A 144,179-nucleotide genomic window follows, 5' to 3' on the forward strand; every position below is an offset into this window, starting at 1 on the left:
TCCCCTTGTAAAGGCTTATATATTTCCCGTAACTGGCTGTCTCTCCCCAGGCTGGCATTGTATTTATCGGGGAAAAGAAAAAATAGCCACCAGCCTGTATCTGCATAGTACCCTGCGTTTTCTAAGCCAGGCCTTCCAGCCTCAGCTGCCTGGAGCTTCACACAGCCTCATGCTCCATGAGGTTGGCAAGACGGGGTGGCGGTTCTTTTCATTCTTCTTTTTAATCCCCACTTACCAGGTGAAGAACACAGGAGTCCAGGGGGAGACATGATTGCAAAGACGACTTGGCTTGTTAAAGGCCGTTGCCCCAGGAGCCCATCATCCGGCCCTCTCCCTCGTCAGGGCTCTGGGAGTTGCGGGTTTGGGTCCGAGGGACAGGGGACGGAAAGGCTGGGGCTGGGGGCTGAGTGGCAGGAGGGACCCCAGGATGAGAGCTCTGGCCGGTCCTCAGGCGCCCTCTCCTGGTGTCTCATTGTTAACCAGCCACAGCAGGTATGAGCAGGAAGTCTTTTTCCTCCAAAGACAGAGGCCCTCCCCGGGCAGAAAGCTGTGAAAAGGTCCTTCCCTGCCAGAGAAAACCAGAGGCCTGCCAGGCTTGGGCCATCACTTAGACGTGCTCCAAGTTAGAACAGAACTCTGCTTTTTATTGAGCCATGAGCAAAGGGCCAAAGGCAACACGAGTGGGGACCCCCACCCCTGGAAGCCAGGCCCCTGCCCCCAGTGCCTCACCGCAGCCTCTACCCCTCTGCAGACGGACAGAGACAGGTCTGGTGACTCACTCCTCCCCAGGGAGCAGCCTGTGGAGGAAACGGCCAGCCAGAGGAGCGCCTGGGAGGAGCTCTGCACGGACGGACCTCAGGAAGGTCCTGGTCTCCAGGAAGGAAAAACAGAAGGACTGAAATCACCACGGTTGGCAACAGTGCCGATCTCCAGGGTGTGTGGGCCCCCGGCGAGCAGCAGGAGGAAAGAGCCGCGTGGGGCTCCTGAGACGTTCTGGGTGGTCAGCCTCTCATGCAAGAGAAGGAAGTCCCAGGATGGAGCTCCTGGGAAGGGAGCACCCTGTCATCTTGTCCTGGGGCACAGGAGCATTAGTGGATGCCTGGAGACAGACCCTGCGGTGCCCCACACAAGGCCAGAAATTCATTCAACTCCTCCTGTGTCATACAGCCATTCGTCCCACCACTCTGCGGGCACGTGGCAATTGCCCTCTTGTGCCCGATGCCGGGCTGGGCTCCGGCGTAGATCCAGGGAGCGATGAGACAGTCCTTGCCCACGAGTGGCTCCCAAGGCCAGAGGAAGCAGAAGCTTGAATGACTCTGGCTTGCGGCAGCACGATACAAAGCAGGCCCCAGAGCTGCCCCGGACCCAGGGCTGTGCTGTGGGAACACAGAGCATGTCCCACTCTGTGCGGATGGATATCTGCTCCCCCACTGCCTTCAGGTGCTGCCCAAACTCCTCGGTGCCGGAGGCCTTCCCTGACCCCACCCCATCGCCCCCTGTCCTCTCCCCTGACCCTGCCTTATGTTTCTTCAAGGCACTTATTCCCACCTCCTAGGCTTACACTGATTGATTAGCTCACCCAGAATGCCAGTTCGTGAAGGAAGAGACCTTGTCCTGCTCACCTTGGAGTTCTCAGCTCCCGCTATAGGGCTTGGCACAGAAGCTGCTTGGTGCCTCTTTGTTGAAAGAAGGAAGGGAGGGAGGGAGGCAGGGAGGCAGGGAGGCAGGGAGGCGGGGAGGGCAGCGTGACTCATCAACCCTGGCAGATCTGAGAAGGGCTTCCAGGTGGAGGTGGCCTACGGCTGGGCCTTACAGCAGGAGTAGGATTTCCCCGGGTGGGGGAAGAGAGGACAGTCAGACATAGGGAATGGCTGCTACAGAGTTAGGGAGACTGGAAGGAGCCATAGCCCAAGTGCTAAGAGCTTGGAGCAGAGCTGCGGCCAAGAAGGCCAGAGAAGTATGTGGGACGGGTCCTGAAGGGTCCTGAGGGTCCGAGCCATGTCCCTGGGCTGTAGGGAATTGTCTAGAGCAGTTCAGCAGAAGACAAGGAAGGGCGGGGTGTGCTGGAACAGAGAGACGGAGCCTGGGAGGGAGACGTATTGGCAAAGAACTACTTGATTTAACAGCTGTCAGTGCCAGCAGGGCAGGAGGAAATTCAGGGGGCCAGAGGGTCCCAAGCACAGAGGTACAGCCCAGGTAGAGCCTGGGAGGCTTCATGGAGGAGACACGCTCTGTGCGGGCCTCTGAAGGCCCCCAGACCACACCAGAAGGAAGGAGAGCTCCTGCCCAGTGGGTCCCAGGCCTCTTGTTCAGCAGGGTGACGGGAAGGAGGAAAGAGCCGGAAGGAAGGCACCAGAGCAAGCTCTCAGCAGCTGACAGCTTCCCGGATGGACACACTCCCCCGACACGACCAAGATGGGCTTGGACTAAATATCCAGCCGGGAAACCCCTGTGTAGACAGGCCCACGTCCCCGGCAAGCCTACCCCTCCCCTCTGCCTGGGCCGGCCTTGAGTATCCCGGGCCCACCCCTTGCCTGGTGCCATCTCAAGGCTGGCCACTTGCCCCAGACACAACTCTGCCACCCACCCTGCCCGGGGGCCCTCTTTGGGCGCCCTCTGTCCCAGGCCAGGCCCTGCTCCCCTTTGGAGGGCACTGGGGTTTGGGTCTCTCCAGGCTAAGTGGAGCCTGGGCGGGCAGAGGAGGCGCAGGGGCTGGGGCTCCTCTGGTCTCTTGCAGCCCCCTTCCTTCCCACCCCCACACAGGAGAGGGGGCCAAGATTCACCCCAACACAGGCGCCTTCCCCTCAGGACCCACCCACAGCCAACATCAGGCTCCGGAGGCCTTGTGGAGAGACACAAACTCTGACAACCAGCAAGTCCATAGACGTCACCCCACCCAACTTTGGGATGTAGGGGAGACACATTATCTTATATATAGCACTGCTCCTTATAGCTCTAAAGTCACTTTTTGGTGCAAACACATTAAAAAAAATGTATTATGTATGACTCGATATCACATTTGATATATTTAGATAATTTTTCAGCAAAGGAAACCAACAAAACCTCTCTGGGAAAAAGAAATTCCCTTTCCCCCACATTTTCAGGTTCTTTTCGGTGCCTGGGTCCTGGCTCTCCTCTGGAGAGCAGAGAGGTCGGGCCCCCGCTCCCGGCCCCAGGAGCCCGGCTCTGGGGAGAGGCGAGCGAGCAGCCCTTCCTCGGGTGCACACGCCCCACCGAGAGGTGTCAGATTGATTAACTTCTTGATGGTAGACAGCTCCCTAATGGTTTTCTTTGCAATGTCTCCGCTCCAAACGATCGTGACCCAAGGCAATTTACAGTTACTTCCATTTTTTTTAATGAAGTCTGATTTAATAGTCGGAATGGTTAATGGCCTCGTCTGTCACACATAATAAAACAGAGCCTAATTGTATTTTAAAAAGGCCCTTTTGGTATGAACAGAAGCAACAACTTGATTGCATTCTGAGAGAGGGTTTGGGTGTGTGCTAAGATGGCTTCCCAAGGGCACCAGAGCCTCTCCCTGGCTTGCCATTCACCGTCCCTCCCCCCACTCAGCGTGCTTTCTTCTAAAGGGATTTCTCAATTCCCCTCGCCAGTTGAGGCCCATGGCCATCCCACCGGTTTCCTCAGGACGCCCGTCGTGGGCTCCCAGGACTTCACACACCCTGCTGTAATTATAGCCCTCCGGGCCCTCCCACGGGAGAAAATGGCCTGCTGCCCATTTTACACCTGGGAAAACTGAGGCTGGCTTGGCCGACTTGCCCAGAGCCCCAGGGTGGTGAGTCACTGTCTCTGGCAGGCACGGGTATCAGTTCTGCCCACTGACCCTCTCCGACCGCCAGACACCCCGCTTGGCCCTCCCCCCGTGTGGCAGAGTGGGGCCCCTCTGAGCCAGGCCCGGTGTCCTGCCCTCTCGGAGTCACCGCGGTTGACCGCTGAAGGCAAAAACCCATGAGGAAACTGAGGCGAAGGAAAGCGACTCCCTCACACAGAGTTTGCTCAAAGGCACCTGACGTGATGTTTGGGGTCACTGAGCAAATGGCACGCTTGCTTTTTATAAAATACCAAAGGAGCCTCCCTCCTTTACGAGAGCCTGGGAAACCGCGCAGAAGTCTGGCAGGGGTGGCCCCCCACCCCCACTGGCCTGCTCTATGCAGCAGCCTCCCCTGCCCACCCACCCCCACCCCCATCCCCCGGTGTCCCAGCATGCCCTGAGAGAGCCCAGCCCGGAGCCCTGGGCAAGGCCTACCAGTCAGCTGAGGCAGGTGTCACAGGGAAAAGGCCTGAAGAGGCAGCGCAGCTTGGCTGAGGCCGCGAGCTAACACGACACTGGGCGCACAGGGCCCTCTCCCCAGGGCTGAGACATGGTGGAAAGAGCACCGGTCCCCGTGGCATGAGGCCACTTCCCCTCGCGGAGGGCCAGCTTTCCCTCTGTAAAACACACCCTCGCTCTTCGAGCCTGCCCCTCCCTACCCCTGGCTGTGGGGTCGTCCCTGCCGTGCCCCTGCCTTCAGGGCGAGTTTTGCCAAGGGCGGATGAGGGTGCCGGGCAGGCCCACAGCGTCTGTCTGGAGTGAGACCCGATTCCTGTGCAAGAAATGCCTGGCCGGGGGGGGGGGGGGGGGGGGGGTTGGGGGGGGGGGTGGCTTGGCCCAGCTGAGGCACGTACCCCTCCGATCCTGGGAAATGGGGCCTGTCTGGACATTCCTATCTTCCGTCCTGTAGCCTCTTTTAAATGCTGGTGCCCAAATGGAGGCTGAGGAGGAGCGTGAAACATGTGGGCTCTTGTCCAGTGTCTTTGGCCAGAAGGGTGGGTGGCTGGGAGAGTCATCCAGGCAGGACTGCCGCTGTTCCCCAGAGCTGGCTGGGCAGAGGGCCTGAAGGCTGGTGCCAGAACTTGCAGATCGTGTCTGTGGGCAGGGCCCGTGGCTGTAGGCTCATCTGGCTTCTCTAATAAGGAGAAGGGGGGCGGGGGCGGGTCACGAGGATGGGAGCCTTCTAGCCCCTTGCTGCTACCATGTAGAAGGAAAACATCAACTTGGAGTTGGGCAGGCCGGGTCCCCGCCTGCCCAGCTTCCAAAATGTCTGACTGGACAGGAAGGAGCATGTGTTCTCTCTCTCTCTCTCTCTCTCTCTCAGTCTCCAATCTCAAGCTCAAAAGGACAAAACAAAAGTGGGTACCAGGAATGGCTGCAGCAGGGGCTCTGCTGGAAAGAAAATTAAAATGAGCCCTTGCAAAGAGAAAGCTTGATGACTCTCCGTGTTGCCAGAAGTTCCAACTGGGCACAGGGACAATTCTCCTCGGGGACATGAGAAGGAAAGATTTCCTCCCAATTGTCTCTGGCAGCCTTCCTGAAGCTATAAGTATAGTAAAGAACCTCAGGATGAATCTGGAGTCTCTCTTCCTTCCCTTCCCGCCCAGCCTCAGCCTCATTAAACACTCCCTCGGTCTCCTCGTCCCTTGCCCCCTCTGTCATGCCTCTCTAGCAAAATCCCGGCGCTGGGGAAATCAAGAGTCTGTCGTCTCCGCTCCTGCACTCGGGCAGGGAACAGAGCTGGAGAGAAGCACACAGACAGGGTGTAGCAGTCAGCCCCGGTCACGCTACCGTCACAAACATCCCCCAGGCCTCAGGGCCCCGCCATGGCAGAGGCTCACTTTCTACTCAGAGAGGACAGGTGAGCCTCAGGTGGCTCTCGCCCATGGTCCTCTCTCCAGTCCAGGTTGATGGAGCAGCCTCTGTCTGGGATAGGGCCAGCCTCGGGGTCGAGAGAAAAGAGAACATGGTGAACACGCCTGATGTCACAGAGCTTCTGCTTCGAAGGGACACACATCACTTCCCTTCCTAATTCACTGATCTGTGCAAGCCTTCTGGCCAAGCCCAGTGTCCTTAGGGCAGGAAAATAGAGTTCTCCCCCCACCCCCGGCCCCCGGAGTGCTCGTGAATATTTTCGCAAAATAATGCAGTCTACCAAACAGGTGGGCACACAGCCTCTCTCGTAGGGCATGCCATTCACCTAGAATGGGCTCCATCTGGCCCGTCCATTCGGTCCCCCCCCCACCTCTATTTGATGCCTTTCCCACCCTTCTCAAATGCCCAAGCTCCCCGCTACACACAATTTCACTCTAGCCAATGACTGTCCTTAATTCACAGAAGAGACAGAAGCAACCAGAAGAAACCTCTCAATACTTCCAGCACCAAAGCGACCAACTCTGCCTTCTGTCCTCTCCCCAGATCCGAGCCTTCTGTGTTTCCATCTTCTGCTTGTGACCTAGATGTCCCCGACTCCTGAATACCTCTCTGTCTCCCTGACACCACCCCCCCCCCCATTTTCCCCTCTCTGCTGGACCATTCTCCTTAGAGTCAAACGTGAGGCTTCATCTTCATCCTGAAACACTCCCTTGACCCTACCCCTTCTCCAGCTCCCACCTCGCACCTGCTCCTGTATATGCAAAATTTCTACAAACTGTTGCTCTGCTCTGTCTCCAATTCCTCAACCGCCCTTCTCCCTTGGCCCCCCTCCACCGCACCCACCCCACCCCACACGGTTAATCCGACTCTTAAATGTCAGAGAATCCAAGACTTGATCCTCATACCTCCTTTCCATCCATACTCACTTCCTCTGTGGGCTCACAGACACTCAGCATTGAGCACTGCCTGCATCCTGATAATCTCTACACTGACCTCTCTGGGCCCATCATTGGCCCTGAACTTCAGATTCACATATGCGGCAGCTACACTACCAACAGCTCCATTTGGACAAAATTAAACATGTCCCAAACCAAAGTCTTGCTTTTTAACACCCAAACCCACTGTTCCTACCTCCGTGGTTGTGTTCGCTGTTGCCTCAGTTGTTGGTGGCTCCATTCCTCGAGTCATTGAGGTCAAAAACTAGGAGTGTTCCTTGACTCCACATCCCGTAACCGGGCTCCTTGCTTCTGTCGTTGTCCTCCTCCAGGATGGAGTGATTCTTCAAGGCCAAGTTAAATCAAGGTATTTTCTTCCCCCAATCCTCCAAGGCTTCCATTGCAGAGTAAAACCCAGTGCACCCTCCATAACCTACAGAGGCCTGTGTGATCTTGTCCATTGCTACTGGTTCTCCGTTCCTCCAGGTTTGTACCTCAGCCATCCCGATGCCCCCAAACTCACTAAGCAACTCCCACAGGAGCACTTTGTACTGGCTTTTCCCTCAGACTGGAATGTTCTTCCCCCAGAGACCCACATGGCTTGCTTCCACAAGTCTCTGCGAGGTAGTCCCTGTATCAGAGAGGTCTTCCCTCACCATTCTATATAAAATAGACTTTTGACAACTTCTGTCCCTTTATAGACCCCTGCCTGACTTGATTTATTTCCATATTGTGTATCATACGTGCCCCCCTTTTTTCCTCTCATCTCTCTCCCCAAAAGAGAATGTAAATGCCACAAGCAGACGTCTTATTTGTTCCGTTCATTGATGTACATTGTATGCACATCTGTACATTGATGTAGTCCCAGCCCCTAGAGCAGTGCTCAGCATACAGTAGGCCCCCAACAAATATTTGTTGGATAAAGGAATGTGTGAATGAACCCATGGGGGAGATAGCAGAGACAGGAAATAACTCACTCTCGTGCAACACAGGGCCTAGGATGTTTTGAGACTTCTATTTTGTGAGACATTAAGCTTCTTTACTACCGAGGCTATTTTGAATGGAGTGTCTGTTCTTTTCAGCCAACAGCATTCTAATTGAATCACTGCCATCTAGGCCACTGGGCAGGGAGAAAGAGGACCCAGGCAGGAGAATCCTGCCAGCAGCCAAGCTGAGTAGAAGTCCATCCATGGTAACATGGGGTTGGGGAGCTGGCACTTTGGATATGGTTTTATGGACCTCTCTCCTGGGTTCACATCTAATATGGTGGGACAGTGTCCCAGATTTCAGCAGTGTTCTAGCAGTGCACCACAAGACCCCACAACCAGCCAGAGCTCGGGGTCCTTGGGTAAGGGGCTTAGAGAGAGGAACGGTCACAATAGAACTCTCATACTTTCCCCCTCAACACCACAGAGGCGGTCCATTCTATTGCAGGGACAGGTCAGTGTTGGCCTCCTTCTGGAGAGAGGTAGAGAAAGAACCAGGTAATCGTAGGCCGTTGCTGTGGGCCAGGCATGTTACATGCATTTTACCATTTAATCCTCACCTGGAAGGGAGCATAGAGTGCGGGCTACTACTGACACTATTCTTCTTTTTTCCGTTGTTAAACTTCTGTTTTAAACTCATTCTGATCAGGCCTTCATTCCCATCACTGCACCAAATAAACTCCTGTCATACACATCAATGGCCTCCAGGATGCTAAACCCAGTGATGACTTTTCCGTCCTCACCTAACTAGACTTCACAACATCAGCACAACAATTGACGGGTTGACCATTCACTTCCCCCACCACCATATTCACTTAGTTTTCCTGTTTCCTTTCAGGCAGCTCCCCATCAGTGTCCTTTGCTGGTTCCTCCTCATTTTCCCAACCTCTTGAGAAAGGACTACCCAGAAGCTGGGTCCTTTTACCTCTTCTGTCTCTATTCATGCCACTTCCTTGGAGATATCATCCATCCCATGACTTTATATTTATCCACTGCTGTGGACTGAATGCATGTATCCCTCCCCACCATCCAAATTCGTATGTTGAAGCTCTAATCCCCAATGTGGTGGTATCTGGGGGGGGGGGGGCTTGGGAGGTGATTAGGTAATGAGTATAGAACCTTCATGATGGGATTAGTGACCTTATGAGAAGAAGAAAAGGCCACAGCCCTCTCTTTCTGCCATGTAAGGATACGACAAGAAGGTGGCCATCTGCAAGCCATGAAGAGAATGCTCACCAGAACCTGACCCTGCTGGCACCTTGATGTTGGACTTCTCAGCCTCCAGAAACGTGAGAAATAAATTTCTATTGTTTAAGCCACCCGGTCTGTGGGTATTCCATTATGGCAGACCAAGAAGACACCCTCATACTTGCCCATCCAGAATTCTTCATCCCTTTCTACCTGGTACCATTTCCATTCTGGTATCATTTCCTCTCAGCCTGAAGAACTTCCTTGAGTCTCTTTTCTTATGTGGGTCTGCTGGCAACAAATTCAGCTTTTGTTTATCAGAAAATGTCTTTATTTCATATCCTTTTTGGAGACATACTTTTGCAGGATATAGAATTCTAGGTTGACAAGGGCTTTTTCTTTCAGCACCCTAAAGATCCATTCCTTGTCTAGTAACTTATTTTTCTGATGAGGAGTCAGTCATCATTCCTAATGTCATGCCCCTGTATGTGATGAATGTTTTTTTCTCTTACTATTTTTAAGATCTGCCCCCCCTCACCCATATTTGGTATGTTGGTTTAGCAGTTTAAGTATGTGTATTTAGTACTTTTTTTTCAAAGCTTGCTTTGGATTCACGGATATTCCTGGATTTGTGGGTTGCTATTTTTGAGAAGACTTGGAAAATGTTGGCTACCATTTCTTCAAATGTTTTTTCTGTCCTATTCTTTCTTTTCTCCTTGTACAATTCCAACTACATGAAAGTCACACTTTTTGATACAGGTCATTGAGACTATCTTCATTTTTTTTTTCAGTATCTTTTTCTCTGGGTGCTTCATTTGGATATTGGCTTGTCTTCAAGTACATAGTTGTATCCAACTTTTTAATTTTAAAAAATGCTTATTTTGGGGCGCCTGGGTGGCGCAGTCGGTTAAGCGTCCGACTTCAGCCAGGTCACGATCTCGCGGTCCGTGAGTTTGAGCCCCGCGTCGGGCTCTGGGCTGATGGCTCAGAGCCTGGAGCCTGTTTCCGATTCTGTGTCTCCCTCTCTCTCTGCCCCTCCCCCGTTCATGCTCTGTCTCTCTCTGTCCCAAAAATAAATAAACGTTGAAAAAAAAATTTTTTTAAATGCTTATTTATTTATTTAGAGAGAGAGAAAGAGAGAGTGAACAGGAGAGGGGTAGAGAGAGAGGGAGACAGAAAATCCCAAGCAGGCTCCATGCTGCCAGGGCAGAGCCCGACACCAGGCTCAATCCCACCAACCTCAAGATCATGACCTGAGCCAAAATCAAGAGCCAGACACTTAACTGACTGGGCCACCGAGGCACCTCCAATCTTCTGAATTTTTTATTGCATATATTATATAATCCAGTTCTAGGGTTTCCATCTGGTTCCTTTTGAGTTTTCCTATTAATCCTTAAATTTCTTATCTTGTTACTGATTAATCCATTAATTCAAAAGACTTATCACATTTATTTTAGAGACCTTATCTGCTGATTCCAATATCTGTGTTATATTTGTGTCTGCTTCTGTTGACTTTTTCTTCGACTATGGGTTACATCTTCCTATTTTTAAAAATTTCTTGTAATTCTGGATTGTATATTAGACATCATGATAAATTTATTATAAGGCTCTAGATTCTGTTATCTTCCTCTGAAGAATATTGCATGTTATTTAACAAGCTGTTAAATTACTAGCAGATCATCTTAAACCTGAGATGGCCTAGTTTTAGTACCTATTACAGTACAGAAATAAAGAGTGGGTTTATTTCACTTTTGTCCTTAGTTGTAGAATGAATCTCAGTCCCAGGATATATCTTTACTCCTAAATCATGGGCTTTCTGGAGTTTCCATGGAAAGTCTGAAACCAAGGCCCCCACTAACTTGAGTGCAATGAGAAGCTGAAATTTCTGCTCAGTTCTGCTCTATCACCTTTCCAGCTGTTGCTTTCCTTGAGGCACCTGGAGTTCTGAGCCCCGCATGCACAGTTAAGAAGTCAGGAAAGGACTTGAGAAAAGTTTCTATACATATTACAGGGCTCCCTGCCCTATAACTCCCCCTTTCGTCCTCAATTTCCAGCTTCTCTAGAAGCCTCAGCCAGCAAGAACTCTGCTTGGGTTCTTCCACTGTGTATTGTGTAGGCCAGTGAACACCCTTAGGAAAACAGTTGTATAAACGTGGGTCTCATTTAATGTGTTTCACTTCTCTAAAGGGTTGAATCTCCTCCAGTAGCTGTTTGCTTTAGGTCGCTCTCCCATGCCTCCAGAGTTGTTATTATCATCAGCACAAGAGTTGGTCTGAGAGAAGCTACTCTGTGATTACCAGAGGCTGGAGGTTCAATCTTTTGGCTTTAGATACTAGCTATCATCTGACAACTCTCAAATTTATATCTACACCCCAATCTCTCCTTGATATCCAGACTTGTATATCCAACAGCTTCTGTAATGTCAAATAGGAATTTCAAACTATACATGAACAGAATCTCTTGATCATTTCCTTCACAAAATTCCTCCATGTACAGTCTTCCCATCTCAGCAAATGGTACCTCCATCCTTCACAGCAAACTTTGGAGATGTCCATGCTCTTTTCCCCTCACATTCCACATCCAATTTGTCAGTGAATTCTGGAATGCATATCCAGAATGAAATAAAACATCTGATAATTGCATACAAAGAAAATGGAAAGGGAAAGTGGGGAGGAATATAAATGAAACAAAATCAGCCATGAGATGGTAACTGTTGCATCTAGGTGATGGGTATATGGTTATCAGTTATTCTATTCTGTGTTTATAAATGTTTGAAATACCATATAATAAAATCACTTCTCACCACCTCTATCATGATCACCCTGGTCCAAGTCCTCAATGTCTCCTGCCTGGGTTATTTCACATGGCTTCTATCCTTGCCTCTATACCAATATGTCACTCTCAGCTCAAAACCCGTCACTGGCTTTCAGGCTTATTTGCCTAAAACCCCACAAAAACCTTTAAAATAGTCGTCAAGACTCATTTTTACCTCTCTGTCTTTATCTTACTTAGTCTTCTACCTTCTTGCTAATAATTATTTCCTAGAATGTCTCCAAACTGGAGTTTTTCAACTGTTTACCATGATTAGATTCAGGTTGTGTATTTTGGCAGAAAGCTGTTGGTGACTGAGCCTGGGTGGCCATGTGAAAAGTAGTGTGTCCTCCATGGCCATCTGAACCCTTTCTGCTCCAGAACGTCTGTGTGCTGCTTTCTCTCAAGAATATGTCTGAAGGGGGTGCCTGGGTGGCTGAGTTGGCTAAGCATTGACTTTGGCTCAGGTCATGATCTCACAGCTGTGAGTTCAAGTCCCGCCTCAGGTTCTGCACTGACAGCTTGAGATTCTCTCTCTCCCTCTCTCTCTCTCAGTCCCTCCACACTCGCTCAAGCTCTCTGCCTCAAAATAAATAAATTATTATTTTTTTAAATGTCGAAGAAGAAACCATACCAGTAAAATGCCTGTGTCAGGCCCAGAGAGGAGAAGGATCTTGCCAAGACCAAATAGTTATTAGTGACAAGTGGGTATGAGACCTTAGATCTCCTGGGTTCCAACCCAGTACCGAGTCATTTCTAGTTATTATAGTCTTGAAACCAAATCCCACCTGCCTCCTGTCCCACTCTCCAGGACTCCACCTTTCCACTGGCCCTACCTGTTAACCTACGGGAAGCAGCACGGGTTCTGTGAACTCTAGTGTCTTTTCTCCTTAGTCTTCCTTTCTTTCCTGCTTCCCACTCCTGCCTTGAAAGCCAAATATGCCATCACTCCTTCTCGGAGATCCTCCCTCCACGCATGTGTGCATGCACACACACACAGCACTAAACTCTCTCAAGGACTACTATCACAGTGTCTCCACCCAAATGACCTTTCAGGGTGACCCTTTAGACCCCTAGCCTCTCTCTCATATGCCCACCAACATCCTCTTCCACCCATCAGGCTCAAAATTTGCCCATCCCATGTCCCCATTACTTTGAGTCCTTTTTGCTAACTGATATAATGAGTAACAACTCCACCTTGCACTGGTAATGGGATGTTTGTTTTACAATCATTGCTCTGGGTGAAAAGCATATGGGTCAGGCTTTTCAAGCTGTTTCCTTTCAGATCCACTGAGCACAGGTGCTAGGGCACTCCCTACTATACCACCACTGTCCTCCAAGGCTCCCAGAATAGGAGGTCTCTAGACCTATGCTAGTTTTATGCTCCCCATTCTATTCATTCTTATCCTAATAATAAACTAAGAAATCAGTGGATTAACCCTGCCCCAGCCCATAAATATGAGCATGTGAACCAGAGACTTTGGGAGCCACTAACAAGAATGACTAATTATGGAAATGACAGTCACTTGGCAGGCAGACAGGAGGGTTTTTTTCTGGGTCAGGCTTTCACCTAACTCCAAGGATATCAAATATCTCTCTACCCTTCCTGGGGTGTTGCTGGCTAGAGGGGTCTTGGGATTTAGCTAAGCTTTTGTACTCTGGGAGCCTTCTTGGATAGACTCTATCTTGTTCAAGCGTGGACAACCCTTTGATCCCATGACACCGTGTACTTTGACCTCATTGACACCATGAAGAAAAGTTGCATGGATAGACCTGGGGGCAGGCAAGTAAGAAGCCACAGACCTCAAGGTGGAAATAACTCCCTGTGTGCTCACAGCAGCTTGGGCTCTGGGCTCTACCGCCTCCTTCCTTTGTTCAGTGCTTTGTACAGGGTGGGTCACCAAGTAACACAGGCGAATATACATAACTAAAGGCTTTATTGATAATGCACCACGATACGTTCAGTGACCTCCCATGACATGTTGAGCAATGCACAGCTCATGTGCATATGTTCATGTGCATATGAGCAATGCATAGCTCCCATTAGCAATGCATAGCTCAATGTGCTGTGCAAAATCACAACCAACACAGTGCTCTAATGCAACATTTCCACCCATCCTTCACAATGTGTTTGTGATATATTGCCTCAGATAATTTGTATCTGATATTCCCTGAATAAATCTGTGGCGGTAGCATACCCCAAAAGAGGTAATCTCAAGAGGGCTCAATCTGGAAAAATGAATACATGAAGGAACAAATGAATAAATAGCATTATCTACATTTTTAAACTTTATGGCCCCTTTCTAGTTTGTGAAGCACTTTTACAATTGTTACCTGTTAGTCCTGGTGTTCCTCTTCTATCAGCTATAGCCTGGGAAGAGAACCTAAGAGTCACCATAGAGAGTGCCCCAAATACAACAGCCCGAAGGGGGGCTCTGTCCAGAAAGAGTAGAAACCACGTAGGTGTTGCTTCTTCCTTCTCTGTACAAAGCCGTGCCCATCCTCCACCCTGAACTTGAGGCTGTTCTGATCACCAACCAGCCCCATCTCCCCAAGCGAGATGACCCTACAGAGCAGGGAAGGCTGGTGGAACAGTGGGCAAGACTAAGGAGAGGGGCAAGGGGTGGTGACAGGAGGAAAACTCAGCTGATCCTCCTTCCTTCCCATGAAAACAGGAGCCACATCCCCCCAGATGGTGGTAAAGGGGCTGAGCAGAGCCAGGAAGCTTCTAGCTCAAATCCCTGGTCTGCCACTTAAAACCAGCTGACTTTGGGGGAGTTGCTCAACCTGGTTGAGCCTCTATTTCTGCACAGCTCCATAGGGGCACAAAAGAGAAGACCGCCTCTGACCTCATGGCACATAGGAAATGTGACTTGAGTAAAAGTTCTTAAATTAACGGATCTAGTCTATTATTTTCCAATGAGAGATGCCCTTCAATGTAGAGAAAGGCAATGCGGTGTCAGGATTGAGGGCTTAAGCTCTGCCTTCAAAAAATCCTGGACTCAAATCCCTACTCTAGCACTTACCAGCTGAGTGGCCCTGGGCAAGACACTTGATCTGTGTGTGACTCAGTTTCCCCATCAGTGAAATGGGAACATTACTAGGAGTGTTGTAGGGATTCAGGGAAATGATGTATGTAAAGCCCTTAGTATAGTATAGTGCTTAGTAGTATAGTATAGTGCCTGGAACAGTGGTTACACCCAAGGCTATCTCCATATCTCAGTGAACCTTGATTTGTTTGAAATATTTCTGGACTTCTAAGAATTGATACCAGAATCAATTGACAAACCACAAGGAAAACCAGTTTCATTGCTTCAGTGCCACTTTTACTGCTAACAGTAAACAGCACCTTCTATGGGAATCAACCCAGTGATTTATAGCTATTTCCAACAGTCTGCCCACTGACCCACATGACGAAAGGAGTCAAAGGCGGTGCTCATGGAAGAGTCTCGGTAATGCTTCTGGCACCTCTGTGGGAGACGGTCTGTGGGGTGAAGTTCTGCACGACTATGAACATAGGCAGTCTACTCTCCCTAGTTGGCCCCAGATCCCCACCTTTGCCTTTATCCAGTTCCCTAAAGCATATGGTAGATGTCAGTTGGTCATAAAGGGATGTCACAGCTTTCCAGGTCAGAGGCCGGCAGGATCAGTGGGGGTGGGAGTGGTGTTGTATCATCCCTCCAGTCTGGAAACTGAACTGGGCAGAGGTTGAGGAAACCCGCAGGGGGCTGCACATGAGACTAGCAGGTATAGATATGTGCACTCATGAAGAACAGCCCGCCCCTGGCCCCCCTTCCCAGGGAGCTAAAGAGGACCCAGAAGCAGAAAGATAATGAAGCACTCTTGTGTCTGTGCCAGGTCTCCCAGACTCCTCTTCCCTCCAGGTCAGAGCTCAAGAACAGGGCAGTGACTCCCATCTTTTAAGAGCTTTGTTGGATGGCATCCAATGTTCAGCCTTGTCTGGGCTGTAATTCTCTTTAAATCTTCTGAGGTTTCCCCATTACCAAGCACTTCCCTGGCCCTCTCCTGGCCTGATGATTAAACATTGAGAGGGATGTTATTTTTTTCCCCGCCACATACCTGTTATTTGGGTGGAGATTTCTTCTTAATTCTTCAACCCAAGAGAACAAGCTACCTACTTCCTTTTGACTCAAGGTCTGAGATACACTTGAACATGGAGAGGAGTGGCCTTGCTGCAGAAAACCTTTCAAAGAGAAGACTGAGTGTAATTTAAATGTGTAATAGAGTTCTATCCCATTTGCCAAAAGCCATCCTAAAGAGGGCTGATACAGTCTGTTAAGTGCTGCTAATTATATAGTGGAAACACATACCCTTGCAGACATGAAGTCAGAGGGCTCCTGTCATCCCGGCCACCCGGACCAGTTCATCTGAGCAAAGTCACAGAGGAGCCACTGGAAAATACTATAGTCAGGTAATCAGCGTGTGTGGGATGGCTTCTTATCCTAGAAAGAAGGTGCCTGGCCCAGGAATACGAGGAACCAAGAAAATTCCAAAGTGCATATACATAAAAAGAAACAAAGTGGCCACCTTTCAAGCCATGTCCCTGTTCATTCCAGAACCTCTTGGGCTTTCTTCTTTTCCACTCCTCCCTCTTCTCTACCACTCACCCCTGCACCCACCTCCCTCCATGGCTCACATCCCCACCGTGCCTCTGCTGTGTTCTCAAGGTCAAATGCTACACCCTCTCTGCCTACGGCAGTCCACCTTCATTACTCCTGCTGAGACCCTATGGCACTTTGTGCCCCAGCCTGTGCTTTCGATCTTCTGATTCCACACTGCTTTATAACCTGTACTGGCTACATCCACGACGGCATTTCAAGACCCTCCCTAGCAGGTAGTGCCTTTCTCCCGGAGGACCCAGAGTGCTAGGCACAAAATCAGTGTTTTGAAAAGACAAGTTTACCCACCAACATATTTGATTTCGAAATGTACATAAAATAACCCCATGGATCAGCAATAGCAGCCATGGCTGAACCGTGAGACTCTCGCACCATCATCCGCGCTCAGAACTGTCTTCCTTGCACGTGAGTCGGGGGATGCGAATCACGGCTTTCTCATGCCCAAACAACTTCTGCGCCTGCCTCGTTCTCTGAAGACAGTAATTACTGACTCAGAGGTTTTTCCTTCGGAATGAGCACTACCATCCCCCAAGGATTGGAGCACCGAGGGGTGTTCGTCAGGACCCCTCGGCAGTACCCACAGCTTCAGCTGAGACCTGTCTAACCTCTAGTCCCCAGGCCCAAATGTACGATAAAGAAGGTAAGAACTACTTGCTGTCTAGCTGGTTTTTGGGGACAGGGTGACAACCACAGAGCCGATGGCCTCCCCCATCAGGCAGCCTACACGGCTGTGAAAGAAACTATCTCTGAAATTCACAGACACGCTTCTGCGCCCTTCAGGGACCACTTCACTTGTACGAGCTAAAATGGGTTGGTCTCCAGTCCTGTCTCTCTACACCGCTCCCACCCCAAATGCACATTTGAAGGCTTGCCAAAACCTGTGATCACAAAAGAGAAAATGAGAACAGCTCATCAGGACGGGATCCCGCGGAAGGCAAAAAAAAAAAAAAAAAAAGTGGGGTTGGGGGAAGCATACCAACATTTCGAGGAAAACAACTTAAAAATTAATGGGCTCTCAGGAAAGGAAGGCATCACAAGAAAATCAATCGGGCTAGGTTTTCTGAGCACCTGTCAGTTGATCAAAAATATTCACTGCCTGCCTGTTATGCATAAGGCACTGCTGGAAATGCTGGAATGGACGCGAAGATGTAGCATATATAAAAAAAGAAACGTTTGGGGAAAACCGATTTTAGCCTCTGCTCTTACGGAGCTTTAACGTAAGAGGTACAATCGAATCTAAACCACTCTTCCTAAAGGCCCCCTGTACATGCATACTCACCGCCAAGTTTCCTTTCTTAGGTGCCCCTGACAGTGTCCCCCAGGACCCCCAGCTGGGTCTTGAAGAACGGATAAATTTGGAAGGCCAGAGAGCTTTCCAAGGCAGAAAGGAGCTCACGATTTAGTTAAATGTCAGGCACGTACAGGCCTACTTAGAATATGATGAAGGCTCTCTCACTGGTATAAACAAATTCTGAAGAGAGTGCTCACAAGGGGCAACAGAGTGAGGGAAGAAAGGGGAAAGGTCTGTGGTGGGGGTGGTATCTGAAGCAGGCTTTGCAGAACGACTAGGGTTACAGCCAGCCGTCAACAGAAGGCTGTTCAAGGCTCTAAGGAAGAACGGAACAGGCAAGCACTGAAGTTCGAAAGAGCAGGTCCAGGGCGAGCATGTCTCTGTTGGGCCAATACTTTGAGAACCTTACAGACCCCGTTTTCCTTGTGGCTGTCTCCCCCATCTGTAGTCTTTCCACTAAAGCTAGGCCATGAAGGTTAACAATGGCAGGAAAGGAAAGGATGTGTACTCGGGCAGTTAACAGTTACTATTTCGCTGTGACCCTTAGGGTCTTGTATGGTTTTGTTCTTCTCTGGCATCTCTAGAAAGATGATAAGGAGTCTCGAAAGTCAGGGTTTATGGAGGATGAAAGGGGAGTGTCAAATTCTAAGGGCCCCATTCCCATACTAAAGGTAAAGTTTGGACGACTCTACGGGCAATTTTACTCTAAGCCACAGACAGGAGGAACTTAGCCCCTATGAGATCTAAGGAGAGCCCCTTTGTTAGGGACAAAGTAGAATGACTCCTAAGGCAGGGAGAGAGATTCAGAAAGGAAGAGTAGGTTGCAAGGAAGTTAAGAACACGTGTGACTGTGCCTTCATTCCTGGGGTCAAACCCCATGTGCGTGCGGGGCAGAGCGGTAGGGATGGAGGGGAGACGGAAGCTACATGGTGGCCTCATGGGCTGCTCTTCCAGGCACAGCCTGGGCAAGGCGGCCAGCACTCAAGAGAAGCGCTGCTTGTGCCTGAGACACATCCAAGCAGCACAGAGGCACTGGCTCACCAATGGTAGAGGGAGCTGTCTAGCTAGTCGGAGAAAATGCTGCCGGCTTCCCAAAGCTTAAGCAGGATGTTCAGGATATCCCCAAGTTCCCACCTCCTCCCCCATCCCCCACCCCCAAAGGCCACGCCGATAAACAGTCTTAGTGTTGGAAAATGGAGACCGTTGAAGGTGAAGACCGTGAGACCAGAGGTGATGACAGAGCTGTGGTCAACAGCAGGACAACGCCAACATGTATGTGAGCAAAAGCCAGGGAGTCACATCACCCAGCACTTTCAGCACTAACAGAGGCCAATGACAGAGACCGCAGCAAGACTGTCCAAGGACCTGCGCGCAAGCCTTGGAGGACCCACTTTCATAACCTCTCCTCTCCCATCTGTTAGATGCCGTCTCGGGGAGGAAAAGAGAAGGGAGGCTCGGCGAAGCTGAGCGTTTATTCTAAGGAGGCAGTCTGAAGCCGGAGACAGACTAAGAGAAGGAGTTATCTCTGATTTGCAAGTTTAAGGCCATCCACCTCTTCCCACCCCCTCCCAAGGCTTGATGGGGCTCCTGAGAGATTTTAAATTAGTGGTATGGAATGAAGAAACTACAGCTTTGTTTGCACAGTCTGAGTCTGAACGTGTGGGAGGTGGGAAAGGAGCAAGGTCTGAAAGCCCACAGGGAACGTGGTCTAACGCAGTGGTTTGCCGGCTGACAATCGCTTCGGGCTTTCTAAAAATGCAGATCCCAGTGTTTCAATTCCAGGCCTACACAGTCAGAATCCTTGGGGAGAGGGGAGGGGTGCGGGGCAAGGAAGCTGCATTTTAACAGCTTTCCTTGTGACTCCAATATGGGAAGCACAAGCACTGATGCGAGCATCAGCCCGGGACAAGATATCCCTTCCTCTGGGTCTGAGGGAAAAGACCAGGGCAGTACCCGAGGGCAACCACGGCAAGTGCAGGTGAGTGCAGTGGGGAGCTGGGACAGGAACCGGAGCTGGCTGGGATCCGCTAGTCTCAATCCACTTGACTACACACAGATGAGACAGGAAGTAGTCATGCAGGTTGCAAGGGAACTTTGTCTTCATTTTCCTGTTGTCTTTTAAAGTGGAGGCTGTGGGCAAAGGGGCACCTGGAATGAAAATCTGAGAAGGAATGTCTGATTGGGAGCACTCTAGACAAGCCGTGCAGAACTAACTAGGTCTCAGAGCACAGGGCTGAGCCCTCCCATAAGACACCTTTTCCTCTGAGCAGGACGCGGTGGTGAGGAGAAAGGCTTTGGAGAGTCACGGTGGGAATCACAGGGGGTCACCTAAGAGATGGTAAAGACACGGTGGGGCTTCTCAGAACCTGGAGACAAGTTCAGCTTCCTTTGAAAATTTTAGCTTCCATTCCACATTTAGTAAAGACCCAAAATACCAAAATACCAAAAATTCTTCAGGGAAGGCAGTAGAGATGGGCTGGAATGGAAGGAAATATAATTTTTTTCAACTGTACCTATGTATTGTTCAGCAGTTGTGGTTTTTTTTAATGAAAAAAATGTTCTTATATAACCATGTAGCTTAAAAAAAAAATACCCAAAGCATCTCACCATCTTTTCAGATTATATGTGAAATGTATAGTATTTCTGAACACACTTATAAGTTGGAAAAAAGACAGATCTTGACTTAACAATTGCCTAAGCAATTTATCAAAACATTAACAAGTAATCGCAAATGTTTTAATGTAACGCTACTGATTCACTTGACATCTTGAATAATCTGTAGGTCCAATACACTTTCTATACTCATTATAATTGAATGCTTAGGGGCGCCTGGGTGGCTCAGTCGGTTAAGCGTCTGACTTCGGCTCAGGTCATGATCTCACAGTTCGTGAGTTCGAGCCCCGCGTTGGGCTCTGTGCGGACAGCTCAGAGCCTGGAGCCTGTTTCGGATTCTGTGTCTCCCTCTCTCTGACCCTCCCCCGTTCATGCTCTGTCTCTGTCTCAAAAATAAATAAATGTTTAAAAAAAAATAAAAAAAAATAATCGAATGCTTAATGATAGCTGATCACTAAAATTCTTTGGTTCCACTGCGCAATTTTAGGATATTTAAGATAAAGGGATATTTGCTGCCAAAAATCCACTAATCAAAGTAGAAGCTCAATTTAGATACATAAAAAAAAAAAAAAAAATCATGCATGAAAAGGATGTCCAAAATGTTTGTATTTAATTTCAAAGCCCAAGTTTTAAGTAAACCAACACAGATCTTTTGTGTTCCTCAAAGCAAGTAAAAAGAAATTATATTAAACGTCCACTATGGCTTGCTGAATGGGTTGATGTATTTTAAGATTTTTCTCAACGACTTTCAATAGCTCTAACTATGCTGTTAGAGAAGCTCCAAACATTTCCTGTTAAATATATATACACATCCAAAGTAAAGAATGGAAAAAAATATACACCAGTGTTTTTCTCGGATTGTTATGATCTGAGTGAGGTTTTTGTTAGGCGGTTCTGTATTTCATAAAAATGGGTATATTAGAGACAACAAAGATGTTAAAAAGTCCCATTCACCGGGTTGCCAGTAAGACTACAAAAAACTTTGGTGTATTTACATGAACGTGGTAATCAAAGGGAGTTGTGTGACCATTAAATGAGTGTGGGGAAGGGGCGCCCATTTAAATATATATTCAAGGAGAAATGTACTCAGTGCTCTGAGAAACCGTGGTAAATAAATGCTGGACACACAAAAGCTGAAGGCTGAGGTCAACTTTACTTTCGAGGGCTACCCAGCACAGCTGTCCCACCAAACAGAAGCTCACTTCCTAACTTCCTGCATCGCAGGGACTCAGCCTCCCCAGACAATGTTTGATACTTGCAATATAGAAACAGGCCACAGATGATTGCAGTGTTTCCTTTTTAAAGATTTGTGTCGGTTACAACATACCGCGATCAGTCAAGCAGATCTTTGCTAAAGCATTAGTCTTGGTGAAGCTCCCCGGAAGCACTCCATGCTTCCAAAACGGCCACCGTGCAGTACGTACAGCAGGGGTGCAGACTGCATCACCACATTTAAGTCCCACAAATGTCTTGGAAGTGGCACTAATGAATGTAAATGTTTATCATTAACATTTCTTCTGAAGGGAATGCTTCCTGTTACCTCATTTGTGAGGTGGATTCTTCTAGCTCTGCACAAGCAAGGCTCAGAGTTGAGCGGGTGTGAATTCCAGTCATGTGATAACGGCGGGAGCAGCGGCGACGATGAACCTACAAGAGCGGACAGAGAACACATTCCTTTGGTTTTAACTCCCCTTCATGGTGTACGTGAGAACAGGCGTCTACTGCATGCTCTGGGAATGAAAACACCCTTGAACCAAACAGACCCCGGCTTGGGATCTCTTCAGCTTCTCCACGTGTTCCAGTCCTCACTGGCAAACAAACAGACCCGTCCGACAACACGAAGCATGGGTGTGGTGGAGTGTGCATTTAGGGCCCCAGTTCTTCATCCTTCCTTGCCCCCCCCCCCCAACCCCCCTCCCCCCAACCCCTTGCCATTTCACTCCGTGGTGACTTTCTGCTCTGAGCTCAGCCCTGTGGCTTGCTTCTGGGGAATGCTGGTCAGCATAAAGGAGGCAGACCTGAAAGGGGCTTTGTGGCCTTGGGTGCTGGTGCTGCCCTCGGCCACCTCCACACAAACATGCTTGGGCCGGCTGATGGAGGAGGACAGGAACATAGAAGGGCTGAGTTGCCCCAGGCAGGGCCGACTTGCCTTGAGGTGAGCCAGGCAAGACCAGAAGTGCCCAGATGCCCGGCCCCGAATCACTGATCAAACTCCTAAACTAAATAAATGTTTACTGTTGCATGTCACTGGACTTTTGGGGTTGTTACACATCACTTGGGTGGCAAGAGAGAATTGCCTCGCTTGACACCTCGGAGTGTGACATGTCTCCCAACTTTTCCGAGAGAAGGAGGATCCGGGAGTAGAGACCTCACAGTTACCCTCCCCTCTCCTGCACACCATGAAGATTCAGTCATCTATCACCGAGCACCCACTTTGGGCTAATCCCCATAGGCACTCTGAAAAGTCACTTCCTCACTTCAGGGAATCTGAGGAAACGAGGAATGCGAGGCAGTCTGATGACATGACGTATCTAACGTCACCATAAATTGGCAGAGTCAGGGCCCAAACCCAAGACCTAGTGCCATTTCCCATTACATCAGAAATGATCACCAAGGCTTCAAACTAGCAGAATGGTACTCTGTCCAAAGTCATCAAAGACAGAAAAAGTTTGTTTAAAGAACACAAGTGAGTTTTTATTCCATCATCCAAGATAACTGAAGTATTTGACCATGACAGCAGTTCACCCTTACTCAGCATTCTTGTTGCCTCAATGGCCCTTAGGATAATGCTATTCCCAGCTGAGAAACACCCAGACGACCTGAGACTAAATCATATAGATGCCCTATTTCCCAGTTTTATCTTAAAGGATTTTACGTTCAACCTCCCTCTTCTTCAGCCAATCACTAAATATGTAAATTGTATATATGAAGATCAGCTGTTGCTTGGTGGGAATACTAATTAGGGAAAAATACCCCGCGTAAATATAAATTAGGGAATAGCGGAAACATAACATATGCACCAATTCTCAAAGGCAGTCTCTTAAAGAATGTAGTAACAGGCCAGATCCTAGGACATCACCCCTGTTTGTGATTTCAGGCCTTACAAAATATGCAAACAAATCCATTACATATTGTAAGATAAGGCAGTTTTCTGGGGGCTTACGTGCAGGTTTTAGGGGCAGAACGGGAAAGGGGGGGGGGGGACAGGACACAGAGGAGAAAGAAGCTGACATTGGCAGATGAGGATTGCACCACGAGGGAAATTGTACAGACATTGCTAGAAACTCCAAATTTAGTTTGCCAAATCTAGCTTGACTTTATTAGCATATTTGATTTCATATGTATGTAAAATTTAAGCACCTGGATACTGAAATGGTAAGAGATGCTTTAGTTTAAAGGTAGTTAAGCTTTTAGAGTGTAACATTTTGTCAGTGGTTGTCATTTGAGTTTAAAGACTGAATTTCCTCTGCTGCGTACTTCCTTTATACAAGAATCTTGCAGTGGAAAAGTCCCCTTTGACAACTTCAGAGCATAGGAAGAAACCACAGTGGTTTGCAGGCCGCTAATTCCGTTACAGATGAAAGCATTCAATTATCTCTATAAAACTCAATTCCTTAGAAAATGTGTTTGTGATCAACGCAGTACGTTTTCAAAATGTGGTGCTACCACATGCTATTATTCAAGATTTCGATTTAAAAGTTGGAACGATGTAGTTTGTGGTTCTTGGGTAAAACGAAGACACCTCATCTGTTTTTTCAATATGAAAGTAGTCTCAATATAAAAAGGCAACCTAGAATACTTTTATTCCAGATGTTAAGCTAGGCTTGTTTAAATCTTTGTTTTTAGCCACCGCAGCCCAAACATAGTTAAAAACTGCAATCATTTAGAAGGTCATCATTAGCATTAAAATCTTATTTACATGGCATGTATATTTGAAAGTGTGATCAAATATAGTCTAGAGATAAGGTAGCTCATGAATAAAACTTGAACAAGACTTAAAATCAGAGTAAACTCTAGCTTAAGTTCAAGACAGGGGATCTCAATGGAGAATTCCTGTTGGGCAGTGGTTAAGGCCTCTCTGATGATTGCTACTTTTTGTCAGAAAAACCTACATACACACAACATTCCGCATAAAATCCCAGAGGGTTCTCTAGATTAATAATCTCCAGCTGTACGTTGAGCAAAAAGTTGTTTCGGTTAACACACACACACACACACACACACACACACACACACACACACACACGAATGTGTTTCAACTCCCCATGCCCAAACAAGCAGCCCATACTTGGCCAGGGTTATGTTGGGTATTCTCCTATCCTTTGCGACGTCCCGCTTTCGTGCACAAAGTCACAGGCAAGAGTTTGGCTCCAAGACCTCATTTCGAACAGCTTCTCAAGTCCTCTCCATCCGTCCACATCCAGCGCATCCTTGAATATTGTGTTTAGACGGTATTTTGTCCATTCTCTTACCGCACATCATTCAGAAGCAACTTCTTCCTCCTCCGGGGTCATCTTTCCTAAATTACTTTCAAAACTTTTTAAGCAATCTTATTACTGGATAGCATTAAGGTAGGTGAAGAGGCAGCCAACAAAACTATCGAAGACAGAACACAGAAGCGGTGGCCAATCCCTATCTCAAACTCCATTTATCCCATAACCAACCGTAAGGTCACGTAGCTTGCATTGGAGCACAGAAACACAAGGTTTGTTTGCAGCTTCCTAAAGGCAGGCTTAGTCTGTGGTTGGTTATCACTGAACTTGTTACGCATTAAGTCTGATTCAACGTTCTTGCCTTCTAGTAATGTGGTTGATTTTGGAAATGTCTTCCTATGTGCAAGCCAACATGACATTCGCTTTTACACAAAATAACCATCAGCTAAACCGATTCTACACGTTTCCATACCTATTTTATCAGAGCAGAAAGTAGCTTTTATATATGCCTTTGTTCTTTGGGATTCCTACATTGGTGAACTATTCATTTTCAGGTCGGGCTCATCTTTATATTGTGATGAAGAGGAGGAAAGGAAGCTGGACAACTGCACGGGACAAGTATGTTCTTGAGTAGCAGATGAACACGGTCTTCACCCTTGGATGTATCAGGTGCTTAAAATGACAGCACTCGAATACATCATTTTGATAGTAAAAGATCTGCTTCCCAAACTAAGGGGCTTTCAATCTATTTTGAAGCAAGGGCGGGGGGGAGGGGAAAGGATTTGTCAAATGGTGATAAAGCCCAAACATACAACATACTCCTCCCCTACTCTTCAGCCCTTTGGTGAGCATGTGCAATTATGGAGACTAGGGTAATTATGGAAATCTCCCAGTGCAGACAACCAGTGTCACTAACAGGTTAATGAGCCAGGAACGTTCCCAGGGTGAGGTGACAATGGAAAATGATCTTCTCCTGCCGTCTGTCTAGTGCAGTGATGTAGTTAATGCTGGAAGATTCCTTTCACGTGGTTTATAAAGTTCCATGGAGTAGCAATTTAAGTAGGATTTGTTTAAATAGGTTTCTACTAATTCAAGATTGTTGATGGAACCATGCTAGTTCCTAGACTGTTCAATGCCAAGCAGAGTAGCACGTACTTCCGCTTGTGAAATCCCTTTTGTTACATCCTAAAGCGCGTCTGTCTTAAATGATTTGAAGAAAGCAGTCTGCTAACCAGAAGTATTGATTCATCCTAGGAGCTGAGCTCTTGCAAGGCACAGAGGAATTGGCTCATCTAAAAAGTTTTTAGCATTTTCAATTATTTTGTGACACTATAGCTAATTATGAGTAAGCTGTGGCTCTTTTTTCAATGGAATCTTGCTTAAAAGGGTTTTGTTGTTGTTGTTGCTAGGAGTACATTTTGAGAGTAAATGTGAATTTCCCCTTCTAGTCTGTTTTATTTACAGCAGTTGATACATATTGGAGATCATTAGTTTGGCATAAGCAGGCTCTGAAAGAAACTAAACCGTGTAACTTACCGGCACTGGGGGGTATGTGTTATGGGTGTGCTGTGGGGTGTAATATCAAGCAGTATGTATCTGTCTGCCAGGGGAGTAGAATAAACTTTTTATATAGCACAAAACTTAAAGAAAAAGATGAACTCTTCGTATCATACTGCCATTATGTGAAACACACAATTTTTTTTTTTGTTTCCATATAATTTAGGGCATGGACAGCAAAATATAATCCCAAGAAAGATCAGTTTAAGTTAAAATCAACTAAAACAATTAAGAATTAGTCCCATAATAACATGGTAAACAACTCAAATGGCTTTTTTTCTTTAATGCTAGGAAAAATGTTCACCTTTCAATGGTGAAAGTACTGTTAACACAGGTAGAGAGCAAACAAGGTAAAAAGTGAGAGCACATACAGACACACACAAATATATATAAAAATTGACCAGAAATCACAGGACATTTAAGCAATGTTTTCTTAAGTAGAACTATTTTTTTTTTTTGTACTTTAAATAGACTAAAATATTTGGTGTGGGCGAGGGGAAGGAAATCAGTATTTCACAATTTTAACTTGAAAACCAGCTGCAATAAAGCCTCAGCTCATCGTTTAAAAAAGAAAAAAATGGAACCACATCATACTTTTGACAACCATAGGATTAAAGCTTACAAAGAACACACCTACCATCTACATCACAGTGCACAGAGGACGCAGGCTCCGAGGACTACCACAGGGAAACGACGACAGACTGCATCCCTCATATGTTGCATTACAAAATTAATGCTGTATTAGAAAAATCTCACCTCCCGTGCTTGGCGTTCTAGCTGGTAAACACCTGAGGGGTAGGGGGCTACCAAAACTGAGGGCACCGCTCAGTCTGGATCCGGACACCCACTTTCTTCCCCTGCCATTGGCCGATGCGATGCATTTAGTAATCTCAATACAACAGTCACTGAGAATCAACACTACGTCCTGGCCTCTTGAGCAGGACAGTCTGCAGAATGTAGCAGAGGCTAGAGCATCCAAGGCCGTATTTTCTCTCAAGCGAGAAGAAATCCACAATACCACTCAGTTTTCTCTTACTGTGAACCATGTAAATTTCAGATTCGCTTTAACCCCATAAAGACATGATTTGTACTTCCATATACACACAGGTTCTGAGGAACTTAGCTATCTAGTTGCCTCTTCTGTTTCATTAGCCCCCTGGTTACCTTCCCTGGATTACTAAGTGTGAAGTGTCACCACCACGTTGGTGCCATTTGCTGTTCTTTGTTATGAATCTCACATTCCGTCCACAGTAGTAAGTGACTGGAGGACACACATCCAAGTATCAGCAATGTTGACAAGCCCTAAGGCAGCTGAACTTAACTGTAACCATCACAATGTTTTAGGGAGTGAGGGTTAGTCGTAAGAACACCTAGGGTGACAGTTCTTCCCGGTGCACCCAGGACTTTCCCAGGTTTGGAACGGAAAGTCCTGCATGCAGGGAACACCTCAGTCCCAAGTGTCCCAGGGCCGTCGGTCACACTGAGAACACCACTCACTCTTCCCCTTGTATCCCTACGTAAAAGGTAAGAATTTTCAAGATCATAAAGCTACCTATGAGGACGTCAGCTCAAAAAACACTTTTAGGGCATTGCTAATGGCAAGCTCCTAGAAGTCCATGGATTCTTTATTTAATGGCGTCCATTATAAGAACAGTTGGTGGTACCTAAGCAAATTAGTGGTCAGTGTACAAAAGTTCATTCTTGAAACCTGTTTTCAGACAAATCCTCTAAAGCTTCTTCTCGTTTGGTCCAGTTATATAGTATTTCACTGAATCTTTCTGAGATTTTCAGAGCTAAATGAATAATTCAGTTTTATATGTCTTTTCATTTTCTTTTTTTAGGTGAAAACACTCTTTGCCAACTATTTCCCACATTCTTGCTTCATATATTGAAAAGACTGCCAACTGGAGATACTCCCCTCAGATTACAAAGGCCCGGAATTGTTACTTTTTACAGCGTTCTGCCAGAAGGTCTGGCCTTGGGAAGTGATGGCAAAGAGTATTCTCAGATATGAACATTTTTATTTTGCCTACAACGCTGTGATCTAGTTCAACAACTGCACATCTGCTTTCGGCGTAATCTCTAGTTTTTCTTGTTTTGCCCTCTTGTGCAAAAATGGTTCGTGTCACAGCTTCACTATCGCTAATAAAAAGATATAAATATTTATGCCTTAAATGTCAGGGTCAGAGAAGCAACAATGAAGCCTGAGGTAAAGTTGGTCTAAAAAGTGACCAATTTGGGTTCTGCGTCTTGCCAAGAAACAGGATTTTTAAAATTAAATCTATGCAGATTACCTACTTGCTACATGTGATGATTTCCCCCAATTTAAATTAATCTGTGTGTATGGTAGTTACACAAACCAACAAATGACTACATTCTTAAAGCAGGTACATACATTCACCAGAAAAGCACCCTATTCTCACCAATGTACTCTTTTGTTTGAACAATCCAAGAACGTGAATAATAAGACCGACATATTTCTTAAGGGACTTACTGAAAAAAGGAAAATGAAAATCTCTTTGGAAGAGACTTTTAGTAAGACTTCTATCCCTACAGACAGATGCTGAGAATCAACTTTCTGCTACGGCATTGTAAAGGGTAGAACTTAATATAGAACCAGAAATATGGCAAGTTATCTAGTGACTAACAGTGTAAAATAGCCAAAAGCTTTAAAGCCACAGAGAGAAAGAAGAAAAATGGAGTGTGAAACGCAAAATACATAATGAAGTATTTTTTGAGGTCTAAGACTTCACTTTTGTTCTTATATCAGTATATTATGGATTTCATGGTTCAATGAATGATCATCTTTAATTAGAAATAGGAAGTAAATCCTTAACTTCTCACTGAACATTCTGGAGAAACAAAGAGCTTTCTTTCTTTTTTTTTTTGAAGGGTAGGAGAAGATGATTTTGCAGGATTTTTTTTGGAGAAAAATCTATACGTCCTTTGTGTGGTGCTAACGAATCCTTCTCGCTCCCATCAACAGCAGCATTATTCTTCCAAGGGCCCTTCTGTCTCCACCAGTGCTTGAAATGTGTGGTCTATTACAGATCTCATGGCAGCAAACCAATGGACACTGAAGTTAACTTAGGCTAACACACTCTGGTCAGGAGTCTGTGAATCAGAGAGGACCCAAAGAACTTTGGAAAATCCATTTCTGTTGAGCACAGCTAAGAAAGTCAGGTCTGAACCACCTTCAGGCTGCCCTTAACTACAGGAGAACTTAACTTGGTAGTGCTACCTCCCAGGTATCTTAAGCAGCTCAGCAATCTTAAGCTAAGATGAAAACAGGGGATGGCAATCTGACACTTAAAAAAAAAAGTTAACCCTACTCTAGTACCTTCCAGAGACCACTGGACGTATAATAATTTAATCAATGGGTGTCTATTGTAGTTTTACTTGATGTTAAAGAATTCCAGTTATGATTCTTCATTATCAAGCTGCCTAAAAATGGCATACTAACCGAACCGCCAATCAGGACTCTGGCAGAATAAATAAATTACTCCGAAGGTCTGAAAAGAAAATGTCTGCAAGCAAATTAAGGAACTCTCAGTGAGATCTGAGATTTAAACAACAGAATTACTCTGTGATGCTAAAATGTAAGCAGATAAATGACCCCTACTGTTAAGGTTTTCCTAGGAGTGTGTATGTATCTATAAATCCATACACACACACAATAGAATTTATTTCCTACTAAAAAGATTTAAGGCAGTTATGCTATATATAAAGTTAGCTATAATATCCAAGATAAAACCGTTCCTATTCAAAAAATTACAAGAAATTATTCAAGAAATTAGACAAGTTCTTACCATAAAGGCTATCATGAGGCTGTCTATATCTAGTATAGCTGACGTTTCCTGGTTGAGGCTCCAAACACAGGAATTCCACTCCAAGAGATGATTTGTCCCTCAATCCCCACACATAAAAGGTAGTCTGAACACATAAAATATTCATGAAAGCTTGAAAAGACATAAAAGGAACTCAACAGTAGGATTCTGACCACCTCTAGAGACCACTCACTATCGTCATTACTCTTGATCGTACTAACAACAACCCAATACGCTCCAAGGTGGAAATGGGCTGGTATTAGAGGAAAATCATTGGCTGCAACTGCTGGAAAAGTTCCTAATCCTAAACATAATTTAAAATAGAATCTGTAATTCATGCTATTTACTAGTCACAGAGACATTTAACTGGAGAGAATTTCTCAGCCATCTGTTAAGATTTAAGTGATTGACCAACTGGAACAACATCAACCTTCATGGTGAATTAGGACCCTGGGTATGAAAAGCACCATCGTTTTTGGTCTTTAGTAAAGGTCAATGGAGAGAAACATTCTGATGTCTGCAGATAAAACATGGTTGGCAAGAGGGCAGCCAGCAAGACCACTAGGGATACGTTCTGTCATGAGAAAGGGAGGAAGGATACAATTCAGTTGATGAATTATCAAGAATTTAGCAGAGTAAAGCTCATGAAGGAAAGAAACTGGCCAAAAATTTGTCACGTCTGAATGCTGGTGAGTTGGATCAGAGTAAGAGAAAAGATCACATGTTGCTTACGTCCACAGACTACCTAGTTATCTACAGAGACAGAGGAGATGGTGTGGAAGGGGGTAGTCTGTGAAATTATCATGTACAGCCATGAAAGCAAGTGGACATAAAGGCAAATTTTAAGCAAAGTGAACATTCTCTTGTGTTACTTTATAACTCACCATCAACCAGACTGGGGAGGGTGCTGATTACTGAATAAATGCTCAAAAGCATTTTTGCGGGGGGGGGGTGGGGGGGGGCGTGGGGGGGGGGCGGGAAGACAGATCTTAAAGGTGTATTTGGACATCTTTTGGAAGAGGTAGAGAAACCAACTGGGTATATATAATCCTTTCCTTGATTTCAATTAGCAAGAGACCAGACTGATTGTTCTTCACCTTCAGTGTCTTAGTCTTCATTAAAACTGACCTAAAAGGCACAAATAAACTGAAATTAAAGTAATTTTAACAAAGGAGAAAATCGGACACATTTAAAGGCAGAAGAATCAAGCAAAGTTGGATATGGTTTAAAGTTAAACAAACAAACTAGGTATTAAACAATTTGCAATTATATACTTGGGATACAGAATTAAGAGTACAGAATACGAATATTTAGCTTTTGAGAAAAATTAGGCAGTTTTCCTTCTGGCAAAGTGGCAGGTCCTGAGAGAAGGAGTAACTCCACAGCTTGAGGGCCAGGACTAAATCCCAGTCATCTTTTCATTACTGAGCACCTTCCACCGTGGCTGGATAAAGAGCAGACATCAGTAAATGTTCACAGAATGAATGGATAGCATACTGTATAATTAGTATAACTGGCGTAGCTCAAACCAAATCAGGAAGGTTCCCTGAAGTAGGAGAAAAGAACACAGGCAGGGTTGTTCCAAAAAAGTGGGCCGAAGTCCAGTCATGTGTTCTAATCCTAAACAGTGCTTACACAGACTTTTCAACTTTTTTTTTTTAAAGCGGTGAAACTCTTTTTTAAAAAGAAATCTATAATAGAACTCCATTATAGGATAAAAATGAAGCTGCCACTGGTTAAACCAAAGTCAGTGGGAACATCACCAGCCTCTGATTCCCTACGACGTCTCTCTATGGACTCTGCTGTGCAAACCACCATTCATCTTAGAAATGTGACAGAAAATATGTTCACTCAGTTCTCATGTGAAACAGAGAAAATTACCGGCGCTGTGGAGGGGGAATTCTAAATAATGTTGCTAACTTAAATAAAGACAAAATTCAACAGACAGGAGAACTTATCACTCAGAAGAATGAAAACAACCCCAATGAGGGGGGGGGGGGGGGGCAGGGAACCAACAAAAATTAGGCCGCAGCAGACAAAACAGAATGTAAACACAGCATCTCCTTAAAAAGCACGTAAAGTCATCGCACACCAACAGAGTCAACTGCCCGACAGGTGCAAGGTCCCAGTACTACAGGTATTTCCAAAGAGCTGAGTCTCAGTTTCATGTTGCAGAGAAGAATCCCAACACGGTTGTAGAGATGCCATCACTCCTGAGACGCTAGAGCTGGCACTGCTCCACTTGAAACATCGGCGCAAGAGTAGCTGATTACCAGGACCTTCTACCACTTTCAAGGTTGTTCTCTGTCCCTGGAACTGCTCCCCAACATCACCCCAAGCTCTCAAGTAAGCTCAACTCTTCCAAAGGGGCAGAGGCTGGTCTGGGTTATCTCCAGCCGGCCTGACAGTGGTCACACCTGAACACACGAAGCCATCTATCACAAAGTAAGGCCACCCTCCACTCTTAGAAATTACAGAACCCTTCTGATCCTCGAGTTTGGATCTGTGCAGAGACTTCTACATAAGCATTAATACTTAATAGTGAGTTTCCTTCAAAATGAGCCTTTGCATTTGACGTCGTTCTCTTGGCCAGGAAGGCCGATCTCCCTGGCTCCCCGCCATGGCTTACTCCCTTCTCACATCAAATGTCAGCTCGAGCATCACTTCCTTAGAGAAGCCTTCCCTGCCATGCTCTACCACAGTACCCTGTTTATCTCCTTCATAGACACATAAGCTCATTAAGCGTCACAGTAACTGATGTCTCAGCCAAGGCAGGGACCAGATTTGTCTTGTCCACCTTTACCCAAGGCAAAGAAAGTTCCTGGCACACGTAACAGGTGAACAGTAAGTATTCGTTGAAAGAATAAAAAATTACCATACCAGGTTTACATGAACACATACATGTACGCACAAATACAGGAAAATGGGGGAATATCTAATAGAAACCAATCAAATACTGAGAGCCCTGAAAAGGATACCTACAGAGACAGCTAAATATGCTTTCAAAGAACAAGTACCAAAGGTGTCTATCTTCAAAAATATGAAAATTTACTAGAAGGGGGTCAGGAGTGGCTGTTTCCCACTTCTAAAGAGATGCAAACAAGAACTGTTTAAACTGCAGACTTAACATTAGACATAAGGATTATCTGCTGCTGCATGGACTACAAACAGAGCGTCTGGAACCTCCTCTCATGGCAGAGCATAAAACGTCAGCGGGTATAATAGTCAACCACATTTTCAGGATTAGTTAAGAACACCTCCGACTGTAGGTAATTATAAGCTAAAAAAGCTTGCTAAACTGCTTCTCCCCCAATTTTTAAAATTCTCAATTCACAATTAGGTAAAATAACACTTTATAAATTTAATACAACATACTTTAAAAACAAATGGCCCTTATCTGCTGATCATACCTCAGCATCACTTTTGTGGGTATTGTGCAGAAGCAATTACATTTACAAAAAGGTCCATTTCATAATACAACCTGGTAACTAAATCACACGAAACTCAAAGAGCCCTAGGTCCGCTATTGAAGTATTTTAAAATAGCTTTTAAAAAAGAGTGTTTGTATCTAGAGACTGGCTTTAAAAAAAAAAAAAAAAAAAAAAAGGATAAATACAGTGAAATAATTGTAGCATATCCCTGAAAACAATTATACTGCCATTTGCGTTTTTATGAGGTGCAAGGATAAATCACCAGACTGCTTGGTTACGCAAGTCAATTACTATCTGTTGAAATTCGCTGCAAGACGGAGGGGTTTATTCCATATGAATTCGCACTGTGCCCCAGAATTAACTGGTGCTGGCAGTATCAGTGCCACCATTTTAGTGATGGATGTCATGCTACACAGTTTTGGTATCAGGGCAAAAGCGGGAACGGAGAAGAGGTCTGGAAAGATTTTCTGCAAAGTTTCGTTACAGTGAGATTTAGCAGTAAGTAACACAAAAAAAATGACTGTTTAAGACCCACTGAACACATTAAGGTCAAGGATTTCAAAAGTTAATCCACTTTTCTTCCCCCAAGAGTTTATTTTTGGTAAAAGGCAGAAAAATTAGTTTTTCTACAAGGGAAATCTGCTTCTAAATGATAATTTGAAAATCTTGATATATATTATATATTAAAAAAGACACACAAAAATAACGGAGAAGTGGGAATAACAGATTAGGTACTGTAACTTTATAAAGGCTTGCCTAAATCAAGAAGCAGCACACACACACCTAATTTCTGCAAACTAAAAATGTATATAAACAGCACAATACTGTGATACTGGATCATGATACATTACCTGTACACATAACTACTACTGTTATTAATAAACCTTTGGGACACTCAGTTTTATGCCCAACAAGACATCAGTCAAGTCTTTAAAATCTTCTCTTTCTCCTTTATGGGCGGGTATTTCTAGACACTAATTTTCCCATCTAATATTCGAATATAGGAAACCGATTCCACAAGGTGCTTTAATTGACGAGGCCTCAAGTGCTGTTTTCTCTCTGGAATTTTTGGACAGTAAACAGTCCGTGGGGACCACACACAAATACTATGACAGAAGAGTTGTTACATTAAGTCTTTTGATGGCGCTTGACTGGTGCCGAAGCTTTAGGACATGCTTGAACAACGCACTGAAGGGGATCCCATCTGAGTTAACACTTTGTCCAACCACTGCAGAGGCCCATTCAGATGAAGTTCGATCCAGCAAGGAGTGCTTGTTACCGTCTGCCTTCTATTTAAGAGAATACAAGAAAATAATTATGAAGTGAAAAGAACATGGCTATGTTTAGTTAGCTACATGCATTAAGAATTCAGATAAATTAAAAGGCTGTATATACTAAAACCTACATCCTTTTGAACAAGCATTCAGTCTGGATAGCGATTACTTTGAAAACGATTTAATCCTCAAAGTCTAACAAAATACTTCTAACGACTTTTTATTTTTTTATTTTTGCTTTTAAAGAGATGAACAAAAACATCCTTTTCTCTTCAGATTAAAATTAGGAGGGTGACCTATTTACCATCCAAAATGAGACACCTTTAAGAGGAAATCAGGGGTGCTTGGGTGGCTCAGTTGGTCAAGCATCCAACTTCCGCTCAGGTCATGATCTCACAGTGGGTTCGAGCCCTGCGTCGGGCTCTGCACTGACAGCTCAGAGCCTGGAGCCTGCTTCAGATTCTGTTTCCCTCTCTCTCTCTGCCCCTCCCCCGCTTGCGCGCGCGTGCACTCTCTCTCTCTCTCTCTCTCTAACTCTAAAAAATAAATAAATATTAAAAAAAAAAAGTGAATGTAGTCACTATTAATAACCATGCTAGGACAAGAGACTCCAACCAGAGTGCCCCCAAGCAAACCAGAATATACCTTACTTACTATTCAACCATAGAACACAGGATATTCAAATACCAAAGAAAGTCTAAATGGAACAGGGCTCAAATTTCAAGTATACCAACACAAAACAGAATTCTGACCTAAGCTTATCACAGAATGTTAAGAGTTGGAGTTCAGCTTTTCCCTGACAAAGCCAAAGAAAAACATCCCTGTTAGAAACATCATGTAGGCTTTTAATAAGAAACACCTCTAGTACTTCAACATAATGGGAGACTCTGGGAATTACAAATTGTTCAATGACATCCTGTCACTTGCACATACTGATTTTAGTTCTTATTTATTATACACAGTAAGTTGGTGAGTCTGCTTGCTTCTTAGCAGGACAGCCCTTCAAACATGGGAAAAGGTCATTATCAACTCTTCATCTCCAAGCGACACATGCTCAATGAATTTAAAACTGTATTTCAAAGGATGTGGTTTTCTGTAGCAGATGGTGTCAGTGCCCCACTAGCACCTTTGGATTTTTCAGTGTTCTCTAGCCAACTTCCAATTGCATGTATCTGAATTTCGGTGCCTGAGAACTTCTCTGCTCTGGCCACACGTGTATCAGACCACAAGTGCTAGGAAACTAACCTCCCTGGAGCAGCCCTCAACCAATGACAGGGGGGTTGGCATTTAAATGTCCAGTTTCCTTTCCTTCTGGGTCAGATAATTCTGTACGTTCGTTACTATTTCCCAAGTTTCCCTGGCGGAAAAAGCTCTAATGACCCACCCAACATAGTAGATGGCTTAATAATGGTATTGGCCGCCTTCCCTCCCCTACCTCACTTCCCTACTTCCTCCTTCCTTACCAGTGTTTCCTCCATTTCCTGAACAAACTCCTTGCATTTGAATCCTTGTCTCAGGGTCTGAGACGTACACTAAGACATGTTGATATGTGATCATTCCTAAAACATGACACACGGAACACAATACAACAGTCTCAAATCTGATCTGCACAGACTCAGTGTCTTATTTTGACTTAGATACTACATTTTGGTCGATGCAGCCTAAAACTGCACTGGCACATTTCACAAGTTCACTCACGTTATCCAGGAGGCAGAGGCAGGACTGACCCTTCTTCATTTTCCCCTCTGTTCTCTGTTGTTCTTCACATAAAGCTTCCCCTGCCTTCTATCTCTCCCTCAGATCAGGCATTCTGCAGGGTTTTGCCAGGATCCCTTTTAATTTTGATCCCGTCATTTGTGGACTTCTGGGTATTTCTCAGTTTGTTTTGAATCAGATCATTCATTACTAGATTAGTTTAACCTTAGGGAATAATTCTTAATCCAGGTCACCGAATGGGAAGTAAGTAGGTTTAAGAAGGTTGTCACTATACGTATTTGGGCACAGAAATGCACCCAAGAACTTCTTTATCCCCCTATTTACTCACTTCAGTATCAATCCACTGAGCTCAGGTATATTTCTCAATTAAGTATCAATTCTTTGCACATCTGTATTTCCTGTTCACAATACTTCCTGATTTTTTTTTTTTTTTTAATGTTGGCAAACATGCTGGCATTTTAAGAAACTGAAAAGTAGTTTTAGAAATGTAACCATTAGCTCTACCTCCTCAGCTCCACTGTCAATAAGGATAAAAGGTTCCTGGTAACTGCCAATAGTTCACAGATAGGAGTATTTGACATTATTGTTAAAGGAAATGTTAAAGGAAACTACTTTATTACCCAAGGTAGATCTATCGGACTTTATACAAATAAAAACATACTGTGTGTTACTGCTTCTCATAATTACAGATTTTCAATTCTCTCTGAGTTAATGAACGGCAGAGTCCGTCATGCATGAAGGGCAGTACCTCTCTCCACCAATTAAAGCTGTGGTTAGCAGGAGACCTACGGACATATGTGGAATTCTCCCTGAGCTCTACAGTTCACATTGAATTCCGCTAAATTTCTGCTCCCATGTTCTGTAATATTCTAATCTTTTGAAGAAAAAAATGTGTGACCTAAAAGCCTGGTATCAGATAGTAACCATTTAAATTTGAATTTTAATATCAACTCAGGTCAATTTAAGTCCAAGGCAAAAAGGAACTCGGCATTCTTTAAAGGCATCATATGTCAAAAGGGAAATGATTAAAATAAAAGAGAAAAGTCACAAAATTATTTATTCTACCAATAGAACTTGGACAAAATAATGACAAGTCTTCATTCTAGGATATAAACATATAACACACTATATATTTCTTATAAAAGCATTTGACCAGCCGACCTCAAGTCTCATGATCCCAAGAGGCACACACCTCCCAAAATTTGTTCAAGATACAAAATCAGGTCCAAATGAAATGAAATACATTCTGAAGAAGGGCTCAAACTACTGGACGAAACAGGAATACTATTACTACACTATATGAGTATTTTCATACGCAGGCGTTCAGAGAGTGAGGAGTATGAGCGGCAGAAAGGCTAAGTATTTTACTTAAAATTCTAGCCTTAACTATGCTGAGGAAGTCTTTGCTTTCTCTGATGTGGAATTCAATCCACTGTTTAATTTGGTAATAACTTAATCTATCTTATCCCCTGCTGACACATTAGCCTTTGTAAAACTCAATTACGTGACTGTTACTACTACCTTCGGAGAGGGGGCTAAAAGTCAAGGAGAGCTTTCGTCAGGTCCCCCGTCTCCGCCACTTACAGTGCATCCCTGGGCAAATTATCAAATCTTTTCTAAGCCTATTTCCAAATAAGCATTCGTTTGAACCGCTTTTTGCAAACTTATTTAAAAAAAAAAAGGGAACAGAAACAGTTAATTCTTAGCCATGCTGAAATGAGTGAGATATTGCATTTAAAACAGAGGACAAGACCATGGGGAAGGGGAAAAATATTTATATAAATATAAATATAAATATAAATAATACAGTTACAAACAGGGAGGGAGCCAAACCATAAGAGACGTTTAAATACAGAGAACAAACTGAGGATCAAGGGAGTGGCGGGGGTCGGGGAGCGGGTGTGTGTGGAGATGGGCATCGAGGGGGGCATTTGTTGGGATGAGCACTGGGTGTTTTATAAAGTAAGTGATGAATCACGGGAATCTACTCCTGAAGCTAAGAGCACACCGTATACACTAGGTGTTAGCTAACCTGACAATAAATTATATAATAAACAAACAAACAAATAAATAAAATTAAAAAACAAAAACAAAAACAAAAACCACAGCACAGTGCCTGGCCCCTAACAAGTACCCCCTTCTATTACTGAATAAAGTTCTACCTCTTAACCTTATATTCAACTGGTCAACTTGTCTGTCCAGCCGCCTTCTCCTTTACCTTCCATACTCCAGTGACACGGAACTGGATTCTGTTGCCAGGATCACTGTGGCCCAACCCTTCAACCCCTAACTGAAATCCTACGCATCTTTCAGAATCCAGACCATGTGGCATCTCTATCAGAAGAAGCCTTCCCAGAGCCTCAGTGAAAGCGCCTCTCCTTCCACGAACTGACATAGCCTTCAAATATACCCCTTTTATGGTATTTAACACCCTGCATGACGTTACAGCGCATGTCTGCACAGGTTCTAATTCTGTCTTCTACACTGCCGGCATAGGAACTGGCAGTAGTTTTGAACGTAGAGACCTCCAACTCCCTTTTGTGATTTTGCATATGCTCTGCTGACTCCATAACCTTAAGGAAAATAGATCCGTGTGAACTCCAGAAGATACAAAGAATGGGGGAGAAAAGAATCAAACATTGTGGAAACTGAAGAACTGAATATGTATTTCATACCGGTATTCTGCTCCCCACCCTTTCACAAAACTCATTCTTATGGTGCACATTCTAGTTAGTTGATACACGGCTTCAAAACCCTGATTGACAGACTGAGCCAGAAGAGCAGCAAATTCCTGGTTGTTGAAGATCTTCAGATTACAGCCTACGATTGAAAAAAGTAAAAAAAAAGAAAAAAAAGAAAAAAAAATTGTGTGAAAAGAATATCATGATCAAGAAAATAATTTTAAAGGGGCTACAGATCTTAAAATGCAAGGATGCCAATCATCTCCTGATTCCTAAAATTAATAGCAACTAGAGAAGCTCAGCGCGCTGACACAACAGGTCTGCTGACACAGATGCATCCATACCTGGTGGGATTTTACACACTGTTGCCGGGTGCCAGCCGTATCTCTGATTACAGTTGGGGCTCTGCACAAAGATTGCACTATCGCTTAGGCACTCTGCAAAAACTTCTCCACCTATGTAATATAAGCGTACTCCTCTTCCTAAAACAAAATACATATGGGATTAGTTTCATAACATCTCCTGTTTCAGTATGACTTTGGGAGAGTCTTCTTGGAGGAGGATTAAAATGATAGAAGGTATTTTGATAACCTTTTCCATAGCAATGTTTTTCTGAGGTCTAACATTGAAACATACCACTCTGTATTTTTCCAAGGATTTTTTAACAATGATTTTATTGATTTGAAAAAATACACGCTTGTCAAAAGTACGTAAACGATGTAAAAAAGTACATGTAAAGAATTCCATACAAATTATATATTATTTTAAAACACGTAAAATAAATGGAGTTAAGTCTAAAGGAATTAAGTGTTTGGATAAATACACCTTCGTTATAATAGACAGTATTTCCTTAAAGATGCCACTAAGGTTAAGAAAAAAGTGAATAAAATCATCAAGAAGTTAGTGTCATTTGCCATTTTTACAATTATATTAAGGTGACCACCAAATCCCTAGGTAGATAAGCAGAACTAGGGGAGAAAAAATTATGCTGGAAGATTTTAATATACTTTTTTCAGAATCGGACAAATACACACAAAATATTAGAGATAGAAGGATTTAAAAAACCAACTGTGAAAGGTAGAGATCTCAGACAGCACCTAAGGTTCTCACTCCTGGTGTGCAGACATCTTTTCTATTATTCAGTCAAACACGAATCTAGGTGCTGCCGTTAAGGAATTTTTCGGATGTAATTAAGGCCTCAAATCTGCTGACCTCAAGAAAGGGAGGTCCTCTTTTGGCAGGCCTGACTTAATCAGGTGCTAGCCCTTAAAAAGGACGGGGCTGTCCCTGGTGAAAGTGATTCAAAGTGTGAGCGAGAGGGTTCAACACCAGAGATTCTCGGCTGCTGACCGTGAAGACAGAGGGCCCGCGAGGCAAGGAATGGAGGGGACACCCACTTGTTGAGAACAGCTTCTAGCTGTCAGTCTGCAGGAAATGAAGACCTCGCCGCTGTAACTTGAAGGAAGTGAACCCTGTGACAATCATGTGAGCTTGGAAGAGGCCCTCCAAGCTCCAGAGGAGGACACGACAAAGTCAATGCCATGATTTCCCCTCGTGAGATCCTGAGGAGACTCCTAACCCATGCCTGGACTCCTGACCTGCAGACACTGTGAGATCATAAATCCGTGTTGTTTCAGGCCGGCAAGCGTGTGGTAACATGTTACACAGCAAATGAAAACTAAGAAAACATTTAATACATAAACACAGAACCTGATGCCCTGCTCGTGTGACCACAGAATATTTGTAAAACAACCAAACATACACTTGACCACCAGGAAAAGATTAAATCCAAAAAGCAGAGATTTTCCAAGCTATAGTCTCTCATCAAAACCACCCAATAAGTTAGAAATTGAAAGTAAAAAGATCCAATAATTACGGCAACCTAAAATTATGTAGAGAAGTAAATACGGTAGAGGGAACCTGTTGAATTTTTATGCAGAACCCCAATTAAAACACAGGCAAAACCAGAATTATTTTAGTTAATGTAGGGTGGGTACTCAGAAGCCTTCCTTACCCACAAGACACCTAAGATTACACAAAATTTAAACATCAAGCAAGATTTGAGAAATTCCACACAAAGCAACATGAACAGACCTCTTTAAGTTACAGCACGTTTGCGGAATGATACTCGCTCTTTAGTGACCAGCATTATTTCTCACAAGAGGTCAGAGTTAATTCATTAGAAACTGAAGCAAACTATTGTTAAAAGAGGTTACTTTAAGGAAATGAGAACTATGTTCAGTTATATTAGTCAAACTTTTTCTACCTCATTGCCAAAAAAAATACTGGAGACTCAAAGAGTTGCTGTTTATGTGGATTGCATCTATGGAAACTTAGCACATTAGATATTAAAACTGAGATTCAAAAAAATTTATAATTCATTTAAAGTTCTAAATAATACATCTATTAAATACTAATATAAATAACGTTTATGAAAAATAACTATTTCCCCTCCCCACCCCCACCCCAAATTGGTGAGAACAGCAATGTTTTACATTTTTGCAAATCTCTCTAATGTCTGGCTTAAGAGAAGAAAGTTGGATTCTTATCAGATTCTACATGTAATCTCTTGCAAAATCACATGCCTTGTAGCTTCTGGAGTATTTCACTGTACATTCATGAGTGAATGAGAGTGAAAAAAAGGCAAATAGCATCTTAGTACCATTATGAAAGAAGTTTTGACCTCACGAACTTGCTGAAAGGGTGTCTGGGACTACCACATTTTGAGAACCTCTGAACTATTTTTTGACCTACGTACTAAATAGTAGTTTTTATTTATAATATCCTGCTTCGGGGGCACCTGGGTGGCTCAGTCGGTTGAGCGTCCAACTTCAGCTCAGGTCATGATTTCAAGGTTCATGGGTTCGAGCCCCCACTGGGCTCTGTGCTGACAGCTCAGAGCCTGGAACCTGCTTTGGTTTCTGTGTCTCCCTCTCTCTCTTCCCTCCCCCACCCCCACTCGCACTCTCTCTTTCAAAAATAAACACTAAAAAATTTTTTTAATAATAAAATAAAGTATCTTGCTTTAGATTAAGGGTGAGCAGATTTAATTATTTAGTATATTAATTCCCTGAAGGGGGAAATACTAGGGGACTGGAAAAAAGTCATGGTTTGTTAAAATTGTAATTCGAAAATCTGAACAGGACACTTTTATGGCTGGCAGAGGTGCAGCAAAGTAATTTTAACATGCATTTATCGAAGGACTTCCCGGAACCAAGGGTGCCAAATAAAGAGAAGCCAAAGGTCAGAGTCTGCAGATCTATTAAAGCAGCGAAGCTGTGCACTCACACTGACAAGAGACAAGGCAGGCGTTTCTGCACACAATCTTCTGATGTGGCAAACTGCACGATGCTCACATTATGAGTATATGGCACTGGTTCTTGACACAAGGTAAAAACACATACCTATATGTCTTCTTGTCATTTCTACGGTGGCATTTCGGTTGACGTTGGAGAGCAACCCTAGGCAGAACCTCTCTGAATTGGATGGATCTGTGAAACCGTCTACAGTGAGTGAGGGCTGTGATGCGTGGAAGGTCTCTCCAACCCTCTGGTTTAATTCATAATATGCTATTGAACACCAAAATGCAGGTTCTGAGTAAGTAACTGGCTGCAAATCTGGGGAAAAAAACCAAACCCATAAAAGCAAGAAATGTTGTGTGAACAGTTCAAGCCAAGAAAAGATTGAATATCATCAGATATCTGTACGTGCTCTATGCCAGCCTAAACTGGCTGCAGCTCAGGAAGCAGACTTAACATCTACACCACAGACTCCAGTCTCCATTAGATCATACCAGATTTTCAATGTTTCAAATTTCCCCCATCTCATTCGGTCATCTAATCTTCAAACATCTTTTTTAGACTTTCTGGGGGGTCATGTTCTACTAGTAGTTTTATCCTAGTTCCTGTTCAAATATAAAACCATCACGGGTAAAGTAAATCAACTTACATAATAAAACTAATTTTTCGTAGGATAATGTGGAATAAAGCTGGAGCAAGGACTGAGTCAAACGCCACAAGAAGAAAAATTCTATCATAATCATAGAACACAAAATACGACGTATTTTTGACATTGTCTATTTTAACATGAGATTCTCGGTGAGTTACCCTAGTTACACAAATAGAAAACCCATGCATATACAAGAAACAGAAAGTAATAAAACACAAAAGGCATGTAAGTAGAAACAGAATATGGAATCAAAAGAATCTACGTATTTCATGGACCACATGAATTTAACTTCTGTAATTTTGATTAAAAGACCCAAGGAGTATCATGAACATTTTGTAGAATAAACTCCTCATGTGTAGAAACTGCAGAGAAATTGGGAAATACTGAGGTAAAACGAAGGCCAAGGATAAACTACACGATGTACACACGCACGCAATCTTCCATACCCCATGCAGATTTGTGACTGTGTGTCTGTGTATATATACAGACACACACCTTTTTATATTAGTAATTGCTATTACAAAATATCGTAAAATAAACATACCCATATAAATCTAGCCATAATATATCATAAAACTTTCCATAAAGAATATGATTTCCATGGATAGAAAGATTTATTCGGCTTGATACAGTTTTAATAGTATTGATGTTTTAATAGTATTGAGTTTTAATAGTATTAAGGCAAATTATCGTTTTTAAAAAGCACTAATTTGAACAATCATTTGATTATTCATTGAGATCTGTTTCTCATGTATAGGAAAAATAATTTTCAGAGAAGACATCTGATTAACGGATATATTATAAAATGTGGGGGGGGGGAGGCGTGGGGGGGAGAGGAAGTATTTGCCACTTACCCAAACTATGATTAACAGGGGAAAGAGTAGTAGGAGACAGTTCTGCTGGAGATCCTGAAACAAAAGGAGTCAAATTTTGTAACAGATCTGCAAGTACTCCCAGAACTTCTGACCAAATAACTATAAAACTGGTTGCATCTGGTTGTAACTACCACAAATAATACAGATAGTTTACATCCTAACAATTCAAAATAGGCAACTGCGATATGTGAATTTAATTTTGGAGGCTTCAATATATAAAAGGTACGAGCGTATGAGCAGCCCTAGCTTCTAGCCGCCCAGTTCTCCTTCCCAAAGGCATCCAGTGTTGCCAGTTCTTTGTGCACCTTTCCAGAAACAGTCTATGAGCCACACAAGCAAATATATACTGTTTTGTGCCCTTCCACCCTGATTTTTATACACAAATGGTAACCATTCTGAACTTTGCTTTTTCACTACCGAACTTTATCAAGGAGGTCGATGTTTCCTTATTTATCGCTCTCCCTTCCTCCTTCTCTCTCTCTCAACATAAGCTGCATAATCTTACATTATGGTGTATTATGATCCCATATTGATGGATACTCAGACTATTTTCGATCTTCTGATTTATGAACCAAGACTGCAATGACTAATCTTGTACGTCTTGCATACTTCCAATCATATCATTCTCTTAAGAGAATCCGCCAGGTCAAAGGGTTATACATCCACAATTTTGATAGACTTTGCCAAAACTGTCATCTATAGAGGTGGTACCAGTTTACACTCCCGGTGGCAACATAAATGGTGAGAGGAGGATGCTGATGTGTTATCACTGACAGGTGAAAACATGGTTTTAACAAGTAGAGTTCTAATTTGTGTTTCTCTTATAAGTGGCATGGAACAGCTTTATTAAACTTTTTTATATTGCATTTCCTTTCTGTGAACAGTCTCTTCTTTTGCTCATGTTTCTACAGTGGTGTTGATCACCCTCACTGATTTATACAAGGGTCTTTATGTACTAGGGATATTAGTCCTTTTATGATATGGGTTGTAAATATTTGGTCATCTGTCTTAAGACTGACTCTTCCTAATTTTGATTAAGCAGAATTTTTAAAAACGATCATGTGTTTTAATTCGTGAATCATTTTGGGATATGTCACACTTCGATAAAACAGGTGTGACAGTTGGATATTCCTGACTTACTCTTAACCTTCAGGGGATACTTCTAATATTTTCCCATTAAGTAGGACGCTGATTTGGGGATGAGAGATAAAATTCCTTATTTAGCATTTTTGCATCAATAATCTCAAACAATACTGGTCTGTGGATTTACATTCTAACTGCAATGTTATACTGCCTCATGGAGACAATCTAGAAGCTTTATGTCTTTTTTAAGCTCTGTAACAGTTTACATAGCATTGTAATAAAGCATTTTTAATAGCTGTGTAAAATATAGAATGCCTGTGTAAAATTGTCTGTAGCTAACAATTTTCTAGGGTTTACCCTAAGACATTTCTCTTTTCCTTCCATGAAAGTTCACTGTTAAGATAGCTCTATTTTCTCAAGTCAGTTTTGGTAAATTACATTTTCTTAGAAAATGATCCATTTCTTCCTGTTTTAGGCAAACAGGTTAAACCTAATCAAGACAATAAGGAGAGGGGGCACAGATACATAAAATACACAAACACAGAAGAAAAAAACCAGAATCTTTCAGAGACTACTTCACCCAATTCCATGCAATTACATTTTAAAGCGCATTTGTCGTAAACGCTGTTAAGCAATCTTATAATTACAGAATACGTTGTGTTTTCTGGTCATCTTCTCTTCACGTTTGGGGAAAGTTATGCTAAAAAGCACGACCCACAGCCCCCACACTTCAAACAACACAGCAACAGTGCAGATGCAGAATAAGACAGGTGAGACCCCAGCCTCGCGCAGGTCTCCCCTCCCCCACGCCATTATAACCAGGACAAAATACCAGGCGGCAACAGGTGAGATGGCAACCCCCAAAGAAACCGATGAACCAAAAATAGAGAACAGGTGACAATTATTTTTCTGAAGACAGAACCGTCTTCCCAAACAAAAAATTAAGTTCTTGAGTTCTTTTTTTGTTCTTCAGTTTGAAAAATCTGCTGGCCAAGTCACAACAGGTCCAACTAAGAAAGGTCAAAATATATTTAGAACAATGAACTAAAACTCACCGTTTCCTGAAGCTGGTATAAAATAAACAAAGCTACCATGAGAAATGGAAGAAACTGCCCAAGTATTCTTATCTTTCAGCTATTGATTCCTCTATTAAGTACTTGTCACTTATCAAAAGCGACCAGATCTAGAAAGAATGGCTCGCTGTAATCACTCGTAAAATGTGTAAATGTTAACATAGGCTAACGATTTATTAGAAACTTTTTTTAAAGATGCAGATTAACGGGTAATTAACCAATTAGCTACTCATATATTCACACTGCCACTAAAGTCTGCGACTTCCAGTAACGAGAGTAAGTATCTTCAGTATTCAGGCAGTGGTTTCTAGTAGTACTGGAAGCCGAAGCATCTAGAGGAATACCTGTGTATCTCTGCATACAAGTTTGCCTGTAGTTGTAGGATACATTTTTCAATGATGAAATTTTAGATCAAAAAGAACGCGTGTTACATTTTTACAAGTGCCCAAGTACCTCCCCAAACGATTGGTCCCACAAGTTACGAGCTAGCGTATCTTCATTCTGCGCCTCTACCTTCTGACGCCTGCCTATTTGACAGGGTTAAAGAGGCTACTCTATTTTCTTTTCATTTTCGTTTTTGTTAGAAATAGCACGTTCGTGTACTTTTGTCCATTTTCCTATTACCTACGATCTTTTTCTTCTTGATTTATAAGTGGTTTTAAATTTCAAAATCAGGGGCACCTGGGTGGCTCAGTCGGCTTAAGCATCTGACTCCTGATTTGGGTTCAGATCATAATTTCCCAATTTGTGCCATCAAGCCCTGCGTCGGGCTCTGCACAGAGAGGAGCCTGCTTGGGATTCTCTCTCTCCCTCTCTCTCTCTGTACTCCCCCAGCCCCCACGTGCGTGCACTCTAAGTAAATAAACTTTAGAAAAAAATAAATGAATTTTGAAGTCAGTTATTAAGACTGGTCATTCATTTGCAACTATTTCCCCACATTTCTGGTTTCTTTTGACATAGCTTGCAAGGTAACATTAATTCTTTAAGTCAGACATTACTTTTTTAGAGCAGTAGGTTCACAGCAAAAGTGAGTACAATGAAGTACAAAGAACTCCCATATACCCATGTACACACACACGGACAAACTCCTCTGCAACGAGCACCTCGCACAATGGCTCATTCGTTGCCATCAAAGAAACGACGCCGACACACCGTTATCACCCAAAGCGCACAGTTTACACTAGGGTTTCATTGTTGGAGTTGTACATTCTATGGGTTTTAACAAGAATATAACATATATTCACCATGTAATCATCTAAAAAATAAAAATCCCCTGTGCTCTGTCTATTCATCTCTTCTTCCCCACGAGCCCCTGAGATATCACATATCTTTTTCTTGTCTCTACAGTTCTCCCTTTTCCAGAACGTCATGGAGTTGCAATCATAAAGTATGTAGCCCTTACACTTTGGATTCTTTCACTTGCATTGCGAATTTAAGGTTCCTCTACGTCTTTTCATGACTTGGTAGCCCATTACTTTTTAGCGCTGTGTAATACTCCTTTCTCTGGATGTACCACAGTCTGTTTATCCATTCACCTACTGAAGAACCTCTTAGTTGTTTCCAAGTTCTGGCAATTGTGAATAAAGCTGCTATACACATCCATATGCGTGTTTCTGTGTGTCCATACATTTTGAACTCTTTTGGGAAACACCATGGAGCGGGACTGCTGGATCATAAGGTAAGAGTATGTTTAGCTTTGTAAGAAGCTGCCACAATGTGTCTTCCAAAGGGATTGTCCCATTTTGCATTCCCACCAGCCGTGCATGAGAGTTCCTGGTGCTCCACACTGTCACCAGCGCTTGGCGTCACCAGTGTCTGGATTCTGGCCATTCTCATAGGTGTGTGGTAGTAACATTTTAAATTTTATTTATTTAAACTTGTCGATATTGTCTCTGATGGTTTTAAACCTTGTGTATTTCTCGTTCAGATTATTTAGGAAATTCCTCAGTGTCATGTACTAAAACTTAGAGGGTTTCATCTTTAACATTTAAGTGCTCCAAATGGAGTTCATTTGGTATGAGATGAATTACCTGTTCAGGGTTATCTTGCAATTTCTTTTGAGGAGTATTAGTTTGGATTTCTTGAGCAAAATTAATGGCTGAGGCTATATTAGTAAGTTCAAGTGTATTAGTCAACCCTAAATGAACAGATCTCAAATGAAACAACAAAAATAGAATTAGTCTTTCAAAAGGCATACACAAAAGGACAGTTAAAGGTCTTAAGGCCATTTCACCTGAATGTCTTTGCTTTTATATTACAGTGAAAACCATGAAGAACTAAAATTATCTACTCTTTTGTTTTTATACCACACCTGCTGAAAAGCAAGCTTTAAAAGGACCTAATTTACTGAATACAGACTAATCACTTTCACAAACCTTTCAGGAAACTGGGAATCATGTCGGGGTAACTCCTTCAACCTTAGCTCTACACCTCATTACCAAGCAAGTCGTACCTCAGCCATTAATCTCATTTCTCCCTATGTCATGAAACCAGCCCAGAGAAGTCTAGTGCAGCAGTCAAGAATGAGGTGTCTAGAATCTGACATCCTAGGTGCGTATTTCTCTCACTTTTTAGCTCTTTTTCTATGACGTTCACTGCAATGTTGTTTTATTTTTATTCTTTGTAAACACTGAACCTTTTAAAATTAAGAGAATAATTATTGCTGGATGATGTAAATTACATGGAATGTCTGTATTTTCTTTTTTTTAACCTATCTTTAATTTTTTATAATGAACACCCGCTTGCAGAATTCAAAATGTTGCAGCATAAGTTCATCTGTAAAATATTCTCCTGTATTTGACACAAAATGGTAGAGACATTAGATAAGGCAAAAAGAGAAAAAAGACACTTGTAATATGTCAATTCCAGCTCAAAAATGTGCTTATTATGTTATATGCATTTTCAAATTTTCAATGAGAATGAATTCTGTTTATGATGAGAATAAAGGTGCTTTTCTTTTGTTTTATTAATAACTTCTACAGGGTTTCCCTTATAATTAGAATGTAGAAGATGGAGAAAAACCCTGGATCCTAAATTAACCAGAAGAAAATACTGGAAACACACAAAAAACCGTATTTTTCTTTAGAGCTACCAAAAAGCTGGAGATCTATTTATGAAGCCTAAGTGAACTAGTTTACAGAGGCGGATGAAGTCTTCCTATGTAAGCAGAGAGTAGGAACCATTTTCATCACTGAGAGCATCCGCCAAGTCGGGACACAGACACACACAGGACTGGGCTTGCCAAAGGAAAAACCAAGTAACATTTTAATGGCCACGCACAGGCAAATGGAATCTGAAAGACCAAGCACGGACGTAGTCCTCTTCGCCAGTCAGTGTTAACCCACAGGTCTTTAGCTGAGGACAGGGTAGCAGGGGGAGTTGTGGGCGGGGCTGGAAAGCAGTGAGAGGTCCTGCAGTCTTGCCACACTCCTATCTGAAAACCTGCCGAGGGAGGAGGCTGCCCCTACTTTCAAGCCTGTGGTGATCTGATCTGATTAAAACATTAAATCATCATGCATCCAACTCAACTCCTAATCGTGTGGAAGAGATTAGCTCCTCAACTTAGCAACCAGAGAGAGAAAAGGGGAATGCTTTCCAAGGGAGAATGTGATCTACGGGACTCTCTAGTATTATTTCAGCATCCAATTAAAAGAACACATGAGACATACAAGGTAGCAGGAAAGACTGACCCTTAATGAAAAGATAAAAGACAACAGAAGCAGACCTACATGTGAAGCAGATACTGGAATTACCAGATCAAGACTTTAAACTGGAAACTGTAAAGCTGAAAAATAGATGATCTGAAATGAATTCACTGAATTGGCTTAACAGCAGACCAAAAGTTAGACCCTCTTATACACCACTTGACTCCCAACAAAGGTGCCAAGGTGAATCAACAGGAGAAAGAAATGTCTCTTCAACAAATGGCACCAGAATGCCTGGACAAGTGTCCAGGGAAATGGAAGGGTGGGCAGAGATGGTAAATATGTAGGTAAACACAAAAAGTTACTTTTTAACCCTTTAAAGAAACCACCACCTCAAAGTCTAAAGCAAAAATAACACCCCTCAGGGATTATACACACGTGTAAGTAAAATAAAGGATGACAGAAGCACAAATAACAGAGGTAGGTGAATGGAATTAGTGTTGTAAAATGCTTACACTGCACAGGAAGCTGTAAAATATTACAACTTAACAATCTAAGGAGAAGGTGACCAAACTGGCACTGTAATCACTAGAACACCGAGAGAATACTACTAAGTGCTACTGTTAACAAGTCAAGAGAGTGAATAGAATGGATTCAAACATAAACATATTTGACGAATTTGAAAGAAGGCAGGCAAATTATAAACAGAGGAAAAAAAACAGATGGGACAAATAGAAAAGAAACAGCAAACTGGTAACCCAAACCCAATGATAGTACTAATTACATGAAATAAAAAGAGAGTAAATGTTCCAATTAAAAGACGAAGACTGACACAGTAGGACATACAATGCTGTCCACAAGGGACACATTTTAAACACAACGATACAAACAAACTCAAAGGATGAAAAATCCACCATACAACCAATGAAATAAATAAGAAATGGTGATGTTAACAGGAGACACATTTTATAATGAGGGTCGAATTCATCAGAAGGACATAATAATTTTAAACGTGCACCTGTCAATGACTGAGATTCAAAATACACGAAGCAAAAACTGACAGGCCTACAGGAAGAGAAGGGCAAATCCAATATCTGAGTTGGAGACATTAACGCTCCTCTCCATTACTGACAGTACAAGTAGAGAACAATGAGAGGGGATTAGGAAGATCTAAACACCACCACTGAGCATGCCCGAAATGACGTAGAGAACATCACATGTGCAGAACAGACCTTCTTTTCAATTATACATGAAACTCTTATCTCTACAAATGAGCCACGCTGTGGCATAAAACAACTTTAGTAAATTTCCAAAGACTGAAATCGTGCATGTTCTTTTGGGCCGTAACAGAATTAAGTTAGAAATCTAGGAAGTATCTAGAAAACTCCCACAATTCTAAAAAACCAGAGTTTAAAGAGAGTTCAATTTTGCTCTAAATTGGGGTCCTGCGCCAGTCAGAACTCACTACAGTGCTGAGAGAGGAGTAGATAGCGGGTAGAAGCCTGGTGGTTGAACCAACTTTTAACACCTCGTGAATCAAGTACGTACACTGTCATTACGAGAAATAACTTACATGTATCATTTGGAAAAAGTACCATCTCCCCACTGTAACGGAATTAGAAATACTAGCCTCGGTTCAAAGCAAGACCCCGAAACACTGAATCCGTTGTAGTTGATTTCACTTCTTCTCTCCTTCTCAAACTGGACCTTTATCATAACCAATGATTATCTGCACCTCATCACTCCTCCCCTGTGTCAGCCCTATGATCAAATAGGGATTCATGCACTCACTGGAATCCTTGTGACCTTCTGTGTCTGGCTTCTTTCACTTAATATAACGCTTCCAAGGTTCATCTTCGTTGTACCATGGATCAGTACATCATTCTTTTATACGGTTGAATAATATTTCACCATACAGACACACCTCATTTAATTTATCCATTCATCATTTGATGGACAATTGGGTGGCCTCCGCTTTTGCACTACTACGGGTAATACCTAAGTGAACATTTGTGCACAAGTTTAGTGTGGACGTGTTTTCAATTTTCTTGGGTATATACCTAGGAGTGAAATTGCTGGGTCACATTGTTATTCTACATTTAACTTTTTAAAGAACAACAAACTTTTCCAAAGCAACCAAACCACTTTACATTCTCACCAGCAACAAATGAAGACGCCCGACTTGTCCGAATCCTCACCAACACTTGTTATTGTCTCTTTCTGATTTAGCCAATGTAATGGTGTGAAGTGGGATGGTACCGTGCTGTTGATTTGCATGTCCCTGATGACTAATGATGTTGAGCATCTTTTCCTGGCATTCACTTTTAAATGTCACAGTGGCAGTTGTCCATCATGGGGCAAAAAGGAACACGACCGGTTCAAGAATACAGATCTTTGGCATACAGGCGTGACAGGAAGATGTGTTTGGAAAGCCATATGATGTGTGCAGTAAGACAGTGTGCATTAAGATGCACTGTTATTTCCAGTGGTCATTAGATTATCTACATTTCTTGGTTATCTATTACTCTGAACAGTTACAAGTATGATCTGCTACAGGAGAAGCTTCTTCATCTGGGAGTCTAAATAATGGAAAGATGTGAACAACAGAATCATTGTGAAAGCCAGTCCCCAGCCCCCCACTCCCGTCAATGCTAATTCATGTAAAAATAACTTAGATTATCATAACTACAGAATGCTTTAGTATAAACTGTGTAGAAAAACTGATGGTGTAATTTGACAGGCTGTGATACTAAAGTATCCAATCCTTAAGACTGCAGACAGGGAGAAACAGAGGAAATCAGACAATTACCATGTCACCACAACTACCTCACTGGCAACCTAATTAGTTCTGATGGATTATACATGTTATTGCAGAAGAACTGTTTTAAGGCTTTGACACGTAATATTTATTACATGCTGAAACTTTTTCTCCACTGCATCTGGAGCGGAGAGCTAAAGATTAAGAATTAACTGAATCTGGTCAGGTACAAGGTGTTTTGTGTAAACAACCTACTATCATTCAGAACTCACTATTAAGTTAAAGGAGCACAATGGGGCACCTGGGTGGCTCAGTCGGGTAAGTGTCCAACTTCGGCTCAGGTCACAGTCTCACAGTTCATGAGTTTGAGCCCCACTTCGGGCTCTGTGCTGACAGCTCAGACCTTGGAGCCTGCTTCGGACTCTGTCTCCCTCGCTCTGCCCCTCCCCCACTCATGCTCACTCGCTCTCAAAAATAAACATTTTAAAAACTTTAAAAAAAAAATGGAGTACTGAAAAGCTGATCCTCATCCCCCATCTGCAAATTCCTCAGAAAATCTGTTACTGGGTTCATTATGGTTTTTCATCACAAACACGTTTTTTCATCGGGTAACTAAAACTTTAAACAGAAGTACAGAATACTTAAGAAGAAAAGTATTTGAGAGTTTCTAAATTTTCATTCAATCTAAGGAGAGAAACCGGTAACAATTATTCTGCACAGCAGCATGTGTTAATTTTTCATTGACAAGAGGGCCCTCCCTTCAATGGTTCAAATATGATTATATCAATATAGAAGGTTCTTTTTTTGATGCATATCCCCACTTCTCTAAATTTAAGAGTTATAAATAAGGGGCACCTGGGTGGCTCAGTTGGTGAAGCATCCAACTTCGGCTCAGGTTGGGATCTCACTATTCATGAGTTCAAGCCCCTCATCGGGCTCTGTGCTGATGGCTCAGAGCCTGAAGCCTGCTTCAAATTCTGTGTCTCCCTTTTTCTCTGCCCCTCCCCCACCTGTGCTGTTTCTCTCTCAAAAGTAAACATTAAAAAAAAAAAAAGAGCTGTAAATAATTCTTGTGGATTCCAAACAGGACAAAAACATATTATCTCATTGTTGAGGAATTTTGAAAGGTAAGTTTTACCTGTATCCATACTTTGGTTCAACTGTTGATCACTCGTTTCTCCATCCTCACTGATATATCCAGGAGGTGGCGTTTCTACAAAAGTTCAGAACAAATCAAGCACAGTTGCAATTTCATCTCACCACCTTTGTCCTACTACCAAAGATAACTAAAGAATCACTCTGAATATTATATAACATTATTATAAAAAGCAATATTTGGGACTAAGGGCTTAAAATTCAGGTTTTGATCCAAATCTTATAGGTGAATCCTTAAAGCCTACTTGTAATATGATCAAGCTCTCTAGGCATATTTTCTTAGCTATTATTTACATATCTGGCTCATTCCCATATGTATATTTTCTGGGGCAAGAGCCAAAAATAGAACTTCAAAGATGCCTCAGTACTGAATCAGTATGCTTCAAAGACATTAGTACCTACAATTTTTTTTTTTTTTAAACTAATGGCCATCATCGATGGGTTACACCTAAGAGGTGATTAAAGGACACACCACACGTATGAAATTTCAGATTACAAAGTACTACGGGCTCACATTAGGTTCTATGGGTAAAATAGGGTAATATGGTTCAGGCCTGGTCTCGCTTGAGTTTCACCTACAAAGTATACTTACTTCTCCAGGGATTTCTAACCAGTAAATCCTGAGTGTTTGAAGCAGAAATTTAAATCCAAACAGACTACTGCACAAACCTGAGGTAAAATACTCCCTGAAGGTAAGAAAAGTAAGATTCTAATGTGCCATTTCCAAGATGCTTTATGAACAAGATGTTTACATTCAGGAGGCATCTGAATAGCTGAATAGGCTTCGTGTAAAATAAATACATTTCTATAATTTTACCAACTATAATTTCAAGGAGGAAAACTAAGTTTAAGGGATTATCAACAGTTTAACATTTAGATGGCTGGATAGTTTTAAGCAATTCAAGATAATGTAATTATCAAAAAGGAGAGGGAGAAAATGTGGGTTAAAGGGCTTCTTTGTTTAACCCTTTACACTCTCCCTTCAACACGCTAACTGCAAATCTGAAGTTTCAAACTCTTCATTAAGTGTCAATACCTTAAAAGTATTACTGATGAAATTCTCAGAATAAAATACCTTCAAATGCTCAAGCAATAAAGAACACAAAAATAAGACTAATGCACATCCTTATGTGCATATGCACTACCTTAAAGGTTAAAGCTAATAAAATTAAACAGAGCTATGCTTTGCCAGTTTAACCATCCATGTCTCAAAGGTCTAAACAGGAAGAAATACAGAACTTTTAAATACTTTATCCTGTTTTGCTTTTCTCCATTATTATGTATAAAATAATAAATAATAAAGCTATTATCATTTTGGAGAAAATACTAAAATTTCCTTTGAAGTGGAACAAAAAGCGAACCCTTAACTTTCACTGTCAGCTGGAGCTGGGTAAAGCCCCATTGTTCAGAAAGGCAAATAGGTGTGATCCACTTTTGATTTGCTACTTTGTAAAATAAACCAAATCTAAACAAAGAAAGAAAGGAAAATAAACCCAAGCATCTCCACAAGGAAAAACCACTAACCGTTTTGATTAACAGCCTTCCAAATAATTACCGGGTAGGTGTCTTACAAGACTGTATGCTTACGTCTCGGTTTCCTAGTATTGTTGAATAATACAAATTCCCACATCAAAGACTTAAAATGTGCCCCCCACACCACACACAACCATGTCCGGCCAAGTCTTCCCCGGCGAGTGACCTGTTTCAGTCCTGCCCTCCCCTGCTGGTCCTCGCATTCCACCCGGCTCTAGGCCCTGCCCTCTTAACTTCTCAAAAAGTGTGTTTCCCAGCAACCTAAAAGGCAGTCTTAAGCTCTCTTTTGGAACAAAATAATTGTAAAAAAAAAAAAAAAAATTATGCACATTAAAACAATCAGGAAACACTTTCTACCTTAAATTTAGCTATTTTTAAAAATCCTTTTTATGTCTTTAAATTGTCAACGAACAAGCATTTCTTCCATGAGACATATTAAAGAGATCTTTTTTTAAATGTACTGGAAACTAACTTCCTTATGTATTTTCTGTTGTATACTGAAAATAAGAGTGGAATGGAGACGCTGTTACAAAAGGAGAAAAAAAATGAGACACTAAAATATCCAATGGGTAGCTTCATCCCCATTTGAATATGGTACCTTTAATTTCTGCTGGGGGGGGGGACCCCAAAAAACAAAAAAGGGAAACACAAAGTAAGAAAGTAAGAAAATATTAGTTGTTCTCCTAAAAGAACAGTGAAAACTAAAAGTGCGTTGTGGTGTATTACTAGATCACCTACTACAATAATCTGAGCAGGATTTGAGAACCATGTAGTTAAATTCATTCACTTCCCAGCAGAGGTGACTGGGGCCCAGATGAAAAAGAACTGAATTAGAGGATTTATGATTTTCAGTACAGCAGTGTTGCTCCATCTGTAGGAACTCAAATATTTTATCTTCTATAGGCATAGTACTTTTCTCTTTAACATTATCGAGCTATCTATGAAAATGATTATTTGGGTGGTTTTTAGTTACACTTGCTTCAGGAATACCTTTTTCCTGAACAAGTTATTTTGCTTACATTCTGCATCTCTCTTAGCTTCAACAACTAAGACAAACTTACTAAGATCTTTTCTTTTCTGCTTCTCACAGTACTTTGATTAAAGCCACTGCAAAAGAAAATGAAATATAAAGTAAAACTTTTCTCCAGACAAACGTGTTTAAAGTACGAGGCTTATACATTTCACAAAATAACCAACAAAGCAGATTTTTCTATTCAAAATCCAGAAGCATTTTTTTTTAAGTCAAATCACATCTTACTAGCATGTGAATATTTATGAACAAAATCTGTTTATCTATCCCAATTTTCAGGAGATTCAGAAGGTGAAAATACCTGGGATGTAATTACTCTGTGGCTCAATTCCCGCTGGGAAATTAGTGTTTTCTGGAATGGAGTGGGTGTAATCATCCAGGGGAGGCAGTTCGGTCAGGATCTCGGTGTGCCGTGGCACCAATACCGGAGGCAAAACTGAAAGAGTAAAAGGAACCCAGGTTAATGGCAAAGAGCACAGGATGGGCACCAGGGAAGGGGGACAGACCAGACCTTTATTAAAAAAGTTCACACACACACAAAAGGAAGTAGCCTGCTTCATTTTTAAAATTTAGGGTCCATCCATTTGGCCTTATATCAGTTCCTAAGAAATTGACAAATCTGACTGGTCTTAATTTGCCATGGAGTCCAGAATCTAAATTTTCAAGTTTCAATTTATCCTGTACTTTGAGGAACAAGGACATTCTGGTAATACTATAATATTACCGTAAGAGTTCATATATCCCCATTGGAAAAGTTGCAGGAAGATCTGTGAAGTCGGACTTAGGCCATTTCTAGAAACATAGCTGTACTGAAATTGAAAATTTAAAAATTTTCAAGTATGCCGCCAACTAAGTAAACTAAAAGTCTTGCTGTGGATTTCACAATCTGCTTAGATACAGATGATACCATTAAAGTGCTTCAAAGAAAATACTAAAGAATAAAATGACTGAAAACAGCTCAGGCAGCAGACAGGTACAGAGGTGTATCAGTTTAGTTCCAGCCAGACTGTGAATCCGGAGATTAGAACTTCCTGAATAGGGGCTCCTGGGTGGCTCAGTCGGTTAAGCATCAGACTTCAGCTCAGGTCATGATCTCACAGTTCGTGGGTTCGAGGCCTGCGTCAGGCTCTGTGCTGACAACTCAGAGCCTGGAGCCTGCTTCAGATTCTGTGTCTCCCTCTCTCTCTCTGCCCCTCCCTCCCTCATAATCCCATGCACGTGCACTCTCTCTCTCTCAAAAAAAATAAACATTACAAAAAAAAAAAAAAGAATTTTCTGGATATGTAATTTTGAGGTCAAATAGTATGCTATCCCAAGAAACTGACATCTCTTATCCTCTCAAGTTTATTTTCCCATATTTAAAACGTTTTAAAAGTAGTTTTAATTATTACCAAATAATACACTAAATTTCAGGTAATTTATTGCAATTTTACACCAAGATTTCCCAGGGGCAATTACATAGCAGTGCCTCATTTACTTAAGTTCAAGCATTTAATTTAAAACAAGGAAACAAATCTAATTTTTCTACCTGGTGTTTCAACTCTCTGGTAGTGGTAAGGATTTACACATACTTCATCCTTTTTAAGATTGAAAGCATATTCGCAGTTTTCAATGGCTTTGAGTTCATGGTGACTGTGAAGGTCAGGCCAACGCCACAATCGGCAATATATCACATGTGGCAGTCCTTTTCGATGAGACACTTGCAGACGGCCATCCAGAGACCTGTCGAGAAGCAAGGGGAAAGAAACGTGGGAACTTTAAAAAAAAAAAAAAAACAGGCGCAGCTGACTGGGCTAAATTAATACAGTACGAGCATAAAGAAAGGAATGACAGACATTTAGTTAGTTTTAGTGAGTACAAGGAAGAAAAATGTACTATTTAATGGGTCGGATATAAAAGCAAGCAGCACCACGCTACAGATGTTTCTCATAAATAGGCTACGTAAATGACTCAGATGTCAATGAATGGCTAACCACTTGGGAAGAAATTGAGTTTTTTAAAAAAAAGATCATAGAGTCTGCTCGAAAAACTTTTTGTCAACTTCTATCTTGAGTAAATCAAACTCTTATTTAGGGATACTTTGAAGGGCATTGATATTGTAGGTGACTGAGTTATCAAAAAAAAGGAACTAGTGTGAGGAATGGGAAGTACCAACAATGATGTAAAGTAACTTACTCAATCTAATGTAACTCATTACCCAGTTGTGACTGTTTTGAGGACCGAGGTATATTCCTACAGCTCACACATAAATGCAGATGGTGATGAGTATGATGAGATGAAATGGACATATACCAAAATGCTCAAAAAGAGAATAAGGTGACTTTAAAAAAAAGAGAACATAAAAATGAGTTAGCCTAGCGTGAATTGTGATAGGAGGGGCTTGGTAAATAACTACGTACTTATTAGTATAAAGAAGATGAGTTTAGATGATAGCAAGAAATTTAGCAAAAACTGGTTAGGTATCTACTTGAAAATTAGGCCAACAACAGATTATAATCTAGTCTCAAAATCAAATGAGAATAGAGTTATTATCGAAGTTCCTATTCTTTAGGGGATGCAGTAATTTAAAGAAGATTCAAAAGTAGAATTTCATTGATCAAAACAGCAGCTGACACATTTAATATATCATTAATACTGGCAAGCAGGTATTTTAAATGCCATGCCTTATTTACATTAAGGAAACATCCTAGGCAAAATGATACTGAGCAACCCCTTACAGGTCTTCCAAAACAGCCCCCCCGCCCCAAGATTGCTAGGATTCCATAGAGGGCAGAATATTCACCTGGTTTGTTCAGAGAAGCTGTAAAGGCCTGCTGTATCCCACTGATCTATCGTATTTGGTGTACTCAGTCCCCAAATTTCAGAGCAAGTGCTGTGCATAAATTGAAAAACAAAAAATTGATGTGAACATGGAAGCATGGTTATTCAAAATACCATGATGTAAAACATGGAAAATGTACAGAATACTTCCTTCACCCAGAAAATATATACACATTGCTTCACTTTTGCACGGGCTTTTAGTGCTGGTTTCTATATTTTCTATATGAAGGAAGCCAATAAAATGGAACATGTGACTCCAGATAAGTTATGATTATGTTTTAAAAATGTGAACACCAATGCTCTCTAGCTTAATGAAATCATACCTATAATGCCCCTTCCAATTTCCACTACTCACAGCAAAAGATCTAACACCTATGCCATCAGCCTTACTAACAGTGCGTCGTTTTATAATCTAGTTTAAAAACTTAGCTAAAAATGGATGTCGACTGGTCTTTTTAATACAGGAAAAATTTCACTTAAATTAGATACATACCCAAAGTTAATATTTTCACATTATTTGTTTGAGAAACTCACACGTTCAGTTCTACTGGAAGTTATTACTGCTCTCTTATTGCTACGATGGAGAAGGAAGTGCATTTTGAAGTCATTCTAACAAAGCATAACCACCTTAAAAGTTCTGAGAAACTGCTGTGAGGATATGTCAAAGTACCAAATTCTAAAATGGCAGGATGAATATAAAAGATGTGCTGTGTCTCGTTTTCAAAAATCAATGCACCTGAAAGACACAGACCAGAAAGGTCTCAAACTTTTTCTTCCACATCTCCTTCCAGAACATCGGCATGCCCAGAGATAATTCTCCCTATTTTCCCTGCCACAATTTCAAAGTAACTTCTTATCTGTGGGAGGAGGGAAGGAGACCTTCAAAGGCAGTCTGCAATGGGAACTTGTGCCTGTCAACGTGTCTCAAGTCAGAAGCTGTACTTTTACAATCAGAGTCAAAAGGTAATTTCTGAAACAAACTCAAACTCCATTTCTCTCATATTACAAAATCATCAAAATTTCAAAGAGGAGGAAGAACCGTTTCAAAACAATATTTGAAAATAAAATCAAACAACTGATTAAACTCCAGGTGCACACACTGCTAAAGAGCTAACTGAATCAACATTTCAAAGGACAATGGTGAGAAGTGCTGTCTTCCTGTGGCCCGAAAACACACATCGCGGCTGCTGGGCTCTAGGGCTCCAGGGCCTCTCCCAGGGCCTCCAGACACTTTTCAGGCCATGCCTTGGGGGCCACAGCAACTATACTGGTTGGCTTTTACAAATGCATTTTTTGATACTCCCCAGCACCCTTTTAAGATACTTAACAGATTCTCTTGCTTTTCAGGCTTCAGAAATCGATCTTTCATTTTCCAAAAGACAAAAGTCAGAAAAAGCCAAGAAACTGGAAAATAATTTAATCTTTTTCCCCCAAAGACATACTGACTATAAATAAAACCCATGACCACACATGGTTCTTCTAAGATATTTATCAAGTGTCTACTGAGAACATATACCACCATGTAGCTTAAATCACGAACAAAATCACCTACATTCTAGAGTGTTACGAATCTGAATTTAAACCTCAGAAGGAAAGGTATACAGCTTACTCTTCAGCCTTTGAAAATAATCCAAGGAAAATTATTAACAAGAGATTAGATTCAGAGGCAACTCTGCTCCTATGAGAGTAGAATGAAGATTTCACTAAAGTAATTCTGACACTGACACAGAACCAGAATCTAAAAGAGAGAAAAGCTTAAGTTGTGCTTTTATTCAAGCCTTGAAATAAATCAGAAAATAATCAACATTATGTTCAGAACATGCAATCAATCAACAGGCAGGCCAACCTAGATCCCAAGCCTAACTCTGCCACTTTCCAACTTGCATATTAAGGTATATTTAAGCCTCAGTTCTACTGTTTATGGTAACATCTCTCTCCACGATTGGAAGGTTTACTTAAAAATAATAAATCTCCTTCTAGCTAGCAAAATTTTTGCTTGCTTATATAAGAAAAAGTATTTTTTAAAAGCATCAATTTATAACAAAACACAAAAGCACCTGGAATAAATGTAAGTACAAATGTGGCAAAACTATACAAAGAAACATTTTCATTATTACTGAAGAACACAAAGGAAACTAAGCAAAGAGAAAAACGCATTATCTTCCTATTCAGGAAGACAACATCATAGTGACATCAATTCTGCCGAATTTATTATTTGATACAATCTCAGTAAAAAGCTCAGACAAAATTACTCCAAATATAACATACCAAAATAAGTAAGAATGATCAGGAAACCTTTAACAAAGAAGAGTAGAGAACTCTGAAACACAATATAAATTCTCAATGGAAACTGTACACAATTAGCAAAAGAGTACACGAATAAAACAAAATAGAGGTTCTGTCTGTAGAGTAGCCTTAATTAGGCAAACCCTCCTTCAGACAATGACGACAGCCTCTGAACAAAATATAATAAAATCAACCATTTGAAAATGGTAGAGAGGGACCAAAAGGACAACATCAAAGGGAAGTCAAACCTTTGCGAGAGGGGAAAGTGAATGAGATGCATTTATGTGGCCCTGTATCCAAGGATAGCCCCACAGTCTAAGCTAGGCAGGGCAACTAGACCTTAAGCAGAAAACCACAGTTTTACTGACTTGCACAAATAATCAGAGAATGGATCTGGGGCTGCCAGAGAGGCTGAAAAAAGAAGAGGAAAAATCCTATAAAGAAGGAGTCATGCGGGGGAGGGGGGGGGGATCAAAATATGAATGTGAACTCTGCCCAAATCCTCGACTGATTTGTCAACTATATACATGGGGGAGACTATGTGGCCTGCCGAAAACCTGCATTTGGAAGTCCGGAAACACCAAGTGCTAAAATCTCAACTGTTGCTTTTACATCAGAGGCAGACAGTCTGGACTATGAGGCCGACCAAAACTATCTGCTAGAACAAAAATCAAAACTCTTCAGAGGAAGATAACAAAATTTAGTCTCTACAGTATTTCATCCCAAATATCCAGTATAAAAAGCACAAATTACTAAACATATGAAGAAATAGGAAAATGTTACCCCTAGTCAAGAGAAAGAATAGCCAATAGAAATAGATCCTCAAAATCCTAAAAGACCAGGATTTTAAAGTAACTACTGTGAACATGTTCACAGACTTAATGAACAGACAGGAATCTCGCTTGGTGATGAAAACTATCAAAATGAATCAAAAGGCCATTCTAGAACTGAAAACTACAAAATCAAAAATAAAAAATGAACCTGATGGTTGGAGAAGACACAACAGTCAGTCAATTTGAAGATGAGTCAATAGAAATTGTCAAAGCAGAAGAACCAAAATAAAAAAGACTGAATAACAAAAAGGATAGTCTCAATAACATGTGCAGTTCTGAGAGGAAACAAGAAAAACCGGAAAAAAATACCTGAAATGATAATGCCTAAAACATCTTCAACTTCAGTGAAAAATTAAACTGATACTTCTAAGAAATTCAGTGAATAACAAGCAGTTTAACTACAAAGAAAATCACACTTGGGCACATCACTGTCAAAATACTTAAAAGATAAAAAGAAAATCTTCAAAGTGGTAAGAATTACAAAACTCTTGGCACAAGGACTCCATCTAAACTCCTGCACTAAGACACTTAACTAAGCTCTAGCATGGCTTCTAGGAGCCTAAGGCCAAGTCCCTCATAGGACCCAGACCCTTTTGAGCTCCTGTTTGGAAAAGGTCAAGGTGGCCAAAAGAAGTTACCATTTGTTCCAACCAACACTTGTCCATAGGCCCCTGACTTCCTTTCCTTAGAGCATTTATTTTGAAAACTTGCACTTGTCAATCCTTTTCCTGTCTCTTTGAGATGTATTATGTGTCTCCTACAACTCAGGAGTGTCTTTCTCAAGGACCTGAAATCCATTCCTTTGAAATGTAATCAGTCACCAGAAAGGACAAGGCCTCTGTATCCCAGGCTACCCTCAGAGAGAGGGTAGAAGCCTAACTTGAGAAATGCCATTTAGCAGACACAGATGGCCACACTGACACTGACCAACCAACCCACTAACCCATTTTTTTTTTTTTGGTGACTTTTCAGTTCCCTAACTCCGTTCAAGCCTCTATTCATTCCCGCTGCCTACTCTCCTATTCTCCCAGTCACCTCTGTGCAAATCAAAACTGAGCTCAGCTCTTCTCCTACTATTGTGATTACTGAATAAAATCTGTTTTTACCACCTTGAAACAGTACCTGGCTTTAACTCTGACAGCAGCTGGAGTAGAACAATCCACATACACAGAGCCATGAGCACATGAGTAACAATTTCTCATCAGAAACAGAAGCCAAAAGACAATGGGACATCTTTAAAGAGCTGAACGGAAAAACAAACTCAACCTAAAATCTATACCCCACAAAAATATTCTTCATATAGTAAGCCAAAACAAAAATATGTTCAGGTAAACAAAAATTGAGAACTCATTTGTAGCAGACTTTGCCCAAAGAAATGCTAAAGGAAAGTTCTTCAGGATAAAGAGAAACAGCAACAGATGAAAACTCTCAATCACTGAGAAAAATTAAGAGAACTAGAAAGTATTAAGTATGCAGGAAAATGTAAAAGACGATTATTTTTCTCTTAATTTCTACAAAAAGGAGATGACTGGTTACAGCAAAAATTGTAACTCTAAAAGTATGTGGATGCAATTTGTAGGACAACAGCAACAGAAACAAAAGGACGTGTTAGAAACAGCTATACTGTCACAAAGCTAAGGATTCATACTGTCATTGGGAAAGCAACCCTTGCCCCTGAAAAGGGGAAGAGACAGAGAAAAAATGCATATAGAAAATTAAAATGAAACACTAAAAAATAATTAACCTCAAAGGAAGGAAGGAAGAAAAGACGACCAGATGATAATAGAAAACAAAGAATAAAGTGTAATGGGTAAAAGGGTAAATCCAACCACATCAGTAACAATAGATAAATACACCACACATTCCAATAAGCAGCAGACACTTGTCAGAATGAATACAAGATATAAAACATCTACAAAAAAGATGTATACCGATAAGCTGAAAATATCAGAATGGAAATACACAATTCATGCAAGCAATAAGCTTAATAAAACAGAATATCAGAAATATAAGACTTTAACACTAAGAATATTATCAGAGATAACAACAAATTTCATAATAAGGTCAATTCATAAGAAGACATTAACAATCCTATGTGCATCTAAGAATACAGTGTTAGGGGCGCCTGGGTGGCTCAGTCAGTTAAGTGTCCGACTTGGTTTTGGCTCAGGTCATGATCTCATGGCTTCATGGGTTTGAGCCCCAGATTGGGCTCTGCACTGGCAGAGTGGAGCCTGCTTGGTATTCTCTCTCTCTCTCCTCTCTCTCTGCCCCTCCTCCACTTGTGCCCTCTCTAAATAAATATAAATACAAATACAAATATAAATACAGTTTTAAAATGCATGAAGCAAAAACTAACAGACCTAAAGGAAGAAATGAACACATCGACAATCAGAAATTTCAGTAACTCTTTGGATAGGCTGCCAAAAAGAAAAAAAAAAAAACCATATATCACAGAAGAGCTGCACAATCCTATCAACCAACCATTTGATCTAAATGACATGTACAGAATCCTTTTCAAGTGTACAGGGAACAATAAGAAAAAGAGATTGTATGCTAGGGCCATAAAAAAAGGTCAATTAGGGGCACGGAGGTGGCTTAGTCAGTTAAGCAGCTGACTCTTGACTTTGGCTCAGGTGGTGATCTCAGTCATGAGATTGAGTCCCAAGTTGGGCTCCATGCTGGGTGTGGAGCCTGTGTAAAATTCTCTCCCTTCTCTCCCTCTGCCCCTCCCCTGCTTGCTGCACACTCGCTCTTTCAAAAAAATTTTTGAAGGGTCAATTAATTTGGAAATTAACAACATACTTCTAAATAACCCATGGGTCAAAGAAGAAATCACAAAATAAATTAGAAAATACATGACAATGAATCTACAGTATAAGAAATTGGAGAGGGGGTGCTAAATCTAAAGTAATGATTAAAGGGAAACTTACTGCTTAAAAACTATGTTATAAGGAAGAAATACTTTAATGACGTAATCAACAATGATATAGTTCTAATCAGCACTGTACTGGAGGTCTTAGCCAGTGCAATACGGCAAGAAAAAGTAAAAACAAAATACTGGAAGGGAAGAAATAAAACCACTTTTTTTTAAAGCCAAATTCAAAGAAACAGAGAGCAGAATGTTGGTTACCAGGGGCTGGAGAGTGGGAAAAATGGAGATATGCTGGTCAAAGGATACAAACTTTCAGCTATAAGATGAATAAATTCTGCAGATCTAATGTACAGCATGGTGACTATACTTAACAATACTGTACTATATATTGGAAAACTGTTAAGAGAACAGATCTTACAAAGTTCTCTCTCCCTCCACAAAAAAAGGTAATGTGAGGGGATGGAAGTGTTAGCTAACTTTATTGAGGTAATCATTTTGCAGTAAATGTGCATCAAACTATCACACTGTAAACCTTAAACTTACATGTTATATGGCAATAATCTCAAGAAAGTTGGAACAGAAACCCTGCTTTTGTGGACAATAATATAATTATTTATATGGAAAATCTCTGAAGCAACTTCTAGAACTCATTAGTAAATTTAGCAATGCTACAGAATATAAGGGCAACTCATAAAAATCCATTATATTTCTATATGCTAGCAATAAACAATTTGAAAATTAAAAAATTTAATTCCATTTATTATAGTGTCAAAACCAAAATATTTAGACAAAAGGTTTAATGCAAGATATATAAGGCCTGTACACTAACATCTAAAAACTTTAAAGAAACCTAAGTATACAAAGACCTACCCTGTCTCTAAAGATCAAATGACCCAATATTAAGATGTCTATTTTCCCTAATTCCCTGATAATATTGGTCTATGTTTTTTCAAATCCATCCCAATCACGATTTCAGCAAGATACTTTTATAACAATTGACAAGCTGATCAGAAGTGCAAAGGATCTCGAATAGCAAAACAATCCTGAAAAAGAATTACTGATACAACATGGATGAGATTTATTTATCTCGGGAAGACTTAGTTGGCTGAAAGAAGATGAACATAAAAGACTAGACACTGAATGATTCCATTCACATGAAGTTCTAGAAGGGGGGAAAAAACCAAACTGAAAGTAAAAAAAAAAAAAAAAAAAAAAATCAAATAGTGGTTGCCTCAGAAAAAGCAATGGGAAAGATTATGAAAGAATGTTCTGGGTGATGAAAATATTCTTTATCTTGATACCCTGTACATGCATTTGTCAAATCTAATCTTATTTAGCACTTATGATTTATGTACTTTGCCATTCGAAAACTGAACCTACAAAAACAACAACAAACCAAAGAAAAATCCCAAAAGAACTCAATGAAACTCAAAATGGAAAGTAACAACACACAAATATTCATACAGTAATTTAGTATATGATAAAGCTCCCTATGAACTGACAGGGAAAACTCACTAAAATATCATACATATTAAGTGCAAAAAAGCAAATACAGTATGTATAGTAAGGTACCTGTTAAAAAAAAAAAAAGAAAAGGACAAATAGAAATATCTATAAGTATTTGTGTACACATACAGGAAACACACACACACACACACACACACACACACGAACAGAGGTTATCTGAGGTGAGAAGGAAGGCTTTTCAATGTTTGCTGTTTGTAGGTATGCATGCATGTATGTGTATGTATAAATGTATACGAATTTTTAAACCACTGAATATACTGCCTTTTATGATGAAACAAATGAAACAAAAGAAAATACTGCCACAGAATTAAATGCAAGTCAAGTCATCTTGACATTTCTATAAAAAGATCTGCTTCTAACCTTAGTTAACTAAGCGTAAGTACAGATTGTTATTTCCTATTCTGTGTCATTTCAGCTCACTTTGGGCATCGCTGCAGGAGACGATAAAGTGCCAGCTGGAGCCCTGTTGATTCTCTTCTGGCACAATGTCTTCTCTCTCTAACATGGACCTTTGGAACCCATTTTCTTCTACATGCATTTATATCAACAGCCCCTTCCTAGCCTCCTTTTGACTTCACTATTAATTCTTTCGGTTTGCCTACCAAACCAGGTCAATTTTTAAGACCAACCGGAGTCTAGGGGATTTAAGTCAGGCAAGTTTTAATCACCCCCTTTCCTTAAACATTGGTTCTTTATAACCACATGTTATTTTTGCCCATAAGACCCTGAGCTCCCAAAGATCTCTGCATACCTACCAGCTAGTAACAAGGTACTGGTGACTAAATTAGTATTTTTATAGCATAAAAACTGGATCACAGGGGTGCCTGGGTGGCTCAGTCTGAGTATCAGACTTCGGCTCAGGTCATGATCTCATGGTTTGTGAGTTTGAGCCCCGCTCTGACAGCTCAGAGCCTGGAGCTGCTTTGGATTGTGTGTCTCCCTCTCTCTCTGTCCCTCCCCTGCTCACGCTCTGTCTCTCTCTCAAAAATAAAAAAAAACATTAAAAAAACAAAAAAATTAAAAACTGGATCACCAAACTCCTAATCATACTAAAACATCTATTTTAAGTAACAGTGCAGAAAAATGGCTCTCTCAGATTTTCAGTTTGTTAATAAGGAGTGGCAACTTGTAATTGCAAGTATTGACAGTTCCTATAAAAATGTGAAAAGAAACAAATGCAGGAAAAATGTTAAAGAAATAGCACTGACGGTAACAACTACATAAAAGATCTTTTACACATTCCCTATTTCAATAAATCTAGAATGTCACCTATTTAAAATACATTATTTTGTGTTCCGTGAAAAAGAAAAAACTCTTCTAATTTTACTTACAAGATCCATCCCAAGGTGAAAACATGGTCATCTTGGAATCCATGAAATATGGACTAACAATTACCTTCCTGAGTTAGCTACTGCATGTCAGGTACAGGTAAGACTTTTAGTATTATGGACCTTATAATAACCTGCAAGCTATGTATTGCCATTTCATTTTAAATTAAAAAAAAAAAAAAAAAACTCAGCCTCAGAGGGAAAATAAAATAACAAGGTCATACACCTAACAAGAGACAGGGCCAGGATTCTAGTCCACATCTTACCAAACAACGCTCTCACTCTACCAAGAGCTTTCTAAGCTTTTATTTAATACCAACTTACATCAGCATTTCTAGGACTAAAGCCTACGGATACCGGGGCATCTCAACTACAGTACTTGCAAGGGTGTGTCTGGTTCCCACAGTAACTTTTTAAGTTACATTTTTATTCTGAGATAATAGTAACTTCCATATCCACATACCCTGGGATATGGGTCACCAGGATAAGCCCCAGTCTTTATTGCTTTATCACCGCAACGTCTGGGTTTGGATCTGTTACAAGCACCTCAGCACCAAGGGTAAATAGATCGACTTAACGTGCAAATGATGACGTCACACCAGAAAGGCCAAATGGTATCAGGGTGTGTGCTACTTAAATTATGTTTCACAGCAGTTGTAGAGAAAAGAAGTAGGAGAATGTAGCAACACTGGGCACGTGGCAGTACACTGACCTCCTGAGAACTTTAGTCACGGGTGGCGTGCGGCACCACAACCACAATGGAAACAGAAAACCAGTATCAACAGAAAAACAGCATCATTCATTGAACCGACATCAGAATTTTCTTGGTTACAGAGCTCGGTATACGTAAGCCTTCTTTGATAGGCTTAAGTTTACACTACATTCTGTTTCTATATATTTAAACAATATTAAGGGAAGCCACAAGAAATGTCTGTACAGTACCTGAATGTGAAAAGCATCTACTGGCACAACATTAAACTATTTAGGAGTAATAATAATACAGGATAGATCCGAGAATGCTAAACTAATAAACCGACTTGAAGTCATATACCCCAAAAAAGTATAGACTTTTATTATTATCATTATGACAGCACTATCCCAGACACATCCCCTCAACATTTCCTTAATTTATTTGACCATCTGACTTCAAGACACTCTAAAAACTCTTAAGTATTAAAAAATACCAAGCTAAGTGGCTAAAAACATGAACATCTCAGATAAATTCTGCCTGACCAAAGTTTGATATTGTTCACTAAAGCAATTAACATAGACTGTTGCAAACTATGTTGAAATTGGATGTAATAGACCGTAAATCATCTACAATGCTGTCCCTGCATCAATACACAGACAGATGAGCAAGCATGCCCATGTAAGAATCTCATGCAAGTCCTGCAGTCCTTTGTATGCAACACAATTTCTTAAAGGCAGATTATCCCCTATCACCTGTGTGAACTTCCCGCTTCTACAGATTGAATTAAAAAAAAATAAGTTGGAAAAGTTATTAAAATCATTAGGACGCTAAAGTGCCAAAAAAGTCGTGTGACATACAATGTATCAATGATCACAGAACAGCCAGATTAGCTAGGTTTACTTGTTAGTAAACACGGCAGAAATTCCCAGAATTTCCCTAGTAAACTTTTACCGTAAATATCAGTAAAATTAACACACTGAAGCTTTTCTTCACCTAAGAATAAACCAGCCTTTGAAAACTGAAGTTAAAAATTGAAATCTAGTGTACAATTTACCAACTATATACATGCAGAAGTATTTTAGGTGCACATCTCTGTTAACAATTTACCACTTTGGTTCCAAAAGACATTAGGTTTGTTAATTAACTTACTGTATTAAGGACATGTATATTTATTGATTCATATACCATGAAGTATTACTGTTCTTGCCTTATTTGCATGATTTACTGATGCAGCTCAACTACCACTGTCAAAAGCAATAAACCTCACTGTTTTACCAATTTATTATTTTTCATTACCTTCTTGCCTAAAGAGTGTATTTCTTCTACAAATCAAGAGGAAGAATCCAGGTTGTCATAGTGGAAAGACTACAAGGCATGCTGAACACACTGAGTGACATTAAAGGGGGTAACAAATTAGGCGTATGATATCAACAAAAGAAACTTCACTCGAGGCTCCAGCTCTTGTTTACAGATGTACTCATGACATACGGACTTCCACGGAAAAATCAGAAACTACCCATCCATAATTATTTCTACTTACAACACAACACCCCTTCCATTTCATATAGGACTAGCGAAGACTAAAGTGTGTGTTTTAAATAGCTCAGGAATCAAGAACTGATCATTGTAACAAAAAAAATAAATAAATAAAGTCTTGGGGCGCCTGGGTGGCTCAATCAGCTCAGGTCATGATCTTGCATCCAGTCTGTGTGTTCGAGCCCCGCGTCGGGTTTTGTGCTGATGGCTCAGAGTCCGGAGCCTGCTTCGGAGTCTGCGTTTCCCTCTCTCTGCCCCTCCCCAACTCATGCTCTCTCTCTAAAATAAACTAAAAAAGTTAAAAAAAAATTTTTTTTAAATAAAGTGTCTATAATTACACATGCTATACCTCTCTGTGTACGTCATCATCACTATACAGTGAAGAGCTGAGAAACAGAAAAAAAGAAAATGCCTACCTCCAGATAGGTCTTTTGCCTTCCTTCTATCACCAAGAAAGGAGCATTAGGAACACTCTTGTCCTTAACAAATCAGCGAAAGGTCCAAGTAAACAATTAAGAAATTTTCATTGGCTACAGAAAACTTAAGACATTACCAACACTTATTTTAAGTACTTACTATGTACCTGGCATATTCAAAGAACTTTACATATACTATCTGATTTATACTCCTATCAACCCTATAAAGTTAACAGCACCATTATTTTTCAAATAAAAAATTGTGAACAGTTAAATAAGCCAAAAGGTCACAGAGCTATTGAAATAAGAACCAGGACTTACATCCATCCCTGGCTGGCTTAAGAGCCTAAATTTTTCATGGTACACATTTCTGCACGATGATGGTATAAATGAACAACCTCAGTCTTTTAGAGGACTATGTATTGACTGTATTTTCTTATTTTCTGTATCAATACCCTGGCATTGGGGGCCTTGATGGGGAAGCTGCTAATTACACAGCTAACTCTTAGAGGTAACAAGAGACTCTCTAGTGAGTGCACCTCTCTTACATAAAAACTAACCATTCCAGGGACCATACCCATTAACTGTTCTTTCAAACTCTCACACATCATGCCAATATTCCTCCTGCCCTAAATCACCCTAGGGCTAGGTACTGGACAGCTAGGAATGAGCCCTACAGTCCAGAGCCTGCCAAAACTATTCAAACTATCCAATCCTAATCTCACTCAGCATACCTACCTGGCATTGCTCATTACTTCCCTGGAAAACTCCAACAACAGTTCTGGGCTGTCCTCAGTCCTTGCCCCTCTATTTATCAACCCATCTTATTTTTTGATATATTAAAAATTAAGTTGCAGATATTTCAAATCTAGACACTTAAACATGCATACGTTAACTAGAATTCATTGCTCCCCTGTGGGCTTTTTTGAGGTAATATTTATGGAACGTGAAACTCATCTTAAGAGTGCCATCTTGTTTTATCAATTGTATAAATGGGTTAACCCTCAACCCTGTCAAGAACATCCATCCAGAATGTTCCTCAGGCTCTTTTATCAGTCATTCCCTGCCATCCCCTTTAGCATCCTCAGAGGCAATCATGGATCTGTGGATATTTTTTGCCATAGCTTTAATCTCTTCCAGAACTTTTATATATGGAATCATACAGTATATTCTCCTTTGGATCTGGCTTTTCTGACTCAGCATTAACGATTTTGAGATTCACCCATGTGACAGCAGTCTACTCTTTTGGTGCTGAGTTTTTCATTACATAATCAATTTTTTAAGTCATTTTTTACTGATGGTTCGGACTTGCTGCCAGATCCGGGATATTATGAATAAAGTTGCTATGAACATTCAAGAAGTATGTGCTTTTTTGTGGACATGTGCTTTGTCTTGAGTAAATACCTAGAAGTGAAATTCTTAGAGGTCACTGGGTAGATGTGTGTTTAGTTTTAGAAGAAACTACCAGACCTTTCCTCCCAAGTGGGTAGTACCATTTTATATTCCCTCCTTCGATCTAGGAGTTTCTGGTTGTTCCACAGCCTCACCAACATTTGGTGTGGCCAGTTGACTTAATTACTACCATTCTGGTGGTTCTGCAGTGGTATTTCAGAATGTTTCAATTTTCACTTTCCTGATGATTAACAATATTGCACTTTCCACTGGTTTACTGGCCCTTTGTATATCTTCTTTGGTGAAGTAGCTGAATCTTTTGCCCATTTTCAAAATTAGGTTTTTATCTTTTTCTTTTTTTTTTTTTAACTGTTGAGTTACAGAAATTCTTTATAAATCCTGGATACAATCCTGTCAGAAATGTTTCTCAAATATTTTGTTCTACTTTGTGATTTGCTTATTCATTTAACAGTGTTTTTTTTTTTTTGAGGAGATCCCTTTAGTACCGAAGACTAATTTATCAAATTCCTCCCACAGCTTTCTATACCCTTAAAAAAAAAAAAAAAAATCACACTAACCTTTGCCTATCCCCAACTCAAATATATTTTTCCAGTAGAAGCTTTTAGATGAGAACTATGATCCATCTAGAATTGATTTTTTGAATGGTGTATGGGTGGGGTCAAAGTTCATTCTTCCATATGGATATCCAGTTCTTCCAGCATTATACGTTGGCATAGAATGCTGTGGCATTTTGCAAAAATCAAATAACCATGTTTCTCTTTGGAGTTATCTATGCTATCCCATTTATCTACGTTTTTATGCCAGAACCACCCTGTACTGATTACTGTGGCTTCATGGAAAGTCTTGAAGTAAGAGAATTTAAGTCCTCTAACTTGGTTTTTCTTTTTCATGATTGCTTTGAATATTCTAGGCCCTGTGCATTTCTATGTAAACGTTAGGGTAAGTTTCTACATTTCCACAAAAACAAAAACACCTTTTTTAGGAGATGAATTTGAATCACACTAAATTGGAAGAAACTGACGATGTTACTGAGTGTTCCAACTCATAAATATGTCTGTCAATTCCAACATGTAGGTCATCTCAGAGCTGGTCTCCACCGGTTTCCTGTTGAAACAACATCACATTTTCTTTGTTCTTCATATGTTGAGTAATTTGGGACCGTATGCTGGACACTGTTATTGGTGTGATAAAGATGCTAGATTCTGTTTTATTTCTCCAGTAAGTCTTACCTGGTTTTGTTCCAGCAGGCAGTGATTTGTTGGCACTCAAACTGCAAATTATGTCTTTGAAGAAGTCAAATCAGTTTTTTACCATTAGCTAGGCTGCACTAAGTCTACCCCACATATGTGAGGGTTTAAGGGTCAGCCTAGTGATTCTGGTGAAGTTCTTAAGCAGAATCTGGGATTCTTGCTCTGTTCCGTAGCTTTCTCCTTGCTAGGATTCTCCCCTTACTCTTCAGTCATTGTGGTTGTTCCAAACTCTGACCTCTGGTTTTTCAGGACAAAAAAACAAAAAACAAACCCACAGCGGGTTTTCGATTGACATTTTGGCTATCCTGCACATTCTGCATGGATATAAAAAGCTTATTAAAAACAGAAAATTCACCCGTTCTTATAACAGTCAAATCCCCTCCAAAATATGTGTTTTTGTTTACTTTCTAGTGCCTTATGTTTTTCTTTTTATCTTGTGCAGTTTGTAATTGTTATCTGAGGGAGTGTCATTCTGGTAAAAGTATACCTGCCTATACAAGAATTCTCAATTTGTCTTTAATTTCCCTCAGGGTTTTGAAATTTCAGTGTAGAGATCTTGTGTCTTTTAAAAAAAGTGTATTTTAATTTTTAATGATACTACTTTTAAGTCTGCAACTATTCATAGCATTGTTTTAATATCACTTCCATTTGTTTGCTATTAATATTTACGAAAAAGATTGATTTTTATACATGGGACCTGTAAAGTGCAGCCTTGCTAAATTTACTCATCTGCTTCAGTAGCTGTTTTTTAAACAGATTCCTTTTAAAAGGTTTCTTACATAATCATGTCATCTACAAAATGCAAGAGTTTTGACCCAATCTTTCAGATCTTTATGCCTTTTCCATTTCATATTCCACTGGCTAGGTCCTCCACTAAAATAATGAAATGAAATGAAGACACAAGAGTGGACATCCTTGTCCTGTTTCTGATCTTGGGAAAAAACTCTACTTTATGATTAAGTGTATTCTTAGCTGTCAGTTTTTCTTCAATGACCTTTATCAGACTGAGGAAAACTCTTTACATTTTAGTTTGGTGGGGGTGTTTATCATGAATGGATGAATTCTGTCAATTACTTTTTACCAAGTGAGGTGATAGGTTTTTGATCCTTTGTTAGTGCAGTGAATTACACTAATTTTTGAAATTTAGAAATCAACTTTGCATTTTGGGGATACATCTCACCCATGATGTATTCTTTTTGTGTATTGCTGGAGTGTATTTTGTGGTTTTTTCCCATCTAAGTTCCTGACAAATATTAATCTATCAATTTTCTTCTTTCTTAATTATGGTGGCACCATATCTGTCAGGTTTTGGCACCAGGGTTATGATGGCCTCATAAAATAACTTTTTTTCTGAGTTCCTGTAAGACTGAGGTTATTTCTTGCTCCAGTGTTTGAAATTACCAGTAAAACCACCCATACCAGGAGTTTTCTTTGTGATAAAGATTTCAATTACGAATTCAGTTTCTTTAATTGCTATAAGGCTCCCCAAATTTTCCACTTCTTCTTCCATCAGCTGGGGTAACATTTTTTAAGGAAGTTGACCATACAAATTTAATAGCATAAAGTTATTTACTAAAGTGTATGCATATTGTGCTTTTAAAAATGTCTGTAGGAAGTAGCAGAAAGATACCCCTCTCATTTCCAACAGGTCATTTATGTTCATGGCCTCTCCCATCTTTCTCGTCATTAGTCAAAGAGGGGGTTGCCAACTTTTGATCTTTCTACAGAACCAGCTTTTGGTGTTGATAATTAATTCTGTCCCTTTTCTAGTCACCAATTTCTTATTTTTATTATCTTCCCCTTCTACTTACTCTCCACGTTCTTTGACCTTTTTTTATACTTTCTTAGATAAAGTCTTAGGTAACTTTTCTAGTAGTTATTTAAAGCTAGAAATTTCCCTTTAAGCACTGTTTCAGCTGCATCCCACATAACAGATATGCTGTAATTTCATTATCATTTAATTTGAATTATATTCTAACTTCTCTCAGGGTTTTCTTCTAAATAACCCATCGGTCAAAGAACTGTGTTGTTTAATCTCCATACTTTAATAGATGTTTTATCAGTATTGATTTCTAATTTCATTCTGTTGTTGGCAGAGAATATATTCTGTCGATTTCAATCTTTCAAAATTTACTGAGACTTGTGCCCTGCAAATAGTCTTTCTGGTGAGGTTACCATGAGCACTTGAGAAGATGGTGCATCACACCGATATTAGATTCAGTAGTCTACAAATATCAAGTCAGTAGTTAATAGTGTAACTTAGATCTTCTGTGTCTTTACTGTTTTTTTTTTTTTTTTTTTTTTTTTTTGGCCTAACTGAACTCTCCACTATAAGTGCGGATTTGTGATTCTGATCCATTAATTCTATCAAGTTTTACTACGTGTATCACGAAGCTTTTTTATTAGACAGCTACACGTTTACATTTATGGCTTCTTGATGTCAGCACTTCAGAGATGTCATTTTACAATGTACATATCAGCATGAAGACCTGACACATATATCACTTAAGCTTCCAACAACCCACGAATTAGGCCCTGTTAACCCCGCTGGACAAAGGAGGCAACAGAAGCACCAAGAAAAAGGAACATGTCAGACAGCCAGTTGTATTCTTAATTATCGACGCTAGTCTGCTTCTTATATAGTTATTAAAAAGAAGTAATAAAAACATAGCAAGACAAAACTAAAATAATAACAACTTTGGTACAGTATCCCAGAGAAGGAAAACATTCGTAGATTATCCGTAATTATAAAAACTAGACATTTCGTGCCAAGAGTTACTTTCTCAAGAGAAAAGAATTCTTTAGACAAGTAAACTGGCACAGCCACTCACAAATCAACATAGAAGGAGACAAAAGAATCCCTAGAATCAAAGTTGATACTCTTCTTCTTCTCTGGTTTTGGTAGCGCTCTTCTTAGAAGAAGGACCAGGTAAGGATTGGAAAATTACTTCACCTTTACCTCTAAATGCTATGTTTAGAACACTACTTTGAGACTCTGCCACATGTTTCAACTGCCTTTGAACACCGTCTCCCACACAAAGAAAACAGTCCCCACCACAGAAGTCCCTACAAATGATTTAAATATCAATTCTAAAAATAGTCGCTCACATATTTCAAGTTCATCCAAAAACAAACTTTTCACTTAAAAAAAAAAAACTAACGATAAAGTGGGCTCGGAAGTATTCATTTAAATAATGTAGCTGATGGATTTTCTAAATTCATTTTAATATATATGTTGCTTTTAACAATTTAAAAAAGTATCATAAATGACCAAAAAAAAAAAAAATCCCAACAGAAGATGTAAGTAACATACCATTCCAATCTTTTAAAAGATTAAATGCATAAAACGAGGATTGCAATACAGAATAGAATTCTGTAAAAACTCAACTTTCTAAGTCATACATTTTTGTGATGCTTGTATTCGGGTGTAAAGAAAGCTTTTTTAATTTGACAATTACAAAAATTAGCATTCTACAAAATAAAAATCAAGTCACATTTGTATCACACTTTGAAGTTGACAATATGCTTTTACATGTAGAAGTTAAAATGCGTAGGTAATAAAGATAAATGTATCATTTATAAGTGTTAATGCAAATTATACAAGCCATCACATAAAAACTATGAGGAAAAAGTTCTTTCTAGTTACTTAAATTATTTTGCCTCAGAAATTTCTGTTCGGTATCTACTTCTGAACTTTCACATTGTCCTGAACGCAAATATAGCCTCCCTTCACCCCCTCTGGCACTGGCCTGGCAAACTTGGGAGTAAATCAAATCAGGGAGAAATTATATCCTCTTACAGCCATATAAAGCCATTACAAATAAACCAAATTCAGAAAAGAAAAAGGTACAGGGTGAGGGGGCTAGTCAAAAGTCTTACATACTTCTGTTCTAATGTAAGCATTATTCAGGATCTCAATTTTCGAAGAGCCTGAAGACCACCACTGCACAGGGCTTCCCATAACCACCCAAAAGCAGAGCTAAAGTTGGATTCTGAAAGACTAATCTAACTGTTTGGGGAGGGGGGCAGATGGTGAAAGAAGAAAATTTGAATCATAATAACACAGTCTCTTTGGAAATAAAGCCTCATTGGATAAGCTGACTGGTATCATGGTCAAATATTCTGTGTTTGGAAAAGACGTTTTATGTGTTGTGCAAATGGCATACAATGCCCCTCCATTCTCCTCATACATTCTACCCATCGCCAGCACCACTAAACTTGTATTCCCCAGTGTTCACCACAAGAACATAGAGCGCTTGCCTGACAAGCCAGACTAGGTGGACTCCGCCCTCTCTCACATCGTTTCACCCCCAACAAGCCGTCATCCATCTGCTCTCCCGGCTCCTGCATGACAGTTCAGAAAGAACCCGGGGCTGTTGTAGTCATACCCAGATATATGGAGTAACAACAGATCTCTTTTCATAAACTAACGTTTTACCTCGATCTAAGTGAAAACTTCATCCTACCAATTTTGCTAACTCCACCTCCTCCGGGACTCCCCAGCTGTCGTTAAGGGCCCCGTAACAGCAGGAAGAGGAAATTTTTGAGGAAAAGGGAACAGTCTCATGGGGCTGATCAGACTGAAATCTGATGTGATGGTAACGTGGTGGTCAGGTCCCTTGAAGGTCAGAAACCCAGGGCTGCCTCTTACCTGCGGCTAGTTCCTAGTGCAGGCACTTCCCCGGCCCATCTGCCCGGGTCACTCTGACTCTCCAGGCTGGGCCTCTTGATCACTTCCAGACAACTTCCACTACCTTAGTAAAGTCTACCTGGACCCTGGGAAAACTCACGCATCTCTGATCCATCAAACCCTGAACATGCAGGCCGTTTTCACCGGGCCTACTCTTCATTCTACTGATGCAGAGGCAGCTCCCTCTGGTCTCCCACTTGGTTGGCCATTTTCAGGAGGAAGTCAGGTACCAGTCTATTTCCCAAACCTCAGTAAGTCAAAGGAGTGAGTTGCCCTGAAGTCTCTCAATATGGATGAAAGAAAGGGGGAATGCCACAGCACATACTATTCTCTCCAAAGAAGTTCTCATATGGGATCCCTCTTACAAACTCCTGCATTTTTTGAATATCTCCTAGAGATGAGTGATGGGTTAACTAGAGCAACACCTGTCTCATGGAACCCCTTGTGCAAGTCCTACATCTGAATGGTAGATAGCACCTCAGTTTTGAACGTAGGTTACTTGCAATCTATTGATCTCAGATCGGGAGTCTCTGAAAACATACCAAAGAATTCTCATTTGAACATACTGTTACAATTCTACTTCCAGTTAAGATATAAGCAGGTCACGGAAGGCTAATGTTACTGTTGCAACAACTAGGGGGAAAAAGATAACCACAACCACAAAAAATTGTGCAAAGACATTGGAAAGCTACTGAAGTAATGAGATCGGGAGGAACTAAAGTTGTAAGAAGGAACCCATCTAGGTGAGCTGAGGACTGTGAGCCATCCCTTCCCAGGGCTCATCTGCAGATTCCAGGAATAGGGTAAGGGTCAGGCTCGGTCTGGGAAGAGAAACTCTACTGAATAACAGAACTTTGGACAGTCACAGGATTCTCCTCCCTCAAAGATGTCTGCCAGATTTTAAAGATGCAATCAATAGGAGGCTCATTAGCCAAACTCAAACCACGGAAGAAAGATGTGAATCTCCCGCAGTGTTTGAGGGAGTAGGTGACAGAGACCTGCCAGGCTTTCAATGAAAATCCCAGGAGAGCACTATTCAAAGAAAAGGTACGAGCCAGTGCTAGACTGAATCCAAATAAATGGCAACTGAGCCCCAACCCTGCTCAACCCCGATCAGATTAAAGCGATCAGCCCCTCCATCCACCTGACATAGGAAAGGTCAAATACTTTTTGTGAAAACCATCATTTGCAGCACCTATAACGCCCTGACGTGCAATATATGGCACACGAGCAAAATTACACGGCACGTAAAAGGCCGGAAAATGTAATAATCACAAGAATGAACAGACAATGATGAAAGCAGACCGAGAGATGATCCAGATATTAGAGCTGACAAACAAACTTTAAAATAACTATTCTAAATAATACAGGGGCGCTCGGGTCGCTCAGTTGGTTAAGCATCCGACTTCGGCTCTGGTTATGATCTCATGTGCACTTGCACTGTCTCTCTTTCTCAAAAAAAAAAAAAAAAATTAAGAATTATAAATAATATTAAAGAAGATTAAGGACAACAGAAATGGATGAAGAATTTCAAATGAGAGTTGGGATTTACAATATCAAAGGAACATATAATAAAACAGAAAAATAAGGTATTTTAAATTAAGAACTTATTAAATGTGTTTAACAGCAGACTAAACAGAGCATAAAACAGGATCAGTAAACACAAAGTTAGGTCAACAGAGAGTATCCAAACTGAAAAAGGGAAAACAAAAGAAAACAAAAAGAACGAAAAGAACAGAGCATAAGAAATATGTGGCATCTAGTCGTTTGAGCCCAAGTACCAGCGAGGATTTAAGACAAGATTGCAGGATATCCTAAACTGGCGTTTTACTATTATTTTCCATCTCCACAGTCCATGTGTGGCGCTTTCTATTTCAGGTCCCTTAGATGGTCGTACGTTTTCTTGTGTACCACTAGTGGGGATCACATCAGCCTGGAAACACTCTACCACAGGACAGGAAAGAGAAGGAGTAAACAGTATGGTTAAACATCCCCAATAATTACAATCCTCCCAGAATGTGGTTAGTGACACAGAAATGGTCTGAGCAAAGCTGGAATGGCTCCAGGTACAACTGGAAACAGACCAAGGATGCCGGCAAAACCAAAGGTGGTTGTAATTTCTTAAATGCCTATTATTTTAGCCAGGTTGATAAATGTATTCTTTAAAGCCGAGCCATTACATTAATGGGACAAAAAACAAGTGGAGACAATGCTTATTGCATCAGGTGTTAAATGTTATATTTACAGACGTTAATTAGTCTGGGTGCAACTCAGTGATTTTATGAAGAGACAAAAGTCCCAGAGCAGGTGGCTGTTTTCCCTGATAAGGTAAGTGATAAAAATGTCCATGTGAGAATATATCATGTACACAAAAGAGCTCTGAATACCAGTGTCCCGCAGCAGGAGCTCCCTCAAAAATCCTAACTGTAAACGTAGGTACCGGATAAAGGCAAAGCGTATTTCCAACTGCGTTTCACAGGACCCTGCCCCTCATCAGAAGTGCTTTCACAACTTAGATACAGAACACATGGAAAATGACAAATTGGATGCTGAGGCTGATAAAAGGTAGCTATTACCCATAATTTCCAAGTTCTAATTCGCATCTATGAAAAGCTTCATTATTCTGACTGATTGATTTTACGACTAAATGCTATAGTGTGAATAAACTAAATTATACATAATGCAATGTCACCTGGCAGAAACTTCGTCTAAGTATAGACAATACAAGTTAATGTCTACAACTCAGTGTAAAGTCCTCTTAGAAAAAAATGGAAGGAAAATGAAGACGCGGATTATCTGTGAATATTACAAATAAATCACATTCATGTGGTTACAGTGTTTCACAATTCACAAACCAAACTCACGTTATTTCAAAGGACCCAAAAATCGTACCGAGGGAGTACTCAGGTAGTATCTACCACCCCTTTTCACAGGTGAAGAAACAGTAAAAAGTAAGTCACATGCCTCAGGATCCACATTCATCCAGTACTGAAGCCGACTCAATGGGTTACCAGACTTCAAATTCAGAGTTCTCTCACACATATTATGGCTGATACACACACACACACACACACACACACACACACACACACACACGCTGACAAGCTGCATATATCTTATGTATGAACGAGGAAAAGAGGGTTATTCTTACTCTCTTCTAAAAAATTAAAAGGAACTAGTTTAAGAAGAACCGAAGGACTAGTTTAAGAAGAACCCATTGCTCGGGTTCAAAAGACTTCTCTTTAAAAATTCTTCCTGGGTTATACAGAGAAGTAAAAGGGTAGGAATACGAAGTTAGAAATCAAAGTTGACAATCCACATTTAAAGTACTCTGATGTTTACAACTTTAGAAGATGGAAAACAAAACCAAAAATCAATAACAGCATTAAAAAGAAACACATTATCCTGGAAGGATACAGGAGACCCAGTAATACAATGATTTCTGAAGAGGGAAAGTGGGTGAGGAGATGGGGACACTTGGGTAGGGGAGACCTTTCCCACCCTATCATACAGGGGTGAATTCTGAATCATGTACACCTTATATTTTGTTTTTTAAGAACGTACTTTTTGTTTTTAAGAAATATACTTTTTGAAGGAAAATACAGATATAAATGTATATGTTTCTAAAGACTGTTAACAAAATAAAAATACGATTACCCTTTAACAGAAAAATTGACTTCTAAGGGTTAAAAAAAAGTAAATAGTTTATGTATTGCCCAAAAGTCCTATTTAAACATATCATTGTGCTGGCTATAAAAATAAAACACATTTTTATATATAAACATTAGGAAAAGATTATAGGACATTCCTTTTTTTAGAGTATCCATAAATAATTTGGTATATTCTCTCTAAAGATTCATGGTTAAGTGTTAACACTTTTACAAGTATGCTTTATCAAGTTAAAGAAATTCCTATTTCTAATTTGTTAACTTGCATAAATACAGAATTTGATAAAAATCTCTTTCTAGATCCATCAAGATGATCAGTGTTATTATTTTTTTAAATATTTATTTATTTAGAGAGTGTGCATGTGTGTGAGCGGGGAAAGGCAGAGAGAGAGAGAGAGAGAGAGAGAGAGAGAATGAATGAATGAATGAATCCCAAGCAGGTTCCATGCTGTCAGTGCAGAGCCCAACGCAGGGCTTGATCTCACAAACCATGAGATCATGACCTGAACCAAAACAAAGAGTTGGACACTTAACCAACTGAGCCACCCAGGTGCCTCAGAGTTGTCTTAAAAATGACTGTGGAGTATCTCATATTAATAGGTTTCCTGCAGTTGAATCGTATTTGCCTTCCTGCAATAAACCTTTCCTAGTCATGATTTTGTGATTTTGTTTTTAGTAACCCTATTTTTTTCTTTTAATGTTTACTTATTTTTGAGGTGGGGGCGGGGGGACAGAAAGGGAGAGAGACACAGAATCCCAAGCAGGCTCAGGCTCCGGGCTGTCACCACAGAGCCTGATACGGGGCCGGAACCCACAAACCTCAAGATCATGACCTGAGCCAAAGTTGAACGCTTAACCGAATGAGCCATGCAGGCGTCCCAATAAATCTATTTTCTGATATTTATTTACAATTTTTGCAACTGTTTTTATAAGTAACACTGGTATAATAAACTTTTCTTGTACTATTCATGTTCAATTCTGGTATAAAAATGGGTTGGTAAGTTTCCTTTACAATCAGAGGTAAGAAAATGAAGGATCAGGATTGGGATTTTTCTAATTCTTTGCTATTACCAACAAAACTGAAATGAACACCAGCAACCTCTGACCATATTCCTATTTTCTTAGGATGACAGATCAAAAATGTGATTATATGGTCAAAGCACCACTGTAGGAAAGCCTTATAATGCACGTCTATGAAAATGAATTCTTCATTCCTACACATTTACATATAATGGATATTATAAAATGGCCCTTTTAGACCTCACAGCCCCTTTCCTTCAACTTCAGAGTTCCCAACCCTACAGCAGTTTAGATTTTGCTTTATTGTAGAGAATATGCATTGGAAGCCTTTTTTTTTTTTTCTTCTTCTGATTGACTCATTACCCAAATATCAAATGCCATTTGAATTTTACAACGGAGTTGTCTTCCATTCCTTGGTCTCAAAAGTGTTTGAGATACAAAAACCTCACAAAACTTTACTTTTATACTATTCAGCTCCTTGCAGCTTGGGAAGGTGACGTTCTACCAATCAATCACTTTGTACCACCACCTTCAACAACAGGGAAGAGGCAGTGACATATATACCTAACCACAGCTTCTATCCCTCCAGAGACAAAGCCATGGAGGCAGAGTAATTGCGTGAGGGGTGGGAGGGACATGAAGCCAGGACGGTTTCCGCCCTAACTTTGGTCCACTCTAACGTTAAAAGAAGAGGGGTCGAGGGGGAAAAGTATGAACAGTCAACAAAACAGGTATCTTAACAGAAAACATTTGCTGTTTTTAAAAATTAAGGGGTTTGTTTCCTGTTCATCAGAGGAACTTGTTGGTATTTTTAGGCTTGTAAAACCCTCGTGTTTTTGTTAACAATTTCCTTGCAATTTTAAGTACATCAACTTACACAGTAAAACCATTTTGTGTCGTATTTTCAATAATTCTGCCTAAACTATGGTTTGGTTTTATCCATAATAGAACTTTCTCACTCCTATTCCTCAAACATTACAGTCTAGATAAGTAAAGAGTTGCCTGAACGTTTAAGGACACTTCGTTAAGAAATAGCTAATAATCTGATATAACTGAAGTGTTCTCCTACTAAAAAATGAGGCAAACTCTATAAAATACACGGCATCAAACCACAGTATTAGAAACTTAGACTTCTTGATGACAACAACCGATATTAACAAATCTACATGTCTTCCAAAAGCAAAAACCAAAAGCCACCAAATTAGACACGTCAAATTTGTGAGCTTCAAAGAACTCTGGACAGTAAAAGAGACAGGACAATGAACCACCACCACTCCACTTTCCCTATTCAGGTAAAAGAGTAAAATAAATGTTTTTTTTAATGATGATAAACCCTAGAAGAACCCTAGAAGGATCTTTCAAAGAGGCTATCAAAAGAAGAATGGGAAATAGGAAAAGAATTCCAAGGTGACCTCCACACATTTCAATCACCAGCTCACCATCCACCGTATCTCCTGAAAGGAAGGGACTGCGCGAGCTCTACTCAGGCTCGGCCCTGTCAAGACTGCCCCGCACCGGCCACTTCAGCCTCCAGCGATGGCGCACAAAACCATGGCGCCAGGTCTTCCCGCACACACGCTCCCTTGGAGGAGCAAGAGAACCTACTCACCAGCCTCCCTGCCTCCACTCCTGCCAGTGTCACGAGCATTCTCCTCACCGCAGCCCGATGCTGTGCTAAGACTCTTCAGCGACTCCACCACCCTCACCCACTCAGGTTCAGGTTCACGTTGTGGTTCCTTATTCCTCACACAGCCTCAGCCCAACCACATCCCACCCCCGATCTAGAGCCTCCCAGAACACTCACTAGTTGGCGCAAAATCCTTCAACTAGAGCCCCCTTACCGTCCCTCTCAAGACCACAGCGCCACTCTGGACAAACCGGGCCTCTCTTGACTAAATCCCTCCCTTACACCCATCAAGATTCAACTCTGGCACCGATTCTAGTCCAGAAGGAAACTTCCACAAGCTGCAGAGTAGGCAAAATTCCTCCCCTCCGGACATAACTCCCTGAGCAAACATCTTTCTTAACACCTATGACACCTCATGAGATTATCTTCTTTATTTTGTCAAGTTTATCCCCCTTTCTAGAAACAACTGAAAAGCAAAGACTGAATTTTTACTCCAGTGAGGAAGAGCCTATCACACACGTAGTGGGTTGTTTACTAAATGTTTACTGAACTGAAATACCAGACACCATACGATGAAAAATTAACAAATGTAGCTTGACTTGTCCTAACTGGCTAATTACCCTCAGCCAAGCCAATTCATTACCAAGTCCCTTCAGGTCTACTCCATCCAAATCTGTCCACTTCACGTGTCGGCACAGCCACCATGCCAGTCCAGCCGCCAGCATCTCGAATTTAGACCACTTTACTAGCCTCTTGATCTCCTTCCTTCCAGACCCACTGTCCAATCACACACACACACACACACACACACACACACACACACACACACACACACTTTAAATTAGAAACCAGGCTTCAAAGTCCTCATTTGCTTTCTGTTGTATTTAGACTAAACTCCACACTTCCACAGTGCCTTACAATGCCCTATATAATCTGACCCCTTCTACGTCTTGTACTCATTTTGTATTCCTCCATTTCCACGGGGCTCCTTTTAAATCCTCCAATACAATCAGCGATTTCTCAGCTGGGTGTCTTTACACTGGCTCCTTCCTCTCCCAGAAGACTCTTCCTCCAGCTAGATGCTACTTCTCAAAGCCCGGTTTGAGGCTCACAAGCCAATCAAAAGCAGCTTTTTTATCCCTCAGTCATTGTCTTCTTTGCACTCATTACCGTCTCAAGTTCTACAATTTGTCCACTTGCTTTCTGCGTGGACCTATCCCTCAGAAGAGCAGGAACTTTGTTTTGGTCACACTGTATCGTATCCCCATGGGTCTAGAAACAGTGCCCTGCACTCAGCAGGCACCCAGAAGCATAAACCAAAAGAGTGACTCTTTGGAAGATATACATGAAACAGGTAAAGTAAAAGAAACGGGTAATTAATTAATCGACTAAATAAGGCAGGAAACATCCTACTGTTAGTATCTGCAAGTAGAGAGGCTGGTGTTACTGGGATCTATTATCAACAAGCATTTGACTGCATTTGCCACACACAGCTCACGGGAAACCTGTGAAGTAGAACGAGGTCACGTTATTTATGCTAGCCTACACGTAGGACACTGCCACAAGTCATTTTAGAAAATGCTGTATGCTGCCACTCCCCAAACCCTGCAAGGCATACGAGTGTAGTGCAACACTTAAAAAACACCCTCTCTGTCAAAGACACAGTACTTCTGACAGTGGTACTTATCGAGTAATTAGATTTACGCTAATAAAACTTCACTCTCTTAAGTAACAGGCCCTTCCAGTACGAGAGGCAGGTAGGTCTCTGAGTGAGGTTCGGACTCCCTAGACATCTAAGAAGCTGCCTCCTAGACTGTTCTAAGAAGCCATGCTGCAACTCGAGCAAAAATTATGGAAGTAAAATTCATCACTGTGTTGGCAGCTTCCGTTAACTCTTTATTGACCATATTTTTGACCAAGGGGAGAAAAAACGGTCAGTCACTGCTGCGCCAGTGAGAGAAAAAGCTTTCTGACTCTTTATTCAAACGTCATGCAATCAGACACGAGGCTAAGCTACAGTGAAGCATTTAGGCAATGAACGCAGTGAAGACTGAAACACTACAACTAAGTATTTTATTTTGCTTGGTCAAACCTCATTGTTCAAGAAAAGGATCTGTAAAATAAACCAGTCTTAACTAGTCACACAAAACTGAAACGACAGGTTAAAGATAGCTGTCATCTTTTAATAAAATCACGATTTACAGGGGACTTGAAGGTAACAAAATCTCAGTGACGTTCCTTCGGATTCCTCTAAGCAATTTAACAGTGTGACCATCGAACTTCTGCTCTAACGACACTTACCTTGGTATGGTAACACATTTAGTATTACAATTTTGAGTGGTGATGGCTTTCTCAAGCTCATCTAATCGTCCTGTTTTCTTTAGCTTCTTCACCAAACTTTTAACCGCTTTCTCACACCACTTTTCTTCTTGTCCGTTCTGCTCTCCTCCACCCGCTCCTCCAGAGCCACCGGCCGATTTCTTCCATCCCAGCAGTCTCTTCACGACTGGCGGAGTGAAGGGCAAGATGGACGACATGCTCTTACCAAAGGCCGCAACCCACACTGAGAAAAGACGCTTCTCTATCTAACCTAGAAGAGATACGGAAAGGATGGTTTAGAGGCTAACTTCAAACTCCAGTAATAACTTCAATGTTGTATCTAAAGCGAACGTGAAAAGGAGGCAGGAAATCAAATCAGGAACTTCCGGAAGTGATCTTTTTCTCCTACGAAAAGGTCTTTACTACTTTAAAGGAACGGTAGAAACAAACTTAAAAAACAAAACGTCATAGTATCATAAAGTAAAACCTAAAGTTGTAAGAAGGGAAAAGGCATCAAGTGTGAAGTAAACCAACAAGAATTAGAAAATAAAGGTAAACAAACAGAGTCTGTGAAGACAAGGTCTGGTTCACTTTTACCATCCCCTAAGAAGACTTTCAATTAGGCCTCTTTGTAAAAATATTTTTTCATTTTTGTCTAAGTAACAATATGCATCGTGACTAAAGTCAAATACATTTCCTCTTCTCACACTGAGGTACAATTCCTCAAATCTTTACCCTTTATTCTTGCTATTTATATCTCAAGTAACAGGCTCATGATGGTATCCCCTGAAACATCCAGGGTAGTATTATCTACCGATTACGGAACGTGAGGATTTACACCACAACCACTCACTTTCCTCCAGCCTTAACAATTATCTCCCAAAGGAGTTTAGCACCTGATGAGACCGGTAGTAAACTACTATAGAACCATGTTTCCCTTTTTGTACAACTCTTTCTTATCTCAGTTTGTCATGTGCTTAGTTTTTCTCTGCACCTACCATAAATTCTCCCCACACTCCTCATAAGCCCCATAATTAAATTTTAATGCGGATGACTTTAATCTCAAAATAAGAGACAAGATCATTTACCACTTGAGGACAGAACTGGAGACTTGGGACTTGAGAAGAATGAAGATTTAGAAACGTAGCTCTAAGAAACATCTACAGAAAACCAGCGAGAATGATGGCGGCACACTTGATCAGGTATTTGCCAGGCTACACAGTAAAAAGTATTCCTTCGGAGGAGCCCCACTTCTAATCAGGATGAAGAAATGACAATAGACGATCATTTTCACCTTAACTAGCAAAACAAGCCAGATAAAAGCTATAAAATCATGGTTTTTCTGAACCTGTCAAAGCTCAGGATGCAAAAAAAAAAAAAAAAAAAAAAGTTCCACCTAAGTGGAACTAAATTCCAGAAAGTGTTGAGCCGTGAAAGAGAGCCCTCCCCCCCCCCCCCATGGTTTCCTTCCTGGTGGAGTGGCTAAGGAGGAATCATCCCACCACAGAGGAGGGTAAGGAGAAACCAACTTACCCTTTCATAAATTTTAACAGCAACATGTGTGCTGACAAGATCTAGAAAAATTCCAAGGATTTCACAGAGCAAACCTGTACCACCCAGCCACTCACTCCCACTGGGCCCCACTGCAGGCTTGCCAAATTATGCTGAAGGCTGGGAGACGGGCCTGGAAAGCTGAGAGATACCCTCAAATGCAAGTAATCTGTCCTCTGACAAGGAGGGGGAAAGAATGGACAGAAAGGAGAGAAATCAACCCCAGAGATTTCAGCCGTTCAGCTGCCAAGGGCCGAGGTGAGACAGGAGAGCTAAGACCAAAACTTCCACCCAGATACTCTGGACACTGAACTACCAAGGGAAGGACTGCTAAAAGAAATGGTGTTACTAGCACGGAGATACCTCGCCACGCACAAAAGCCTGGGGCAGGACGAGAGCAAAAAGAACTGCAGAATGACTAAGGGACAGACAATTGGGCTGTAAAGCAGAGAAATCACCCAAGGTTCAAGAAAGCTGAAGGCTCATATATAAAGCACAAAGAGATAACTGAAATCACACTCAGACAACAAATCTTGCAGAAGGTCAAGTCTCAATCTGCTCTCAAAACACTGGAACTAACAAACTAAAGTTGCAAAAAACCCTGAACTAGCCCGACAACACAGCTTATGGATTTAACCTGTCTATTAAACTAACATGAGAAATAACAGGCAGTTTTCTGGAAGTAAAGAGTATTTACTTCAATCCGTACTGTTTTTGCATAAATATTCAGCTTTCAGTAAAAAATTACAAGATACAGGGGTGCCTGGGTGGCCCAGTCGGCTCTTAGCCTCAGTGGCTAAGTGTCCGGCTCTTGACTTCAGCTCAGGTCATGATCTTGCAGCTGTGGTAGGGAGCCCCACATCAGGCTCCACGCTGACAGTGCAGAGTCTGCTTGGGATTCTCTCTCCCCCTCTCCCTCTGCCCCTCCCCTGCTCCCACACACTAGCTCGCTCTCTCTCTCAAAAATAAACTTAAAAAAAAAATTAGAAGATCCAGGGAATAGCAAACCACAGGCAAAAGATGAATTTATTAATATAATCAGATTAGACAGGGCCCAGATGTTAGAATTATCAAACAGACTAAAATGGCTATGACAAAAACACTAAAGAAACGGGGAACTTCATTACAGAACTAAAGCTAGAAAAGAAACAATCACAGGGAAATGTTAGAAATGAAAACTATAGTAACAGAAATTAAATATTCCTTTAGATGAATTTAATAAAAGACAGTAACGAACAGTGAACTTGAAAACAGGCCAAACAGTACCCAAATTGAAAATCAAAAAGGGAAAAAAAAAAAAAAAAAAGCAAAACCCTGAATATCTGAGACCAAATATCTATTAACTGGAGTTTAACTGGAGTCCCAGAAGGAGATGAAAGAGAAAATGGGACAGAAAAAAAATACATGAAGAGATAATGGTCAAGAACTTATTGGAAATGATGGCAGATATCAACCCATAAGTGCAAAGGAAACAGTCACAGTCAATGGGCGGAATGTTAAAGACAGAAGACAAAGGCTGAGTGTCAGCTAGGATGACAGTGAAAACTTCACTGAAGATCCAGACAGAAGGGGAACCTGCACTCATTCATAAGCTTTTCTCCAAGGGCTTCAACTGAGATCTCCTGAAAAAGACTCGCATGGGGCGAAAGATGGGAGAGAGCTCTTCCGCCTTGGCAGCATCTCAAATGAAACAAAAGCCTTCAACTAGGAGGACAGAATCAGGAAAACCTCCCACGCCTAGGGCCCAGGGAAAGAGCGTGCCTCAAGGGGAAGAGCAGAGCAAAAGCCACGTACTACTGGGGGACGGGGCAGAACCTGCTTGCCCACCTGCTACACACACACCAGCCTTTCCCCCTGTAACGATAACCACAGTCTAGTGCTACAAGAAGGCAGGAAACACTGTCACCACCAGTCCCGGACAAGGATACACTGATGCTGAGAAATAAGGAGAAGAAAAAGCTATCGGACACTGGCACAGGAGCAAGAAACTGGCCTGGGACTCAAGAACCTGAACTAACACAAAGCAAAGGTCTGCTGTTCCTAGATGGGAAATCTGTAACAAGTATCAGCAAGTCACGTTCAGTTATACATACAGAAAAGGTAACACATCATTACAATGCAGGGTTTACCGCACGGAGCAAAACTGGCTCAACGGTAAAATAATAAACAAATAAATAAAGCACCTCATTTATCATAATAAAAAAGAAAAACTTTACGATTCTCTTAACTGATGCAGAAAAAAAGAAAGCATTTGGTATGTTAATTTAATATCCATCCGCAATTAAAAAGTTTCAGCAAACTGGAAACAGAAAAGAGGAAGAAGTTCTTTATTCTGAAAAAGGACATCCATGAAAAACCTAGAGTTAGCAACATATGTAATGATGAAACATTAAATCTCTTTTCCTTATGACTGGAAATAAGACAAGGACGTCCACTGTTGCCACTTCTATTTAATAAAGCCCTGGATGTTCTCGCCAGCCAAGTAGGGCAAGAGACAAAAATAAATAAAATAAAATAAAATAAAATAAAATAAAATAAAATAAAATAAAATAAAGTAAAATAAAATAAAATAAAATAAAATAAAATAAAATAAAAGACTGGAAAGAAAGAAGCATATTCTCTGGTGATATGACTGTCTCCATGGAAAACTGCATGGAATCTGCATGGTGGTAAGGTTGCTGTGATAAAGGTATACATTTGCTAAAAAAAAAGAAATATAATTCTCAAAAAAGGACTTTGGATTCTCAAAAGACCATTCTCAAAATGGTCTTCCAACTGAAGACACTTGGGCCTTGGGACAGTTTGCTAGAAAATAACGGTCACAACCTAATAAATAATCCTACTCATTCCCTCAAAGGGGAAGAACAATTAATGAGGTTAAGGTCCCCAGCCCCAATTCAGGACACTGTCCTAAGGGTCTCCCAGAAGAGCCAATACCGTATGCCAAATTTCATAAATTTATCCGGCCAATGGGTACATTTCTTTAGGGACATCTCCTGGAACCATGTAACAGTGCTGTCCTGGCACTCTTGAAAGTCCAGCTGTGGTTTAGACACTAAAAATGTGAAGGGAGCCAATAAGCAGGATTCTGTGACTTTCTTTAGCAATACAGCAGACATGGCGAGAAGGTGAGGTTTGCCCAGAGCTAGGGATTTGTAAGGTAAGTAAAGAACAGCGAGAACTTGAGTAGCACGGTTAAGCTGTCTACAGTGGTTGACTCTATACACTACCCATAAATAAGCACGCCAGTACACAAAACTACAACTTGAAAAATAAAGCAAACACACAAAATTCCATCAAACACATGTAATAATCCACCGAAGCAGATGTTTGGGACTACCGGGCAGCCAAAGGTATACCTGCCTATCTGTGGCTTCTGCTGAATTCCTCCTCTGCCACAAAGCATGCTAAAGGGGAGCCAGCTGTGTAAACCTCAGGACCATGTGACATAGTCTTTTTGGAGCACAGAGAACATGCTGATTAATTCAACCTTCAGAAGGGAGAGGGATCACAAAAGGGACACCAGAGCAGAAGCCTAAGAGGAGAGAGAGAACATTAGGCAGAAAGTTCAGCATGTTTCCAAAGAGTTTCCAGGAGTTACAAAATCCGCAGGTATCGCTACAATATGGGGTAGAAGGAAACAATGTGGTAGGCATGCCGCAGGGGAGGGGAAGGCCAGCCCAGAGCACAGAGCCAAAGAGAGTCTCCTCCTTCAATTATTCCCAAGACAATTCACCACCCCGATGAGGACATTCCCCGGAAAAGGAGGACTCAGACAACTGCCACTAACCAACCAAACTGAAGAGCGTGTAGTGGCACACGAGTGGCTGTCTGGAACCCAGAAAGAGAAGCAAGTCTGAAGGCTACGGTTTACGGGGTCACTACTACACAGGCCTTAGTGTAAGTCACCGTGCCCCCCACGTGACCAGAAGGCAGCACCGAAGACCGCAGAGGCTCAGGAGAGGGTAGTCGGCACACAGACAAGAGTGTGCCCAAGCAAGGCAGACAACCGTCCCTGCTGAAAAAAGCAGATGCAGCCAGTCTCGAGGCTCGGTTTCTGAAGACTCTCCGGGTCCGTCCCAGCCCCACACCCATTTTACCCTTAGAACAAAACTCTGAGTTCCATGAGGGGGTCCCTGTTCCTTGCGAAAAACTGACAGAACAAAGAAAATATAACAAGAATTTGTCTGAAAGGATCTATACCTTTGGTTCAAGGTTAATCCACTTGAACTTGGTTAATCCACTTGTGAGAATTCAGCCTAAGAAAACGAATAAAAATTAAACTGTATCATCAGCAAAACTGAAAGGGATTCTCAGTGGTAGTAACAGGTAGTAACAGAAACCCTTCTGGGAGAAATGTTTCTGAGGTCAGATGTATTCTTGGGAATCTAAAAGTTTTCTGTGAAACCTTTCTAATTTTATTTCTTCATGGGAATAAATACCCGAAAAGTTTAAGCCTATTCTGGGTCATCTGTGAGACCTCATGGCCTAGTAGAACCACACAATCTCCGAGTCCCATGTCTTAGAAAAACAGTTATGAGCACTTTGGAACAATGTAACCACCGAACGTTAACAGCCTTCAGTCGTCATGTCTTTGTAACCAGGGCTGGCTGACACCTGGCTAATTATCTCCAGAGAATTTTTAAAGTATTCGGTAAAATATTTTTCAGGAATGCTGATAATACATTTCAACCGGTTGCACGTTTTAAATAGCTAAGATATATTTAGCCAACAGTCTTGAAATGAAATGTTAATGGACTGAATTTAGGTTTTTACAAGGTATCCATGTCAATATGCTCCAAGTTGAAGACAAAATGGAATAAGAAAACTAGATTTATGATCAAGTTATTGAAAAATGAGTCATTTACGGAATATACAGATTTCCTTCCATAGTGTGGCAGCAAGCTCTGTACTGAAATTAGATTTTTTTTTCAACATCTGCAAGAAGTGAAAAACAAGTTCAGATACTAATTCTGTCCCTAATTCCAGCAATAAATGAGACTTACAAAGCAGGATTCATTACAACAGGAAGGCTTTATCTGTACAGCTCAATAAGAAACCTTATCAAGTGATAGATCAGTAAAACTAGGATTCGAAGATTACTCACTGGAAAGTTTCAGTTAAGTAAAAGGTCTGATTATCCTGAACTCAAAAATAAAGCCTTCAAGTTATTAATCACTGTATAACATAGTTTTACAAATAGGACTCTCTACGTATTTTATTAAACTATAGTTCATTTCTTTGAGCCTTCAACGCTGCTCTTTGCTTATTGTTTTTATTCTGATATAAACCTGATCACTTAATATCGATTTAAAAAAAACCTCCAAATCCTGAGAATGTTTTCTCATCTTCCTATACTGTCTTCTAGAGTACACAAATTTTTACTTTAGACTCTTTTAGGACACACTTTGCTTCTTTCTAAAGAAATTCCTTTCTGCCCCCAAGCACCTAGTGCTTACTCTATGACACAACAGGTTAGTCTCAGAATCAGGTAATTAAGCATTAACTCAATTCTAAGCATCCTACCATTACTCACGAATGAAGAATCTGAGGCGTGAAGGCCCCTGATGTAACGATATCCCTCCCTAGATAATTCTTGTGGATGTTTTAGTACTGCTTTTCACATTTAAGTTTCCAACATACCAAGAATTTGCTTTTGGTTAAGGCGTGAGATAATGACCAAACATCTCCTGTAGGACAGCCTACTTTATCAGGGCCATTAGTTTATCTTTCCTTTAATAATCCACGTGGCTCTTGTCACAAAGCAAATCCCTAGAAACCAACATCTGACTGCAGGCTTTGTATTCTATTTATTGTACTTGTTCACACCTACACCAGAATCCCAATGTTTTACTTCCTACGGCTCTCTAGGAAGCTGATCATCTGCAGGGTGAGTCCCTCTCTCCTCGTTTTTCAAACGTATGTTAGTTATCTTTAAAGTCCCACAGGATTGAGATTACATCACTTTGTGGAGAACCAACAGGTCTATAATATTGAGTATCCCTATTTATGCAAATGAGCTATTTCTATTTATTTTGAACCTATGATCCATCAGTAAGTTGCAGAATTTTCTCCGGAAAGGTCTCACACATCTTGTTTAATTTGTTTATTCTTCCAAGTACTTGGGTTTCATTGTGAATGGGTGTCTTATCTAAAAAATTAGATATTTCAGTCATACCAAAAAAAATATGGAAACACCCTTGGGCCTCCCACCCAGCTCTGTCAACTCTTAGCATTCTGGGGTATTCTGACCAGATAGAAGAAATAAGACATGATAGATGGATAGAGCTCAAATCCCCCTAGCTACCCCTTTCCACTTCCATTCCCCTCCTCCTCGCTTCTCAGAGATCATCGTCATCCTGATTTTCCCCTGTTGTCACTTAAATGGTTTGGGTACATACTGTACCCCTAAATTCTTGCACATTTTATAAATTTCTATGACACGTTAATACCGCTCATGTCACTTTGCTTTTTGCACTATTACTATCCACATTGATACATATATAATCCTGAACTCTAGCTGATTCATTTCAGCTGTCATAGAGCATGCCACTGTGTCACTATTACAGCTCCCTGTCCATTCTCCTTTTGATTCCTATTTAGATCGTTTCCAATTCTCCACTCTTACAAGCTGCCAGGAGTAGTCTGTGTACCTTCTTACACGTATGTGAGAGCTGTTCAGGGGCAGAAACTTTCAAACTTCTTGATCAAAAGAGCACACCTGCAGTGGGAAATACATCAGTCTCTCTCAATTAAAACAGACATTTTACTGTATGTCACCCTCTGCTATTTCTCTAAATTGAGTGTCGTGAACCACTGGTGAACGTGAAATCAATTTGGCTGGTTCTGAAAAATTCCTTTTAAAAAGCAAAAGAAAAAACAGACAAAAATTAAGTATAAAAAGTAGAGACAATAAAATAGAAAACAGTACATTTAATTATTTTTAAATTTTAATTGTTTTTATCACACGTAAGATACATTTTCCAAGAGTGTCTGTGAAAAACATACGAAAGCCACTGCCTTGGGACATATGCCGAGGAGCTGAAAGGCTGCAGAGTAGGCCATGCACACAGACTCTACGAATACTGTCAACATGGTTCTAGCAACTGTCACTCCCACCAGGGAAGTAGGAGTTCCTCTTTAGCCCCACGTCACCAACATTTGACATTATTTAGTCCCTTGGAACTTTTGCCAAAAGGATGGGTGTGACACGGAGGGTTGCTAATGTTTTGCACTTCCCTGACTACTAAGTCGTCTCAGGATATTTTCATGTTTATTGACTTTTCAGGATTCAATTCCTTTGAATCATTTGTTCATACTCACCACCTTTTTCTTAAATCACGGGATTGATTTATAGATTCTGGATAATAACCTTTTGTTAATTACACTTGCCACATCTCTTCACCCAGCAAGTGACTTTTGGTGGCTTTTTACACTAAGATTTCACTTTAATGTGCTCAAATTTAATCAATATTTTAAATATTACATATAAATGGGTATCCTTTTTTTTTTTTAATGAAGTGGCTTTTTTTTTTTTTTTTTTTAACGTTTGAGAGAAAGAGAGAGAGAGAGCACGAAAGCGAGCGAGCAGCAGAGGGACAGAGAGCAAGGGAAACACAGAATCCGAAGCAGGCTCCAGGCTCTGAGCTGTCTGTGAGCAGAGCTCAACGTGGGACTTGAAATCATGAAACACGAGATCATGACCTGAGCTGAAGTCGGATGCTCAACAAACTGAGCCACACAGGTGCCCCTACGTGGGTATCTTCTTAAAAATCCCTCCATATGTTGTCATCTTTTAAAAGTCATAAAGTCTCAAGTTTTGCTTTGTCTATTTTGGTGTATGCTGTGAGGTAGGGATCTTTCCCTCCCCAACAAAGATAACCAAGTATACGAGTACTATATATTGAATCTTCCTTAGCAGTTACAATGCTACTTGTGTTTCTGGGTCCTTTTCTTTTTTTCCCCATTAATCTAGATTTAAGGCAAATACCATCATGTCTTAACTACTAAAGTGAAAGTATATTTCTTGATATTGGAGAAAGTGACTTCTTTCACCTCCTGGGATTTTAATTGGAATGACACCAAATATACGAGAAAGAAAACTGACATATATAATAGTGTCTTCCATTCATAAACACAAGTATATACATCTCCCTATAATTATATGAGCCTTAAAATTTTCTCCATTAAGGTCCCACACATTTTGGCTTTATTTTTTCCTAGGTATTTTACAGTTTGTGTTGCCATTTTAAATGGTGACTTTTAAAAATTTAAATTGTCGCTGGTATACAGAAATGCATGGTACTTATGTATTGGCTTTAAAAATCAACTTTATTGAGGCTTAATTTGCATACAATGAAATGCACAGATGCTAAATGTATAGTTTGAGGAGTTCTGACAAATATATACATCCACATAACCAGCATCCTAATCAAGATATAGAACCATTTCCACCATCTCATCAAGTTTTCTTGTGTCCCTTTTCGATTTACCCTCCTCACCCGTTACTGATCTGATTTCTATCAAAGTAATTGTGCCGGTTCTAGAAATTCATATAATTGGAATCATGTCATATGTACACTTCTGTTGTTTTTTTTTAACCAACACCCTTTGCTCAAATTAAGCAAGTTCTCTTATACTCCTAGTTTTCTAAGAATCAGTACAGAATTTAATCATATGCTATTTTCCCCTTCACCCATCAAGATTATCATTTGGCTTTTTTCCTTTGATGTGATTTCATTTATGGGTTTTCTTACGTTTAATCATCTTTACATTCCTGTGACACACCCTGACTAGCTATGGTTTTTTGTTTTAAGCAAATACTAATATTTTACCTAAAATTTTTATTGCCATGTTCATTAGTGAGATGTGGCCTATTCATTTCCCTTTGCCTAGTACATTCGTCCCATCGGGGGTATCTAGATTGCAGGAGCCTAACAAAATCATGTTTTCTGTTATTTCCTATAACATTTCGTGTAAGACTGAAATCATGGATTCTTCGTATGTTCTATACAACTTGCCCATCTGGGGTTTTCACTTGGGGTTTGGTTTCTTGGTTTTGGGTTTTTATTTAATTTTATTTTGGTGTAGGTAGTTATCTAAGTTTTTAAATTATAATCTAGTCAAGTTTCTTATTCTTAAGCCAATTTTAGTAATTTATTTTACAAGAAATTGTGCATTCTGTTTTCAAATTTAAAGGCAAAAAGCTGTTCACCGTGTTCTCAGCTTTAAAAATCTCAATTTGTCTGTAGTCATATCCCCTTTTGATTTCTAATGCATTTGTGCCTTTTTTTCCTCCTCTATCAATCTTGGCAAACGTAGTCTTTTCAACTTGGCACCTTTGGTTCAGTCGATCCGATTATAACTTTTTTTTTTCATTAATGTTTCTCAACTTTATTTCCTTCCTTTTCCTAACTCATCACATTGTACAGTTAACGCATTAGTCTTTAGTTCTTTAGTAACAAACATTTCCTTGTGAATGTGATTAGTGTCCTTATAAAATAAACCCTAGGGGGGGAAAAAAACAAAAACCCTAGGAATCCCCTTGTTCCCTTCCACCAGATGAGGGTACAGCAAAGACAGCGGTCTAAGAAGTAGGAAGCAGGTCCCCACCAGACACCAAATCTGCTGGTGCCCTGAACTCGGACTTCAAGCCTCCAGATCTGTGAGAAATAAATTTGTTTTTATAAGCCACCCAAGTCTATAGAATTGTTACAGCAGACCAAAATGGATTCAGACATAAATTCTAACGCCTAGTGTATATTTTTTATTCCTTTACTTTGAAACTATGTCATCATACTTTTAGTTGTGTCTACTAATAAAAAGCATTTGAGGTGTTTTTTTTGTTTGTTTGTTTTTTTTAAGTTGCCACTGTCCTTTAACCAGCAAGCTTTATTAAAATACCTGGGCCAATTTTCTATCATCTTATTTTGTGTTTTGTAATTCTTCTGCATCTTCTTTGCTTTTTCCTCCTTTTTTGCCTTCTGTTGGAATGATCAAATTTCTTCATTTCCACTCCCTCATCTTCATTTGGAGTTATACATTCAATTCCAATTCTTTTGGGGGGGGAGAGGTGGGGAGGTACCCTTAAAAATTTTTTTAATGGAAAACTTTCATCAGTAGGTTGCAGGTGAAAACACAGCTTACTACAAAACCATAATAAAGGAATTAGAAAAAGACAATCTCATGCAAACAGAGAAGGGTAAAAAAGAAAGCAAGTAAAATTTTGATAACTGGAAAATGAATGGATGAACAGATCAGAGACTACTAACTCTACTAACTCTAAGCGAGGTATGGGGAAACATCCTGATTTTCACAGCAGAATCCTCAAAGGGTTAAGTAAAAGACAGCACTAGTCACAGCAAAAATTGAGGGCTCTGAGAGGGGAGATGAAAAAGGCAGGATTGGGTGAGAGATATCTGAGAAGCAATTAGATCCTGAGATCTGCTCTCCAACTCTATCTATGTCACTAAGTACCTGTTCCTGTTCCTCTCCCTCTCTAGAAGACTAAATGTTTATTCTCAGCAGAAAGTAAAACAGTCTCACTGGACTAGGAGATGGCCTGGGGATCACCGGGAAAAGAGAGGGAGTAAATGAACGCGAGTACACTGCATGCTGAACGCAGACTCCCAATCCCTTCCTCCACTGGGTTCTGGCTCCCAAAATACTAGCAGCCAGACCTTTACCATTTAGTCAGATCAAGACTCTGGGGTGCCTGACCCAACCGAGGAGAAAAGACGTACAGATACTAATACTGAGAGTTTACCAACAAACAGCCCACACAGATTACTCTACACTGAAACTGAAAGGAGACAAGCCTCACCCACAGGCTCAGTTTTCAATCGGCTTTTTGGACCCCTACCTTCGTAATCAAGGACGACTCTCATTATCTGAGGAAAAAATGGCCCAAACCTGAAAAACGCAACTCAAGAAATTTGAGGCCATACAGAGAGAAGAAATCATTGTAAAAATCATCAACATAGCTAGAGAAATGAGGGAAGACAAGAGCAACCCTGAAGCAAGTGCAGCATGCTTTATAAAACAAACATTAAAAAAATTAAAGAGCTTTGGATAGCTTGAGAGTTCTTGATAGCAGAAAGGGCAGACATCAATAGAAGGGTTGGAAAGGTAGAGGAAATCCAGAAAGTACAACAGTAGGATGAAAAACAGTAGAAAAAGTGAAGAGGACTGAAGGACTTAATTCAGGAGGTCCAATGTCCAAAGAGGACTTCAGAAAGACATTAGAGATAACAGCGGGGCAGGGGTCAATCAAAGAAATCAAGAAATATTCCCTGAACCGAAAGACCTAAAGGGCCAATCAAAACCTCAGGACAATAGAAAAGAACACACCCACATACATCCAGGTTGGTGGCTGTGAAACTTCAGAATGCTAATGACAAAGAAAAGTCTGAAGTCTCCTGGCAGAAACAACAAGTTATTTTAAAAAGAATCACAATAGCTTTGGTTTTTCTCAAGAGTAACAGTGTAAGTGAGATCAACAGAGCAATGCCTTCATAATTCGGGGCAGGGGGACTACTTCCAACCGAGAATTCTATTACCCAACCAGGGTAGAATAAAGGTATTTTCGACATGTAACATCTCCAGATATTTACCCAACACATTCTCTCTCAAGGAAAGTCTTGACAGACATGTTTCATTAAAAGGAAGGAGAGCCAAAAGAATAAGGGATCTAACAAAGAAAAAAGGTGAAGGAACCTCGTAAGATGACCAAGAATGAAGAGGGATCCCAGGATGACTGCTGTGTCCTAGGTATACAGGCAACCAATGCAAACTGGAGCAAGTTCAAAAATATACAGCCAAGAATAATGCCAGGCTTCTCTCCAAAGTGCACAAACATCATAAAAGTCAATGGAAGCGTTGTGATGAGCCCCACAATGGTCATCGTAAATGATTAAGAGTAAATGACACAGTAAAGAACCACCCGATACCTCTCTTTTAACCACCACCTTAGCAAGAGATTTCTGCTCCCACAGACTACAATGCAAAAGAAGAAAAAAACTGCCTGAGAAATTCTCACGTATTCATACATGTCTGTATACACGTGCAATTTCTTTAGACCAGGGCTGCCCAACAGAAGTAGGATGCCATCCACACGTAATTGTAAATTTTCTACCAGCCACATTAAAAAACTAAAGTAAAAATATAAAATTAATCATTTAAATAATTTAATAATTTAATCCCACTATATCCAAAATTACTATTTCAATGCACAATCAGTACTAAAAAATAAAATACTTTACATTCTATTTTTTGTTCTAAATGTTATAAATCTCCTGTGTATTTTCCACTTGCTGCCCATCTCAGTTCTGACTCGCTATATTCCAAGTGCTCGGTGGCCACATGTTGGGACACAGCAGCTCTAGAATGATACACCAGAAAGAAGCTCATAACAGTGGTTCCCTTTCTGGAAAGTAGAACTGGGGAGTAGGAGGCGGGAGTTTTCAGGGAGACTTACTTTTCATTATTTACTATTTTGTTCCTTTTGAATTTTGCACCATATTCATGTACTACCTACTCAAAAACATGAATAAAGTCCATTCCATAGAATAAATACATAAACGTAGGTATCCTCTGACCTGCTTCTAGAAACCTACCTCATGTATGTGTAAAATGATGAATAAACTAAGTTTATTTGTTGCGACACTGTTTTTAATACCCTGAGACTGGAAATAACCTAAATGTCCGTCAACAGAAGACTGGTCAAATACATTACAGCACCCATACAAAATAATACTCTGAAACCAAAGTAAATGGGTACTCATTATGTACTGACATGGAATAATCTATAAGATGATTATATAAAATACGTGACCCTTTGTCCTAAAAAGTAATATATGCACAAAGTTGCTCATATATATGGACAGAATTACTGGAACATTACACAAAAACCTAGTAACGTTACTAGCCTTTGGAAAGGCAACTGGGTGGCAAGGGACAGGCTCGGAAAGAGACTTTTCACCATATATCCTTTTGTACCTTTTGAGTTTTGAACGGTAATAATGTATTACCTATCTTAAAAGCCCCTCATTCTACATCTAGCTGGTATCTTTTTATTTACCATGTTTGGTCTTCATGTGATATGTAAGTTCATCCATAAAGACTAGTGTTTTTCTAGTTTCTTCATAGACAGCTTTGAGGCTTGTTTTTCCCAGAGGCCAGATACTTGAATGATACTGAAGTAGTTTTTATACATACACACACACTTAGCACATAGTTCCCAGAGTCATATCATTACAACTTCATCCCTAGCAACTGGATTCGTTAGTAAAGTCCCCAAAGTCAGCTTTTCCTGAACACTGACTGATTTCCAAGTTTCTGGTACCTGGAAGCATCTCTCTCCCTCTCCTCCCTTCCTTTCCCCCTCCCTCTCTAGATCAACTATATACATAAGAGAAAAAATTTATATAACCAAGGAAAACTCTTACATCTTATTCAACATTTATAGCAGGTGGAATGGGCCTAATCTGTGTCTGCTTTGGCATGCCTGTGTGATTTTAAGAAATCTAAGTAAAGAAGAGTTTAGTCAATAATGACAAACACTGGAAAAAGGAGCATGATAACTAAAAAAGACTGCTAAACTTGGCTGTTTAGAATTCACTGGTAACTTCTGAAAGGGAGGTAGGAAGCGAATATGAAAGAGTGGCAAAAACGTTTCCAAGGTTCAAGTGTAGAACAAAGGAAGTGATTAAATATAGAAAGCAAATGTAGGTTTCAAATATCTTCAAATTACAAATACAAAATATTCCCCAAATACCTATATGAATTTTTATTTCAAAAGAAAGCTAGATTTTTCAACAGAAAATACTTCAAATGTAATAGTGCTGTCTCAAACACCTAAGGTCCTTCCAGAAAGAGTACAAAATCACCATAAGATTTTTGGCAATCCTGTTCAAACATGTGCTACACAGGTAGACAAAAACAAAAAACAACTAATGACCTGAATTTTGACAATGGTTTTAGTCAAAGAAATGAGGATAAAAAAAGTATTAAAAAATACATATAAAGATAGACAACAACTCACTGAAAAACAGATTTCTCGATTCTCACTGTAACTATGCTCTTTTCCAAAGTTGTAAGCCAGAAAGGAAAGACCCTGCCATTGGAAACATAAGGTGGCCCCACTAGAGAACGATGGGTGTCTTTTAAATGAAAGCAAATAGAAAACATTCATGTGTTCAATTTTATGGACTGTTAAAACCTAAAGTGAGAGCATGAATTTAACCCTGAAAGCAGGTCATTGGCTCAGTGAAAGGCCACATTACATACGGACTGCTGTGTAAAGAGACTACCTATTCTTGGAGTTCTATTCCTTTCTCCTTGAAAGAGTTGTATGGAATCTTTATGTCTGTAAGCAGCTTGTAAACATAAAATTACATGCTGGTTTATCATTCCCAGATTAAAAAAAAAAAAAAAAATATATATATATATATATATATACACACACACACACACACACATATATATATATATACACACACACACACACACACATATACCCAACTATTAGGAGACCACACTGGCCCAGACTCAAATCGGCATGACGATTCAGTACTCCAAATGCCCTTCCAACTCCCAGAGTCTTGACCTGCTGAAGCAGCCGCTTACAGTCCTCAGGGTGTGCAAGTGCAATCAAAGCAAAGTCTAGAGTAGGCTTGTTCAACAAAACTTTCTATTAAAATTAAATTTAACATTTATTTCCTCAGTTACTGCAGTCACAGTTCAAGTGCTAAGCAGCCACCTGTGGCTAGTGTCTACCATATTAGTTCGGGTCTACAGCCAAGGTTTTTCTCCGCGATCTGTCAGTCCTCAGGGGGAGCTTCAAAGGTTTCCCACGGGAGAGGACAACTGAGCAGGCAGGACTTCTGCAACCGCCCATCCCCCTTACATTTTGAGATTCTGCATAATGTTTTGTACATTCTGGGTGCTGCTGTGTGCATACAGGGGTGGGTGTGTGGGTGTGTGTGTGTGTGTGTGTGTGCGCACGCGCGTGTGCACGTGTTAAGTCTGAAAACTACTGGCTTAGAGCAGAAATGACGTACAAACCTCAGACCAAAGCTGAACCCTCTGATACTTAAAACAGTTTATAAATAAAAGTTTAAATGGCCAGTTTACATGAACTACTGCCTAACCACCTGTCTGTGAAGTAAAAGGCTGGTCTAAGCATGGAAAATTTGCATTCACTGCCACAGATAGAACATCTCTAGTCAACAAAAAAGTTTCCATAGGTCATTCAAATCAAGGGAGAAAGCTCACGGCCCTGCTTCCATTGTAGCATTTATCAGGAGTTTATTCTGTGAATTTTGCAAATCAGATTCACCGCCCCATATTTTGTAAAGAAGCATGAGATTAAAACAGAGCATTTCCTTAATATTCACAAAAGTTTAACCATTATCTTTTTTTTTTTTTTAACATTTATTTATTTTTGAGAGACAGAGAGAGACAGAGTATGAGCAGAGGAGGGGCAGAGAGAGAGGGAGACACAGAATCTGAAGCAGGCTACAGGCTCCGAGCTGTCAGCACAGAGCCCAACGCGGGGCCCGAACTCACAGACTGCGAGATTATGACCTGAGCCGAAGGAGGACGCTCAACTGACTGAGCCACCCAGGAGCCCCTAACCATTATCTCTTTCTAGAATTTTTGGAAGAGCTGAAGCAGCATACGAAAATGCACTTTACCTTGGACACAGGCAAATTACAAGATCACAGATTTCCCATGTTACTTGCTCAGATGGCATCTTTTTTGAATCAAGGTAACGAACTTGATGGACTTCCAATGGCTCCCCCAAGATTATTCTTCCTTACCAACTGAACACATTAAGCCTGAAACTATGCCCTCCCCCAAAATGGAAGGGAGTTAGGAGGAAGACACCAGATTTAAGGAAATGCAGGTTTTCAGACGCAAACTGGGCACATGTACTGAACAGATAGCAACTAAAGTCTACACTTACTTTCCGCTGCTCTCATCCTCAGGCCAAAGTAATTCCAGATTTTGAAAAATTACAGGACTAAAAAAAAAAAAAAAAAAAAAAAAAAAAGACAAAAAAAAAAGAAAGAAAAAGAAAAATCACAGGACTACCTAGAAGAATTAGTGACCATTTCATATTACAATGAAATAAACTCACAAATTTTAATGGGATTAAAGTCACTCACTAGGATCTCTGTTTTCTTAAGAGCCCATACTAAAGAGATCTAAATTACCAGGCACCAGCCCTACTACTGTGGCTCAGTTACATCTAAGAGGAATGTACACCCTGTGTACTCTAGAATGTAAGTCACAGAATTAGCTTAATATTTCTGGCTATCTGGCCAAATCAAAGGCAGTGTCTAAATCCATCTAGCTTGGCAAAATTATATTCTCCCCACATGAAATTACAGAAACTGAAGCGGAGGGCTATCCTTGACATGACTAGCTAGAATCAGCACTGAAATATGCCCTAATTGAATATATCGTAATTATAACAATCTGGAATAATGATCAAAATTGATCAGAGACAAGCCATAAGCCTCAAACTCATTTTTAAATGAGTAAGATTGAATTACTTGTGTACTACTGGAAAAAAAAAATGGCTAAGGCGATGTGTTACAAGGTCACCAATTAGCATTTAACGGAGTAGATTTAGAAAGTAACTCTTCCTGGGTAGGAAGGAGAATAATCAAAAAAAAAAAAAAAATTATTAAGGCTAAATACTGGGTCAAAGTCACACATAAGAGGCAAGAAGCCCTCAACAGACAGGCTAGCCAACTGTCCATACTTATTCAGTCCTCGAAATCTCCAGCACACTCTATCTTGAAGCCTGCGTGAAATGTTTTAGCTGACACCCCTGCAGACTGACAAGGAATGACCTACTCCAAAAAAAGGGGGTGGCATGGGGTGCTACAGCACTTAGATCACCTTTCTTTACTACTGGCCTAGCATGAAAGGCTTCTCAGTCACGAACAGTGGCGCTCTAAATAGCAAAACAAATGAAAAACATCTTGCTCATAGTAGGTCCTGTGGATCTTTCACAAAACAAGTCGTTCTATATGGCACAATGTTCTACCCCTTTAAGAACATTTGCTAATCACCCCAAATGACAATCTAAAGCATATTATGTAGATTACTGCACTCTTAAAAAGATTTTCCCAAACATGGCTTAAGCTAATTGATGAACATTCATTACTACGCTTTCAGGTCTGGTCCTGCACTGAATGGTCCCAGACATGCTAGTTAGGCTCTGAATATTTGTTTTGTGTCCTGTAGATTATCTCTATTATCCTCACCAGGCTGTTATCTGTTTTTTTTCTTTCGAGACACACAGAGGCTGAAACAGTTCCCCATCCTCCTACCCCACCCACCCCCCTCCACTCCTCTTAACCTCCCACATTACTCACAATCTACTTGTTTCTAATCTACTGTGGGTTTAGAAGCTAGATAACTTTGTTAGAAACACCTGAAATAAATGCCAACAGGTTCCGATTAAGGGTCTCGATGGCTCTCCTATCACTAGAACTTTAGTTTAAAAAGAACTGCTGAAAGCTACAGCCAGAAGACATGGCGCCTGGGTGGCTCAGCTGGTTAAGGGCCCAACTCTTGATCTCGGCTCACTAAGGTCATGATCTCCGGGTTCATGAGTTCAAGTCCCATGTCGGGCTCTGCACTGATAGGGTGGAGCCTGCTTGGAAGTCTTTCTCTCTGCCCCTACCCAACTCGTGCTTCCGCTCTCACTCTCTCAAAATAAACTCAAGAAAAAAAAAAAGAAAAGAAAAAAGAAAGCTACAAGAGAGCAACAGATCACCTGGGAGGACCCTATGTCTGAGGCAATGTTCTAGGTACTTCAACCACAATCATTTAATCCTCGTAATAACCTGAAGAGGCAGGTATCCTTACAACCATTTTCAGCCAGAAAAACAAGGCTCAGGAGTTAAGCAATTTGCCCAACATAGTAACCGAGAAACCAACTATTAGCCTGTCTCTCTGATGCCACAACCCATGGCCGTCCTACTACATGAGATTGTAGCCCAATCCTTATTCTCGATGTCGGTCATTGTCTTTGCACTTTATTTCCAATTCGTTCACTGGAATGTGTCTGATGCAGGTTTGCTTTCTTTCTCCAGCCACTTTCTATAACTAAAGGGCAATGGATAGTCAAACTAAGGCCGAAGGAAGTTTAGCTCTACAAGTGTTCACCTGTTCAGCAACAAATGTGTTTCTGAAACACTGGCCACATCCTCAGTTGTATAGATAGTGAAAAACTGATGACAAGCTCCTCCCCAAACTACAGACTGTTCCCAGTGACACTATGAGTTAACACTTGTCTTCCCTGGTAATGTCCTCTACGGTAAAGTATGCAACGCAAGCATACTTTAGAAACTGGCTCAGTAACATATCGCAAGCTCCCTCAATTTGTCCAATAAAGTGATTTCCTTACTCTGAAGACTGGAGGACAAGGCAGGAGATAGAAGGAGTTTCTACTTTTCTAATTCCATTAAGGAACAGGGGTATACTTGTTCCCTGTTAGATACTTTATTGCCGAGTCCAGGGCCTGACACACAGCAAAGCCTATTTTACTTGTTGAATAAATGCTACTTGTTCAATAAATACAAGTTATTTGTTGAATAAATGTATAACCTCTCCTGAATGGGTTTTGAAATCTTTGGATTTCTCACTTCTGACATACCCTTGCAATACTTAGTGGAAAACAGCTTTCATCTCACAAAAACTAAAAGCTTAACAACGGTTCCTCTCCTCCCATCAGAAGACAAGGGATCTGAAAGACATGCCCCTCTCCACCCTCTAAAAATGACTCTCGTCCCAAGAACATGAATGAGCCCCCATCTGCCGGACTGCGCCAAATACAGCTTTCATAAGCATTACAAAAACACCTGTATAAAAAAAAGCTGCTCTAAAACAAGGCCTTTGGAGTCCTAAAGTACAAAACCAATAGAATAAGGAGAGCGTTCAGGCATTTATAAGAGCCAAAACTGAAAATATCACCTAAATACAAAAACTTAATAAATGGCTCTTTGATCAGCAGGCTATGCAGCCACATATCTCCCCTCAACATGAATATTATAACAATATGATTCTAATATTTACAATATGAAAATGAAAAGGGGACCTTTTGCCATCTTGAAATAGAAATAACCTTTGTTCCTATTAAAGAGTGACTGCTGAAATATACAAAACCAACCCCAAATTCCTACTTAGTTAAAACACATACCAGGCCTGACAAGCCACAAACAACAGGAAATTACCCCTCATGGTTTCTTACAGGACTATTATTACACGAACCTTACAGATTGTGTAGATTTGATCACTTTCGGCTAGGCACAGGTAAGTTACAACCATGAAAAAGCAAACTTTTGCTGAACACCTACAATGTAAAAGCACTTTAGAAGACACAACTACAACGCATAAAAGCAAAGCTCTGAGAGCAATTTCTTACTAAACAAGCCCAGAAATGGATATTTCCAATCACATTGATTAAAACTTGCCAATGAACTACTTTAAACTCAATTTTAACATTAACAGTACTAAGTGAGCACTTAGACTCAACATATTCTTATTTATTACCACGACTAATTTTATGGCAAAAATTAAGGAACTTTAAAAACAAAAATCAGTGTTACTTTTCTAATTTAATATAAATGTTTGCTAAATAAACTTCTGGTTGAGAAAATTCCTCCAATATCCTGTATGGTTTTTTTAAAGCAAATGAGAAAAATCCTCAAACTAGAATACATTTATGAAATCTATTTTACATGATGTCTCCCATCTCTGTTATATCTGCTTCACATATTTATGTATTTACATTAAAACTCCTCAAACTTCATTTAACTACTTAACTTACACTTCTATCTAAAGAAAACGTTTAAAGGGGGTCAAAACTAGAAAAGCAAATGTATTTTCAGAGTAATAGCAAATTAATTATTTTATGTGGCTCAAGGAAAAACATCCTTACGATCAGTGATACAGGTTCAATTCATATAAAACCAGGAAAAAAATGAAAAGGAACAAAGATTACAGAATTATGAAGAATTCTATAAATTAATTCAAATTTCAAGGAGCACTTTTGAAAGATGTAATTACTCCCAAGTTTGTGAGACCACTTATTTATCCATTAACAGTTACTTTACATGTGTTACTTCAGAAATTGAAAACAACCAAATTTAGGACACTCCAAACTGTAACAAACAAGACACGATTTTGATGGAAAAATGCTTCCAAACTCGTTTTACCTGGAGATGCTTTTCTAATTAAAGGTTTAATTGACAAGAAACCGGTAGTATTTAACTTTTAAGGGGTCAAGAGGAAGGAACAACAAAACCAACCTAGGTATTGTTTTCCTTTTGTTTGGGATCAAAAGGAAACCATAACCACAAAAAGGTTAAGTAAAAGCCCAAAGTACCCAACCCAAGGACAGTATCCCCCAAGAGAAAACAGAGTTGCAATTTGTAAACCAAGTTTGAAATACGCGAATCAATTAGCGTGTTTTCCTAAAGGCGTGTGATAAAAACTAATGGGCTCCGCTCGCAGAGCAACTTTCACAAGTGAATGCAGAAGGATCTCGGCAGAGTATCAGCCGTGTGCGTGCTTGTGAGAGTACACACAAGCAATTCAGAACCCCGGGACTATAATGGTTAACAAAGGTTACGGGGCGAGGGGGGCGGGGGGGGGAGGAAAGTGGAAGCGAAGTATCGCACGCTCCTAACACGGCTTGCCAACAACTCCCGAAACGAGAGCTCCGTCCCTCCGGCTTTGAAAATCAGAACCACAAACTACCAAGCGCGTTCGCGGCGGAGGGGACGGGCCCCGGCCGGCCCCAGCTCCCGGAGGAGCAGCTCGGGCGCCGACCCCTTCCCCTCCGGGCCGTCCGGCCCCGCCACACCCCGGCCCCCAGCCCCCGCGGCCATGTGACGCGGCGAGCCTCGCCGACCCGAGCCCGACACAAACACACCCCTAGCCCCGAGGGCCCGCCGGGCGCCGCCGCTTTACCTGCGCGCCGAGGCTCCGGGTCCCGCCCCGTCAGAGCCGGGGGTCCGGGACCTTTTGTTCCTTCCTCTTCCGAATGGGATGAGGGGCTGGCGGGGAGAGGGGAAGGGGCGATTGGAGGCGGAACTGAAAACACTCTCGCGGCCGCCCGGCCCGCCCCGCCCCCCAGCCACTGCCCGGCCCGCGGCCCGGCGCGCGGGGAGGGGGCGCGGGCTCGGCCACCGCCCGCCGGAGGGAGGGGGTGGGGACGCGCGTCCCGCCGCCGCCGCCCCTCCTCCCCTCAGGCGCGCGCCCGCCCGCATCCCCCACCCCTCGGGCCGCCCGGACGGCCGGGCCCTCCCCCGCCGCTCCCGCCGGCCCACCTCCGCTTCCGCCCTGCGCCCTCCGCCGCCGGCCGCAGCGGCGCGGCGCACCCACCTCCGGGCGGCTCGCTCGGCGCTCGCTGGCTGCTGGCTGGGAGCTGCTCCGCCGCCGCCGCGGCCGCGCGGTAGACCCGCCTCCCACCCCGGGCCGCGAGCCCCGCCGATTCGCCGGCGCAGCCCCGGGGCTGGCACCCTGCCGCCCGCTGATTGGCGCCCCCGGCCGCCCGTTAGGGCGCGAGGCACGCCGGCCGAGCGCAGCGCTCGGCGCGCACGGAAGACGGGGTGAGCGGAGGAGGGAAGGAAGGAGGCCGAGCACCCGGGAAGGGTCGGGGCGCGAGCGGGGTTCGGAGAGTCGCGGGCCACTACCTCCCCACCTTCTTTCCCTTTGGCCGCCCCGCCCTCCCGGCCGGACCGGCGGCGCGCGCAGCCAATCAGCGCGCGCGGTGCTCGGGGTGTGAGCCGCGCGTCGGGGGCCTCGAATCGGAAGGGAGACGTCGCTCGCTGATTGGTCCCGCCTCCCCCGTAGAGCGTGAGGCGAGGCGCGGCCGGGCGGGAGGGCTGCCGGGCGGCCGAGGATGAGGCGGAGTGGGACGCCCGCGGTTTCGGTTGACTACGTCTAGGGCGCGCTCCCACGAGGCTCTGGGAAGAGAAGGGGAAGGGGAGAGATGAGCAGGGGAAGGGAAGGCACGGAACCCGCCGAGCTGCCGACCACCCCTCACTCATCGCCTGGGCCCGGGGCCCCTCCCCGGTCTCCTGCCAGCGCCATTGGGTGGGGCCTGTGGGGGCCGCCGCCTAGTCCACCTTCCGTACTCAAGCCGGGAGTGGACACGTGCTCATCTTTTGAGGGGGCCCGGGGTCCGCCTCGGGGACAGGACGAGTTGGGGCAGAAAACGGGTCCGCAGAAACCCGAGGACCCGACCCACCCTGGGCCCGCCCAGAGGCGAATGAGTGGGCGGGGCCCTCGTGGTGGTAAACGGGGCGGGGTCCGAGATGTAAATAAGCCCAAGGAGGGGATTTTTGCGGGCTTTAGGAGCCAGGGTAAGGGATGCCAGGTATTTAGGTAGAACCGGAATCTTGGTTCTGTCTTCGTTAAAAATGGTGCTAGTCATGCATGCTCTGAAAGATCCTTGCGAAGTCTAAAAGATAAGCGCTTAGCACGATGCTCCCTAATTGCTGGGTTATCTTCCCTTCCTCTTCAATTATCCACTGATGAGGCGATGTTCTTAGGCCCCAACTTCGCACATGTGCGATACAAGACCCTAAGCTTCTGGCTGTCCAAGGCTGGTGGGCGGGTGTCCGCACTTCAGTAATCTTGTCGCTTGTACCCTACGGACACCCAAGCCTATGCTGAAACATTGAACCCAGCTGATCACATCAAGTATTTATTAAGCACCTACTACGTTTGGCGGGGAGCACCACAGAACCAAAGACGAAAAGGAACAGGTCTTACACGGGTAGTTGGTGCCAGAGCAAGACCGGAACTCGGTTTTCTTGGTTCCATGGCCCGCACTCATCCCCCTCCATCCTTACTTTGTGGCTTCAACGGGGAGCGCAAGACAAACGAGGAAAGAGACACTTGGTAGTGCACATCTGTTTTCTAACAGGCCAGGTGACCATTTCCAACAGCAAGAGTTTTGAAGCATACTCTTTCTTTTCAGAAATGAAAGCTTCCCTGAAGAGCGTGCCTTCCAATGGACTTGGAGAGATAGTTGGCCATTCTCTGTGTCCTGCAGGTTTTCCAGACAATCAAGATGTTCATTTCTACCACCTCCTCCAATATGGAAGCCCTGGAGTTAAGCAAATTGTAGTTTTGAATGCTGCTGTGTTCCCAGTCTGTGAGCTTTGACAAGTGGAATTCACCTGCAATGATGGTTCTTTAAAAATAGTTACGTGATGGGGCGCTTGGGTGGCTTGGTCAGTTAAGCGTCCGACTTCGGCTCAGGTCATGATCTCACGGTCTGTGAGTTCGAGCCCCGCGTCGGGCTCTGTGCTGACAGCTCAGAGCCTGGAGCCTGTTTCGGATTCTGTGTCTCCCTCTCTCTCTGCCCCTCCCCTGTTCATGCTCTCTGTCTCAAAAATAAACGTTAAAAAAATTTTTTTTAAATAAAAATAGTTACATGGTGATTCAATAAAATAAATATGACCATGAAGAGCATAGGGCTTTGAAGTGGAAGGAAAGTCAATGGTCGTTATCATTTCTTCCTTTCTGTTGCCTTCATGCGTTTGTGCTAAGATGAACGTACTCGGCAGAAATTCTTCACAAGTTTACCTCCAGGGTGGATTCTACCATTGTCAGTTTAGAGACAGCTATATTCACCCCTTTTAAAAATTAGCTTGTGAAGGAGACCCGGGAAGCCAATTGGTGGAGCTGTTCCACCTCCTAAGATTTCTATTTCCACTTCCCAGAGACATCAGGGAGGATAGTCTAGGGCAAAGGCTGTTCCATTTAGAAGTAGGAAGGCTGTTTTTGATTTTTGGTTCTTCTTCCTGCTAACACAAGCCAACTGTTTTAATATGAAATAACTTATAAAAAGCTACCCTGGGTCACACAAATATTTTCTCCTTTGTGACCCGGATGTGCACTTGGGTGTCCATGTGGGAGAGTGGGAGTAGAAACGAAAGCAAGGGTGGCTGGGATTCCAGAAGAATCTGCTCCCAATATGGGAGTTAGGTGCTTTGGGGTACATTAAGTAAATGGGTAATATGCTTGAGGTCTACATTAGACCATCTCTCCGAAGTGTCAGAATCTGGGTTCCTAACTCTTCCCTTTAGGAAGCTGGGATTGAGGAAAGGGGGGGAGGGGAAACCCGACTACAATGATGTCCCCAAAGGGCTTAGAAGTGGGAGCATGCCTACTGTCCCCTCTGCTAGAAATGCATCTAAACTAAAGGGGGTCAAGACAGATACTAAAGGCAGATGGAGCAGAGATTGTCGTGGCAACAACCAGCTTGGAAATCCACTGGGGTACCTCAAGACAGACCTAACAGTAGGTCCCTATTGTATAAATTGTATTGAGTCTTATTTTTAAGTGAATAGACGTTGCAAAATCAATTCAGGGGCATCTAGGTGGCTCAGGCGGTTAAGCATCTAACTCTTGGTTTGAGCTCCCATCATGATCTCATGGTCCATGGGTTCAAGCCCCACATTGGACTCTGTGCTGACGGCACGGAGCCTTCGTGGGGTTCTCTTTCCCTCTCTCGCTCTCTCTCTGGCCCTCCCCTGCTCTCTCGCTCTCTCAAAATAAATAAACTTAAAAAAATCAATTCAGAAGCAATTTAAAAGTAGTTAAATGTGTTGGAAAGACACAGAAGACAAATAGTAATGGTGGTTGCTTTTGGAAAGAGATCTGTGGAGTCACAAGTTGGAAAACTTAAATTCCATCGTTAATTCTTAGGCAGTTTGAGTTTTTTTAAAATCTGTCCTTTCGCTGATATTTCAAAAGATATAACTCCTATTCCATCTCCTCTGATAAATCTATAAAACCCTTCCTGGTTACTCCAGCCCAAAGGATATCACTCACCTCTGAATTTTCTCTCGTAGTCAAAATGATTTACATACCATGACTTCGCTTTGATTAATGCCTTGATCAGTTAGTTTAGTCTTGAGCAGTTTTTTAACTTTTCATGTGTGTGTTTTGTCTCCCCCGTGTAGATTGTAAATTCCTGAAGGACAAGGACAGCATCTTGTTCTCAGTTGTCTTCCCACACTCGGAGATAAAAAAAAAAAAAAAATTACTAAGTAATTGAAAAAAGGTGAAATAGAGCATTTGTGTAGCAGGAATATGTTCTGTGTGTGTCAAAGGTCTGCAGGCATTCTGCACAGCTTTGTCCAATCTACTGAGTTGCCCTTGACACAACTCTTGAGTATCCTATCAGCATCCAGTCTGTATACTCGCTCATCCTGGTGGAACACAATTGCAGCAAGCTTACTACCTCTTAAAGATCCAGTCATTTACAACTAAAAGGACACCGATTAAATGAGATAACCTAAGTAGAAATTGTAAAGAACAGAGGTATGGTGTTACTTTTGTTGCAAATGACGATGAAGAAATCTGACACCAGCTGGATTTTTATCTCAATATGACGAAATAGCACTTTTTTAAATGAATTTTTAAATGAATTTTTAAACGAATTCATGTTGAAGATGTGTACCTGCCGCTGTGTACACACAGTCTTTATTCACATGCTAGTTTTTATCAAAAATAAAAATTTAACATCTGATGGAAATGCTGGAGAATAAAGTATGTATAAGAAAAAAGAATTAAATTCGGCATTTATCTGGTGTCTGTTATGTGCCTATCATAAAAGCATAGTGGAAAATTCTCATTTTATGGCCAACATTTCTCAAGAAAAGAAGACATTTGTTTAGGGTTTTTTAGATTTAAGGGGAGAAAGTATTTGAGAAGTTGGCACTGGTTGAGAAAAACATTCAGTGAAAATTAAAAACGTATGTCTCATCGTTCTCCAGGCATCTGATAATTAATATATTTCTTATCTATACATTTAAAAGTGTAAATAATCATTGGATCAATTGATTATTGGATAGCTAATCTAATGACTGCTCAAATATTACTTGGTAAATTATAAAACCGTTTTGATGCAACGAGCATGCCCATAAAGGCATTTAAATATTATTTAAGATCTATATGTTTGGGGAAAACTAGACAAAGGCCCATGTCTAAATGCCAAAAGAACAATGTACAAATTATTTAAAGTTCTATTGTAAAGAGGGGTAACTTGGTAGTCCTATGTCAACAGTAGGGCTTTATGCCTTGATTATAATTGTCTGTGTGTGACAATATTGACTGAGCCAGGCTGCTGCTAGGCAGGTTTAATGTATGAAGGTATAAAGCTCTTGGAAAATTTCAAGCATGTTAGCATAATTGCTCTGATGAAGAATGAAGAGCTTATTTAACATTACTGACTAGGGTAGACAATAGATGCATAATCAGTGTCCTAATGATTGAATTAATGAGCCCCAGTTGTTTGTCCTTACTGTAAACAGTCCTCAGCTACGAAAAAGACATTTTGCTGAAAAAGTCTGACGATTGGGTTAGCTGATGAGTGGCCAGAACATCATTAATGGTGGGAAAGGGCCAATTACTATTGGGTCCTAAAGACGTCAATGGTGGATTTCAAGGAGTAAATTATATCGCTACATAGAAGCTTGATATCAGCTCCTGCTTGCCTTGAAGTATGCATACAGTCATGGAGCCTGATCAGTGCTCTTATTTTCAGATAAAGAAACCCAGGCCCGAGCTTCTTCAAAGTCCGATGGCCACTTAGCACCAGAAATTATACACAGTATCTACCTTTGCTGCTCTGACACTGCCCACTAATTCATATCCCTGTTCCTGGTCTCTACCCTCACCCATGCCTTTGCTGCTCTCTTCAATTCTCCCGTTCCCATTACCTTCTACGCACATGTCCTGACCAACTATTTCACAGTGAAAATAGGGACACATTTCCTATCCACACCTAACCCCCTAGCATTAGACTATATGTCTGTCTCCGGATCTATCCTTCCAGCCATGTCCTGTGAAAAACCTGCTCCTCCTAGAAAAGGCTTTTCCTTCTATTCCCTTGGCCACCTAGTCTAGGTTAGCATATACCACCCACCCAAAACACGCATAGCAGCCACACTATCCTATCACCTTTTTAAATTTCTCTTCCAAACTCTATTGAGAAGTACATCCACTTATTTCTGTACTGATTTATCATTTGTCACTCCTTCCCACTAAATGTGAGCTGTACTGATTTATCATTTGTCACTCCTTCCCACTAAATGTGAGCTCTTATAGCTAGCCTCTATAAGCAGGAAGCGTGTCTGCTTTGTTCACCACAGTATCCCTACTTGAGCACGTCTCTCTTGTTCACCACATTCTCCCTAATTTAACCATACATGGAGGCACTCAATAGGTATTTTTGAATAGTTGGATGAGTTTCACTCAAACTCAACATCAACTGAAAGTTGACCAACTCCTTTTGTTTTCCTCTCTGAGTGTGCCTTAGCCCGGTTCCCTGGAACATAGAGCCTGGTGCAAGGATGCCTGTGCTTTATTTAGGAGGTATTATCCCAGAGCAGTGACCACAAGAGAAAAAGCAAGGGAGAATGGGGAGTAATGCAGAAAGATGCATCACTATGCTAAACACTGCTTCATGCTAAGCCTTGAAAAGATACAGCCAGTCTCTTGACAGGTGCAGCCACTGGGCCATACAGGACATCTTCCGATGGACAACAAGGAAAAGTCATGCCTTAGAGCAATCTGAGGAAGGGAAGACATTTATCTGCATGTCGCCTGTCTCCTATTGGTCAAAGCTGGTCCCAAAGGGAGCTCACTTTCCCATACTTCCCACCGTATGATCCATATTCTCTGATAGCGACTCAGAAAGCCAGGTGACCTGCCCTGGAGTCCAGGAGTGGTGTGAGAAGACTATGGATATGTGGCTGGTTGGCCTTAGTCAAACCAGAAGGGACTTAACTAAGTCAATTGTGGTGGCAGCTGAGACACAGCAAGGGGCGTCTGGGTGGCGCAGTCGGTTAAGCGTCCGACTTCAGCCAGGTCACGATCTCGCGGTCCGGGAGTTCGAGCCCCGCGTCAGGCTCTGGGCTGATGGCTCGGAGCCTGGAGCCTGTTTCTGATTCTGTGTCTCCCTCTCTCTCTGCCCCTCCCCCGTTCATGCTCTGTCTCTCTCTGTCCCAAAAATAAATAAACGTTGGAAAAAAAAAATTAAAAAAAAAAAAAAGAGGCTCAGACAATCTAAGACGTAAACAGAGCTGATATAGAGCAAAGGGGGTACCACAGTAACAGTAGGGTCGGGTCTGTTTCATTCACTGCTAATTAAATTTTGGTTGAATGAATGGATGCATATATAAATGGCATCACCATCTACTGACTCATTTAAGCTGGAACTTCGGCGTCATCACGATCGTCCTTTTTGCTGAATTCCCACATATCAAAGCGAGGGCAGAATTCCTCCTGGCTCTACTTCCTCAACATATCTCGGACCAATGCCTCCTCTCCACGCTCCCTGCCTTGATTCAGGCTACATCATCTTTCGTGGGAATTATTGCTCTAGCTCCTTAACTATAGTCCTTCTGTCTCCACCCTTGCTCCCTTCCAACTCATTCTCCCTGCTGCCAACATTTACTTCCCTTAGAGCATGTTTTACAAATGCAAAGCTGATAATGTCACTATCTTGACTGTATTGATAGTTTCCCCCCCTCCCCTCCCCCCCCTTTTTTTTTCTTTTCAGGATAGAATCAAGACTCTCTAGCATAGCCTGTAAGATCCTTCATGATCTGTGCCAGGCTAGCCTCTTTATCTTTACAGCTCCCCACTCCCTACCTTGCTCCTTAGACCTCAGCCAGACTGAATTCCCAGCAGGACACTGGGCCGTCTCATTCCTCCGTGCCTATGCTGTGCTCTTGGTTCTGCCTGGAATATGTTTGTGCCTGATGAACCCCTCCTCATACTTCAAAACGATTTCCACAAAGTCCCATTCAGCCGTGGATGCCTCCACCCACCCATCCTCCCCCCCCCCTCCCCCATACGGTATTCATGGTTAACAGTCAGGTTTTTCAGTTGCAACTCATAGAAGAAACTGCCATTACTGACTTAGGAGAAAGGGCGCTTGTGACAGGTTATGGGGTGGCTGACACAATAGCTAAGAAGGCTGCAGAAGCAGGCCAGACGATAAGCAAGAACAAGGAAGTCTGGGCAGCAGCTAGGGTCACAGCCAAGATTATAGCACAACGTGTTGCGGGAGGTGACCGTCACTGCCACCACCATTCAACACAGGATACCTCAGCTTACACTTCCAGGTCAATGGCGCTGGACTCTGGACCCCCTGCCACTGGCATTACCAGTGCTGTTGCCCCTGGAAACCAGATGTCACTGCAGTGCCTGTTACTGTCATCAGAATGGATTCTGCACCCACCCTGCTCTGCATCACTAGAGCTCCCTCTTCGAAGCCTGGGGCAGATCCATCAGGGTTACTAAGCTTAGCGTAAGTTTCTTGCTCTAGTTGCCGGCAGAGCTGGGCCAACAAGGAGCTGACATTTTTTTTTTTTTTTTTTTACTTCTATATTGTAATTGGGATCTGCTTCCTTCCAGTAATTATGAGATGACCCCAAACAAAGAAAAGTGGGTCAGATGCTAGAGAGCCCCCGGATGGCTGATGTTCACCATGTTCTCAAATTTGCTCAACAAATAAATTGGGCGTCCACCCGTGCCAGGTTCTGTTTAAGGCACTCAGGATGCAAAAATGGATAAGGTGACCGCTTCATGCTCACGAGGACATCGATGGCCCAAAAGACAAAAAACATGCTTTGGCAAAGATGTAGAGAAATTGATGGGAGGAACGTAAAATGGCACAGTCACTGTGGAGAACAGGCGGGTAGCTCTTCCAAAGATTAAACAGAGTAAACGCACGACCCAGCAATTCCACTCCTAGATACACAACATGTGAGAGAAATGGCAACATTTGTCCGCTCAAACATTTGTACACAAGTGTTCACAGTGACATTATTCATAAGAGCCAAAGAGTGGAAACAACTCAAACACTCATCAGCTGATAAATGGACAAATTGTGGCACGTCCATACAATAGGATGTTATTCAGCCATGAAAAGGAAGGAAGTTCTGGGGTGCCTGACTGGCTCAGTAGCTAGAGCATGGGACTCTTGACCTTGGGGTTGTGAGTTTAAGCCTTATGTTGGGTATAGAGATTTCTCAAAAAATAAGAGCTTTATTTAAAAAAAGGGAATGAAGTGGTGAGACAGGTTGCCCCCTAGATGAATCTTGAAAAGACTGTGCAAAGTGAAAGGAGGCACAAAAGGCCACATATTGTAAGATTCCATTTATGTTAGGGGCGCCTGGGTGGCTCAGTCGGTTAAGCATCCGACGTCGGCTCAGGTCATGATCTCACGGTCCGTGAGTTCGAGCCCCGCATCAGGCTCTGTGCTGACAGCTCAGAGCCTGGAGCCTGTTTCCGATTCTGTGTCTCCCTCTCTCTCTGACCCTCTCCCGTTCATGCTGTCTCTCCCTGTCTCAAAAATAAATAAACGTTAAAAAAATTTTTGAAAAAAAAAAAAAGATTCCATTTATGTCAAACATCCCAAAATGTTTGGAAATGTATAAAAAGTAGGTCTGGAGATCGGGTAGGGGAGGGGGTGGGTGGCGAATGGGGAGTAACTGCTAATGGGTTTCTTTCCAAGGTAGTCAACACGTTCTAAAATTAGATTGTGCTGACGATTGTACAAATCAGTAAGTATACTAAAAACTATTGAATTGCATACTAAAACAGATACATTGCTCGGTATGTGAATTATGTCTCAGTAAATCTGTCTTTGAATAACAAGTAAGACCGAAAAGTCTCCCTTTTCCTGAAGGGGCTGACGCGCTCCTCAGAGAGCAAACAATCAACGGAGAAACAATACGACTTCAATTCATGGCAAGCCTCTTCCTCACCCCTTACCTCTTCTTTCTCCATTCCTCAAGAGGGAATAAGTCCCTTCCTTCCTGTTACACTTACGCTTTTGTATTGTCTGTCTCTGAAAAGTGAGATGCTTGAGGGGGGTCTGTGTCTTTGAACTTTGGGTCCCCAGGGTTAAAGTGCAATGCTTGGCATACGGCGGGCTTCCAACAGTTGTTCACTGCATGGTGAATAAGTGGCAGAGCCGGGACGAGAAGGTGGCTGTCCCGAGTCCCGGATCAGCACTCCTTCCAACCAGGCCAATCGCACGAGTTGGCGATCAGTTGGAAGACTCCCCAGATGTAACAGCGAGCCAGGAAGGGGTCCCCCCTGAAACAGTCCCGTTTCCTACAAGCTGTCAGATTCTAGGCATGGGTTTATACTGTACATCATAAGCGTAATTTTGCGGTGTCCTTCCTAATTACGCTGTGTCCTCTGAAGAGTCTTTCCGCTTTCTTCGCGTCCAGCCCTCCCCACCGATTTCAGCATCAGCTTTGCTGGCACCTTTAGCACCTTGCAATTGTGACTTCTAACCAACTGCCCGGTCAACAGTGAGTGGGGTGGCCTGGCCTGTGGGCCCAGGGTCTCCAAGGCCTAAGTCTTAGAGATTTGGGGGTTTTTTTGCTTACCAAGAAGCATCGAGTAGAACCACTCCAAACAAAGATTATTTAGAAAAATAATTTTTTTTACGGTCTGCTGAGGTATAACTTTGCCACAAATGTTCTCTACTACTTTTTAAAAACAGCTTTATTGAGCTATAATTCACATGCCATATAATTCACCCATTTAGGCTGCACAATCCAATGGTTTTTAGTATATTCACAGAGCCCTGTAACTATCATCACAATCTAACTTTAGAACACTCTCAGCATCCCAGAAATAAACCCTCTAGCATTCACTCCCCACTCTCCCTCTCACCCCAGCTCTAGGCAACCACTGATGTCCTTTTTTTGCCTTTATAAATCTGCCTATTCCGGACGGCTCATGTGAAGGGACTCATATAGCATGTGACCTTACGTGACTGTCTTCTTTTGCTTTGGTTGTTATCAAGGCTCATCCATGTGGAAATGTGTCTCAGGACTTCATCCCTTTTCATGGCCAACTAATATTCCAGTGTGTGCGCATTCCACACTGTGAATACATTCATCAGTCATGGCCATTTGAGTTATCCCCACTTTTTGGCTCTTAGGACTAATGCTGCCATGAACATTCATGTGTCTCTACTACTTTCTAGATCATAATTACTGTACTCTAAACCCTCCTCCCCTATTCTGATGCTTTGTCTCTAAATACACTGCCTATCGGTTTACGAGATTCTCCCAGGCTTTGTACAAAGTATCATTAATGTATATTGAAGGGCTGGCAAACACATAACTTGGCCGCTGTTGGAGTTGGCTGCCAACCTATAAAATATTTTAATGAAATGATGAAGTGATCATCTCTCCAGTGACATTTTCTGACTTCCTTTCAAGGATGCCAGGAAGCCAGGTTTTCCTCTCATTCAACAGAGTTGTGTGTTCCTGGAGAGTCTGCTGCGTACTGGGGAATGTGCAGTGTGTGGGGAGAGAGATCCTTGCCCCGCAAAATCTTCTATCCTGTTAGAGAACAGAGCCTTGGGGGAGGCAGCTCACCTGGTCCTGGTGATTAGGGGAGGCTTCCCCGAAGAAGAAGCAACTAGAACTAAGATGATACAGCTAGGAGTTTGCCAGGTGAAGAAGGCAGAAAGCAAAAGAAAACACGAGCGGAAAGGGCCAGAGGTGAGAGGAGCATGTGTGGATGGGAGAGAGGAAAGAGAAAGGAGAAGGGAGGGCATGCGGAGGGGTGGAAAGAGATTAAACTGAACAAGAGAGTGAAGCCGTACCATTCAGGGCTTTGAATGCCAATATAGAAAAGACCCATAGCCTGATGCCAAAGGGTTCAAAATTCGGCAAAATTAAGCACTCACTGAGGGTTGACCCTCTAAAAAAATTAAATTAAATTAAATTAAATTAAAATTTTTTTTCAATGTTTATTTATTTTTGGGACAGAGAGAGACAGAGCATGAGCGGGGGAGGGGCAGAGAGAGAGGGAGACACAGAACCGGAAGCAGGCTCCAGGCTCTGAGCCATCAGCCCAGAGCCCGACGCGGGGCTCGAACTCACGGACCGCAAGATCGTGACCTGGCTGAAGTCGGACGCCTAACTGACTGCGCCACCCAGGCGCCCCAATTAAATTAAATTAAATTAAATTAAATTAAACTAAAAAAACACAAGAGTTTATTGAAAAAGGTACAATATGAAAAAGAACTCACGGATTGCTCAAATTTGTAATCTCATTAGAAGCAAAGAGGTTTCTCTTTCAATCAAAAATTTCAGGTTTCATGTCAATGTGTAAGAATAGGGATGTTTAAAATTATTGTCTTATTCTTTAAGAAATGTGTTTAGACCCTCTTATGTGCAAGAGATTATTACTCTGGTCTCTGAGGCTGTCAAATGGTTCATAATGCTGGTTTCTTAACTTCCAGGCAAGAAGTGGTCAATCAAGTGAGACATGAAAAAGAAAAAGACCCACAAAGAGATTTTGCATATTGGATACATTTAAGAAACTATTTATTTAGAGGAACAAGCATTACACAATAATTCAAAGGGCACCAGCACTAATTTCTCTCCTAAGCACAATTATAATTCAATTAAGTTTTATTTATTTTGAGAGAGAGAGGGTGTGTGTATGTGTGAGCACGAGCATTTGGGTGGGGGGGGGGGGAAGAGAGAGAGAGAGAGAGAGAGAATCCCAACTGTCAGCATGGAGCCCAATGCAGGGTTCGAACTCACGAACCCTGAGATCATGATCTGAGCCGAAACCAAGAGTTGGACACTTAACTGACTGAGCCACCCAGGCGCCCCTAGAATCTTTTTTTTTTCCTTAAGTTTATTTATTTATTTTGAGAGAGACACAGAGAGAGAGGGAGAGAGAGAGAAACAGAGACAGAGACAGAGAGACAGAATCCCAAGCAGGCTCCACACTGGCAGTGCAGATCCCCACTTGGGGCTCGAACTCACGAACTGTGAGACCATGACCTGAGCAGAAATCAAGAGGCCCCGTTCACATGATTCTTTTAAAAAAAGAATTCTATACCAAAAGACCTTCAACTAAGAGTTATATAGAAATTTTTGCTTTGGAGATTTTTGTATCCTCTGGTTCAATTCGGGGTGGCCACACCGGGAGTACAATAAATAAGAATTTATTAAACGTTCTACTCCGTGGGCCATGGAGAACATAAAGAAGTGGCAGGTATGGCTCCTTCTCTCAATGAACTTCAGCTCATCTAAGAATATGGGAGGCAGTGTGAAGGTCCGGGGAAAGAAGAGAGTGAAACTTTACTGTTCCTTCTATCACTGTCCAAGGCTCCTAAAACTAACATATTTCACCTCACCTTCAAATGATCCCAGAAAGAAGGGATTTTTCTTACCAGCAACCAAGTCTCCCTAGAGGTGAAACAACCTGCCTAAAATCAATAGGCTACAGTGGACACATTTCCAACCGAGGTAAAAACCAGGAAATCCACACCAAGTGCAGACATGTGGGCAAACTCCTAGTTCAACGGGGCAGGAATAGGTCTGAGCTCTCTCATAACTGACCTTCAGGGGTCTCGTTTGCATATCTACTCTTTAGTTCCGGGGAAGGCGATGGAAAAACCTGGGGCTTGGATAGCCAGCCACCAGGGAAACGAGGGTGTGTTTCTATAAGGCCTTGGTTTGACCTCTGGGCCCGGGGGAAGCACAGGGGTAGGTACGCTGCTGTGCAGGCTGGGGTTCCACCCCCGGCCCCCAACTAAGCCTGTTTGAATCCCCAAGATGGGGGTGCGGGTACAAGGGAGTGGGGAGGGTGGGGGAAGGGACCAGAGTTGCAGCCGGGAGCAGAGTGCTTTTGCCTGGACAGAGGAGCAATGAATGTCGCTCAGAGGGTCCAGAGAGAGGTGCCACGTGGCCAGGGGGCTGCATTCCAGAGGGGCTGGGATGGAAGTGTCCCCAGCAAGCAGTTACCGAAGACTGTGAGACAGTCAGGCTTGCCGATGCCAGGGAGCTGTTATTGTACAATTTCCGCAGGGCCTGAGTGAGAGTCACTCACTCAAAATACCTACTAAGCGTGTACTTTGTGTCAGGCGCTATTCTACATACTGGAAATCAGCAAATAGCGGTAAATGAAACAGACAAAAATCTCCATTCTCTCAGGGTTTGCATTCCAGCCGGGGTGGAGGTGGGGAATAGAAAATACAGAAGATGAGCGGTAAACATCAAGGGGTGTTAAGAGAGAAATAAAACAGGGAAGAGGAACAGGGTGGGGGGGGCCACTGCGGTTTTCAGTAGATGGGTTGGAAAAGTCCATACTGAGAACGTAACATTAGAACGGAGACTTGCAGGAGGTGAAGGAGCCTGCCATGTCTTGCCGGGGAAGGAGGCTCTCAGGAAGTGGAAAGAATGAGTGCAAAGGTCCTGTGGCAGAAGCGTGCCAGGCAAGCCAGTTCAGGCATAGCAAGGAGGGGCAGAGTAAGGCAGAGAGAGTGGAGACAGGGTGGGGGTGGGGGGCTGTGTTAAGGATTGTGCCTCCTGACCTGGGTAGAGTGAGCATTTCCAACATGCTCTGCTATGAAGCTGCGGGTGTGGAATAAGGCAGGGGAGTTGGATTCGCCAAGGTGGGTAGGATTTTGTCACGTGAAAATAAAGAATTGGAAGAGGGGCCAAAAAATTGAGGAGCGATTGCAATGATGGATTATTCCAGTTATCCCTGTTGTGTAACCAGCCACATCAAAACACAATGGCATAAAGCAGTCACGGATTCTGTGTGTCAGGAATTGGGGCAGGACACAGTGGGGATGGCTTGTCTCTGCTCCATGATGTCTGGGGTCCCAGCTAGGAAACTTCAAGGTTGGAGAGTGGGCTGACTCAAGCTCACCCTGGCATCGTCTGGAGACACCTTCCCTCTGGCGAGTGATGCCGGCTGTCAGCCGATACCCCGGTGCATGGTCTCATCTTGCAGTCCAGCTTCCCCACAGCCCAGAGCCCTTAGACAGCCCACGTGGCCACTCAAGGCGCCCAAGGTGAGCATCCTAAGTGAGAGAAGGTGGAAACTGCCCGTATCTTAAGGCCTAGGCTTGGAAGCTGGCACAGTGCCATTGTCACGATGTGCTACGGATCAAGTGGTTGCAGAGCCCAGATACAAAGGAGGAAGGAGAGAGACCCCGCCCCTTGAAGGAAGAAGGGTCAAAGAAGAATGATGTTTCAAGTACAAGACTAATTGAACTCATCCAAGGAGGAAGGAAGGCCATAGGAACACACCTGGAAGAACACGCCATCATTTAGAAGCAGGAAATAGGAAGAGAATCCAGCTGCCGAGAGCAAGACGGTAGGAGGAAAGCCAGGAGAACAGGACGATTGTTTCAAGAAAGAGGGAATGATCCACTCTGCCTAATGTTGATGAGAGGTCAGGAAGGTTATGCTGACAAGTGACATTTGGACGTGGCAAGGTGGAGAACAGTGACATGGTGACAGTGGCAGATTTGGTAAAGCCACGGGAATGAAAGTCTGATAAGAAAGGGTTGAAGGAAGAACAAGGGAGAGGAAGAAAAGCAGCAAAGACAGGCATGTCTTCTGAGTTTTTTATAAGGGGTACGGGGGAAATGGGACATGCTGACGAAGCGAGACACAGGTTCAAGGGAGGATTTTCATAGATGGAACATACAACAGTTTTGTAGGCTGAAGGGAATGATCTAGAAGAATGGCGGAAATAATGGCAGAGGAGAGAGGGGACGATGGTGGGAATGATACCCTTGAGTTGGTGAGAGGGGCTGGAACCCAGTGCGCAGCGGAAGCTTTAGCCTATGGTGGCAGCATGGACGGTTCACATGTTGCATACATTCTCAACGGGCGCGAAAATTGGTTCTTCCTCTTTTTGGGTGTAAAGTGCATAAACTTACAGTAGATGAACAGATATACAGTATATCTGTGGTAATAAAATCTCATGGGAGAGGTTGTGCAATTAGCAAAAACTCTATCTAAAAAGACTACCTAAGGGGGGGGGTGGCAATGAAAACCAATGATTGTGAAATACTTGTCTTTTATAACTGAAGAGAAGGTAGAGTGTATGAGTAGGTGTTTCTCTAAATACATGGTAGGCAACATGGAAGGAAACATGGAAGATGTCTCCTGATAACATCTCTTTCTTTTGTGAAATAAGGAGCAAGGAGAATCAAATGTGAGGATGAGGAAGGGGGTCTTTCAAGGTTTGGCAAGAGATGAGAAAGTTTGAAACCAATGGTGTTGGAGGGTAGTCGAGGGAATTAATTAAGGATGAACTTGGTGTTGGTGGACCTTTCAATGTGAGACCCATCAGCATGTTTGTGTGCTTTTCTCCAATGACTTCACCTGCTCAGATCAGGAAGGGATTGGGTTTCACCAGGATTGGGATTGTACTAGGGGAGTACAATGGATGGAGTTATGGGCAGGAGTGTATCCTAAAGGGATAATGGCCAGTAATGGTCATCAGTGCCTTCCCCACTCTCAGTGCTCCCCATAACAATACATGTGTTGGCTCTTTACATGAAGCACCTGCAACTCTCTATCTGGGGACTTCCTGTTGATCTGTGTTGTTGGCATGCCAGAAATGCTAGTAAGTCAGTGTCCCCAGCAATGACCTACAGCCAATGATGGATGGGATATCCCTGTTTCCTTGCCCCTGAGGGGAAAATAACTCTGAGGATTATTTCGCATGCCTGTTCAATAAATGCCCTTTATTCACTTCATTTTCTTCCCTGTAGGACTTCCCTATACTCCCCTCAGCACTTCCTGGGATCACCTCCCAAATAAACTACTCACGCTCAGATTCTTGTCTCAGAGTCCGTTTCTGAGAGAACCAAACTAGGACAATGATGAACCATAGTTTTTAAGCCAGGTTGGGAGAGAATTAAGAATATGATGCGGGGTAGGGAAAGCAAGTGTTGATAAGACAGTGAAAGGTGATAAGATCAAAGGATTGGAAGACCCAATGAGGTCCAAGAATGTTGAAGTTAAAAGTACTTGAAGTAGGGATTGAAGAGTGGGACACTTGAAATTGGAATTATGCCGTTATTGGTGAAGGTAAACTTTAGCGTATAACCATGGGAGTGAGGACTGGTGAAGTGGAGGGTAAGATCATTGCAGGTGAGAGAACAAGGAACGGAGAGGGCAAAATGGCCCATAGAAGGCTGATTATTTCTCGTTTGCCTTCTATCTCTCCTAGAACATTATTCTGAAGGTTAAATGACCTAATCCACACAAAGGTGCTAGTTCAGATCTCCGTACATAGTAAGTGCCTAACAAATGTTAGCAGAAGTCCACAGTGGGCATATGATCCAAACCACACCAGCAACCCCTCCCAAGGATTGTTATAACTCAATCCATTGAAGAAGCATTCTCTTTCCTCTTTGGGTGTAAGGTTGGGAAGCTACAGCCGCCTATGGCTACCCAGACTGTCCAACAGAGAGAACAAAGGAGTTGGGGCAACACAAAGGCAGAAGGAGAGAGAAGCTGGAGAGAGAATCCTGGCAGTGTTTGATTCCCTAGAGTTGGTTGTCTCTGCAGTCAGATCCACCCTGACCTCTCTACAATCGTTCACTTGGTTTCAATAAGACTTTTGTAAAAACTTTAATTTCACTTTACTTAAGCTAGTTTGAGTTGAGTTCCTATCACTTGCTACAACGACAAAAACAATAAGTTAACTGATAAGGGAGTTCACCTCTTGCCTCACGCTGGCCAAAGGGTTCTAATGCAAAGTTCATACATGGAAATCTTTTCAAGCCTAGAGAGAAGGAAGTATTGTGAGGTTTAAACACCTGAGGAAGCCACGTACCTGAGTTTGTCTCAACTCACCCATTTGCCTGCTGAGTGGGCATCAGGCCTTGGCATCTTATTGGGAGACTCTGTGAGAGTCAGCCTTGCTAATTTACGTTGTAGCAAAGCTGTTGAAAGCGTCGTCTACCCCACCTCTCAGTGTCTTCTCTATGATGCACACAGGTGAAGTTTATTTTAGAATTTGTGGGCAAAAATCTTTACTTTTCTCAAAGAACTGGCAAGTGTTCTCTTGGTGGAAAGAGAGAACTAAGTAATCAATTGTGTTTCTTCACTTTGGTCACCTGGAAGCTCACAGCCAAGAATACAGCCCAACTTTTGGGACCTTATAATCTCTATATGTGAATATGTGAGTTTTATGTTTTTCTACTAATCTTAATATTCTATTTTAACTTGTATTTTCCTTAAGACTTACTTATATTTTACTATTGTAAGTGTTCTATAAAACTTCCTCAAATCATTTAGAGAATAGAGCAAAGTATAAATAAATAAATAAGCACACATACTTTGTATTCAACCTGGGAAATATCCCTTTGCCTCTTTATTGCCAAACGATGGGGTTAAAATTTCCAATGGAGGCGGCAAATCTAATACATCCCTTTACTCTAAAATACAGCAGGAATAGATAACTATAACAAAGCAAAACTAAAATAACACAACTGGGTTCAAAAAGAAAATAAAAATTTCCATGACCCAGAAAAAATAAAAATAAAAACATCAAAAAGTAAACAGGGCTGAAGCCATGGCTTCCCAGGCTTCTGGTCTAGAGGCACAGCCATGGCTAGGAGGTCAGTTCCTGCAGAATAATGGGGACCAAATGCGCTTCACATGAGATTAAGTATTGAAGCCAGAAATACCTACCTGACCATGATGGGAAGCTGTAAAAGACAACTGTTGTTGGCTAATGTGTGAGCTCTCAGCTTTTATAAAGGAAGAAAGGAATCAGAGGGAGGTAGGAAACAGAAATAATCCCACAAGCAGAAAGCAAAACAAGCTGCCCACTGGCCTGGTGACAGGATCTAAAACGTCCTCAGTATCATCATAGGGCAGGAGCCCCCATCCATATACATAAGATCTGGTTCTAGACTCAGATACCTGGGAAAAGGTGGGGGAAACTAATAAGAAGCACTCACAAATGAACTAAACAGAGAAGAGAGATAGGAACAAATCCCCCTCTCAAAATGAGTTTGCAAAATTAAAATGACTGCATTTGAAGAAATCTAAGATAAAGAAAGACTACAATCAAGATCAGGAATTAAAAATACAAATTGTTCCATTAGGAATAAGTTTTAGAGGTTATTTTAAGAAAAGACTTAAACATAAGTGTGGTTAGTATGCTAAAACTAGATTCGTAAAAATAAAGACAAAAAAAGCAGACAGACAGAAATAAAAACAGCTTTACACAATGAAATTGATCCAGAATTTTGAAAGAAAATTAGATTTTGGGGGAGCGTGGGTGGCTCAGTCAGTTAAGCATACAACTCTGGATTTTGGCTCAGGTCATGACCCCATGAATTCATGGGATTGAGCCCCGCATCAGGCTCTGTGCTGCAGCATAGAGCCTGCTTGGGATTCTTTCGTTCCCTTTCTCTCTGCCCCCCCCCCCCCGCTTGTGCTCTCTCTCTCAAAATAAATAAGTAAACAAACTTAGACAAATAGATTTTGTAATCAAAAACTTAATACGTCACTGGGCACTTTTAAAGACCAACTTAGTGAGTTAGATGACTTATCACAAAATTCACCCAGAACACAAAGTGTTAAAAAATAGTTAAGAGACATGTAGAATAAATTGAGAAACTACACAATACATGTAAAAAGGGTTTCAGATGAAAGAATAGAGGAAATGAAGCAATAATTGAAAAGGCAGTAGTTGAAAACTTATCAGAATTAAGCGTTGTTACATGTCCTTTTTTTGCAAGTACCAAGTAAGAAAAATGTAACTAAATCCACATGTAGATACTTAACAGTAAGACTGCAGGACATCAAAAATAAATGAAACATCTTTAAGAATTATTAGAGAAAAAGATAGATCACCTAAAAATAAATGACAATTAGAGGCTTCTTATTGACAATAATACACACCAAAAAACGATGGAATAATATCATCAAAATGCAAGAAAATATATTTGGCAAGCTAGAATTTTATACCCAGCTAAACTGTGATTCAGGAGCTAGCAAAGTACACACATACACATAATCTGAGCATTTAACACCCACAAGTCCTCACTCAAAGAGAATAATTGCAACTTTTAATTTAAGGAAGTAAGAAACAAAGAAGAGAAAGGAAAAAGGAAGAAGAAATGAAGGAAAGAGAAGCAAAGCCTGAGATACAAGAAAAAAATTGTGAGCACAGAATGAGAAGGTATGTTTCTATAAATTTAACAAAAAACTGACTGTAATAAAAATAAAAATAACTAATGATATATGTTTAAAAAGAAACAGCAAATTGATCTTCTAAACAATAATAGGAAGTTTAGGGACACATTGTTCAATAGGTAAAGTGTATTCATGTCCGTATCATCTTTAAAGAGGGATAGAAATATTGGCTAATTAGCTAAATATGTACAAAGTAAACATTTAGAATAACCACTTTAAAGAATAAAAATAATACCTTGATAAAAGGGGAAAATTTTAAGATAGAAGATTTTATCTACATACAGAAGGAATGGAGAAAGAAAGCAAAGAAGAATACCATGAATAGAAAATACAAATGAAGAGGGTAGAAACGAGTTCAAACATATCAACAATTTAATATATAGAAAAGGATTAAATTTACACATTAAAAGGCAGAGATTATCATATTGAATTTTAAAAATCCATCTATATAGATCTATACCTTGCTTATAAGGTCCACCTAAAAAAATCTATATTTTTTATATATAGAAAGGTTAATAAAAGGACAGAAAAAATATACTATGTCAATACCATCCAAAAGAATGCGAGGACAGCAGTAATGATATCAAACAGAATAAATTTTAAGGCATAAAGCCCATATAGGGATACATCACATAATGATAAAAGTAACAACCTAACAAGAATATATATTAACCATGATCACCTAACCACACAGCCTTTAAAAACTGACACATTCACAAGGAGAAATGGACAAATCTGCATTCATGGTGTAAAACATTAACCTGCCTCTTTTCGAAACTGCTAGATGGAGCAGACAAAATGTTAGAAAGAATATAGGAGCTTGAAATAATAGTATTAAGAAATATGACCCAATAGATTATTTAGGAACCCTGCTGGCTGGGTTGGGAGAATACTAGAGCAAACACTCACAGGCCTGAGCTTTGGGACATGGGGGCATCCTCAGGCAGCACACCAGGCCTCACTGATTCCGAATTCCAGGGCAGAGTCCCAGAGGTGCCAACTGTAGGGCAGGGACCTAGTAGAGGGGTAGAAGCTCAAGACAGGGGCTTCTGGCTTGACTGAGCCACTTTGGGAAAGTCATTTTGATTTTCCTAAACTCTACAAAATAGAGATAATAGTAACACATATACATCTGGGTTTTGTTATGAAAATCACGTTGTTGGTTAATGTCTGTAACGAACTTTACAGGGTACTTTACCCATATTGAGTGTCTGCTATGTGCAAAGCGTGATGGTAGTTGTAAGAATTACAAAGACAACGACCAAGAACTCATCTTTAAAGAGACAAGATGGCAGCAATGGTCCGGCAACAATTTACCAAGTATTGCTCCCTCACTTCATCGCTTCATCACTAGGACAACAAGCACATGTTTTGGTATTGGACACACCCAGCTCTACCATTTTCTGTCTATGTGCCTTTTTTCTACTTTGTTAAACTGACATAGTAACAGTGCTCATCAAATGGGGTTATTGGGAGAAATGATTGGAATAATACATGAAGCAGAGTGTTGGACACATCTAAAATATTCAGTAAGTGGTTATTAATATTACCTATAGGATCGTGTAAATGTGAACTATTACCATAGATATTATTAATAAGATTAAGTAGTAGAAAATAATGCAGGGTTACCATAAATGAAGATGAAGAAAAGACTAAAGGATTTTGTTGGAAAATGTATCTCAATGTACCCAAGTCCACGATGACAGCAGAAAACAATATGATTTGGTACTAGAAAAGTACTTCTCTTCCCCAGCCGAACATCTTTGATGTGATATAGGATTATCAAATTCAACCACTTAGTTTTTAATTCCCACATAATGATGGCTACATCACAGTTCCCTGACAAGAGTCAACTGATGAAAGCATAAACATCTATAATTAGGGATCTTACTTGGATTGATGAAGGGAGTCATGTTACCAAATAATGCTTGAAGACTAATCTTAATTTTCTAACACAGATAATTGCATTTTTTATGTTACCAACACTTTCCCACTCATTAATTTTGCTCTTTGGGTTTCTCAACACCTTTCTGAAGTATATCTGGGCACATATAATTCTCCCCATTTTTCAGAAGAGTAGAGACTAAGAGAGCTGAAGGCCCCATTCTAAGGTAGCTATCTAATTACCTAAAGTTGGTATCATCCTAAGGTGAAGCCAGGCTTAGAACCCAACTGCCTGCCCACGTCCGTTGAACTAGGCCTCTTCTAAGAGAAACAATAAAAAAATCTTGCATGGATGGCACAAAGGCCAAAGAAAGTAGGTCAATCAGTTCGATGAAAATGTTCCATACTCAGACTAACCATGTAATAAATGACTTGATGTGTCCTTTTAACAAATAGTATTTGCCCTGGCTCTGGGAACACATGGAGTCTCAGTCATTAACCTACCGGAGTTTAAATTTAGCAAAGAAGGAAAGTAGAAGCAAGGAACTTTTTCAAGGGAGAGAGAAATGTACAATAGGCTCACAAAACTGCTCTAGCGCTGTATTGGAAAATTAATGTTGTCACCTCCCCAACATATCCCTTTCTTCATGAAACAGTACTTCCCTTCTCCACAAACTGCTCCTCTTCCACTTATAAGGATCCCATAGGGGCTTCCATATGCTTAGATGACCTCAGTCTCATGGCCATAGTTGGCTGGCCCAAGTTGTGTCAATCAGAACCCTACGCAGGGCCACCACCAGTCCATACGGCATCTTTGTGGAAATTAGAAAAGGTGCCCTTCCTCAAGATACTTTATGCCCATCTGTGAGAAAATTGTTGAAATCTACAATGTTTATGGCATGAATGGTGCCTCCGGGTTTGTGCAGTGGCTCCCTATGGCAGGAGTTTTGAACTTGAGACTAAAAACAACAAGGCAGTGTCTTTCCAGTAGCAAAGATAATAACATTCAGGGGTTTAGGACAGACATTGACTCTGACACATGGAGAACGCTGGTGTGCAGTGAGAGGGAATGACGTCAGTGTGTGGAAAAAAGCCAAAATGCAGAACAGAGGGAGACGGTTCTGGTCATATTTGGGGCTATGATTCCAATTGTTCCTGGAGGCTCTGCTGCGTCCCTGCCTCTCTCATTGTTTGGTCGTTAAACTCTTTTTTTTTTTTCCCCACAAGCCAAAACATTCCTCTTTTTTGCTCATGCAAGATCAAATAGAATTTTTTGTGACTTGCAACTAATGCAGCTGTGAATTTAATTTCACTAATTTCCACATCCCTCAATTTTAAAAGCAAATTGGGGGAGAGCACATTAGCTCTAATCTCAACTTGATCGAGTATGATTTTTACACAAAGGGAAACAGCTCTGTTTCTATCTATTCCAACGCAGTAAGTAGTTTCTCATTCTATGTCCATGCCTAAAAAGAAAATTACATGTTGGCTGCCCACTTTAATTGTTTGTAATCACTGAAATTTGCAATCCTATCCTGTGGTGTGTTCTCAGACCTTTCCTCATGGGGCATTCTTTCAGTGTGTTTTGTTGGCAGTAGCTGTAGCAATTAGAAAATTGGGAAATGTATAAAATCCGGAAGGATATCAATTTTGGCATTTCTTCCCTTTAGTCAGTGTTGTTAGAAATGTGTAAGGCCCTAGAAAAAATTAAATGGAACCATGGGCTTTGCTACTGAGCTCATCCTGTTCCAAGAATCACTTGTTATCCCCATTGGCGAATCTAACTCTAGGGGGCTCGGGGTCCAAAGAGGCTCTTCCTGGAAGGAGAGGAAGACCACTGGGCCATCTTCTTTCCTCAGTGCACATGACCCTTTCTTAGGCTTCTCTTTGTCAGAGTGGACTTTAATTTACAGTTACAGTCAAATATGTAGTGCAGGAAGATGTAGCCTTATTTATGTACTTGCATACACAAACCTGATCAAGTGCAACTATAAAGTCATAAGACTAATTTTATTTTATTTTTTAAAAATTTTTTAATGTTTATTTTTGTGAGAGAGAGAGCGAGTAAGCAAGCACGAGTGGGGGAGGGGCAGAGAGAGAGAGAGGGAGACACAGAATCCGAAGCAAGCTCCAGACAGTGAGCTGTCAGCACAGAGCCCGACACAGGACTTGAACTCACGGAACCGCGAGATCATGACCTGATCTGAAGTCAGAAGCTTAACTGACTAAGCCACCCAGGCGCCCCAGTATAAGACTAATTTTAAAGCATAACTTTCCCCATCTTCAAAGTGCTTCAAAAGTTTATTTTCCCTTTGATAGAGTAGGGACCAATTTGGAACCATGTTATCTGGCAAATAAGGTAAGCTGCAGTTAAGCAATTTTGAGTCCAAAGAAAAGTATTATTAAGTTATAAGACTGGTTTTCTCTGTGGCTCAAAAGCTATTTTCAACAACAATTTCCAAAGGAAATCAGCAAAGAACTTTTCAGCAATGGAAGCATCCTTGAAATAATTATGTAGTCTTCTAAAGAAACTACTCAGAAGGGGAACCACTCATTTGGATATAAGAGGCTGTGTATGCTTACCATTCGAAAGAAGTTCAGTGATGAAAAGCATAAACTAATGCATCTGCACCAAATACAGCAATAGAGATATATGTTTCTAGAATATTCACCAAATGGTTCTGGAAAAATTGGCAACTTAGAAACAGTGAAGTTAGATCTTCACCTTATACTACATTTTAAGATAAATTCACAAAATATTAAAGGGAAAAAATAAAATCATAAAAATGCTGGTGATTGAACAATGTGAGAGAAATATAGGTCAGTATTTTAAGTGGTCTTGGGCCAGATTTTCTAAGCAGACAATTGTGAAAGAAACATAAGTGTAAGAATGATACATCTGTCTACATAAAACATTTTATTATTTTATTTTAAGTTTTTAATGTTTATTTTTGAGAGACAGAGAGCGAGTTGGGGAGGGGCAGAGAGAGAGGGGGACACAGAATCCGAAGCAGGCTCCAGGCTCTGAGCTGTCAGCACAGAGCCCGACATGGGGCTTGAACCCACAAACCGTGAGATCGTGACCTGAGCCGAAGTCAGACGTTCAACCGACTGAGCCACCCAGGCGTCCTTACATAAAACATTTTATAAGATCAAATTCATTTTATACGAAAATGTTACATTAAGTAATGTTTTTAAAAAATGTTCAATCTTACTACTCACCAAAAAATTTCACATTAAAAATTTTGTAACTAGAGTAATATTTCTAAGTATGCTAACATGAATGTTTGCTTAATGGTCCTACGCATGTGATTTTAATCGGCCTATGAAATCCAACTGTGTTAGGTGAAGGGACAGGAGAGGGGGTGAGGGTCTAGGGGGCAGAAGGGGCACATAGAATTCTTACTATAAGAAAAAGGAAGGGGCACCCGGGTGGCTCAGTTAAGTGTCCAAATTTGGCTCAGGTCATGATCTCACGGTTCACGAGTTTGAGCCCCACATGGGGCTCTGTGCTGACAGCTTGGAGCCTGGACCCTGCTTTGGAGTCTGTGTCTCCCTCTCTCTCTGCCCCTGTCCAGCTCATGCACTGTCTCTCTCTCTAATATGAATAAACAGTTTTAAAAAATCAAAAAAGAAAAAGGAAGAGTTAATAATTTGCTTTTGATACCCCAAATAGAGTTTGAGACCATGGAAAAGGTCTTGAAAGACAGATTTTGTCAGGAAAAACAGGATTTCTAAATTCCTGTAGCTCCTGTTTAACCAGATTAGAAACTAATCCAAGAAAGCTCAGAGCACACACTTTCTTCCACTGTAGAAGAATCGTCTGCCTCTGCCCTATGATGGTTAAACTCTGAGGTCTGCTGACCTAGGGAAAGGGAAGGTATGACACAGAGACAGCGGAGAGTCCAAAGGCAGTCCTGTTCTGCTCAGATGGGACGAACACAGGAGAAAGACTGTTCTCCTCTCCACACATGCCAGGCAGGCACTTAAACGTCCCAACAGGGGCGCCTGAGTGGTTCAGTCCGTTAAGTGCCGACTCTTGGTTTCGGCTCAGGTCATGATCTCATGGTTCATGAGTCTGAGCCCTGCGTCGAGCTCCACGCTATCATTGTAGAGTCTGCTTGGGGTTCTCTCACTCCCTCTCTCTCTCTGTCCCTCCCCTGCTCACAATCTCTCTCTTTCTCTCTCTCTCAAAATAAACTTAAAAAAATCCAGACAAGTCTTGAGAATCCCAAGGCCATTAGAGCTAGGAGCTCATTTCTACAGAAACAATGTACGAGAAAACTTACCTGCAGCTGCTTCAAGCACCGAGGGACTCTGCGGTGGGATGGGCAGGAGATGGGCAGTTAGACAAACTGGGAGCTCCTGGCTCTCCATGGCCTTCTGGCGGCAAGACAAGGACCTGTAGGAAGCCAAATGCCTTAGTGGGGAATGCAATGGCACTGACAGGGTCAGGGGACCACAGAAGCAAGATGGGGCTAGATTGCTTGGCTCATGGCTGGGACAATGGCGGCTAGCACATGATCCCAAGAGGCCAGGGGTGGGGGTGGGGGTGGGGCAGGTGCCCTTCAGCAGAACCAGGTTCAGGTAACATCACTCCAGTCCCCAAGCAGCCAATACCTTACGGGAAACTGATCTCTGAGAAGTTTGAATTTATAAATTTAAAGTGCGTGTTTGTCAGAGAAAGACAAATGCCATGTGACTTCACTCACATGAGGACTTTAAGACACAAAACAGATGAACACGAGGGAAGGGAAGCAAAAATAATATAAAAGCAGGGAGGGGGACAAAACCATAAGAGACCCTTAAATATGGAGAACAAATAGAGGGTTACTGGAGCGGGTGTGGGAAGGGGATGGGCTAAATGGGGAAGGGGCATTAAGGAATCTATTCCTGAAATCCTTGCTGTACTCTATGCTGACTCACTTGGATGTAAATTAAAAGAATTTAAATAAAAATTAAAAAAATGATTAATAAAAATAATCTAAAAAAAGATGAAGTGCATGTTTAAAACCAGAGGATGTGGGAGTACTGTTCATCAGCAAATCTCAGGGCTCCCATCACCCAGGGCTCATGAGGGATATCAGAGTATTTTCAAAGCACAATGAAACACCAGTTTCTTAACTAAGTGTAGCTTGAGCAATTCGTCACCCTAAGATGGTACCTTCTTTTTTTTCAATCACAAGGTTTACTGTCTTCAATCATATATATGTGTTTTCTGACTTTTTTCTATAAAAAACACGCATTGCCTTTGAAATACAATTACCTTTCTATAAAAGCATGCATTACCTTTGAAATAAAAAAACACTATAAATATTTTCAAAGATGTTTGCATATTAAACAAGATCAGAAGAGAATCTAGGGTGGCGTTTCGGTTCAAATCAGTTTCCATATAGTTAAGCACACACAATAAAAATTCAAAAGTTAACAAAGTTGTCCTTCTTGATTTAGTCACACTTTACCCGCATGTGTATCTTTCAGTGTGTGTGTGTGTGTGTGTGTGTGTGTGTGTGTGTTGTGTGTTTAAGATGAAAACGAGCCATCTCCTGCACTGATTTTCAATCATCTGTACTGTGGAAATCCAACATACTCTTCCCAATTAAGCATATGCTTGGTGGGATTAAAACTAGAGAAGAGATGTACCATCTACCGAGGCTCGCTTGGCTCCCAGCACCGTCTACACGGTGAGCTGTGCCTGGAGCAGTCTGGGACAGAGATTTGGTGATTCACTGGAACCTGGTCAAGAGTCGGTGAGACTCTGACAGAAAACAGGATATGGTAATTCTCTCGAGGCTTAGCCCAACTCGGCTGTGGTTTCCTTGATATGCTCTCTGATTTCCCAAGACCAGCCTTCGGTTTTTATTGCTCTGCAGTGGCTTTTCCACACACACCCTGGTTCGGACGGAATGCGTTCGATAATGTATTTGTGCGCTGTTACTTCTCCAGGAGGCCAAGAGGCGACGAGAGGCTTGCCCAAGGTCACATTGTTGGCTGGCGGCAGAATGAAGTCCCAACCCAGGTGTCTGGACTCCTCATCCAGGAGTACAAGAATCAGACCAAAATGCTCACAACCCGAGATAATATCGCTTGTTTACTTACCAACAGTCATGACACAACCTTTTCATTTTTATGATCCATTTGAGGGCAGCTCAAGTTCAAACTAATCTAATCCCACAAGGAATACACCACAAATGATTGCTAACTGTGGGCCGTGTTGAATTGTATTCAAACAGGCATTCTCCCCTCCCTGGGATCCCCTGGAGGCTGTCCTTTCCAGAGCTTCCCTGCACTTGCCACTAACGGGGGGTTTCTCAGCAAGTCAGCTAAAATTTATTGTTATTGTTTTGAAAGGTAATATAAGCACGTTGCACAGAAGTAAAAACAAAAAAAACCCATAAAAACAAACAAAAAATCTAGTGGAAAGTAATTCTTTCTCACACTCAGTTCCCTTCCTCAGACACAGCTACTTTTGTCAGATTTCTGGGTATCTTTCCATGAATACGCAAGTATATATATTTCTGTACAAATATATGTCATCTAAAACGTGGATGGAAGTGTGCTATTTATACCGTCGCGCTCACTTTGTTTTCACTTGCTGTATTTTGTCGATTGTTCTCCATTAGCACATGTAACAAGACAGCTGTGTATTTTCCCTACCAAATATAAGTGTTTTCTTTCATTCCTTGCAAGATTCATGCTGGGAGGATTTTAACAGTTAATGGTCAGGATACAAACTCACGCACGGACATACACTTTGGATGCTCTCCTTGTATGGGTCCAGCAAATCGTCACTGTATCAGGCCACGCCTTGGTGGCGGAGAGACTTTAAATGTCATATGGTCTGACTTTTTGCCTCAGAAAAGAATCCCTTCCACGGTCTTCCCGACAGCGTCACATAACCTCTGCTGGAGGGAAGCTCCCCAGGCATCCCATTTCCTCCCCAAATAAGCCATTCTACCCCCATGGAGGTTATAGTCTTCTTATATCAAAGGTAAGGCTTGACTTCCTGTCAGGAATCTGATGACTGTTACCCTGGCACCTCAGGTCTTGTCTGTAGAGTCCCCTTCTCGGGAAGCACCCGGGTATCCACACCCCCACTGTCCCGGGCAGGTCTCTTGCTGCCATATTGTCTGAAAGAGAGATGCTCGGACCCTGTGGGCCACACAGTGGGGGCCTGGCCTAATCAGAGTAACTGGCAGTCATGCCTAAGGACAAAAGGATATTGCTTGAGACCTTGCTCATCCTCTCCAAATATTTCTCCACTTTCTTTGAAAACACCCAGGACAAATGTTAACCCATGGGTCAGTGGCCATATTTTCTGAGCCAAAAAGCACACACATCAGCCACCAGGCAGAAAGGAGCAGGCACAGGAACAGGTGGGCTAGTGCCTCAACTGGAGGGCTCCCTGCTCTTAGAAGTTCATGCGTTGGGGCACTTGGGTGGCTCAGTCAGTTAGGTGTCGGACTCTTGATCTCAGCTCAGGTCACGAGCCCATGAAGGTCTGTAGGACTGAGCCCGACATCAGGCTCTGTGCTGACAGTGTGGAGCCTGCTTGGCATTCTCTCTCTCCCTCTCTTTCTGCCCCTCCCCTGCTCATTCTCTCTCTCTCTCACTCTCTCTCTCTCTCATTAATAAACAAATAAAACTTAAAAAACAAGAAGTTCATGGGTTGTCTCTGCCAAGACAGCGTGACCACCATGAGGAATTGTATTGATTCTACGATCTGAAGTTATGATAGTGACTTGGAAAGAATCAAAGTGACGACTATCTGCGTTTGTCATCGATTCACAGGGGTGTAAGTAATGCACTCCTGATTTTGAGGAAGAGGCTAGATAACTCTCACTCCTTGACAGTGAAAATGGTACTAATCAGTGCGTGACGGATAAGAACAACCAACCACAGAAGTCTCTCCAAGCCGCACGTGGCTTCTAAATCAGTTGCCAGAAGGACAAGGGACACGCCTGCATCAGACCTGCCCAGGTGACCAGGGGATGTCCTTATGCTGGGGTCACTGCACGAGGAAAGCCATAGCCCGGGCAGCCACGAGGGTTCTGTATGACTGAAGAGAGCCTCGGGGACCGGAGCCGAGAGGCATGCACGCCGCCCAGATGAAGGGCAGCAGAAGGGGGTGTCTGCACTGCCACTCCTGCGAAAGCATGGAACTCAAGCAGGAGGGCTTTTATTCTGGTTTGGGGCTCGTCAATCTTCTATGGGTTCAGTGTCCTAGTTACCTGGGTACAGGCAAAGGGTGCCAAGAACAACAGAACTCTGAGCGTGCCAGTCGAAAAGGTGTATTTCCCCCTGAGTTAGTCAACAGGCACACGGCTTTCTAGGTCCAGCTTTATGAAGAGTGAGCCTGTTCCTGAGCCTCCAACCACTATGGACAAGTGGAAACAAACTGAGTTGCTGTGAAACCCCCGACCAAGACTGGCTGGTGAAAGCCCATCTCGGTGCTGGCTCTTCCTCTCCGTAAACGCAACACTCAGTCTTGCTCCTTGGGACCCACTCCTAAATTCCTCGCTAACTCTTTGGCGTCAGACTTTCACTCTTTCTCTCCATGGCTGCCATCATCCCAGTGACTTTCAACATTCATGTCAACAACCTGACAAATGCGTTGACTTCTGCCTCCTCAAGGCCACGGACCGCTCCTCTGGCCCCGTGCGAGCCACCCTGGTGGCCTCACTGTCTCACCCCCGGCTCTGTGGAGAGCTTGTCCTTGGAATGCCCTCTCTGCCTCTGCCCTGCTCTGGCTGTCAGCAAATGGCACTCTGATTCCCTTGATCTCTGAGATGCTACACTTCCTGGTTCTCCTAGAAAGAGCTCCCTGACCATTCCTTTTCTCTCTCTGGTTTTCTAACTTGCTACATCAGTTAGGAATGACGCTTAGCTTCACAAAGCAGTAACCCCACTACCAGGACTTAACCAAGATCATTTTTTCTTATATCATGAGTCGTACAGAAGTAAACAGTCCAGGACTGGTGCAGTGGCTCTACAATGTCTCCGGTCTCCCAGGCAGCTTCTCGAAGCTCTCCTATCCTTAGCACGTGGCTTTCATCTTCTTAGTTAGTCATGGTTGCAAAATGACTGTTCATCTCTTGCCTCCCATCCTCTGTCCAGGCAGAACAAAGAAGAAGGAAGCCACAAGGAAGAAGGGTTGTCATCTTGATGAGGAAACAAAAACCTTCCCAGAAGTTCCTAACACACTTCCACTTAGGTGTCCTAGCTAGGAACTGTGTTGTGTGATCACCCCTTGCAGTGAGGGAGCTGGGAAATGCATTTTAGGTGCAGGCACACTGCTGCTCAGGCTTAAGTCAGTAAAGAATATCGGACGGATACCGAGTAGGCAACTATCACATTTTATTTATCCGTGCAGTAGTGGATGGGTATCTGTGTCGTCTCCACTTTGGGACTTTTCCGAGCGATGCTGTTATGAACATTTGTGTACGAGCTTTTGTGTGGATATGTTTTCATTTCTCTTGAGTCCTCTATTCCTTCCCTCTAAAACGAGGCTAGCACATTCTTCCAGCAAAAGACCAGATAACAAACATCCTAGGCTTTGCTCTAGAGAAGCGACTCCACTCTGCCCTTGTAGCGCAGAAGCTACCATAGACAACGTGCAGACAAGTGTGGTTGTATTCCAACAAGACGAAAACATCGGCAGGCCAGGTTTGTCCCACGGACCGTAGTTGGCCAACCCTCGCTATCAAACGTCAGCCTGTTTATTTCCTTTGAAGCGTGTTCCACAAACCTCGGAGGGCTCTCTGTTCACTTGTTTGATCTGCAGCTGCCCCCACAAGAATGCAAGCTTCACCAGCTGTCAGACAGTCAACACGTTGTTGAATTAATAAGTGTACTCTAATTTGTGTCATTGATCCCGTATAAATAGATGTTTGAGTTGTTTTCCGTTTTGTGAAGCTGCAAATGATGTTGCTAGGAATGATCCTGCCAATAGGTATAACTAACGTTTTCATTGACTTGACAAATTTTCCTCTTGAAAAGTTATGCTAACAAGTATTTAAGTGTGCCCGTTTTCCCATACCCTAGCCAATATTGGATGTTATCTAGGGGCAACCAAGCCAATCTCATTATTGTTTTATTTGTATTTGTGTAAGTTTCATAGCAAGGGTTGGAAAAATATGGTCCATGGACCAAATCTGGCCTGCTATATTTTTTGTAGACTTTTTTTTTTCTTTATTAGACCTTGATTTGTAAGAGCTTTCATTGACTTTTGTATAAGGAAATTAGCCCGTTATCTGTCAAACGTGTTGTAAGTAAGTTTTTTGCTGTGTTTTTGTGTCTTGATGTTTTTGGCTTTTGACTTTATGAGAATGCTCTTTTTCTTTCCACACAACATGTTCAAGTTTTTTAAATGGTCAGATCTATCAAACATTTCTTTTATCTCTTGTGCTTTTTATATCATGCTTGGAAATCCTTTCTCACTGAAAGAGAATAAAAATAAGTCGTTCTCATTTTCCTCTAGTAATCTATGTCTTCTCTAACATTTCAATCTTTAAATTATTGACAATGAACAGTAGGACAGGTGAGGCGGGGAACCAGCTTTATTTTATTCTCAAGAATGAAGTAGATATCTGTATAAGCCACATTTTCCCTGTTGATTTGAAATACCATTTTTAGAGTCTCCTGGATGGCTCAGTTGGTTGAGTGTCCAACTTCGGCTCAGGTCATGATCTCATGGTTCGTGGGTTCGAGCCCAGCCTCAGGCTTGCTTCTGTCCTCACAGAGTCCCCTTCTGATCCTCTGTCCCCACTTTTTTTTCTGCCCCTCCCCTGCTCATGCTCTCTCTCTCAAAAATAAACATTACAAAAAATTTTTTAATACATTTAAAAAAATGCATAACATTTTTAGAAGACACCAAATGTCCAGAAATCTTGGGTATGGTCAGGAATGATATTCAAAATATTTAAAAACAGATGCAACTCAGACACCCCCAGTCACTGGGAACAGGTCCTCAGCACGTCAGAACACAGCGTGGGTATAGGTGGGTATAGGTAAGCGGTACAGCATGGGCCCCACGGGTCTATTCCAGGGTTGGCTCTGGCTCTTTGATCCCCTTCTACTTATCAACTCCCCTCCTTCCACCTCTGAGGCCAGGATTCCTGGGACTTGAGATCCTTGAGGGTCTCATGAAATGTCTGATCCAATAATGATAACACCTACCCCTAGCCTTCTATAAGGTTTGATAATAAATGGCTTGGTATGTAAGTCACTATTTTTTTCCTAATTTTTAAAGTTTATTTACTTATTTTGAGAGAGACAGAGACAGTGTGGGGGGGGGGTCAGAAAAAGAGAGAGAGAGAGAGAGAGAGAGAGAGAGAGAATCCCAAGCAGGCTTTGCAGTGTCAGCACAGAGCCCGATGTGGGGCTCGAACCCACGAAACTGCGAGATGGAGACCTGAGTTGAAACCAAGAGTTGGACGCTTAACCAACTGAGCCACCCAGGTGCCCAGGGTAAGTCACTTTTACTCAAGGATTCTATTACTTGCAACTCAGAACATGTCATGTGATAGGCAGGCCGGGTGTGCTCACAGGTAAGCATGTGTACCTGCCCTATTCATTAGCTCGGAGCATCATTGTAATGCTGGGTTGTGGGGGAAAAAGGAGAGCAGGACGCTGCTCTTTTTTAGAATATTCTAGAATATTTAAATAATCTGTTCCTTGAAGTATTCACCCATAAAACTCGCCAGCCTGGCAATTTGACAACTTTCGTTCTCAATTTATCTCATTGTTTTTGTTCTGGTCACTAATTTGAATTTGCCTTCATTTTATTCATTCACATCGAATAATTTACATTTCTGAGAAAGTTGTCTATCTCGCTCAGATTATTTAATTTACTAGGATAGAGTAGTAAAAAAACCATTCTTATAAGAATCACTTATACTATTTCATCACCATCAGATAATATAGCCAGTATTAGCTTCTTCCTCTCAAAATTTACTTAGGTTTTCACAGCCGTCTATTTGGTAAAAAAATGTTCAAATCTCTCAGGTAGTACAGCATAGAGGCCAAGAGTAAACCATCTGGTTCGTGAGTTCAAGCCCCACATGGGGCTCTGTGCTGACAGCGTGGAGCCTGCTTTGGATTCTGTCTCTCTCTCTCTCTCTCTCTCTCTGCCCCTCATCTGTTCATTCTCTCTCTCTCTCTCTCATAATAAATAAATAAATAACTTAAAAAAGAAAAAAGAATGAACCATCTGGTGTTGAAGCTCATTTTACCACTAACCAGCAAACCTGGGACAGTTAGTGTTTTGATTTGTAATATAGGGATAACAATAGTCTCACTGCACAGGCTTTTTTCTTTTTTCTTTCTTTTTTTTTGGAGAGAAAATACTGGACCACCCAGGCGCCCCAGTATTGTTATGGTTTTGAAGTGGCGAAGACACATAAGACACTACAGAACAGTGTCTGACACACAGCAAATATTCAATAGATATTTCCATATTCAATAGATGTTATAAATATTATAATATAGTAAATATTACAGTAATATATTCAATAGATATTAGATTTTAGTAAATATTCAATAGATATTAGATTTTATTATTATCATCTTGTGGTAGTATCTTTCTGAGAATGTTTTATATAAAACGTTGTGGTTCTAATATTGTAGACAAGTTTAATCTAAAACCATGTCCTGGGTTTCTTGAAATTTTTAAAAATGTTTATTTATTTATTTATTTGGGGGGGGGCGGGCAGATAGAGAGGTGGGGGTGGGGGCGGGGAGAGAGGATCCCAAGCAGGTTCCACAGAGTTTGTGCAGAGTCTGACACAGGGCTCAGTCCCATGAACCCTAAGACCATGACCTGAGCTGAAACCAAGAGTTGGTCGCTCAACCGACTGAGTCCCCCAGGTGCCCCAAACCGTGTGCTGTGTAGTAATTCTTCTCTTGCTCTTCATCTAATTTGTACTTGATACATTCCTTCCGATCTTTTCTCTTTGTGGTCTCAATGCACAGGAATCGGAGTGGAGGACAGCCTATTATTCATCTTTGGATGGAACATTCTATTCCAGCTTATTATCTGCCTGAGAATCCTGTTTGTGGATCACGCTTCATTGTTCTTTTTTCCCCACCTGTACTTGGAATTTGAGTGGGAGTGCAGGGCACCGTGGGCAGCCTCCGAGAGTGACCTCTGCCTACAGGGAGGGCTGGGAAGTGAGTGACAGCAGAAAGGA

At 41.8% G+C, this 144,179-nt stretch overlaps 1 protein-coding gene across 7 annotated transcripts; it reads right to left on the minus strand.

Annotated features, from left to right (window-relative positions):
• Window positions 1-26,282: 26,282 nt before the first annotated feature.
• On the minus strand, window positions 26,283-109,588 carry SMAD2 (SMAD family member 2). 7 transcript variants are annotated; one of them, XM_047826911.1, is made up of 12 exons: window positions 109,448-109,588; window positions 109,034-109,119; window positions 86,471-86,759; window positions 58,972-59,061; window positions 57,718-57,911; window positions 56,491-56,625; window positions 53,610-53,684; window positions 43,893-43,946; window positions 42,495-42,659; window positions 39,435-39,572; window positions 39,085-39,229; window positions 26,283-34,708 (listed from the first exon to the last, which is right to left on the minus strand). In XM_047826911.1, the coding sequence occupies exons 3-12, from the start codon at window positions 86,704-86,706 to the stop codon at window positions 34,585-34,587; spliced, it is 1,356 nt and encodes a 451-aa protein (XP_047682867.1). In that variant the 5' UTR covers window positions 86,707-86,759; window positions 109,034-109,119; window positions 109,448-109,588; the 3' UTR covers window positions 26,283-34,584. The 7 variants fall into 7 exon arrangements, with proteins under 7 accessions (XP_047682867.1, XP_047682861.1, XP_047682863.1 ...); XM_047826905.1 differs by having other exon boundaries at window positions 42,495-42,707; XM_047826907.1 differs by having other exon boundaries at window positions 42,495-42,707; window positions 109,393-109,526.
• Between the last annotated feature and the right edge of the window lie 34,591 nt (window positions 109,589-144,179).

This window comes from Prionailurus viverrinus, chromosome D3, assembly GCF_022837055.1.
Source record: "Prionailurus viverrinus isolate Anna chromosome D3, UM_Priviv_1.0, whole genome shotgun sequence".
NCBI lineage: Eukaryota > Metazoa > Chordata > Mammalia > Carnivora > Felidae > Prionailurus > Prionailurus viverrinus.

Excerpts from the sequence above, each read along its gene's own strand:
- SMAD2 (XM_047826905.1), bottom strand. The coding sequence starts at position 86,706 with ATGTCGTCCATCTTGCCCTTCACTCCGCCAGTCGTGAAGAGACTGCTG. Across the intron at positions 56,626-57,717 it reads CCAGAGAGTTGAAACACCAG|TTTTGCCTCCGGTATTGGTG; the intron begins GTAGAAAAATTA and ends TTACTCTTTCAG. Across the intron at positions 43,947-53,609 it reads GAACCAAAGTATGGATACAG|GATCTCCAGCAGAACTGTCT; the intron begins GTAAAACTTACC and ends CTTTTGTTTCAG.